The sequence below is a fragment of the Ambystoma mexicanum genome, chromosome 2q (assembly GCF_040938575.1).
Source record: "Ambystoma mexicanum isolate Mex_15411 chromosome 2q, UKY_AmexF1_1, whole genome shotgun sequence".
Lineage (NCBI taxonomy): Eukaryota > Metazoa > Chordata > Amphibia > Caudata > Ambystomatidae > Ambystoma > Ambystoma mexicanum.
Window position 1 is genome coordinate 293,411,748 of NC_090924.1, and position 144,179 is coordinate 293,555,926.

Here is a 144,179-nt window from a genome sequence, read left to right on the forward strand (position 1 = left end):
GGATCGTGCTGGTTGGGGACGCTTGCCTTCAGTGGTGACCCCGAAAGCGTGATCATTACTATTATTATTTTTTTTCCCGACCTAACATTACCGTCCCCTTTTGGCACGAGAATCTCCGGTCGAAAAGGGATACGTACGGTGAGCCGGCTCCGGGAGGCTGCCCGCCAACGGCGACCGGTACACTAAGAAGTGCGCACTCAAAAGTGAAAGGGTACGGGATCCCAGTTGAAAAATCCCCTTTGGGTACTGCTCGCCGGAGCCGGGGCTGACTGTTGAGCTGACGGCAACACTGCCTGGACGGACCCAGTTTCGGAGACTATCAGTTCAAGACGGGCACGTGAGTATTGAGTGCGAGCGATCATAAAGGGGGTGGAGGAGGAAATTTAGGACAGGGAACGAGGAGGGATAGAAAGGGGGGCACGTAGGTCTACTAAGGACCATCTTAGACTTTCTTTGCTTTTTCTGTGCATATGGCCATTAGGATTAAGAGGTGAATAAGAGATAAAAGTGACGGGAACCTAGCTCCGAAAGGGGGTGGAAGGTGGCGCCGCATAGTGCTATCTTGACTAGTACTGGGAATATATGAAGAAGTGGATAATAAGTTAAAAGTGTCTGGCAAAGGGGGACACGGAAAATATATTAGTGACTGCTATTTCTTTTTTCTATTCTTTTCTTTAAGGTTGGGGGAAAATAAAGGTGAGATCTTTACAAAACGTTAGGGGGAAAGTAAGAGACAGAAAATTCTACTAGAAGGGGGAAGAGTAGGTCCAAATATATATATATATATATACGCATCAATATATCTGAATAAGACGGACAGGGACAGCCGGCTAGGGAGGAAAGGGAGGGCAGCCTAAAGTGTGAATAGAGTGTTACAGAGAGGTGTGTGCACCTCTTGTGCGTCAGAAGAGAATTTGGAACTGTGAGTGTATAAAATGACTATAAATGCATAGTAATTGAATGGTCATGGTAAGTGTGGCCGGATAAGGCTTCTTGTAGACAAAAATGACAAGGTGAGGGGAGTGGGTACCTTTTTTGATTTCCGGGTTGATATTGTCAAAATCACTGATGGTTTGCTCTTGTATGTGCCCCCCCCCCAAAGAGGATAGAATAGAAACTCTGTACAGCCAGTTTTGTATTGTGCAGGCAGGGGGAAGAGCATAAAGGAGCCCATTATTGAATGTGAAGTAGAAAACGAAAAATAACAGTGGTAATACATCCACATTATAGTAGCGGACACACAGAGACACACAAGTACTAGGAGGGCACAAAGATGGGGGCCGAAACACCCTTATCGCATATTTGTAAGAACCTACCAGGGTACGCGGAGCGGATTAAGAAATATCATGACCAATGGATAACAGAGCTGAAGGGAGAGGGGTTACCCCAGATATGGCCCGAGGGAGGGTCATTTGATAAAAGCATTCTGGACATGGCGGCCACCTGCATTTGTTTGAAATACAAGGGGAAGCAGTTGCACAATAGGAGGGAGATATTGGATCTATGGAGATCATTTGAAGAGATACCACCGCCTAAAGCATCAGCAATAAACCCTGTACCCTACATTAAACAAGCCTGTGCCTGCAGAGGGGTACAGTGACCCCACTTATGTGCCTCCCCCGACAACTACTACACCCCACCGACCAACAGCACCCCCACCATATGAAAGTACAAGGGAGCGAGCCCAGGCAAGTACACAAAGGGTGGACATAGAAAAGCTAACAGATGATTTACAATCAAGGCTCTCAATAGTGAAAGATGAGCTCTCAAGGATAAAAGACATATGCGAACAAACAGCACTTAATGCTGCAAGATCAGGGCGCACGTCTAGAGCGCCGAGTGAGAATAGAACACTGGAAGACGGGAGGAAAAAAGGCGAGATACTGTTTAGAATTGAGGAAGAACCGACACGAATAATTGAAATTGGGGCACGACAGGGAGGTATTCATAATGAAGAAAGCCCTATAGGGGACAGAGAGGAACTACTATGTGATATAAAGGACGATGTAGAAGAAAGCGACAGGTTGAGCATGGCAATGGGAGGGGAAAGTGAAGGGGTGGATGGTACATGTTCCATGAGAACACTGGATGATGAGTGGACGGGGCGATTAAGGAACAGGGTGGGGAAGATGGCATCACTGGGAACATCAGCAGCTAAAACAGGTGTAGATGCAACGACAAAAGGAAGGCTACAGCTCCCATTGATACATAGGGGAGGAGGGAGGCCGAACTATATCCCATGGGCTCAAATGGATAAAGCCAATTTATTAAAACTATTGCCCCCGTTATCAAGAGGGGCAAGTAAGTGGATATACGCTTTTGAGAAACACACTGCCGGGGTGCCCCTAGCAATAGGAGATGTGAAGAGCTTGCTCGTATCAGCAGTGGGGGATCAGGCTGAGAGAGTATGGGTTAAGGCCGGTTTCCCAGGAGTAACATTAGACTGCGACCGCCATGACGGAGCCTCCTTTAACACAGTGCGTGCAAGGGTGTGGAACGCCTTGCGAGAAACGTTTCCAGATACGCCAGACTTACAGTCAGTAATGCAGTGTACAATGAATGACGGGGAGGAGGCTATGGATTACATTTTGCGGGTCCAAGAGATGTGGAGAGCAGAAACGGGCATGCCCTGGTATCAATCGACATCTTTATTTTACTTCATTATAAAAAGAGGGCTCCCAAAGGAGGTGCAAAAGGCGCTTGACAAGATAGCAGGTATTGAAGCAAAGGGATGGCCTCAGATTCAGAGCATAATAGTACACCATTGTAAGCGAATAAAGGAAAGGGAGAAGGAGGTGGCGCAGAAAAGATTGGCAGACGAAGCAAAATTAGTACAGACAAAGTTGGTGAAGGTTGCAGCAGCAGTAGCCGCGCTCCCACACAGCAGGGAGGGAGATGAAGAGGAGGAGGGGCTGATAGCAATACAAGGAAGGATGGCAACTAATTGGGCGGGAACAGGACAGCGGCAGTGGAACGAGCAGGAGCAAGGCGGAGGTCCGCAGTGGCAAGAGTGGACCCCTCGAGGGGGACGAGGTGGGTACAGTGGGCGAAGAGGAGGTGGACCAGGGTACGGGGGAATGGGAGGAAATGGATGGCAGGGTCCTAGAGGTGCACAAGGAAGTTGCTGGAACTGCGGGAGATGGGGGCATTACTCTAGGGAGTGCAGAAGCAGACCCAACAACGGGTTCCAAGAGGTAGAACATTATGGCCATCCTCACCCGGGGAGCCCATATGGCCTTCCGATGGGACAACAGCAACCGATAAACCCAGGACAAGGAAATAATGAGCAACAACAGAGACACCAGTATAGAGCACAGAGCCACCTACAAAACAATGACAATATGCAGTATACGCCAGGCAACCCTTTTGCGACAACAGCAAACGGGGCCCCCGCACCAGCACCCTATAGCGGCGTATCAGTGGTTTCAGGGAGTGTCTTTAATCAAGGGGGGCGATGAGACACCCCGCATAGGACAGCCCACAGAGAACACTTGCGTGTCCAGTTCTATCTACCACCTACGATGCAGCAGAGGAACCATTGGTAGGGGCGCAGATAGGAGACAAGCAGTTCATATTCATGGTTGATTCGGGAGCGGAGAAATCATGCATTAAAGAGGGCCGGTTCCCGTTATCTAACCGGAAGTTAGAGATGCAGGGGTTCTCTGGGGCTGTAATTGAAGTTCCTCACACAGAAGCATTGGATGTAACAGTGGGGGGTAAGACTGTAAAGACACCCTTACTGTATTATGAACACTCACCGATAAATTTATTAGGGAGGGATCTCCTGAGTAAACTTAACATGACCATATCATTTACCGAGAGAGGAATAGTGTGTTCAACACCCGGAATATGCCCCTTGCGTGCAATGTCGGTAGTGCAAGCCTACACAACCACACAAGAGGTACGAGGGTTGCCGGAAAATGAGGAAATATTCATCAAAGGGCTAAATACATTGGCCCTACTGATTCCAGAGCTGAGAAAAATGGACTGGAGGATTCCAGCAGAGTTCCTCTTCCGCCCCATAGTGTGCCCCGACACAGCACCAGGGTCAGTGGTATCACTAGACCTGCACGCTATACAGATATCAGCGAAAAGGATTGCTGTGATTGGATTAGATATGGAAGGATGTGAGTGGCGTACAGTACTGTGCACGGATGCCAACATCGCCCTAAGAGACTTAACAGACGAGGTTCTCTTTTCAGATGGAGAGGGGGATGGTGAGATTATAATGGAAATAGCAATGCCTTGTGACATGTTGATTTAAGCTAGGGAAATCCCCGCTCAACTGATGGCAGTGGTAGGAGCACCGCCGTCATTTTTTGATGATGACATGAGACTCGTACCAAATAATTTGTGGACAACAGGCCCCCTTGATGTGGGGCTGTTGCATGGAGTACAACCTGTGGTAATAAAACTAAAGCAATGAGCAATTTTACCTCGAGTGAAACAGTATCCATTGTCCCGTGAAGCTGAAGAAGGGATAAAAGAGACAATAAATGCACTACTAGCACAAGGGATAATAGTGCCTTCAAACTCCCCATGTAACACATGTATTTATCCAATCAAAAAAGCAAAGGGAGGGTCTTGGAGGATGATACAGGATTTACGCCCCCTAAATGATGTAATTCAGAAAGAGTTCCCTTTGGTCCCGAACCCTGCATCAATATTATGCAGTATCCCGAAAGCGGCATCACACTTCACAGTGGTAGACTTGAAAAACGCATTTTTCTCAATCCCTCTGGCTGAAGAAAGTAGATACCTGACAGCATTCACACTGGGGGGAAAGAGATATGAACACTGCAGATTACCGCAGGGATACTGTGAGAGCCCAAGCATATTTAACCGCATATTGCATGAAGACTTGGGAAACCTATCAGTTGAGAGTACAATCATTCAGTACGTAGATGATTTACTAGTGTGTGCACAAGACCAGGAAACTTGCAGAAAAGATTCAACAACACTCCTAACGCTATTGGCCAACAAGGGGTACAAAGTAGACAAAGGAAAGCTACAGTACTGCGTGACAGAGGTCTTATACTTGGGACAGCTGATATCAAAAGATGGAAAAAGAATAATCCCCGACAGGGTAGAAGCGATAAGATCTGTAGGAGAACCCACAACAGTGAAAGACATGCAGAAATTCTTGGGAATGTGCAACTATTGCCGAGCATGGATATTAGACTATGCAGCATATACGAGGCCCCTACTACAAGCACTCAAAGAGGCACAACAGGAAAATAAAAAAATAGAATGGTCAGAAGAAATGAGCGCCTCATTCCAATCATTAAAAAAGTTAATTTCAAGCGCTCCAGTGCTAGCAAACCCTGATTATGTACGCAAATTTTACCTATTCTCACACTGCAAGGGAACACTCATGACAGCTGTACTGACACAAAAGACGTCCCTAGGACACAAGCCTTTGGCTTACTATAGTGGTACTTTGGATGCCGTGATGCAAGGCCATTTCGCGTGCGAGCAATCACTCGCTGCAGCCGCGTTCGCGATTGAGAAAAGTGCCACAATAGTAATGGGTTGCCCTGTGACATTGTTTGTGGAACATTCATTATTTGCAATACTTGAGAGGTCAAAAAGCACACTGACAACACAGCGGGCAACAGCTTATGAGATCATATTGTCTAGCGCCAATATCCATGTGGTGAGATGCAAGACAGTGAACCCCGCCACATTCATTACAGAAGCGTGCACATTAGAGGACCTGCAGGACCACAATTGTGCTACTTACACAGGAGAACGAGGGGAGGACACAGTGGTGTGTGAGAACGTTCTGAGCGAGGGGGAAGTGTACTTCGTGGATGGGTCTGCATCGATTGACGTGGACACAGGAGAAAAACATGTTGGTATGGCAGTAGTGAGGTTAGAAGACGGTGAGTATGAAACACTAGTACAGTACCGCCTCCCATCACATTACTCCGCACAAGCAGCAGAACTGATTGCGCTCATAGAAGCACTACATGCAGCAAAGGGTTGCGCAGTAACAATATACACAGACTCAGCCTACATGACAACGACAGTACATGGAGGTCTAGCAAGATGGGGGCGGAGGGGATTCCGACGGGCAGATGGAACGCCAGTACAACATGCAGAATTACTGAAAGATTTAATTGAGGCCCTACAAAACCCTACTGCAGTAGCAATAGTGAAGTGCCAAGCACATACCTCCAACACAGACGTTGTGTCTTTGGGAAACGCGGCAGCGGACGCTGCCGCCAAAGAGGCTTCCTACTTTCAGAAATATGAAGCAGGTGAGTACATGTTGCAGCACAAGATAAATGAAGAGCTCCCAGAAGGCTACGACATGATGCCTATATCACAAATACTAGAATTACAGGAAGGAGCTAGTGCAGACGAAAAATTGATGTGGACAAAACGAGGGTGCAGCAAGTCGGCAACAGACTTACTGTGGCGACAAAGCAACTCAGGGAAAGTGGTAATGCCAATAAGGTTGTTGGAAATTGCGTTTCAACAGCTACACTTCCCCGCACACAATACCAAACAGCACATTGCAGCAGAAATACAGGAAGAATGGTTCGTGCCCTGTCTCCAGGAGCACGTATCTCGATTAGCAATGGAATGCACAACATGTCAGATATACAATTCGGGAATGACATTACGCACGCTCCGGGGAACAATTCCAAAACCCATTGGCCCATTCAGAGAGCTACATATTGATTACGCCGACATGGGGGAAAGGTGTAATGGCGCACGATACATGATTGTGGTTGTATGCCCATTCTCAAGGTGGGTGGAAGCAGGACCATGTGCACGACCTGATGCCAAAAGCGCTGCAAAGTTCCTAGTGAGGGAAGTGTTCCCGCGCTGGGGAATTTGTGACATGATTCGCTCAGATAATGGCACTCATTTTGTAAATGAACTTTTCAAGGAAGTCACTACATTATTGGGAATAAAACACAAGTTGTGTTCGATTTATCATCCTCAAAGTAATGGCGTAGTCGAAAAGATGAATGGACTGTTAAAAGGCAGGTTATCAAAACTATGCTTCTCACTTAAAAAGAATTGGATTTACTGTCTGCCCCTTGCGCTATTTGAGCTGAGGAATCAGCCGAGCAAGGACCACCATTTGTCCCCGCACGAGATCGTGACTGGGAGACGAATGTGCACAGCACACTCTCCACTGCGCGAACACGCAGATGCACACAGAAGCGGTGCGATATTGGGGGATGAGTTTACAGACTATTTGAAGAAACTGACAAGGGCAGCGCGCGCGATATCAAAGCAGCTCTCTCCACCCTTCACTAGAGAGGGGGGAAACACAGCAGGGCATGTCACGGAGCCTGAACAACAGCTACAGCTGATGCCGGGTGACTCAATTTATGTCAGAAGTTTTGTGCGTCGATGGAATGCACCACGGTTCCATGGCCCGTACGAGGTAGTGTTCTGCACGCCCACGGCAGTGAAAGTTAAGGGCTTGAGGTACTGGGTGCACTTGACAGATGTACGAAAAGCATATAGTAATGTGCAAGAGGAGGTAGATGAGGAGGCACAGACAACAGCAAACGATGCAACTGAGCAGAGTGTCTGAAAACGGACTTGTGTATGTGTGTTAGTACTGGGCCTGAATGGGAAAATGACTGATGAGTATACTTGCATTCTTTTTAAGATGTTACGGAAAAAAGATCCTGCGGACTTATATGTAATTAATGAAGTGATCAAATTATTACATGTTTATACCCCTGTCTGTGAATACCCTTCCCTGCAACCCTACCCGCTTCCATTCCCCGTCAATATGTATATTGGCACTGATGGTGCCAGCAAAATGTTTACATGCATGCACTTAATGCACTTTTATATCTCAAATAGGAGCTACCATGGTATCTAACGGGCAGCCTGCAACGGATAGAATTAGTAGAATGAGAGAATTATTACATGAGAGATGCAGATATTCGTATGAGTGTGGATTATCTGTGTGCATTACGTTGTTTTTTATACTAATGTTTGGCCTGGTTACATATTGGTTTGTAGCGTTCATCTCTATCGAGATGAACGAGGGGGGAGGGATTAACAGCACTACTGGGATTAACAGCACTACTGGGATTAACAGCACTACTGGGACCAATGCAACTGCAAGTGCCAATACGAGGGAAGGTGATTTTCTGGTATGGGACGGAACTAAACTTGTATGGGGTTATCATACCACACCATCCAGTGCTGTCATCTTACAAAAGAAAGAGCCACAGGGTGGAGTGCAAAACAACACAGTGTCTCCACCCGGACTATCTAATTATAATGCCCGCAGTTTAAATGACCGGAACCCGTCTGCCATATCATGGTTGTACAACACCCCCACCAGCCAGCCTGCCCCCATACTAAAAAACAACCTGCAAGATAACGTCAGGGACGAAAAGGAAAAGCTGCTAGCAATACACGAAATATTATATGATGCATGGGCCAAGGGGGGCGGGAATGAGAAAGGGGGGTCTATTTTATCCTTCGCCCAGGAAGTTGGGAAGTACATGAGGAACAAGAACAACAGACGAAAAAGGGACGCGGGGGGAAGGAGGTATGATGGTTACTATGGGTTAGGACTAGATAAAATGGAAGACCCACGACACCCCCACCAGACAAATAAATGGTATGCGGATATGAGTGCTACAGCTAAACAAACAACAAATGAGAGCTGTTATGTCTGCTCCATCATTCCTCATGCTTCAGGTACACCCAAAGTGTTGCTACCCAAAGAGTTGCCAATTATAGATGCCCAATGTCTCCTTCATCTCACGTTATGCAGGATTAAGAACACCTTCCAGGCACATGGAGTTACTTTCAGAGTGCTGCAGAACGAGAAAACTTGCTACCCGAAGACGGCAGGGGTGGTATGTTTGGAGGAACCATTTTTTTGTAATACAAGGGACACTTTTTTCGGACAACAAGTGGAAGGATGAAGAAGTAATGTGCAAAGCTGAAGCACTGAGAGGTGTGGCACCAGAGAAATTGAAGTGGATAGAAGAAACATGCACACCAGTATGGAAGGAACACATTTCAAAACTAACTTGGGTAACAGCCATTGAAAAACCCTTCAAACTACAGAATGAAATAGACTATGAACTATGTTTTAAAGGAGAGGGGAAGACCTCCATGGGAACAAACAAGAACTGTAACAAGACCCTCACCATTCCAGATCTGAGAAAAGGGACAGCGGCCCTGATGGACACGTACTGGGTATGCGGCAACCAGGCATACCTGCACCTCCCCCCGTCATGGAGTGGCAGCTGCTCAATGGCCACTCTGCACTCAGCCCTAATGGTAATACCAGAAAGCCACATCGACGGGAGCAAAAGACACAGGAACGCATACAACAGAGTGCAGCCCAGCCGACTGCGGAGTCACAAATGTATGTCCTGTCTTCCGGAAACAAGGAAGAGGTGCTGACCCGTAACAGACGTGCATCAAACTACATATCAAAGGAACCATCAGAACTATTGGCTCAGATCCCAGACAAATATCGATTATTCAGCTCAGCAGAAACATTTTTTGCCTCACTCGTCTCAATTGTTCAAGCAAGAGCAAACACAAAATGGCTCCAGATAACACGCTGGGAATTGATTCAGCTGGCAAACGACACTGAAGAAGGGTTCAACGTAATAAAAGTGGAACTAAGGGCTTTACGACTAATGACCATGCAAAACAGGTATGTCCTGGACCTGTTGACAGCGATGGATGGAGGTGTTTCCCGAAAAATAGGAAGTGCCTGCTGCACTTTCGTACCTTCTGAAGACGCAGAGAACGGCTCCCTGTCCCATGTGATCGAAGCAGTCCACAACCTAGGAGAAAAAATGAAAATGGAAGGTGGAGCAGAAGACAGTACGTGGTTCAATAACATCTTCTCCTGGGTCCCCTCATGGCTTGGAACAACTGTGAAATTTTTGATGCCAGCTGTGGTGTTCCTCCTTTTAATGTTTTGCCTGTGCCAGGTGGGTCTTCGAGTTTGTGCTAACGCAGTACCAAATGGTGCAATGATGATGGTGACAATGGGCAACACCCGTGGGACAATACAAAACATACAGGAAGTGCAGGTACAAACAGGAACAGATGACACACCAAGATATCAGCTAGTGCCTATCTATCAAGACAAAGATATCATAGATAAAGCATGGCACACCACCATTAGAGAGCCCCGTGTACTAGAATGGTACCAGGAGGTGTGGGTAGATTTGGCGGGAGATGGCGGATGTATATACCTGACTTGTACCCCAGATGAATATGCCAGAAGAGGGGAAAGCTTACGGGGGGTGTGCAGAGCATGGATGCCCATAAAAGGCACACCTGCATGGGACGAGGCAGTGATGGACGAAGAAGAATGTAGAAGGCTGGAGGACTTAAAGTATTCGTTACTTAAGTAACGAAAGGGGGGAAATGTAGGGGAGGAGTGGTCCAAAAGACCCCCCTTGCCTACACCTCCACCCCAGGTGAGGGCCATGGCTCATCGGGCGTCCCCTCCTTACCACCAGGGCCCAGGTGGTGGATGGCTCACCTGCTGAAGACATTGCCCGCACGTATTGAATTTAGCTAGGCCTCAGAAACCATTTTGTCTACTAAAGATGGTGTGAGCTCAGCGCACTGTAGCGCGGCCCCCACCTTCGGAAAGTTTCAGCTATCCCTGTCGCCGCAGCACCATGGCAGATCCCCTGCGAGCCCGTTCCCACGAACAAGACGGACATGAGCTAGCGTAATACACTAACATTGTAACAGTTCACCTTCCGCAGTGTATCATCGCTCCCAGCATGACCCGGCCAGCAGGCCTGGGCAATGGAAAGAACAGTAAAATGGTCATCAGATGGCAGAAAGTCTCTACATGTGAATGCCAAGACCACTTGCAAAGTATGCTTTTCTCCACAAAATCTCTTATATTACAAAAACCTGTAAAATGTATAAACATAAGAAAGCACGCCTCCATGATATAAGCAATGGCGAGCCCACATCATTGCAGTTTGGTACTAGTAATGAAGGAGCGTTCCAGGGATCTATTTGTTACGTGTATCACTGGGAAACCTACACTCCATGGTTTTGCACCATAACCGAACTAATGCTGCTAGAGTACACGAGAAGACGAATGTAACCATACAGAGGGCTCATGTGCAGAATGCGCGAGAATGCACTTGTCATGTGTGTATGTCTAAAGCCCCTTATGTACCACCACCGTCACGTACAGTGGCGGGTTACTTTCTATGTACTCCGCCAACCTCGCTACTACCTCACTTACTGCAAATGTATATGCATACAACTAAATACTGTAGTGTTAAAACATAGTGTACGAATAAGGTGCCCAGACTGGATATAATCGAGACACATCCAGCAAAGTTGAAATGCATGTTTTAAAGTGATTTGAATAAGTATTATAGAGTGTTCAAATGTTTGTGATGTTTTTACCTAAAGTCGGCAACACACGAGGGAGATACCTTTGTGAATATGTGCAAGGCCATTCCCCCTCCCTCCCTGCGAAGACTGCCAAACATGAGAGCAGAGGCCCGCGCCGCGCTGCTCCACCTCCCCCAACCAGACTGGAGCCGCTTCAAAGATTTGTAGCCCCCTCTGCAGCACCCAAGGCCGCGGCCCGCCACCTGCATTATTTACAGCACAGCAGTAAACCTCTGCCTGAACACACACTTCCAAAGGCGCCCTCTCGTAAACCCCACAACCCACCGGATCATCTTAAACTCATGGCCCTGTGCAATCAGGACACCCAACACTTTGACAACACACAGCGGCACATCCATAACAACTTCTAACAAGACAGAAAAGACCTGTACCGCCTGTCCCAGGCCCTGAATCTTAGCACCTCGACCTATGTCCCCGGTCAACAGGACACTGGTAACCATGTCCTGACGTATTACCATCAGACCCCTCACAAGGTGCATTCCTCCTGTGTTGCATTAACCTGTAGAATAACCTATTGGAAGATTTACTAAAGAAGATAATATTGCAATGACTGAATGACTGCGGTGTGCGTGGCCTAGGGCAAATAAGTCAGGAAAAGACATTCATCTCTGACACTGGCCGCGATGGCACAACAACACCACCCGGATGAACACAGCCAACCTGCCAGGCCCAGCCCAACCCACGAGGCTGACCAGTGACGTCTTCCAGCCAAAGCCAACCGCATCGCAGCAGCACCTATAGTTAGTCATCGTCACCCAATCCCATCGAACTTGTGCCCCCTATAGTATGTAGGTTCTTATGATGTTTTTTTTGTAAATATATACGCCTGTCTTTGCTATTGTCAGACAGAGCGCTCTCGGAGTTTGCAGAGTTCTTTGCATGCCCTATTCTGATTGATAAACTCCCATTTAAGCTCACCCGCACTCTGTCTTGGCTTTATTCCCAACTTGGGAGAGTCCGTCATTGTCTCTCATTGAGGGGAGGATCGTGCTGGTTGGGGACGCTTGCCTTCAACCCTCCTTTTCCCACCTCACCCCAAAAATCTGGAACTATCTTCCAAAGACCATACCTAACAAAAGCGATCATGTCCTATTCAGAAAACTACTCAAATCTTGGCTCTTTACCACATAACTAGAAAGAATGCCTTGGGGGTATTTACATAGCTAAAACAATGATGAGAGAGGATGCTGATTCCCCGCGTCTCCCTAAGCTACCGCCCATCTATTGAAGTAAGGGCAGACCAATTTACAGCATATCCTAGGAACGGATAGATATAAAGCGATTATCTTATCAATAACGAACAGGAACAGATCAGGATGGAAGGCGAAGGATGATATGTAAATAATATCTTGGATTGCAAAGTAAACACAGGCATCTGAAAGATAGAAAGCTAGAATCATACATAAGAACAAGCAGGGTGGGATCAGGACAGAAGGGGAAGGATGATATGTCAATAATGTTGATACCTGCAAAGTAAATACATGCAGCAATGGATCACCGTAAAGGAATAGATAGGAACGGAAACAGGGATTGTAATAACCCACTACCCGATAGCTTAATCTCCTACATACCTATCTCACCCAAAAACCAATAATATCTTGGACTGCAAAGTAAACACAGACTATTGAAAGATAAAAAGCTAGAATCATACCACAGAACGAGCAGGGAGAGATCAAGATTAAAGGGGATGGAGGACTAATCTATAATATCTTGGACTGCTAAGTAAACACAGGCATTAAGGGATCACCGTCGGAATAGACAGGAAAGGTACCGGAGGTTGTAAATGTCCCACTAACCGAATAGCTCAAACTTCTGCATGCATATCTCAACCAAAAATCAAAACAAACACTCTCTCGCACAGAAAACCAAATCGCATCAAACAATCAACACATAATTCACACTAACAGCACACAAGGGCCCTTATTAGGACCCTGGTGTTAACCAATGGCGCTATTAGTGCCATGGTTAACGCCGGTAACTTACCGACTCCGCCATGGTTACATGGAGAATTACCACCCCATTCCAAGGTTGGCGGGGCGGTAATTCCCCATTTACCATTGGCCCTTCCCCATTCCCATTTTTGCCCCATAGGGCTCAATGCGAATGGGGAAGGCGGTAATTACGGTACCACTAATTGCGGTACCATAATTACCTTCAAAGTCCCTTTGTGGGTCCCTACTTTAACGGCTGGTCCAGACCAGCCGTTAAGGTCGGGAGCCGCAAAGGGACCTCGTAGGAAGGCATTAAGGGGTTAACGGTGCCGCAACCTTTTACGGCACCATTAACCCCTTAACACCAGGGTCCTAATGAGGGCCAAGGTCTCACAATCGATCCGACCCAAGCTTGACACAGTGAAAACCGAACTGAAGCTGCCAACAGGACACCACTGTCTCACTTTCCTGCTCCCTCTCTACCCTACTAACCACACCCCTAACCCACATTTTTATTTGCAGATCCACCTGATGGCCTGGGGACCAACTGCGTTTGTGTCGGTGCACGGTACAAATACCTTTAACATTTAATTATTACAACTTTTGAAACAACACCACTGAGTAATTACGCTCATATTTTTCCCACGTAATGACCGAGGGCCCGATTTACAAAACGTTTTTCAATGGCAAAATCACATTGAAAAATGCTTTGTAAATGCGGCCCTCTGTGTTTTTTTTATGCAGTGCACTCGTTCGTGCAGCATTTTGAAAGCGCATGAAAAAATTTCAGCACACTGAAACACATCAAAACTGTGCGGCGGTATTGGAAATATAATTTTGGACACTCATCAAAATGAGCCCCAGAGTTTTAATGTTCAACACACGGCAACTTTCAAAATGCTATGATCCAGGCCGATGCGCTCAAATTGCACTCCTCTAGTCATCTGTTGAAATTGTAAAATGGCAAAAAGCAGGCCCGATAATGTGCTGGGCCATCTGCCATGCAGTGCACAATCTTCTATGCTGTCTGCATCAATGTACATCACCATGGCATCTACTACAAAGTACTGTACATATACTTTATAATATAATGTACTAGAGCACTTGCCCCAACCACAATGTTTCTTAAACACCATCTCCCATAATAGTGCACTATTATACTTATACTATAATGCACAACAACGGCTTGTACCATAATGTAATGTAGCCTACCTCTTATATATTATACCATCTTCACATTGTGAATGTATGGAAGCTCATCGTGTCGGACAGTCAGATGAAACAAGGCAAAAACAAAGAAATATACAACCTGGCTATGGGCAGCAGAGCCACTTGAAGCGTGGGGAATTCTGTAGATGTCCTTGCCCGGGGAAGTTGATTTTTATTATGGGCTGTAAAAGGAATACAATCTGTAAATGAGGTTGCGTGTAATTTATCGGGAGCGGTTAGTTGCTGCTGCACAGCACTGTGCATGGGTTTGTTTGGGAGAGGGCCGGGAATGTGATAGATAATTATTTATTTGTGACAGGAACAAACAGGCTGGACTAAGGCCGCGACAAATCAACACTTCCAGAATGGTCTCCCCGACACTCCACCACTGGCTCATATCAGCGTTTGTCATGTGTTGTCCCCTATTCATGTATAGTACACCATTATTCAGAAGGTGTTTCCCTATTTCTCTACTGGATTGAACGGGTTACACCACGACTACAATTTATATAATTGAACGTATATCAAACAATAGCAGACCAGAGGCACGCCACAATTCAAACCCAAGTGAGTGTTAGGCAAGAATTGATGTAGTAACCCTGTGGGAGACTGCACAACCCTTATCCTCTTGGTATTAGGTAATCCACCTATTGGTATAGGTCTGTACTACCCAAGTTGGTAGGGTGAATGAGCAGCCAGACCTATCTCAAGAGGGGTACATGTGAGCTGTAGATCTGTAGCAATGAAATCCACCAATACAAGTATCCAAATAACACTTTACCTCAAGGTTTCTAGTTAAAATAATTATTTATTTGTTTAACGGTCAATATAAGCCCTAAAAAGGGAAATGTGCAACAATCGAAAATACACATCAAAATACTTTCTCAAAATCAACCCAAAGCAAGTAGATGCTTTTTAGAGATGCTTCATGCACACTTTCTACACCCTGAGGTGACTTCACTAACTAGGACAGTAATGGCATTTTTATATCACTTGTACACGTTGTACATTCTGGGGTTGGCAGAAAAGAAAGGTTAAAGGAAGGAAAAAGGTTAAACAGGTTCTCAGAGCATGTGAACACTTTATATCTTCCAATGAAGTCTAGATAAAAACCTTTCCCAGCAATACTAGTTTAAAACCAATACATCACCTATGAGGGACAGTAAGAATCAAAGTCAATGGAATAGAGGAGTCTGCAGGGAGTCAGGACAGCCAAAGTCAATTGGAGCAAAGTCCATGGAGCTGAGGCACTTTTTTTTATAGCAAACATCTTGCACAACACAAAGTTAGAGAGATTTTTTAATGAAACATCACTGTAGGGTCACAAGCTGTTACACTTGTGAACGTTAGAGCTGAGATCAACTCTAGAAAAAGCAGCTACTGCAAGTCTCAACTGAGAAGAGAAAGCTGCAGACACTGACATAAGTACCCCAAGTGAGAATAGTACCTTTGGTTAGATGAAGAGTTTCCAGCTGGCTCCTGTCTGGTTGCAGCGATGCAGATCCTGTATTCCTGGGCCTCAGTCGTGGGGACAAGAGGGAGGAAGTCTGGGGACTCCTGCGGCAGCAATTCAGTGGTCAGTGGCAGCTATGGGCTCTTTTCGGATCAGCAGCGCTTCGCGGTTTCAGCGCTTGGTAAATAGCACCACTGCGGATCTTGGACACCGGCTGGGCTTCCTTCACTCCTTGAGTCCAGCACTCTGGTGAGGTGACTCGAGATGGTATCATCCTCTTCGGAAGGGTCCTCAGGAGACTCCTGGAGATTTTGGCCGGTTTAAAGATATTGCACGCGGTTCCTGCAGCAGCAAAGAAATACAGCCAGTAGGGGAAGGTCTTCCAGCAAAGTTTGTCTCAGGGTTAGTTGGTCCCACTAACCCAAGGGAAGATGTCATCCCTTCTAGAGTTTCTCTTGTCGATTGGAAAAAGGAGTTTCAGCACAGCAGCAGGGCTTCACCAGGCAGTTCAACAGTCCAGGAGGATGCAGCAAGCTTCATTCATGGTTTCTTCGTTGGGATGTCCTTCACAGTGGCCAACTGTGTCTTCAGTCCAAGAAGCCTCGCCTTTTAAGCAGGTTTCTGCCATTCATGTGCAGCCTATCTGTCACTCACACAGTCAGGTGGCTATCCTGCAAGGACAGCCAGCCAGCCAATCAAGAGAGGATGCATTCACGTAACTATGGAGACAAATGACACAGGAGTTTAGGGCACCTCCCTCACTTCCTGCCCTTGCAGACACATTGGAGCCAGACGCGGGCTTCAGTACTGAATCCCGCCAAAGACAAAAGGAACAAAGGGGTCAAACCTGGTTTGGCGCGCCCAGGAAAACCCATGAAAGACCTCACAAACAGAAAATGGCAAACAAAAAAGACAGGGCCATTTGGACAAAATGGTCACCCATGGGTACTATACTGCAGTTGAGGATTCAGCCTGCGGTAGAAAAGCACAATGTTAGGAAAATTAAACCACTGGCACCAACCATTTAAAGTAGTGAGGGTAAAAACATTTGTTTTACATGAGTAAGGAAAAGGGGCCACTAAGTAGCCCTTCAGCACTCCACATGAGATGGGGTGTGCTGGACCTACAAAGAGAAAAGGTAAGTAAATTAATGTTCACCTTACTATTCTTGGGAACTGTAGTTCACCCAAGAAAAGGTAGTTAAACCTTAAGAGCAATGTAAAGGATTTCTCTGTGACACTGCACTGAGGGTGCTGTGTGTCACCATACAAAAAGTAGATGCCTATGGAGTTTGTCAGTCTCCAAAAACAAAGGAAACATATAATCCAAATCAGGTCAAAACACATGAGAGAGTGAGAAAAAGGGCTCACTCACCCCAGGGTTAAAATTAAAAAGTCCTAAAGTCCAGCAAAAGAGATGGGGGTCTCCAAGGTTGAAGGGAATTAACACAGCCATGGGAATTCTCCCTAACATTGTTAAGAGAGTTTTCCTAAAGTCCTACTGGCAATAAGACTTTAGTAAGCCATCCCACTGGTTTGTAGATCCCCAATTCTTAGTTTAGTCTGTACTAGCTCATCAAGCTGGATAGACTGTTTAGGTGATTGTTGATGGTGATGAAGGCTGCCGCGAGGAGGTCAGTGATGTTCAGTCGGCTATTCCGGTTGGGAAGTATTGTGGTCTTGGTGTTGTGGCATGGTTGAAAGCCTGATATGAAATGGTTGATGAGGTAGTTTGCAGTGATGCGTTGTTAGATTTGGCTTGTGACAAAGCATTGCATGATTCTGGTGAGACATGCCTGGATAGTAATGGGACAGTACTTTTCAGGGATTGTGGGATCAAGTGACAGTTACTTGAGGAGGATGGAGCTTTTTACTGTTTTCAGTGTGGTGTGGATTGGACTGTATGACAGAGAGGAGCTGATTGTGTGAACCCAGTGTACAGTCAGGGTGGGGATGCAGTTTGATGTAGCTTGAGGTGGGCATGCGTCATCCAGGAAGTGTGCTGGTTTTATTTTGGCTGTGAGGCTAATGAATGTGTCTCGGTCAATGGTATGGCCAACATGCTAGAATGTTTGGGAACAGGGGGCTGACCTGTGACTGCAGAAGTGGAGGACTTGTCTGATGATCTGCATTTTAGAGTTGAAGTAGCCCATGAAAGATTTGCAAACTGAGATGGATGGGGGTGTGGTAGGGGGGGGATGTTGTATGGAGAGTGATTTTACTATTTGAAAGTTTTCTGTGTGCAATTGTGGGGGGTTTGGAGCTCATGGAGGTAGTGGATGGATTTTGTGTTACTTATGACCGTGTGGTACTTGATCAGCAATGGTTGTGGGGGGTCCTGTTTGAGGAGAATGGGTTCTTTTAACAGAATCTTTCAAGGTATCTGGCTCCCTGTTTGAAGGAAAGGAGCAAATTGTTGAACCATGATTTGTGGTGGTGGTTCTGAGGCATTTATTTGGGGGTGCTGAGGGGGATGATATGATTAGTACTAGGGCTGTAGCTATAATGTATTTGGTTTGACTGGTTAAGGAATGGGATATGTGGTAGGTGTCGGGATTTTGTGTGGCAGAGTGAGTGTGAAGGGGATCACAGAGTTGTGAGACCATGTCAGATTCGCTTTTCCCACACAGTTGCTAGGAATGAGGGACCGTTTTCTCTTTATCTATCCCTTTTAGATAGGCGTTGCACCATCCGCCATCTAGGGCCAGGCACCCCTGTTAAGGCTTTGGTGTTCTTCCTTAGGATCAGATAGCAATTGTCTTTTTTTAATGTGTTTCACTGAATGTCTTGAAAGCCAAGTTTTGACTCTAGAATTATTTTTCGCCCTAAGAACCATTAATGTTGTGAACTTAGTACTTCAACAGTAAACATAGAAATGGGAATTAACAATCCAGTCTTTTTTTCACTCTAACTGGAGCAGGAGGAGGACAGAAGTTAGTGGTTAGGTGCTGCAAACAGGAGGTGGATGATGGGTCCAATCATCAAAATGGAAGCTATGAAGGGGAGGTTCAAATCTTACCCAACCTTCAGAAGAAAGACAGAGAAAATGCAGGCAGTCAGGGTCCAGGCAGAGATTTAAAAGGACTGTTTGCACTTGCAGTTTTTGGCTGTAAAGCATTAAAATGGAGGGTATGAGGGACGTGGAGTTAAAAATCTAAACCCTACTTGCATTAGGAAGACAAGAAATACCGACCAGCGTTCTTTGTATTTTGTTTCCTTTTTTCTGTTCTTTTTTCCAAATTTCTCTTTATTGGTCTCAACATTATTTTAGGTTGTGAAATAGGCACTTAAGAGTAGCATTGGTCACTTGCTCGTTCTTTATGGTGCTTGCCTGTAATGGCCCCTTTTTGATCTTATTGTGCACATTCAAGTGTGTTCAAACTCAAGGCCATTTTAGAGCGACGTGGTATTTGGTTAAGCACCAACGGACAGTTTAAAACAAGCTCACAAGACTGATCAATTGTTCTTCAAAGTGATATTTTTTATAACTGTTCATATTATCATTGTTAATTTATAACTGTAGGACGCTGTAGGCTATTTTAGGTCATAATAATTGGCCTCAAATATGTATTGCTGGAGAGGTTCAGACCAAATTCACTGGGCTTCCCTTTTTTTCAAAGTTCAGTGTCCCATGTCCTAAAGTACCAAAGCCATGGTTACGGAGTGTGTAAAACTTCAGCACAGCACTTTCCGTCACTATGCTCCCAGCGCCACCTTAAGAATGGCTTTAAGTGCCTACCCTGCAGGACAGTAGATAGTGGGACATGGTGGGGATGTCAGAAACCTTGGGTTTGGGCATTGTGGTTCGCCACGCAATGGGGATTTTGGATAGCACAGTTAGTTTGATTTTAATAATATCAATAACAGGGCCTGTCGAGACACAAGATATCATATCGCAACAAAGATTCCATTGTGGATCAGCCACTTTTACATATGAAGTTCTACTGAATGGGTTAAGCGTAAAACCTGTAATTTAAAAAACTCTGAAATGGCAAAAACGTTTAGTGCCCAACACTGTGGCACAATAATAATACCTTGAACTGCGGAGAACTTTTATATATTGCACAGTACCCTTACTTTGTAGTTAGCATTGCCCTTTAAAAACAGTTGCCCTCATTATGAGGTTGCCGGCAACCATGTGTTACCGTTACCACCACCTGACATCCCAGTGCTACCGGGATATCACAAACGGTGATACAATGAGTTCCCATTCCCTTGGAGTCTCGTATTACTCCATGGGAATAGGGACACTGAAGCACCGGCACTGTTGTTAAAGGTGCTGGTGCTTCAGTGAAAAACCTGCCGGCAGGGGCATTAATTATTATTAGAATGTGCATATGTATATAGCGGTAAAGCCTGCAGGCATCAAAGCACCACAAAACACAACTTACAACATGAAACATAAAAATAACACCATCAGAGCAAAGACAATAATACAGTCTTTTTCACAGAACCATCTAAGACAGCAATCCTAGCATTTTAAAATAGGGACAGTACTTATCCAGACCGTTACCCTACAAGTTTCAGATTCGATAGGCCCATGTGGAGGTATTTACAGTTACTCAAATAGAAGGGGAGGTTACTGGTTCCAAATCCCACCAGAACACACTCCCCGTTATCCTGATTACACCATTCACCCAGCTGTAATCTTTGAACCAATATCAAATCTGAGCTCCCAACTACTCATGGCCCAGTTCCCTGATGGGGCCAGACCAGGACTTTCTTCCTTAATGCATCTCTAGGCTCAGACCCAGTAAGTTTCTCTATGTTAGTGATGACAAAATGTCTTTCATCCATGATATGATATGATATGGCATTTATAACGTGCCTATACACAAGTGTTTCAAGGAGACATCAGGTGTCAAGGGCTGGGACGGGGACTATAGGGATACAGAGACAGTCCCCAAGTGCAGGGGTTGCCAGGTGGGCAGTGCAGGTGTGAGACGCTGGCGGGAGGGACCTGGACCCGAGATCAGAGGGTGTCCAGGTAGCCAGTGCAATTTCAGTTACAGCTAGAAGGTCAGCAGAGGAGAGGAGGAGAGAAAGCAGAAGCAAAGAGAAAGGTTTTGAGGTGCTTCCGGAACCGGAGATGGTTCTCCTCAAGTTTGAGGGAGGCAGGGAGGCTGTTCCAGAGGGAGGCACCAGCTGAGAAAAGAGATCTACCACCAACTCGTTGCTTGGAGAAGCGACTGACCCTGAGGGAGTTGGAGGCGGATGAGCGAAGAGCTCGAGAAGGAAGATATTTAGGAAGGGAGAGTTGAAGGTATTGAGTCCCCAGGCCCCAGAAGGCCTTGTGGACGATGCAGGGGGTTTTGAACTTAATCCTCGCATCCACGGGGCGCCAGAGTTGAGATTTCAGTCCTGGAGAGATGCGATCCCTGGGCTTGTGGCCAAGGACAAGTCTTGCAGTCCTGTTCTGGATAAGTTGCAGAAGGTGGAGAGTAGAAGCAGGCAGATTTAGAAAGAGGCTGTTGCAGTAGTCCAGCCTAGAGAGAACCAGAGCTCTGGAGACAGTGAGCTTCTTGGGGAAGGAGAGGAAAGGAAGAATACCTCTGAGGAGTTGCAGCTGGTAGAGTGACTTCTTAGAGACGTCAGAGATGTGAGGAGAGAAGGAGAGTGTGGAGTCGAAGATGACCCTGAGCTTTTTAGCCTTGCAGGTGGGAGCAGGAAGAGGGCCAAGAGAGGCCGGCCAGAGAGCAGCAGGGAAGGAGGGAGCGGGTGTGCAGATGAGGAGAATCTCAGTCTTACTGGCATTAAGGCAGAGGTCATTGGCGGCACACCACTCCTGGATAGCAGACAGACAGTCTGAGATGAGGGAAGGAGAGGAGGAGCCTGAAAATTAGCTGGGTGTCATCCGCATAGCACTGAAAGTTTGAGCAGAGAGCGGCGATGCAGTGGGCAAGGAGTGCCAGGTATTGGTTGAACAGCCAGGGAGAGAGGTTAGACCCCTGGGGGACACCACAGGTAGAGAAAAAGATAGGAGGAAGGACCCAAATTGGACCTGGGAGGGGAAAAAAGTCGGCCAAGCCAGAGCCTGACCAGTGATACCTAGGTTATCACGTAGATGGTTGAGCAGGATGGCATGGTTGACAGTGTCAAAGGCAGAAGAGCGATCAAGCAAGAGGAGGACGCAAGGGGTGTTAGAGTCAAGGTTGGAGAGCAGGTCTTCACGGATGTTCAGGAGAGCACTTTCCGTGCTTCTGGCAGCTCTGAAGCCAGACTGGTGGTCATGAAGATAACCAACAGATACAGTGTGGAGATTAAGCTGGGAGATGGCTAGTTTCTCCAGGAGCTTGCCCAAGAAGGGAGTGATGGATATTGGGCGATAGTTAGCTGGGCAGGAGGGGTCAGCAGAGGGTTTCTTAAGAAGAGGGTGCACAAGGGAGTGCTTTAGGGGCGATGGGAAGACTCCAGTTGAGAAGGAGTGGTTGCAGAAGTCAGCCAGGGCAGGAGCCAGGAAGTCAATGTGGTCCTTGATGGTTTTGGAGGAACAGGGGTGAACCTTGACAAAGTCACATAGTAGTTTATCCTTGGGAACTGGTAATTGTGCTTTCCTAACTCTGAAGTGTTTTGGGATTGATGACAGTAAAAATCTAGCCCCAGGGTGCTTTAAACCGCAATATTACCTGGTTCAGGCTTGAAATCAGGCTCAGCGCGTCCTTCCGAGAGGGGATTACCAACCTCCTCATGAATTTGCTGGGAAGTTTCAAAGAGAACTATTTATCTTCTTCAATAGGTGAGCTGACTGGGCACAGAGCCTAGAGGTTGCTGCACCCTTGAAGAGGTAGGTTACCGGCATGAACTATTCAATAAGAATGCCGACTGACCGCATATATTTACAGAACCAGAAAGTTGCTTCAACCTTAAAGGAGTTAGAGACTCAGTTTAGGAAGAATTATCCATTTTGATAAGGTGGTAATTCCCAACACAGTTGTACAGGGAATCCATCCAGAAGCAGAAATCTGTGAGATGTTGAAACGTGGTCAGATCTTTAATAATTTTAGCTTTAACCAGATCCCTTTTATCTGGAGTAATCTGGAAGTTTTTATCCAAGTCGGGAAAAGCTGTTAATCCCAGGGAAGGTTTCAAGTCCAGAAGTGCTCTGGACTCGGATTTAACTGTCTTGTGTTGAGAGTCGTGAAGATATAGGAGACCTCCGTCCCCAAGTGCCGCACAGGGAGAACCACTTATTCACTCCCTGTGCAACCTTTGAGGCCACAGGTGGAGATAATCCGGAGCCGGAAGCGAAGTACTAGGAACCCCAAGGCAGCTGTGAAAAAAGGCAATGGTTATATACCAAGCAGACAGGATACTACATATATTAATCAGAAGACAATCGGAGTCTTACCGAGGATCTGATGAAAGGGATGGTGAACCTGAACGGGAGGATGGTTCCGGGACTCACGTAGGCAAAGGACCCACCCTGCGGGATAGGTCTGGATGTTCTTCGCCAGTCTCCTCCTGGAGAGTGTATGTATTGTAGAAGGGCCCCAGGTAATCAGATGGCAGCCACCAACTGGAAAGTGAGATTACCCGTGCAGAGGTGCAATCAGGGAGGCCCAAGAGAGGTCCGTTGCAGAAAAAGGTCTGAAGCCAGGAAGAGCCGTCCGAACCAAAGGGAAGAACAAAAACGTGATCCAGAGGAAGTCCGTAGTTCAGTCCGAGGTCAGGAGCCGTGATGAGCAGAAGAGCCGATGTAGCAATAGCCAAGCGTGATCCACAAGAAGTCCAGAAAACAAAAGCCAGGTCCAAGGAAGCCAGGTAAGCAACGTGGGTAAGTAAGCCAAACAGTGTTTTCCAGGTAAACCAGCTGTGAAGCGTAGTGTACCGGCACTGCACTGCTTAAATATCGTCTACTTCCTGGTCACATGACACTAAACGGAGTCACGTGACCACGAACCCAGGGCACGTGACCGTTTCCTCGGGTCACGTGATCGGGCCACAACGGTACGAGCGAGTGTGTTACTGCTGAGCGGTGGCCTAATCTCCATGGCAACTGCCAATGGAGAAACGGCCGCAACCGCGACTGTAGGGTGTATGGTGTTTGTCTTGCTAGTGCGCGAGCCAAACTGGGTTGCCTGCGTGAGCCCCGGGAGACAGGTGAATGGGAGGGACAGGTTACTAGACTGGGTGTCGGGACATGGCCGGAGGAACGACCCGAAGGCATGACAGAGCCCCCCCCAAAGGCCCACGACCCCGTGGGCAGGAAGGATGCTCCCGATGAAATCGAGAAACCAACCGAGGGGCATGGACATCCGAGGCGGAGACCCAGGTGCGCTCTTCCGGACCAAAACCCAACCAATCGACCAGGTACTGCAGGCCACCCCGAAGGAAACGGGACCCCAGAATGCCCGAGACCTCGAAAACATCAGGCGCATCCAGGGAAACGGGGGCAGGAGAAGGGCGAAGACGCATCGAGGACGGGCAGGGCTTGAGGAGGGAGGTATGGAACACTGGATGTACCCGCCAAGAGGAGGGGAGAACTAGGCGATAGGCCGCCGGGTTGATGACACGGGAAACAACATAAGGACCCACAAAAAGGGGCAATAGTTTGCGACAGCCCTTCAAGTGGAGATGACGGGAGGACAGCCAAACCCGGGAACCAACGGGATACAACGGGGCCATGGTACGCCTAGCGTCTGCGGAGGCCTTCATGGATGCCTGTGCCTCCTGCAGATGAACGAGGACCTGGGCATGGAGGGCTGACATATCCCGAACGCAGGCTGCAGCGGCAGGGTTCTCGGTGGGTGGAATGTCGGGGATAGGGAGGACCCTGGGATGTTGAACAGATGCCACCTGACCTGTCTACTGTTTACGCATTTTAGGGCTGCCAGGTCTTGCAGGTTCCTGTGATCTGTGTATACCGTAACCTTATGTTTGGCCCCCAACAGGTGATGACTCCAGGCTCGGAAGGCGTCCATCACCGCCAGTAGCTCTTTTTCGGTTACGGTATAGTGGGATTCTGCGGGGCTGAACTTACGCGAATGAAAGGCTACAGGATGCAACCGCCCTGTAGCGGGACAGACCTGTGACAGGATCGCCCCCAATGCAAAAGAAGAGGCGTCAGCCTCAACGACGTAAGGCTGGTCGGGGTGTTGGAGCACAGGGGCAGTGGTAAAGGCGTTCTTCAACGCCTCGAAGGCCTGCTGGTGTATCTCCTGCCACTTGAATGGAACAAGAGGACTGGTAAGGGATGTGAGAGGTGACACGAGAGAAGAGAACCCAGAGATAAAACGCCGATAGAAATTAGCGAAACCCAAGAAAGATTGCAAGGTCTTTAGGGTCTTTGGTGTTGGCCATTCGAGGATCGCCCGAACTTTGGCGTGATTGATGGCCAGACCACCAGGTGTGATGTTAAACCCTAGGAATTCCACGTCAGACACATGGAACAAACATTTTTCGGGTTTGACAAACAACGAGTGTTTTTGCAGCCGGGACAACACTTCTCATACGTGTTGTATGTGTTCTTTCAGAGTGTGAGAGAAGACAAGTATATCATCGAGATACACCACCACAAACGTGTCTAATATGTCTGAGAAGATGTCGTTCATGAAATGCTGAAAAGTGGCAGGGGCGTTGCACAGGCCGAAGGGCATGACCGTATACTCAAAAAGGCCATACCGTGTACAGAAGGCGGTCTTCCATTCGTCACCCTTTCGGATGCGGACGAGGTTATAGGCCCCCCGCAAATCCAACTTGGTATATATGGAGGAGTGGGTTAACCGGTCCAAGAGGGGAGAGATGAGTGGAATCGGGTAGCGGTTCTTCACCGTGACGGCATTAAGCCGACGATAATCCACACAAGGACGAAGGTCGCCCTCTTTTTTAGGCACGAAGAATATGGGACTAGCTGCAGCTGACTTAGATGGACGTATGTGACCCAGACGCAGTGCTTTATCGATGTACTCCTTAAGAGTCAGGTCCTCCGATAGGGACAAAGAATAGATGCGGCCTGAAGGTACCAAGGCCCCGGGTACTAGGTCAATCGGACAGTCATAGGAGCGGTGAGGAGGGAGTACTTCCGAGGAGCCCTGATCGAATAGCATTGTGCAATCCTGATAAACCACAGGGATGTGAGCGGTGACTAAACCCACTATATGTGAGGCAGGGGGAATGTCATCGCCCAGTATCGTGAGTTGGGCAACAGCACCAAGTGCTAATGCTGGGGTGTCTGCTTCTCTGTCCACGGGGAGGCAGAAGTTCTGACAGAGCTCAGACTCGAAATGGACGTGTCCGGTTCCCCAATCGATATGCGGGTTGTGTTCCCGTAACCAAGGTATTCCTACTATGATGCCGAACTGAGGCGTGGATATCAGATCAAAGTGGAGGGTTTCCCTATGGACTGATAGGATGGTTAGGACGAGGGGGGTGGTCTGTTGCTTAATGGGACCGGAAGCGAGTTCGATCCCATCGACTGCTTGAACCGGTTCGGGTCGAGGTTTATTGATCAGGGGTAGATTCAGTGTCTGAGCTAGAGCGATATCAATATAGTTCCCGGAGGCCCCGGAATCAATAATGATCCGCACGGGGTGGATGATACCAGGGGCAGGCTGTATGGTGGCTTCTACCTGAATGGGCCTGATTTGACCAAACGATGGAATGATTTTCGGGGAAGGGCATGGAGAACTCGATCCTACCCCCGTATCTAGGATCGAGCTGGATGAAAAACCTGTTTCTTGGGTCTGGGTCTCCGGGGACACTCCTTCACAAAATGCCCCCCTAAGCCGCAATAAAAGCAGGGGTTCTCAGCCCTTCTGCGCTCCCTCTCTCTCTCTCTCTCGAGGTGATGGGACTCCTAACACCCCCTATTTGCATAGGCTCACCAGTGGATTCAGAGGAAGACGACGAGATAGCAGAGCTGGCCGTCTGGGAAAACCCGGCCTCAGCCCTGCGTTCAGAGCGTCGTGCGTCCACTTGGAGAGCCAAGTCCACCAGGGCCGGGAACTGGACTGGTAGAGACGGTACCATAGCCAAGGCGTCTTTCATAGGGCTGCTTAGCCCTCTATAGAATACAACCGATCTCTTACTTTCGGGCCATGAGGTCTCTGCTGCCAGTTGGTTAAATCGTGTAATGTACTCAATAAGAGAGCCCTTACCCTGGGACAGGTCCAGCAGTTCTAGATCATGGGATTGTGCTTTATACCTGGTGTCGAACACTCGGGACATCTCTGATACTAACTGGTCGAAATCATAGAGGGCAGGATGATCGGTTTCTAACAGCGGGTTTGCCCAAGCAGCAGCCGTGCCAGCTAGGTGAGAGAGAGTGAATGCCGCCTTGGTGGTAGGATCTGGAAAAACAAGGGGTCGACACAAAAAGTGCAACTTACACTGGTTAAGGAAAGTCCTAAACTTTCTCGGGTCCCCATGGAACTTTTCTGGGGCAGCCAAAGGAAAGGGATAAGGCAGAACCACCGGAACGGGAGCCGAGGGAATCGGGATTGGGTGTGCAAGGGGTATCGGTGCTGGAGGGGCGTCACCGAGCTCCGGGTCCACGGGTAAGGGATGTTGGGCGCTCTGTAACAGGTCAAGACGCTGATGGACCGCGGTATTAGCAGCCACCATGTCGGCCCGTAGTACCGTGATCGCTTGGATGACAGCGGCCAGGGGGTCTTCAGCGGCACCCTCCATATCTTACACGACAGGCTTCACAGTCTGTCTTGTGTTGAGAGTCGTGATAGGAGACCTCCTTCCCCAAGTGCCGCACAGGGAGAACCACTTATTCACTCCCTGTGCAACCTTTGAGGCCACAGGTGGAGATAATCCGGAGCCGGAACCGAAGTACTAGGAACCCCAAGGCAGCTGTGAAAAAAGGCAATGGTTATATACCAAGCAGACAGGATACTACATATATTAATCAGAAGACAATCGGAGTCTTACCGGGGATCTGATAAAAGGGATGGTGAACCTGAACGGGAGGATGGTTCCGGGACTCACGTAGGCAAAGGACCCACCCTGCGGGATAGGTCTGGATGTTCTTCGCCAGTCTCCACCTGGAGAGTGTATGTATTGTAGAAGGGCCCCAGGTAATCAGATGGCAGCCACCAACTGGAAAGTGAGATTACCCGTGCAGAGGTGCAATCAGGGAGGCCCAAGAGAGGTCCGTTGCAGAAAAAGGTCTGAAGCCAGGAAGAGCCGTCCGAACCAAAGGGAAGAACAAAAACGTGATCCAGAGGAAGTCCGTAGTTCAGTCCGAGGTCAGGAGCCGTGATGAGCAGAAGAGCCGATGTAGCAATAGCCAAGCGTGATCCACAAGAAGTCCAGAAAACAAAAGCCAGGTCCAAGGAAGCCAGGTAAGCAACGTGGGTAAGTAAGCCAAACAGTGTTTTCCAGGTAAACCAGCTGTGAAGCGTAGTGTACCGGCACTGCACTGCTTAAATATCGTCTACTTCCTGGTCACATGATACTAAACGGAGTCACGTGACCGCGAACCCGGGGCACGTGACCGTTTCCTCGGGTCACGTGATCGGGCCACAACGGTACGAGCGAGTGTGTTACTGCTCGAGCGGTGGCCTAATCTCCATGGCAACTGCCAATGGAGAAACGGCCGCAACCGCGACTGTAGGGTGTATGGTGTTTGTCTTGCTAGCGCGCGAGCCAAACTGGGTTGCCTGCGTGAGCCCCGGGAGACAGGTGAATGGGAGGGACAGGTTAGTAGACTGGGTGTCGGGACATGGCCGGAGGAACGACCCGAAGGCATGACATTAACCCTGGAGTCATCCAGATCCAAGCAAGGTATTATAAATGGTGAGGACTAGCAGGAATCCCCTATAGTGGATAGAGGTTCCTCAATATTAATATCGACTTTGGTTGTCCATTTGCCACAGTCGATACATTACCTCCAATGATCGGCGAGGTAATATCACCTGCATCAGGGGACAGATGGTCCCTCTCCATATGCAGCTTTTGTCATACCCTTTGCCTCCAGCTTTGGCCAAGAGCCTGAACCTTGGCCATACGGCTCCCCAAAGGAGCCAGAGGAGTCGCTTTAGACAAAGCTGTCGGGGATCAGACAGCCGGGCTCCAATCGCAGCAGGGGAAGTGATCAACAGGGTATTAATTAATAGAGTGCTTCCCAAAACCTGTATTGGAGGGGTCAGTGAGCCTTCATCATGTGATATAGCTCCCCAAGATTTTCTGTGCAGATTTTTCCTTCCCCCTAAGCATCTGAAGGGAAAGGCGGAAGGTAAGGCTCAGGGAGGAAATCAAAAGAATACACTCTTTCACTCAATACTCACAAGGAGCACTATTCAGCGGTAACACAAAGATGGACAAACATGGTGGGAGACCATCCAGCCAGGCTCACAAAAGTATCCCTGTTGCTTCACAGTAGAGGGGACAGCGGGAAACTCACACCACCTAACAGTGCAGCCGCAACCACGGCTTCAGTCCCCGCCAGAGCAGCTCCAACAGTCAACGTACCTCGTGAGAGGTTAGAGGAACGGACCTAGAACAGGAAAACAGGAAGAACGTCAGGCTGCACTGGTGCCTGGAGAAACAGATGACTCTGACGTGCCCTAGCCAGTTCCACGGCCTTTCCCAGTTTTCTATTCAGAAAGGTTATCACACCTTCTTTTTGCATCCCATCTCTTAGTTCTGCATTGCAACTGCCACTGATGGCACCACTCACACAGATAGTAAACACCTCGCTCATTGACCTGCAACTACCAGCAGGTCAGGCCTGGCGGTTGTTCAGTGCCCCTACCGGCAGACTCGCACTTATAATGAGGCCTAGTGTTAGAAACATGTTGTGATTGCTCTGTAACAGTAAGTGCTTGCAAAGAAGAAAATGTTGTACGTCCCAAAATCTGGGAAATGCTCTTCAGCTTGTAAATTATAGCCATACCCCAAACTAATGCATAAAACCTAAGGTCTTAACACACTGTGTGATAGTAATTAAATAGTTAAAACAATGTCTAATACAGAAACACAGTCCATGGCGGCTGGTGAAATTTTTTATTGGAGGGGCATAAACATTACGTGCACAAGCGACTGAGGATCGCGAGGGAGCACCAATGAATCACGTTGTGTTCAGGGGTGATGTGTTAGTGTTCTTCACCAGGGAAAATGTTTAAAATAATAGATTAAAATAAAAAGGGGCAGTTTATGGCACAGTTTTAGTGAAAAATTGGGTAAAAAGCTGCAAAGTTTACAATCCATTTTTTAAATGCAGGCTGTGCCAATATTTGGTAATAGACCCAATGGTAAGAACATACTCATGTTTGAGTTGCCCCTTAAGACCACTAAGCATACTATAAGAAAACATGCCCACGCTCTGTGTGTTAATATATACTAATACACCCATGTAACAGCATGCCCATATTTGCTTTGCCCATAATGCCATTAAAAATACTTTAAGTTCACATGTCCAGGTTAGCTGCACTGGTATATGCCAATATCCCCACGTACAAACTGTTGGATTTTTACATAGTGCCAGTAAACAATGTCATGCGTGGTAAGAAAATATGTCCATGCTGACTGCGGAAAACTTGGCCTGTATGCCCACCTGAAAAGACTCCCCTTGTTGGCTTTGCTCATAATAGAGAAAATGCAAGCCCCTGTAAGAACTCATCTCCATACTGGCTGTAGCAATCTACCCCTGGCCCTCCCACGCAAGAACACTAATCGTGTTGGCAATCATATGATTAAATATGCTCCATGAACACTGCAAAGAATGCCCCCTTAGCATGGGATGTGCCTCTTCGCACCATGTATTGCTACCACGTGACCGCAGCAACACACCCTTGCCAGGCTTGCTCGGGTCGGATTTATTTATTTGTTTTTACCCACAGGACAGAACGTGCTGAGTCGAACCGATCACTTACACTGATTTAGGGCTGTGTGCTCCACTCTGCAGCCTGTTCTGTGGCCCAAGAGGGTCGGCTCCCCTAAACAACCAACTGCCAAGGGACACCTTAGTCCAGGTCTACACATCTCGGGAGAGAAAGGGGTCAATGTTTTAACCCACATGGAATTCAAACAGATTTCTTTCAGGACAGTTGTGAGCATGCGCTATGATGCGGAGTATCTACTTTGAGTTAAGCATGACATACACATTTTCCCCAGGGAACTCTTAAGATAAGAACCAGATTCTAATTATTATGCATATTCATCAACCCATGTGTACTAGGAGAGCAAGAAATAGGGCTACAAAATACGCTCATGTTTTGCCATGACTCTAATCACGTATGAAACGCTAATGATTATCATTGTTAATTGTTATTTGTCTGCCGAGCCTAAGAAAGAACCTTTTGTCAACATCTGAATCAGGAGTAAGTGAAGGCTTTTCATCTATGTATCGGAAGCTCACCACTGACCCGGCTGTGTAGATATGTTAACTCCAAAAAATGCTCTGTTTTAGATGGTGATACATTTGATAGAAGCCGCTTTGTGTGCTATGATAGAAGCATCCCTACTTTTACTTCTGTATGACGTTGATGGAGAACAAGTAATGAATTATATCCACGAATTCGGGCTTTGCCTGATCAATGGGAGTGTACCCGCCACGCTCCAGCTGCATCTACCTTCTTAGGGAGCTCAGGGACACTCTACCATAGGAGACTTTTTATCTCTTTCTCCCACAGGAAATCTGTTTCTTATCTTGTCCTGAAACAGCACTCTGACAGTGATCATCGTACATTGGGCCTCATTACAAGTTCGGCGGTAGCTGTCACCGAACTTGTGAATTTTACCGTCGCCTGGCAATGGGCAATTACCATGGCCCCGCCGGACCCGATAATTGCTCATTCCCGGGCGCTGGTAAAAAAAGCTCCCCATTCCCATTGAGCCGCACAGGGCTCAATGGGAATGGGGAGGTCGGATGCACCGGCACCATTCTTGAATGGTGCCGGTGCATCCGACATTGTCTGCTTGCGGGTGCCAGTACGCCCGCCAGATCAGACCTGGTGGGTGCAAAGGCACCCAAGAGCAGACCTTGTAGTTTGCCGGTCCGGTAAGTCGACCATAAATCGCATCTTCAAAAAGGGAGACAAGGGAACTCCAACCAGCTATTGACTGATTTCACTACTGCGTCCCTCCTCCATAAAGATATTCAATGATGCCCTCTTTGTGGAGCTCAGGAAATGGGTAACAGTTTATCATATCTAACCTGGGCTCTAGTGGGCTTTTGCGCGGAAATAGATACATGCCACCAAGCTCTGAAAGATGTATATTAAATGCTGCAAAATCCATATTTATAAAACAGAGACATTTTACATAGCCCTCATGGATCTGACTATGGCCTTCTATTCCATGGATCACAATGTGTTAAGGTCTTGTCTTTATCAGCTAGGCATACTCATCAAATATGCTCTCTGCTTTGATTGTTTGAAACAATATCATTGTGCCCATTTTGCTATCCTTCACAGTGCAGGTTGACAAAGTGCCGTCCAATTACTCATTTGTCAGGGTTGTGTTATTGTCAAGATTTTGTATATCAACTCTCTTTATGTTACTCTTAGTCAAACTCAATCACACACTCCATGCTTTGGTAATTCACACCTGTCTTAGTTTATGCTGACAATGATGTCCTGCTGGTTCGTAGTCTCTGAAAATCCTATTAGAACATACTCATAAGAGGACGGAAAGAGGACTGACTATGAAGACCAGATAATCTGCAGTAATGATTATTTCACACAAAATCGTGTCTTTTTACCCAAGCTGAGCGTATGAGTCTACAATTTTCCAAGATTGTGATTGCCTAGGAAAGAGATTTACGGGGAATCTTACGAATGTTAAGAAAATATTTTAAAAAATGTTGCCAAATGAAACAAGCAATCAGGGTATTTTTAATTTTGCTCATAGTTTTAGAATACGGCCATTTGGTATGATGCCCAAGGTCTACTAGGCTATAGGTGGCACTTTATAGAGCTGAAGTATGAGGTTTTAAGAACTATGACGGTACCTTGAAAACTGTTCATGCGAAAGAGGCGCTGTAGAGAAAAGCATCTGTTTTACTCCTGTCCGGCCACTACAGCAGGACCCTCAGAGCGGGCAGGAGCCCCTTCCCCAGATGACCTCCACCGAGCATTGGGAATCTAGCATCCAGCATCCGGAGCAGAAACATGACGAGCCGAAGAGGTGAGCACGATCCTCGTGCTACTACCCTTCTTTGTTTCTGCATCCGTGCCCTATTAAGCACCATTGGCCCACGGCCCCCTGCATCTTATACTGCAGGCTCACCTATGCTCTGTTACCAAACAGGCCTACGAAATCGGCTGCATGCTGCCTAAAATGGCCGCTCTATATTGTTGGTGCCATGCTGCCTTGCAACAGCAGCATTCTTAAATCAGGCACATCCGCCGGCAGGCGGAAGCCGGTACCCTGCGAGAAAAGCGCCGTAGAGAAAAGCATCTGTTTTGCTCCTGTTTGTGCACTGTGGCACTTGTGGGGCCAGATCGCCTTCCATCCCAGTTACGGAAGATAAGATCATGGCGTCTACCCATATGTTTGATCAGACCACCGGCTCACATGCTCCTTCAATTTTCATGTATTTCGACACTGTCCTTTCAGTTCAATCGTAACTTACATAAGGTCTCGTATTGTATCAGAGTCAATGAATGCCCTGCCTACTCAACAGCATGGTGCCACTGCCTCTCTATCAGCCCAGCATCAATAACACTGAAGTGGGAGAATGGAAGACCAGGCTCCCGTCCTTCACCTCTCGCGCTTGGCCTAGAGGGTCATGACCCAGACACCCGCCACGAGAAGAGTTTGTCCATTTACCAGACGACCAAATACCCTGGTACAGGAACATACGGATGTGTCCATCTGCCTGCCCAACAGCCCGCACTGGCCATGCCGACACCTGCGGCACGGACCAACTAGACTAAAATCTACACGTCGTTAGAGATGCCATGACGACCTAGACAACGGGAAGCACATCTGTACAAATATACACACTGGACATTCCCACACCGATCTACACGAAGAATATACTCAGTGCTATGACGTAGGCGACAGGCATATTCACGGACGTGCATCTTTATTATTTTTACATAGGCTTTCAGACTGCAGAAACGCAAGACGCGTCATGAACTCATCTACAAAGCTTGCTCACGCTTATCTTGAAACCAGTTACCACCATAAGAAGTATAATGAAGACACGATACTGGTCATGGAACTATATGCTACTATAACCTAAAGCACCTATGCACCAAACGGACCACTTATGCACCAGGCCCAAGTAGGCCTCAAACAAGAAGCTCCCGTGGACATTAACAAAGCAAGAGTCAGGATGCTGATCCTGCAGAATGGGCCCGGTGAAACAACCAGCCAAGGTCGCAATGTTGCAAACCCACATTCCAAGAACAAAGCATCAGAGGCACGATGTTGCAACCTCGCACTCTGCGCACCAACGTTAAGGTCACACCTGCAAATTAAACCAGACACACAGTGGAAAAGCAATATTAATTGTGCAGAATTCTGCCTCAAACATGGTCCCTTCCCACATGACCAAGCCGATCCTGACGAGATGCCAAACCCAGGCGAGAAGAGGCGTCTGGATCTCTCGCTACGAGACACAGGTAGATACACTTGAAAGGCTCAATGGACATCTGCGACAGTGGGAGCGGTCAGCCTTCCAGCTATGAATAAATCCTCACATTGTCTGCACGTACCCATAGTGAAACATTGTTGCAAATCGAAGGTAAACCGAGAGCTGGGAACAGCAGTGGTCCCAGGCTGGGAAGCTCACGGGTGCACCAATCAGAACATGGGGCTCTTATCACTGACGCCTGTAATATTAACCAATCCTCAGGAGTCTTCATGTAACAATTCTCATGTATCTAATTGTAGGGACAACCCAGATATATCACCTGACTACCCTTTGTCCACTAACATTGTCCTCTATATGTGTGCTATACTAATCCTACCACTCGAGCAACCAATTAAGAGTGGCGATAGGTTTTTTGTTAACTTTCTGAAGTGACGCAAGTAGCGCGTCATAATACAGTAAAAAGGGCCTGCGAGCCCCACGATTGTGTGTGTGTCAGGACGGACGCGTACGCTCCTTGACCCATCCCTGCCGTTTTGTCTAATAAACAGCAGAGTCACCTTGCTCCTTGTGTGTGTCTCATACTCTATCTCATCTGGGATACACGGGAGGAGTTGGGGCCTCCCTGCCTGGAGGTCTGCGGACGGCCCGGCCGACCCCGGCAGAATTTCCCCCCGACAAGTTGGAGGCACTGCTGAGATCTGTTTAAGATCGACTTTTATTTTTTTTTACTTTTTCCAGGCACTCCCGTTGCGAGGAGGCCCGGCGGCGCGGCCCCCTCTGCCGTTGCCCCCTTCTGAGGACTGCAGGACCATCGCGGAGCTGCGAGAAGACCGGACAGCGCAATCCGGATATTGGCCCTCGGGAGCCGGTTGAGAAGTATCCCGCCCGCGGTTGGCGAGTGTCCAGACGTGGTCCAGACGAGGGGAGGTGGCGAGCCGCTTGGAGGGGTGCACGCAGTCGAGCGGCCCTGCATCGAGAGAACTTGGTGAGCATGACACGCACAACAAGCAATGCGAAATTGTGAGGGAGGAGGGAGGAAGTAAATAAGGGAGGAGGGAGGTGTTGTACAGATGCACGGCGAAGGTCTAACAACTTAGTGTTGCCAATGGAATGAATGGTAGCGAAACGAGTGCGAGAGCAGTCGGCTACGTCACGCGAAAGAGGGGGGCGGAGCACGAAAACATCACGTGCGGCCGCTCGTAAGGCACTGATTGGCCTAAGTCGCGACTACGTGTAAGGGTGGGGGTGTGTGGTTTCCTACGATTTGGCATTTATTGATCAATGAGTAAACGAGGATCCCTATTGTTCGAGCAAGAAACTCGATAGGTAGATGACGATTCCCTGTAGGCGGTGGCTAGTTGCCTAGTTGCCCAATACGGAAGATAATTGGCTGGTTAAGCCCTCCTGTTGAGGGGCGTATCACACGCGAGGCGACGCAGCGTGCGCAGTCCGATTATATTATTGATTTGATTACCTTGTCCCAGGAGTGACAGGAAGACAGCTGTAGGGTTAGCGGGGGTAGATCGCAAGTGTATTTTGAACTTAAAGAACATAATAAGAATGTACCAGTAGCTCGAAGAGATCGGTGACGTCACCAGTAGGGATTTAATAGGATATCGCGAACACAAGGAACTTTGGTTTTGGGAGTGGTGGGGAAGAGAAATATGATAAGGGAGCGGACGCGGAGATAAACGATAAACGAGTGAATCGGGAAAAGGAGAAGGGGAGAGGGGCGTGGCTGCGCACGGAGAACGCCGGCCACGGCAAGTGTAAAAGGGGGAGGAGAACGGGGAAACAGGACGACTGTATAAGAGCGTCGTAAAGGGTACGCAGCCGCAGGGGGCTGCATGCGCTTCGGCCGCAGGGGGCCGTAAGGTGTAGTAACATAAGGGAGTAGACAAATGTAAAAAGCATACATAAAGGATTGTCGTAAGTCCCCACACTTGCGGGGCCAGGTAAACAATATAAGGTTGTATATTGCAAACTGCTAGTGAAGGGAAGGGTAACAAGTGGAGCGCCACTATGTCATACGGGACAGGGTCGGGAGGGTGGGGGAACACCCTCACTACACCACTACAACACATATGCACCACACTGCCACCCCATAGGGAGAAATTAATTAAGTACAGCATAGAGTGGACCCAGGGGACGGATAACAAAATGTTAACACCATGGCCGCCTAATGGTAGTTTCGATCCATATGCCCAACATTCACTGCTAAACCATCTGCACAATACATACAAGGGGAAGAAGTTGGCAAACCATGTGGAGGTGTTTAACTTATGGAGGATGTTCCAGGGGTCCCGACCAGGACCAAATGGAATGTTCACTATGGGGGAAACACCGGAAGAAAAGGAGATTAAGAAAGAAGGAGAGGATGGGAAAAAGGGGTGTGAAAGCACAAAGAATACGGGGAACGGAGGAGAGGGAGGAGAAAAGATTGATAAATCAGACGACATAAAAAAGGAACCGAACAACGAGATACCCATAACACTGGGAGTGAAAACTGAGGGAGGAGGGTTGTACCCTTTAAGAGAATTAGGAGAAATAGAAGGACAGTTAAGGGCGGCTGAAGGATACTCGAACCCGGCATACAGCCCTCCACCATATGTGGCTCATAGGAAGATGCCAGTGGGGGAGGGGAGGATTGGAGAAGAGCAGAGTGTAGAGATAGGAAATGATGAGTGGGTAGCTGCACAGATATTATTAAAATTACGAGGTTCACTAACTGGAGAAGAGAGGGAGGTAGTAAAGAGAACAGACGAGGATAGTGCAAGAGAGAGTGAAATGAGGGGGGAGGAGCTATTACGGCAAAAGGAAGAGATTTTGGAGGAAAGATTAGCAAAGCTAAGGGATGAGCAGAATGAATTGATAAAGCAGCTCGAGAGGGAGGAAAAGGAGAGAGTGAGGAAAAGGAAAGAAGGTAAGAACGAATTGGAAAAATTAAGGGAACAAAATAAGGAGCAAAGGAGAGAAGCTGAAAGAGTAAAGGCAGCAGCAGACAGGGTATCAAGAGTAGCGCTGAGAGAGAAGAAGAAGGAAGAAGAAGAAAAAGAAAAGGAAATGGCAATATGGAAGAGGAGGGTACTATCAGAGACAGCTAAGAAATATGAAGAGGGGAAAGTAATAGAAAGTATAGTAGAGAGAGAAAGAGTGAAATGGGAAAGGAAGAAAGAGGACAAAAGAATATTGGAACAGATGAGCAACGAAATGATGGAGGAATTGAAAAGGAAAAGGGAGGAAAATAGTAGGGAGATGGAGGAGAGAAGTGAAGGGGAAAGAGAAGGGAGGAGTAGGGAGAGTGAAAGATGGGGGGATGTATATAGAAGAAGAGAAGTAGCAACAACATCAGCACTAGGAGGAGCAGTTGGTAACAAAGGAAAAGGAGAAATAGACCTAATAGACTTAGAAACAGTAACAATAAAGGGAAAAAAGCAGAGTGGGGGGTGCCATTTATGAATGATTTTTGCAGTGAGGAGGAAGAAGGAGTGGAGAGAGAAGGAAGAAAGAGTGAAAGGGAAAGCTTAGATAAGCTATACCTCACTCGAACAAACATAGACTCGCCATGGATCAGTAGGAGAAGGGAGGACCTGGAGAGAAGTGAGGAGGGAGTGCAAGGACTAGTGGAAAGACAAACCCATGAAACCACACCATCCCCATCTCCATCACGCCCTCCCCCATCGCACCCTACATGCTCAACCACCGCACGCTCGCTGCGCAGAATACAGCTCGCGCCCTTCATGGACGAACTGACACCCTATGCACGTCAGCTTAGAGACCTCCCTAGTCGCAGGCAAGACAGACAAATAAACACGCCCACATTAAATACAGGAAATGACGAAAGGGGAAAGGATGGAGAAGGAGTTAGGAGCAGGGGTAATAAGGACGGAATTGAAGAGGTAAAGAAACCGGAAGAAGAGGAGGGGTGTGAGGACTCGATATTATGGAACGTAAAGGGTGACACAAGACACAACTTAATGCCACTGTTGGAGAGAGGAGGGGTTAGACCACAGTACGTCCCTTGGAAGCATACGGATAAAGAAAATATAAAATGTAGGCTCCCATCACTAAGTGGAGGTGCGGGTAAGTGGATATATGAAATGGAAAAACACACCGCAGGACAGAAACTAGCAGTAGGAGATGTAAAGGGCCTGTTAATATCAATATTAGGGGATAGAGCGGATGACATTTGGAAGAGAGCGGGATTCCATGGGGTAACAATAACAAACACATCGCATGATGGGGCACCATTTGCAAACTGCAGACATGCGCTATGGCAGGCACTGAGAGTACAGTACCCAGACACATCAGACATAGGAGCAATTACTTCCCGTAAGATGCGTGAGAATGAGGATCCTGTTGATTATATCCAGGATATCCAAGAGAAGTGGCGCATGGAAACTAGAGAACAATGGGACAAAACACCAGCCATATTTTATCATATACTAGTACAAGGGCTCCCAGAAGGAGTTCAGAAACAACTAAAGAAAGTAGTGGGAATGGAAGCAAAACCATGGCCAGAAATACAACTGACTATAGTACATCACTGCAGGACATGGCAAGGAAAAATGAAACAAAAGGAAGAGGACAGGAAAACAGAAGAGGCTAAACTAGTACAGAAAAAACTTACTAAATACACAATGGAAGGGGCACTAATAACTACGCCCACACCAATGGCCAAAGCCCCACACAAGTAGTGGCTGCACAAGATCCTGCTCAAATAGCACCTCCACAGACTATAACACAACAAGCCCCGCCACTGCAATTACACGCACCAAACATGGGAGGAAGGTACCCAATGCAAGGAGCTGGGTATTATAGTTATAATAGGGGGAGAGGAGGATTTATGAGAGGGAGAGGATACAGATATAATGCCCAACAGCAGGTGGGAGGACTTAGAAATTCCTACCCCACAGGGCAACCAGTATACCAGGACAACACAGGGAGCTTCCCATGGCAAAGCAGGGAACCACCCGTGTGTTGGAGTTGTGGATTATTAGGACACATGTCACGTACGTGTAGGGTCAGGCCAGGAACACCAGCATGGAATGAACAGGCACAACTTAGGACCTCACAAGAACAGCAGGGCATACAACAACAGCAGACGTTACAACAAGGAAGTGACCCACAACAACAAATAACACAACAACAGCCACAAACATATTCACTGCCACAACAACAAATAACACAACAACAGCCACTGCCACAACAACAAGTAGCGCTAACACAGCAACCCCAAACTCAACAAACGCAATTGGGTAGGGTGACGGGCTTGGGACACAACCCTTACACAGGGAATGGCTAATCATTGTACCCACAATAGGACAGCCCACAGACGGCCTTGGTGTGTCCCATCCTGTCAGTAACACCTAATAGTGCGGAGGAGCCACGCATAGAGGTAACGATAGGTGACAAAAAATTATCATTCCTTGTTGACACCGGTGCAACCCGGTCTTGCATAAGGGAAGGTAAATTTAAGATGTCAGGCGAAGCCATGAACACCCAAGGATTTTCTGGGGCTAAAGGGTTGGTTCCCTTTACTGATAACGTTCCCTTATCTATTGGAGATTATGATCTGTCGGTTCCACTTTTATATTATAGTGCCTCACCAGTGAATATACTGGGGAGGGATATAATGAACAGGTTGAATATGACGATCTCCTTTACAGAGGATGGCATAATTTGCTCTACTCCAGGGATTAACATGCTCGCAGCACGACAGATTATGCAAGCATACTGTGGACAGACAGCGATTAGGGTGGAGCCAGTAGATGGAGAGCTATTCCAGTATGGAACAGACATGGCGTTTGCATGGATGCCAGGGATAGAAGGGAAGATATGGAGGAGGCCAGCAGCCTATCTGTTCCGACCAGAAACACCTGTTAATGAACCAGAAGGAAAGGTGTTTGTAATGGACATTGAGAGCATTATTGCAACAGCTGATTATATTGCTGTACATGCCCAAGATAAAGAAGGGAGAGCATGGAGGGCAGTGATAGCACTAGCAGAAGGATGTAGGCTGACCCAGGTGTCAGATGAAGAGCTGTTCTCAGAAGAAAAGGAGGAAGGTGAAATGGTGTTCATGATGACTGTAAAAATATGGCTAAGAGTGGCTCACAAACAAGTAGCACAGAAAATTGCAATGGCACTTGAGGCACCCGCATGCACCCCAGTCCCCTTCTTTAAGGAGGATATGTCAAAGGTGCCCAAATCATTATGGACTATTAGCCCTTATGACGTGGGATGCATAAAAAGCATAGGGGGTGTAAGGATAAAATTGAAAAAAGGTGCCATACTACCAAGAGTGAAACAGTACCCACTGTCAAAAGAGGCAGATGAGGGCATATATGAAACCATAACGGCCCTTATAAACAATGGCATATTGGGTCCCTCAGAGTCACCATGTAACACGACTGTGTACCCAGTGCGCAAGGCTAAAGGGGGGTCTTGGCGCTTCATACAGGACCTCAGGCCCTTAAACAACATAGTAGAAGCAGAGTATCCAGTAACAGCAAACCCGGCCACAATATTGTGTGGCATTCCAGTAGAAGCATCACGATTTACAGTGATTGACCTTAAAAATGCTTTTTTCTCAATACCATTACACCCAGACTTACAAGATTTGACAAGCTTCACTTACCGAAATACAAAGTGGAAACATACCAGATTGCCACAGGGGTATTGTGAATCACCCTCAATTTTCAATAGAGTAATACAGATGGATTTGGGTAACGTTGAAGTGGAAAGCACAGTGTTACAGTATGTGGATGACATAATAATTTGCAGTACAAACAAAAGTAAATGCAGAGAGGACTCCTTAAAAATGTTGACGATATTGGCTGAAAAAGGGTACAAGGTAGACATGGATAAGATACAATACTGTCAGGAACAGGTACTTTACATTGGCCAACTGATATCCCAACATGGAAGAAAGATTGCACCACAAAGAGCACAGGCCATTTCAAGCACTCCAATGCCACAGACTGTGAGAGAACTGCAGCAATTTCTGGGGCTGTGCAACTACTGTAGAGCATGGGTATTTGATTACAGTTCATACATAGGACCCCTGCTTGAGGGTTTGAGGGAAGCCAATAAAGGGGAGAAAAAGTTGAGGTGGACTATGGAAATGAGGGAGGCCTTTGATGAATTGAAAGACGCGATATCAACCGCTCCAGTACTGGCATCCCCAGACTATGAGAGACGATTTTTTATATTTTCACATTGCGACTCAGCAGTGATGAAAGCAGTATTGGCCCAAAAAATGAGCATGGACTATAAACCAGTAGCATTTTACAGCGGTCACTTAGACCCTGTGATGTTAGGTCACTTTTCTTGCGAACAAGGTCTCGCTGCAGCTGCTTTTGCAGTGGAAAAAGCATCAGCAATAACCATGGGGTGTCCAACTACACTGTTTGTGGAACATGCACTATTTGCAATATTGAATAAACCTAAGTCCACACTAACAACGCAGAGGGCATCAGGTTATGAGATCATTTTGTCTAGAGCTGAACTAGCAATTGTTAGATGTAGCACGGTTAACCCTGCAAGGTTCCTAGCAGAAGTAATTGAGGAGGAAGATTACGCCCATGACTGCACCCAAATAACTGAAATGTACTCATGTACTAGAAAAGTTGAAGAAAACGCACTGGAGGGAGGTGAGCTTTTGTTTATTGATGGGTCATCAACTATTGATCAAGGAGATGGGATACGGAGGACTGGGGCAGCAGTGGTAAAAATGATGGAGGCGCCGGTGTGTGTGGCTATGAAATGTGTACAATTACCACAGCATTACTCTGCTCAAGCCGCGGAACTGGTTGCACTAATATTGGCATTGAAGGAAAGTTTTGACAAACGAGTAACCATATATTCCGACAGTGCATTTGTTACATCCACTGTCCACTCAGGGCTATCAAAATGGAGAAGAAGAGGGTTTAGGAGAGCTGATGGCACTCCAGTGCAACATGCCCTCTTATTGGCTGAACTAATTGAAGTAATAAACGACCCCCAAGAACTAGCCCTAGTAAAATGCACCGCACACACCAATGGTGAAGATCACGTCTCAAAAGGGAATGCAGCAGCAGACGCACATGCGAAATATGCTGCATATTTTGGTGAGATATGGAACCCCACAGACTCACAGAGAGGGAGAGGGAGGGGAATGGCTAGGGAGATGTTGATAAGAGAAGGGTACACCCATCTCCCAGCCACGCAGATTATGGAGCTACAAGCAGCTGCACCAATGGCCGAAAAAGAAATATGGGTAAAAAGAGGATGTACAATGTCACCAACCGACGCACTATGGCGCCAGGGTGGCACTGGGAAAGTTGTAATACCGTTGGCACTTTTGAACACCGCCCTGAGCCAATTACATCACCCAGCCCATACAGGCAAGGAAATAATTGCAGCACGAATTAGAGAAGATTGGTTCTGTCCCGAGTTAAATTCTCATGTGTCGAATTTTATCAGCAATTGTCTCACATGTCAGCAGTTTACGGCCGGTCATACCCTAAAAGTGATAAGAGGTACCATACCCCGGCCAGAGGGACCTTTTCGGCACCTTCACATTGACTATGTTGATATGATCAACATATGTCAAGGTAATAGGTATATGATTGTAGTAGTATGTCCATTCTCTAGGTGGATTGAAGCAGGGCCCTGTTCACACCCAGATGCATTTAGAGCAGCCAAATTCCTAGTAAGGGAGGTCTTCCCCAGGTGGGGAGTGTGCGAGGTGTTAAGGTCAGACAATGGCCCACATTTCGCAAACAAAATGTTCCAGCATATCACATCCTTGCTGAGCATAAAACATAAATTTGCATGTGCATATCACCCACAGGCTAACGGTGTATGTGAACGCCTGAATGGCCTATTGAAGGAGGCAATTGCAAAAATACAACAAACAACAAAGAAAAGCTGGTTGTATTGCCTTCCATTAGCCCTATTTGAATTGAGGAATAGGCCAGGGTCCGACCACCACCTCACCCCTCACGAGGTGGTTACTGGACGTCAAATGCGCCTTCCCCTAACACCAACGTCAAGGGCATTCACTGACCACGAAAGTTCAGCGAGTGTGTTAGGTGATGAAATGTATCAATATGTGTCTTCTTTGATTACTAGTGTTGTGTTTGTGTCTCAACAGCTCGAGCGCACACGGGGCGGGTCTACCAGCAATCAAGAAGAAGGCGCCAGTACAGAATTGGAAAAGGAGAACTTGTGCAAACTTGCCAAAGGTGACCACGTGCTACTTCGCAATTTCAACAGGAAGTGGAACGATAAGAGGTTCACTGGCCCCCATCTAGTAGAGGATGTATCAACAAGAGCAGTAAAACTAAAGGATAAGCGTGCCTGGAACCACCTACATGATGTAAAGATCTACAAACTGCAGACCCGCCCCAGCGCCAACGACAGGTCCATTGGAAGAACGGCAACAACATCCCCGACAGAAGAAGGAAGTTCTACCACAGACAACGACCCAATTGTTCCCTTACCGTGTCACTACCCAGCTTCCCCGGAGACAATAACTGACGAAGAAAGGGGTGATCCCCATACTGCCCACCCCATGGTCACACGCTCAAAGAGTAAAAATACTTCCGCCATCTGAGCCCAAACCCCCCGCCCATTGACCCCCAAGTATAGTTATAACTGAACTGAAAGATATTGCCTCCCAAATACACATGTAAACACGTGAATGTTCTCTTTTTCTCTCGCACATACAGGAACTGCGTATTATTGTATTGTTAAGAAAATAGCTTACTAACAAGTTCACTGCCCAGGTGTAGATGGTACTCCCAGACGATAACTACCCAGAAGAATTGTCACACCAATTTGTATACGAAATAAAAAGGCCAACGTACCTAAAAAGGAGAAGGGTGCGTGTCTACTACACAGCATTCCTCTTGGCCATAGAATATTCCATGCCCCACCTCCGCCCATACTTGCCGATCCTAAGAGACAGATCACTTAGAGTAGCGTGGGAACAGCTCTTCGCCTGGGCACTGAATGACTATTTGATAGGGAGAGCTTAAAGGAAACAAACAACTAACATTTAATAACAAGCATTTTGAGAATTTTCAGGCGGGCAACTTTAACGTCGCAAGAATACGCTGCCAGGACTGCAGCAAGGTAAGAGCAAAATGCCGGTGAGATTAGCATATGTAATAAAAATAATAGGGATTTTGATGATCACCGGGTTCTTGGCTGCCTCTGTATGGCAGTACAGCTATGCTATTAATTTTATTGCTGCACCTAAACCTAATATACCCCCGTCCCCTGCTGCAACAGGTGTTACGTCAGGTGATAGTAGTAACCTTGCACCCAAGCAAAATAGAGTTAAACGCAGCACATACTCAGACAATAAAGGTATTGATAATTATATACAAGATTCAGCACACGTCACAAACAACATATGGTACCAACACATGACCCGCATTGGTAAGCAGACAACTGAGGACAGTTGCTACGTTTGCTCATTAATACCATACGCCATGAGTGCTTCACGAACATTTGTTGCCACAGAAATAGATGAAAAGACAGCACAGTGCATAATATACTTGGCACTGTTCCAAACGAAAGGTAGATTTCAAGGGACGGTAGTGCACATGACATGGAAAACACGAGACTCATATCCATATGAAAACAACTTCCTCAAGACCTATTTGAGTTACCACAAGAGCAGTTTACATGCTGAAGCATTCAGATACATAACAAGTGGCCCTGCAAAAGGAGAAACAAAGAAAGTAACACTGCAGTATCTACCATGTGATTGGTACGCCACTGAAGTTCCGGGTAAACAAGGATGTTGGGAAAGGCCGCTGGTGACGATAACAGGAAAGGTGTATCTGGACAACAGCTGGGAGATAGGAGTGATTGGCAGCAACATGATAACAAAAGAAACTATCTCAACTATCGAGGCACACAATCACCGATGTTGGACGACGTGGATCAAGTATGTACCAATGCTCACGTGGGTAGAAACAGATGAAGACCCAATAACAATACTACCGCTGACTGCGCCCAAGGTATGCTACCAGTATAAAGGAGAGGTGGACGTAGGATATAACACCAATTGTGCAAGTGTGATGGAGTTACCTGAGGGGGGTGCAGGAACAGCAGTAATAATGGACCATTATTGGGCCTGTGGAGAAAAGGCATACCATACACTGCCCCCCCTGTGGAATGGTGTGTGCACAATGGTGCACGTCAATGTACCATCACTAGTGGTACCTAAGAAGCATGTCAATGTGGCGAACTTTCCCAAAATGGATGAAGGGGACAAGAGAAAAAAGAGATCTGCACCACTTCAGGAGGAGCAAGGGAACAGGACCAACAACAATGATACTGTCCTAAATAGGAGAAAAAGACAAGGAGAGCCACTGACTGGAAATTACCTGTGGGGAAGGTCGGAAACGGCACTAACCTCCATACCGCCAGAACACAGACTATTCAGCAGAGCAGCAATGTTCTTCTCCTCAATAATACACCCGGGACTGCAGGCTTACGCAAACGCGAAATGGCTCCAAATAACTAGATGGGAACTAATGATGACCATCAATTCTACAGTAAATGGGTTTAACGCAATAAAAGAGGAGCTGCGAGCTATAAGGATGGTAGCACTCCAGAACAGATATGTATTGGACCTTCTCACAGCAATGGAAGGAGGAGTTTGTGCAAAGATAGGACAATCATGCTTCACGTTCATACCTGCCAACGATGCTGATAATGGTACACTGACGGAAGCAGTTTCACAATTGGCCCAGATGCACTCCAAAATGATGGATGAAAGTAACGGTGTAAACAAGGATAAGAGCTGGTTTTCACTATTATGGTCATGGATGCCATCCTGGCTGTCAGATGGACTGAAAATAATAGTGGGTTGTACTATTTTGGCTGGAGCTACGCTGATCATAATTAGATTTTGGAAGGCCCGGAAGGTACGTACCACTGACGAGTTGCTCGAAATGGTGGGAATGCACCCCTTGATGCCAGCAGATGACGGCCAACATACAGGTGTGATAATACAGGAGAGGGAGAAGTTGCGCACCCAAATCATCACCAACCATCTAGACCCACCATCAGTGAAGATCGAGAACCCAAGAAACCCCAGGAGTTACATAGGGAAATGGGTATACTGTACTCCTGGAGGAACCTGTGAATATATGTATTGGTCATTTGAAGATCATGTAAACCATTATGGACATCTAGGAGGAATAACTAAGATATGGCGAGTAAGAGGAGATAACGAGAAGGATATGTTTGTGGTCGACAAGTCGACCAGAGGGGGGACTGAAGTGGGCGAATGGAAGACCAGGCTCCCGTCCTTCACCTCTCACGCTTGGCCTAGAGGGTCACGACCAAGACACCCGCCACGAGAAGAGTTTGTCCATTTACCAGACGACCAAATACCCTGGTACAGGAACATACGGATGTGTCCATCTGCCTGCCCAACAGCCCGCACTGGCCATGCCGACACCTGCGGCACGGACCAACTAGACTAAAATCTACACGTCGTTAGAGATGCCATGACGACCTAGACAACGGGAAGCACATCTGTACAAATATACACACTGGACATTCCCACACCGATCTACACGAAGAATATACTCAGTGCTATGACGTAGGCGACAGGCATATTCACGGACGTGCATCTTTATTATTTTTACATAGGCTTTCAGACTGCAGAAACGCAAGACGCGTCATGAACTCATCTACAAAGCTTGCTCACGCTTATCTTGAAACCAGTTACCACCATAAGAAGTATAATGAAGACACGATACTGGTCATGGAACTATATGCTACTATAACCTAAAGCACCTATGCACCAAACGGACCACTTATGCACCAGGCCCAAGTAGGCCTCAAACAAGAAGCTCCCGTGGACATTAACAAAGCAAGAGTCAGGATGCTGATCCTGCAGAATGGGCCCGGTGAAACAACCAGCCAAGGTTGCAATGTTGCAAACCCACATTCCAAGAACAAAGCATCAGAGGCACGATGTTGCAACCTCGCACTCCGCGCACCAACGTTAAGATCACACCTGCAAATTAAACCAGACACACAGTGGAAAAGCAATATTAATTGTGCAGAATTCTGCCTCAAACATGGTCCCTTCCCACGTGACCAAGCCGAACCTGACGAGATGCCAAACCCAGGCGAGAAGAGGCGACTGGATCCCTCGCTACGAGACACAGGTAGATACACTTGAAAGGCTCAATGGACATCTGCGACAGTGGGAGCGGTCAGCCTTCCAGCTATGAATAAATCCTCACATTGTCTGCACGTACCCATAGTGAAACATTGTTGCAAATCGAAGGTACACCGAGAGCTGGGAACAGCAGTGGTCCCAGGCTGGGAAGCTCACGGGTGCACCAATCAGAACATGGGGCTCTTATCACTGACGCCTGTAATATTAACCAATCCTCAGGAGTCTTCATGTAACAATTCTCTTGTATCTAATTGTAGGGACAACCCAGATATATCACCTGACTACCCTTTGTCCACTAACATTGTCCTCTATATGTGTGCTATACTAACCCTACCACTCGAGCAACCAATTAAGAGTGGCGATAGGTTTTTTGTTAACTTTCTGAAGTGACGCAAGTAGCGCGTCATAATACAGTAAAAAGGGCCTGCGAGCCCCAAGATTGTGTGTGTGTCAGGACGGACGCGTACGCTCCTTGACCCATCCCTGCCGTTTTGTCTAATAAACAGCAGAGTCACCTTGCTCCTTGTGTGTGTCTCATACTCTATCTCATCTGGGATACACGGGAGGAGTTGGGGCCTCCCTGCCTGGAGGTCTGCGGACGGCCCGGCCGACCCCGGCAGAATTTCCCCCCGACAACACTGTTCATACGCTGAGCAGCCGTGTAGCTTTCTGGAATTCGCTGATCCGTGCCTCTGAAAGAGCCATAGAAATCGAAACTGCCCTCTACGATCTCTACTACACGTCGAGAGGATTGGCATATCTATCACCCCTGACCCTTTGAATATAACAGCAACCCTGAACTGTGCAAGGAATTTCCTGCAAATATTTTTGGGCACTTACAATTGTGATTTATATTGCCTAGCTCACCAATATTACCTTGTGAACCTACCCAACGGCGAACACTGCTGCATGTTACGAATGCTACTTACATTTTATAAGTAATGGTGGGTCGACTAAACCGCAAATAGCCTTCTAGGCCTTACACCGGCCTCATAATGGTAAGCCGTGTCTGGCCTACATCGTCATTCATATTGCAACTTCGCCTGCGCTGCCTGCCTCTGCGCACTGAGTGTACCTCACCCTTTACATTGTAACGCCCAATGTTGGTATCGTGCATTTGGTATCTGTAACCTGATCCGCACTGTAACTTTGTCTGCATTGCGTACAGAGCGCATAGTGTAGCCACTTGACAACTGCTTCTTAGCCTCGCATTTTACCTTAGACTAACAATCTGCGGCAAGCCTATCGTGTTGCACCCTTGTTCTTAATCAAGTACTGTGACACAACTGTATTCTGTTTTTTAGCATTGATTACGTCTTAGAGGCAAACTGATGTTCATTCCATTTCTATGGAATGATGCTGATAATCTGTATTGAACACCTCAATGTCGTCTCCTAAACATCAGCAATCCGCTCCTGTTAGCTGAACCTGTATCTACCTGTGTTACCTTGGCAACAAATAACTTGCATCTCACCTCATCAGACTAACTAGCTAGTGACCCCATTATGATTCTCTTCAAGCCAGTCATTGATGCATTACTAAGTCTCCTTCTACTGTGCCAACATCTGCTAGCAGTGCTGCCCACCCCCCTACTCACCAACAAAATGTCCTTCCTCTGTAAGGCCAAACCGACACCCTTCCTCCCTCCGCTACAAGTAACCTTGCTCTCGGACTCTATCAAACCTACCCAATTACTACCCAAATTGACTCCAAACTGTCAGGCTGAGAGGTCCTGTATCCGCGGAAGCTGCTGAACCCCCGACAATCCCCCTGAGATGTATTTCCCAGAACTAGTTTTCAATACAGCTCTGTAAACTACACCCCAAAGGGAAAGGGGGAATGGGACAACAAAACAACACCAGGCAGACTGCGTCAAGGCTAATCAGTGCTGAACCTGCAGAGGATAAAGAATAACATATACACTTCCTTAATTCACTTACTTAACCTTATGAATGGGATGTCATTAATCCTTAACTAATAATTGAGAATCCTACCTGGTTCTTCTCTTGAAATTTCTTAGAGAAGCGGATAAGAAGCTGAAAATCTCTCTTACTTGCGATACTTGAAATTCCCAGCAACTTCTTACATTAGGCAAAACTGGAAGTCTTAGTTCTTTGTTTGTCTTTTTTCCAACATGCACTGGTGGTTCAATTAGATTGTCTTTTAAATGTTCTTTCTTGTCTTTTCAAAACTTTTCAAACTATTTATAATTATCTTGAGTCTTTGAATCCTTGAAGAAAGAGGAAACACGTGCTAACTGCACACGCAGGTTATTTCCATTAAAATTATCGATGAACTTCACATAGAAATCTTCCTGGTTGAAGAACACGCGCAAACGGATGAAGACGCGCGATCAAAATAATCCACACGCGCAAAAAATCCACACGCGCAATAATTCACACGCGCAATAGTCCACACGCGCAATAATGTTCTCCTGCGAGACACGCGAAATAAGAAAACCCGCGCTATTGAGTTCAAACGCAACGAAGTGATTCTCACGCGCAAAATCACTCGCGATGGAAAAAACACACGCGCACTCACATGGCACGCGACGAACAGATTCTCGCGCTTTGTACCCCCGCGCTAAAAATCACACGCGCTTTGTATTTCACACGCGCTTTGTACACCCGCGCTAAAAATCACACGCGCTTTGTTTTTCACACGCGCTTTGTTTTTTCACACGCGCTTTGTACACTCGCGCTAAAAATCACACGCGCTTTGTATTTCACACGCGCTTTGTATTTCACACGCGCTTTGTAGTTCTCACGCAGCGTATAGCTTTTCGTGCAAAGGATCACCCGCGCAATAAAACACACGCGCGTTTAAAATGGCACGAGACCAACCTCTACTCGCGCTCGGAATACACACGCTAGAAAGCACGCGCTCACTTGAATACGCACGCGACAGTCAAAATCTCGCGCTAAGGAACACCGCACTGGAAACACAAGCGCACTCCGATAGTTCAATAGTTTTAGTAGAAACACTACTTTTAACGAATTTTCAAGGAGACTGTTATTAAGATGAACAGATTTACAGTAGAAATAAAGTCACTTATCTCCTGAGCGAATTCACAAAGATTTCCTGCTTTTCCTATCTTCAAAACGAATTCCTGCCAGCTGAAGACTTCTCCTGAACCCCCAAGAAAGTAGCCGCTCAACTGCTGAGATCTGAAGGATAAAATCCACCAGGCCTAATACTAAAGCAGGAGCAGCCACTGAACACGTCCTCTCAGATGGGGTTTTGATGATGAAAGGCACAGAGTGACAGTTTAGAATGTTCATTGTTGTTCAGCATTGTCTTCTAGCCAATCAGAGCTGTCACTGTGAGGCTCCATCTTGCCTTGGGTCAGAACCAGGATTCTGAATCAACAAGTTAAGGCCTAACCAACTATAATGGAAAACTTCCCACCCACACAAAGCTAATCTGAAAAGGATAATAATAAAAAGGAAACTTGAGTAAGAGAAGGAAACCTGACAGTACCCCCCTCCTAATGCCCAGTCTCTGGGTCTATCTTGTGTGGGTTTTTAGCATGAAACTTAGCCACTAAACGGGGGGCATGTACATCAACTGAATCTTCCCAAGATCGTTCCTCCGGTCCATATCCCTCCCAATCAATCAAATACTGCAACCTTCCCCTCACTTTCCTAGAATCCAAAATTTGTTTAACCACAAATTCCTCAGATGAATCCTCCAAAATCACAGGGGAAGGTGGTGTTCTGAATCTAGTTCCTGAACAAACTGATTTTAAAAGACTAACATGAAAAGTAGGATGTACCTTCAACTGCTTGGGTAATTTCAATCGTACTGCCACAGGGTTGATGATTTTCTCTACCTCAAAAGGGCCCACAAATCTTGGACTGAACTTATTCTTCCCCTTAATTTTCAGGTATCGGGTAGAAAGCCAAACTAAGTCTCCCACCTTAAATTCAGGTCCAGTTTTTCTTCTCAAATCGGCATATCTCTTATATTTCAACTTATTTTCTCCCAGAACCTTTTTTGCTCTATCCAAGTTATTTTTCATTATCAACAAACGATCTTCCACTCTAGGATTCCCTGAATCTTCCTCCAACACCTCAAAACTCAGAAAACGAGGATGAAACCCACGACCCAACAAGAAAGGGGACATAGAAGTAGCATCTTTTCCACAATTGTTGTAAGAGAATTCTGCCAACCACACCAAATCCACCCATTCCTCTCTAGCTTGTAAATAACACCTTAAAAACTTCTCCAATTCTTGATTTACTCTCTCCACTTGTCCATTACTTTCCGGATGATACCCAGAAGTCAAACTAACTTCCACGCCAAGTTTCTTACAGAAGGCCCTCCAGAATTTTGAAATAAATTGAGATCCCCTGTCAGAGATAACTTGACTTGGGAGTCCATGTAGTCTAACTACACCTTGCAAAAAACTATGAGCCAGTTTTTCCGCGGTAACCTCTCCCTCTATTGGTAAAAAATGTGCTTCTTTAGTAAGAAGATCGACCACAACAAGAATGGTAGTACAACCCTTATCTTGAGGGAGATCAACTATGAAATCCATAGAAATTGTGTGCCAAGGACGAGGAGGAACAGGTAATGGCTCCAATAAACCATGCGGCTTCCCAACTTGACTTTTCTCTTGTGCACAGACTACACAAGTTTTAACAAAATTCAAGGTGTCTTGGCGAATTTTTTTCCGCCAAAAATTCCTTCGAACCAGTTCCAGAGTTTTTCTGAACCCAGGATGTCCTGCTAAAATGGATTCATGACAATTTCTCAAAACCTTTTCTCTCAACTCATCAGTAGGTACATAAAGCTTGTTATCAAAAAAAGGAAGATTGTCTTTCAACTTTCTAGCTGGATCCAGTCTCACCCACTCCTCCATCTTCTGCAAGGACATATTTTGACGAACTTCATTCAAAAAATCAATTTCTTTAATGGCTCCAGCTAACAAAAAACGTTCTGGAGCAATTATAGGTTCTGGTTCTATAATCTCTTTGTCTTCACTTCCAGGAAATTGGCGAGATAACGCATCAGCTTTTTTGTTTTGACTTCCTGGTTTAAAAGTCACAATGAAATCATAATCTGCAAAGAACAAAGACCAACGAAGTTGGCGTGGAGACAAAGTTCTGGCAGATTTTAAAAACAATAAATTTCGATGATCAGTAAGGACCGTTACTGTATGTCTTGCTCCTTTAAGAAAATGTCTCCATTCTTCAAAAGCGGACTTTATTGCTAACAGTTCCCGATCAGCAATTGTGTAGTTCACTTCAGCAGCAGAAAACTTTCTAGAAAAGAATGCAACTGGATGTATTTGACCAGTAGTTTCATTCCTTTGAGAAAGCACCGCCCCCAACGCTAAATTTGAAGCGTCCGCCTCCAAAAAAAAAGGTTTAGAAAGACCTGGATGAATTAGAATTGGACTAGAAGTAAATCTTTGTTTTAACTCTTGAAAAGCCTTTTCTGCTTCAAGGTCCCAGTCAAATTTCACTCCTTTTTTCAAAAGCCTCATTATAGGAGCCACCAGCCGAGAAAAACCTTCTATAAATCTCCTATAAAAATTGGCAAATCCTAAGAAACTTTGTATTTCATTAACCTTAGTAGGAGGGGGCCATTCAAGAACGGCTTGCACTTTTTTAGGATTCATTTCTAAACCCTTAGGTGAAATTATAAAACCTAAAAACTCCACAGAATCGGTATGGAATTGACTTTTTTCCAATTTGGCAAACAAATGATTTTCTCGCAACTTTTGTAACACCAAGCGCACATGTTCTGATGTTGATCTAGGTCAGAAGAGAAAATCAAAATATCATCGATATAACGACAACAAAAATATCCAAGTATTCTCTAAAAACCTCATCAATGAAAAATTGGAAAGCCGCTGGAGCATTACATAGACCGAATGGCATAACTTGATATTAAAACAGCCCAAATCTGGTCTTAAACGCTGTCTTCCATTCGTCCCCTTCCCGCACACGTACAAGATGGTAAGCTCCTCTCAGATCTAATTTTGAGAAAATATTTGCTCCTTGTATTTGATTAAGCATTTCTGAGATGAGAGGAAGAGGATACCGGTTCTTAATAGTGACTTTGTTAACTGCTCAATAATCTATGCAAGTTCTAAGCGAGCCATCCGGTTTTGGTACAAAAAATAAAGGAGAGGCCGCAGGTGACTTAGAATGACGAATAAATCCTTTGGCCAAATTTTCTGACAAATATTCTTTTAAATAATCATTCTCTTTCTCAGTAAGAGCATATACCCTACTACTAGGCAAAATTGTTCCTGGCTCCAGTTCAATTTTACAATCAAAGGATCTATGGGGTGGTAATTCTCCTGCCACTTTCTCATCAAATACGTCCCAGAAATCTTTGTAACACTGGGGAAGTTGACCCACTACAGCTCCCACATCATGACCTCCAATTCCAGTCTCAGCCAGAAAACTAGACACGGAATTACTTTGTTTTACCTCTTCCTCTAAGAGACTTCCTGAAAAGCAATTCTCTTTACAAAAATCGGATTGCATGTCAATTGTCCTAGCACTCCAATCAATTAGGGGATTATGGAGAGTAAGCCAAGGCATGCCCAAGATAATCTTCAACAAAGGGGCATCAATTAACTCAAACGAAATTATCTCTTTGTGACCTCCTGATAACTCCAAAGTTAAAGAACCAGTTCTATGAGTAATAGGACCAGAAGATAAACATGTACCATCAACAGCCCTAGCCTGCTCTACAACCTCCTTCAGAATAATTGGAATTCCCAACGATTTGGCCAGACCCCAATCCATGAAATTCCCAGTCGCACCCGAGTCAATCATTACAGGACCATTTCCCTTACACTCCAAATCAAAAAATAAGGATACATTTATGGTTATATGAGGAACCGCTGTCTGCACCGTATTAGCGATCTGTTGTACCTTGACTGCTGAGGAAGAAGTCTTCTTGGGAGTGTAAGGACAGTTTCCTAAAAAGTGCCCACCTCTTCCACAGTATAAACACAGATTATTATCTCTCCTCCTAGTCTTTTCCTCCACTGTTAACGGGCCTCTGATTCTTGAAGATGAATTATTCCCTTTGGGTTTACTCTCTATTTTAGGTCTATCTACTCTAAGTATAGACTTTACATCACTCTGACCATGACGTCTCTCTGCCTTCCTTTCACTCAAACGGAAGTCCAATTGAATAACCAAATCAATCAGACCTTCACAAGTAGGAGGGCGTTCTACTACTCCAGACAAAGCATCCTTTAACTCATCTCTAAGGCCCCGATAAAACAACGAGGCCTGTTTAACCTCGGGCCACTTGCTTTCTAACACAAGGGACTTAAATTGTGTTATATAAGCAATCAAGTCTCTATTACCTTGTTTTAATTCTAAAAGTTCACCATCTACTTCCAGAGATAACTGTCTTCTATCAAATATTTTTCGGAATATCTCTAAAAAACTGGTATAATTTTCTAAAACCGCACTCTTTTGACTCACCAACACCCCAAGCAGATGCCTCCCCAGAAAGACATGACAACATAAATGTTATCTTAGAAGCATCCAATGGAAATAATTCTGGTCTACTCATAAAATGTAATTCACATTGTGTTAAGAACACCCTAAATTTCTTGGAATCCCCATGATAACGTTCTGGGGGCGCCAAAGGAACTGGCATAATTATACTCCTTACCCCTTCTGCCACTGAAGGCGCCCGTTGTATGTGTGGTAACTGATCTTCTCTTTCTAACTCAGGTGGAGAACCTGCGCCCCCTGAAACCTCATCCTCTCTCCTTTCTCCCCTCTGTTGAATTTGTGTAACTTTAACACTTAAGTCATCTACCTTTTGACTAAGTAAGGCATTTTCTTCCCGAGAAATTTTCAACTCCTCCCGTAACTCCCTAATCAAAGATCCTAACATCTCCATGGATTCGTCGGGGTTCATGACAGCTCGGGCGGACTAAATTATTGGCCTTTCATTCTGTCAGGCTGAGAGGTCCTGTATCCGCGGAAGCTGCTGAACCCCCGACAATCCCCCTGAGATGTATTTCCCAGAACTAGTTTTCAATACAGCTCTGTAAACTACACCCCAAAGGGAAAGGGGGAATGGGACAACAAAACAACACCAGGCAGACTGCGTCAAGGCTAATCAGTGCTGAACCTGCAGAGGATAAAGAATAACATATACACTTCCTTAATTCACTTACTTAACCTTATGAATGGGAAGTCATTAATCCTTAACTAATAATTGAGAATCCTACCTGGTTCTTCTCTTGAAATTTCTTAGAGAAGCGGATAAGAAGCTGAAAATCTCTCTTACTTGCGATACTTGAAATTCCCAGCAACTTCTTACATTAGGCAAAACTGGAAGTCTTAGTTCTTTGTTTGTCTTTTTTCCAACATGCACTGGTGGTTCAATTAGATTGTCTTTAAAATGTTCTTTCTTGTCTTTTCAAAACTTTTCAAACTATTTATAATTATCTTGAGTCTTTGAATCCTTGAAGAAAGAGGAAACACGTGCTAACTGCACACGCAGGTTATTTCCATTAAAATTATCGATGAACTTCACATAGAAATCTTCCTGGTTGAAGAACACGCGCAAACGGATGAAGACGCGCGATCAAAATAATCCACACGCGCAAAAAATCCACACGCGCAATAATTCACACGCGCAATAGTCCACACGCGCAATAATGTTCTCCTGCGAGACACGCGAAATAAGAACACCCGCGCTATTGAGTTCAAACGCAACGAAGTGATTCTCACGAGCAAAATCACTCGCGATGGAAAAAACACACGCGCACTCACATGGCACGCGACGAACAGATTCTCGCGCTTTGTACCCCCGCGCTAGAAATCACACGCGCTTTGTATTTCACACGCGCTTTGTACACCCGCGCTAAAAATCACACGCGCTTTGTTTTTCACACGCGCTTTGTTTTTTCACACGCGCTTTGTACACTCGCGCTAAAAATCACACGCGCTTTGTATTTCACACGCGCTTTGTATTTCACACGCGCTTTGTAGTTCTCACGCAGCGTATAGCTTTTCGCGCAAAGGATCACCCGCGCAATAAAACACACGCGCGTTTAAAATGGCACGAGACCAACCTCTACTCGCGCTCGGAATACACACGCTAGAAAGCACGCGCTCACTTCAATACGCACGCGACAGTCAAAATCTCGCGCTAAGGAACACCGCACTGGAAACACAAGCGCACTCCGATAGTTCAATAGTTTTAGTAGAAACACTACTTTTAACGAATTTTCAAGGAGACTGTTATTAAGATGAACAGATTTACAGTAGAAATAAAGTCACTTATCTCCTGAGCGAATTCACAAAGATTTCCTGCTTTTCCTATCTTCAAAACGAATTCCTGCCAGCTGAAGACTTCTCCTGAACCCCCAAGAAAGTAGCCGCTCAACTGCTGAGATCTGAAGGATAAAATCCACCAGGCCTAATACTAAAGCAGGAGCAGCCACTGAACACGTCCTCTCAGATGGGGTTTTGATGATGAAAGGCACAGAGTGACAGTTTAGAATGTTCATTGTTGTTCAGCATTGTCTTCTAGCCAATCAGAGCTGTCACTGTGAGGCTCCATCTTGCCTTGGGTCAGAACCAGGATTCTGAATCAACAAGTTAAGGCCTAACCAACTATAATGGAAAACTTCCCACCCACACAAAGCTAATCTGAAAAGGATAATAATAAAAAGGAAACTTGAATAAGAGAAGGAAACCTGACACAAACCTGGAAAGCTGCCAAACGAAACTAAACAGCTATAACAGCCTTTCCACATTCATCCCTATGCAATGGATTGAGCGATTTACCACTAAGCCATTTCCGAATCAACCGTGCTGTGGTATGCACAGAAATGAAAGACTTGCCTCTAGGTTCACTATTGTGGCACCTCTAGACTTCAATTATCAGGAGGAAATACCTACCCTTAACACGCCTCTCAACTCTACGCAGAGTTGACCATGCCCTACCGCCACCTGATTTCTACCTAAAAAAACGAAAATAAAGCGAAACAAACCACTAAATCCTATGCTGAATCCAATTTATCTCACCCACCAGTTCAGACAAAGCCTAACCTCATCAAGGGTGCACTGATGAAAGCAAGATCGGTAGTTGCACATGCAACTGACATAGTTGACCTTATTAACGACAATGATCTTGACTTCCTAGTAGTATCAGAGACCTGGCTTCAGGACGCCGCAGGGCCGTCTCTCATGCTAGCCATTCCAGACTCTTACACCATCACCCGAGCTGACAGAGAAAATGCCAAAGGCGAGGGGTTGCATTCATAGCCCAAACTAACTTGGCACTCAGACCCTCAACTACCCTTTCACTTAAATCATGTGAACTGCTCACAGTCAAAATAACAACTTCCCATTCCAACACCTTTACTGTCCACCTCATGTATAGGCCTCCTGGCCCCTTAGGAGACTTTGAGGAGTACATTATCTCATTGCTGTCAGATAATACCAAACCAACGTCACACATTTTAATACTTGGTGACTTTAATTTAGGCCTGTCTGACCCCAACAACCATGCTGCTAAATCCCTGGAAGAATCCCTAAGTGAACTGCACTTCACACAGAGAATCAACCAACCTACCCACATGAAAGGACGAACACTGGATTGGTTGACAGACCATAACTGTGCCACGTTAATTACGCCATTCAACCACAAACTTGGACCGAACATTCCTTCATCGCTTCACTGTTAATGCTAACCGTCCAGCCCCAAAAACCAAGTCCATTGCGCCTCTGCTACTCACTAGAAACAAGCATAACATTACATCTGAAAAATGTGCCTCTTTACTGATCCCAATACTAAACGCCAACAACTCTGAAGATCCCAAAGAAATAATAGATCTCTTCAATGATACCATGAATATGGCCTTAGACTCCATTGCCCCTTTGAAACTCCATAAGAGTAAACCTAAAGACCACCTCAATACCTGGTATACACCACACCTGAAAGCCCTGAGGTCTGCAAAAATGAAATGTGAGGCCACATTGAAAAACGTACCTCCCAAGGAGAACAAAGATAGAGTCACAGAAATCTCTTCTCGCTACAAAGCAGAGATCATTAAAATGATACAGGAAACATACAACGACAAGATCCAAAATGCGAGTTCCAGCATCGAGGAACTATTTGGAATCCTAAGGGAATTAGAATCACCCATAGCTCCGCATGACCCTCACCCAAAAAACAGAGCTTGGTGCACCGACATTCAAAACGCCCTGGCCAATAAAATTACCACCCTCCAAAAGAAAATTGCCTCCAAGAGACTTAATATCCAGGACATTGACATAGCTCAGAACAAGGACACCACCTTCCCTACCAATACTCTACCAGAATTCAAATTTGCCCAAGGTACTACAACAGAGGTCTCAAAAATCATTAACTCTCTGAAACCTTCACGCTGTCAAGGTTACATCTGCCCAGCCCAAATTATATAATGATGCAGTGAGAGATCTCACTCCTTTCATCACCAGGTTAATAAATGCCTCTTTTAAATCATGCCAGGTTCCCACCAACCTGAAAGAAGCATGGGTTCTACCCCTGCTTAAAAAAGCTTCTCTCAACCCTACCATCCCAACTAATTACAGGCCAATAACTACAGTCCCTTTCCTTCTCAAAATCATTGACAAGGCAGCCTACCTCCAAATCCAGACCTAACTAGAGATCAACAATCTCCTAGGGCTCAGACAATCCGGTTTTAGACCCCTTCATGGGACCGAAACAGCACTACTAGATCTGAAAACAAAAACAGACCTAATAAAAGACAACACACAATGTGCACTACTTTTGCTATTAGACCTCTCCGCTGCCTTTGATCTGGTTGACCACAATATACTTTGTGAGCATCTGTCATCAGCAGCGAACTTCTATCCGGAGGCTGCAATGTGGATTAAATCCTTCTTAAACAACAGAATGATGAGAGTATTTTCTCCATCAGATATAGCCGCCCCCATTCCTATTACTTGCGGTGTGCCACAAGGCTCCTGCATTTCGCCCACATTATGCAATGTGTTTACCAAATCCTTATTCGACATCCTGGACTGTTTGGGTGTCATCGACACTAACTATGCAGATGACACCCAGATACTGATCCCACTATCTGGCAACTACGACTCTGACAATGACCTACTAAATAAAATCTACCTCATCATTAAGGCATGGATGGCCACCCACAGCTTGTGCCTGAATGACGATAAGACTGAAATTCTCATACTTGGCGCCCCTATTTATCTCAAGAAACTTAGCCCTAAATACCCCTCATTCAATATAGACTGCAACTTGATCATTACTGCCAAGGAAACTAAAGCCTTAGGCTTCCATCTCGATTCCGCCTTCAACCTTAGGAAACAAGCTAATGATTTTGGCCGAGCACTAATCTTGTCTAAACTTGATTATTCTAATGCTCTCTATGCAGGAGCAAATAAACAAGTGCTAAAAAAACCTCCAAACCCTGCAAAATAATGCACTAAGAACCGCCTTGGGCATCCCAAGAAAGGACCATATCTATGAAACAAGAAGAAGACACAAATGGCTTTCCATCAAGGATAGAATCTACTTTAAACTTATCTCCATCTCCTACAAATGCCTTCACAAGGCTGCCCCTGAATACTTGATAGACAAAGAACCTTAGTCTTCATAGATATCTCAACTGAATGAGTCCTTTGTGTGCACACATGGAAAGTTGTATAATACACAAAATTAGTTTTGAGTTTTCTTTAAATAAACTTATTTTGTACATCTGCGCTCTCCATTCCTTTCAAATCTCTTTATGGATGACTTTTCGATAACCAGAAAGATGAGTTTTAAAGTTGAGTGCAGTGTAAAGTTAAGAACTTCAATAATGAGAAGAATATATACACATATATATAAATATATGAGCAGGAATGTTTTTTTCACACAAAATAATGTGTATACTGCCGCAGATTAAACGTAATAACTCTTTTACACTTGGCTTGTCTTTTGATTCACTTGAAATTTTTTCCACATTTAAAAAGACTTGCTTGACTTTAATATATTTAGGTTTCCATTTGCTTCCAAATAGTATATTTGATTGCGCTGCTCCTTTAAAAGTGGTTGCACGTGCTGTCACTGATGTTAATGTCCTTTGAGTATCATGTCTCTTATGATAGGTTCCGTCATTTTAGGAAAACTGAAATAACAACTCGACATCTTTAAAAACAATTAAATGCAGTCTTACCTTGTTCCGCTGCAAAGTAAAAAATCACCTTTCTTTACCTTGCGGACGTTTGTTTGTTTTGTTTGTTTGTTTGTTTTATTTGGTATAGCGCTCCAGACCCAGGGGTAAATGGGCGCTTAAGGATAGGTTACATAATTACAGTAAATAATCAGTTATACAATTGTGGCGTTAAGATGCCAAATATAGAATGTACAGGCAGGTAGTAAGAACATTTCAAAGTATGTACAATATATACAGTTGGTACTGATCTTAGTCAATCTATTCAAAGTATGTACAGTAAATGCAGTTGGGACTAAGCTTAGTTTATCTGAGGATTTCCTTCTTCAGAAGCCAACTAATGACTGATCTCCTGAACAGTTGGAAGGATTTGGTCAATTTAATACTCAGTGGCAAGGTGTTCCAGAGTTGAGGGGCAAGGACACTAAAGCTTGAGCCCCCCGCTCTTTTGGCGGAGAATCTGGGCACGGTGAGGCAGAGAGTATTGGATGATCTGGTGAGTCTTGAGTTAGGCTTGAAGGAGAGTTTATTGGTGAGGTACGGGGGGGCAAGGTGATTTAAGGCTTTATAGGTGAGGCAGAGGGTTTTCAGGTCGATTTTTTGTTGGATAGATAACCATTTACAAGATATTCTTATGTGGGAGATGTGTTCTCTCCTGGGGATATTTAGTGCTGCTCTCAGCGCATTATTCTGGAGGATCTGAAGTTTCTTGATTATAGCTTGGTTGGCACCAAGGTAGAGGCTGTTGCAATAATCAAGCTTAGATTGTATGAGGGCCCTCGCCAGAATGAGGCAGCTGTTTGTGGATAGAAAGGGTCTACAAGCCCTAATTAATTTTCCTGTGTAGGCGGTAGCTGAGGCGGTCATATTAACTTGTTTGGAGAGGTTGGTATTGGCGTCTAGGTAGAAGCCTAAGGTTTTCACATGATTTACAACTGGAATGATGTTGCCATCTATGATGAATTTGGAGTAGTCAGGGCTGAGTTTCTGGAGGTTATTGCGGGAACCGACCAGGAGGAGCTCGGTCTTCTCATCATTCAGGCAGAGGCCGTGTATGGCCATCCATGCCTGAATGATGGCGAAGATTTCGTTGATCCTGGTGGCGTCAGTGTTGTAGTTGCCAGTGATGGTGAGGAGTATCTGGGTGTCATCTGCGTAGTTAGTGTAGGTGACACCCAGATGGTCCAGTTTGTCAAAGAGGGGTTTAGTAAAGATATTGTAGAGGGTAGGGGAGACGCAGGACCCTTGTGGGACACCGCATGTGATGGGGATGGGGTCTGCTGCAGCCACAGATGAGAAAACCCTCATGGTTCTGTTGGCTAGGAAGGATTGTATCCAAGTGACAGCAGAGTGTGAGAAGTGGGCAGCAGAAGAGAGGTGGTTGCAGAGAATTTTGTGGTCGACCAGGTCAAAGGCTGCTGAGAGGTCTAGGAGGAGTAGGATGGCTGCTTTGTTGCTGTCCTTGATGTCATCAATCTGGCTTTTGAGGTCAACAAGGGCTGTTTCTGTTCCATGTTGAGGGCGAAAGCCAGATTGACGCAGGCCTAATAGATGATTGGTCTCCAGGTAATCTTGGATTTGTAGGTAGGCGACTCTGTCGAGGATTTTTAGCAGGAAAGGGACCGTAGTGATGGGTCTGTAATTAGTGGGTATGGCCGGGTCGAGAGATTGTTTTTTTAGGAGGGGGAGAACCCAGGAATGTTTCAGGTTGTTAGGTACAGAATTGGTCGAGAAAGATAAGTTTATTAGTTTGGAGATGAAGGGGGCTAGATCTCGTGCAGCATCTTTGATGATCTGGGCGGGGCAGCTGTCCCCTTTACAATTAGAAGGTTTGAGGGATGCTATGATTTTTTGGATTTCAGGTGTAGTGACCGGTTTGAAAGTAAAGCCGGAGGTGTTACGGGTCAGGGTGGGTACGTTAGGAATGAGGGCATTGCTGTTGGAGAGTTGTTGTCTTTTGGCTTCAATTTTGTTTTGGAGACCAGTAATTTTATTGGCGAGGGCATTTTGGATACTGGTGCACCAAGGCTTGTCCTTCACGCAGGTATCGGTAGGAGGGTTAGGGTTTTCTAGTTCCTTCAGGATGGTGAAGAGTTCTTTAGCCGACGATTGGGCATTATTTATTCTAGTGTTGTAGGTTTCTTTTTTGGTGCGGATTATCTCTTTCTTATAGAAGGAGGAGATGGTTTTGAGATTAGATTTATTTTCTGCAGTGGGGTTGGATTTCCATAAGGCTTCCATCTTGGCTTTCTTTTTTCTTATAGATTTGAGTTCTGGTGTGAACCAAGGGTTCAAGTGGGCTATGGGTTTACCTTTGCGTTCCTTTAGTGGTGCAATAGCATCAATGGCGCTGGTGAGGGCATCATTGTAGGTGTTGACTAGAAGGTTCAGGTCGGCGGTGGTAGGCAGTGTGTTTAGAGAGGGGAGGATCAGAGGTGTGAGGGTCTCCGCTGAGATGTTGCGCTTGTTTCTAGACAGGCAGGCTGGTGCACAGGGGCTCTGCTTGGGGTTGGGATTATTTAGGTTGATTTCAAATGATATGAGGGAGTGGTCAGTCCATACGAGTGGATGTGGGGCTTTGCAGGTGATATTGCAGTTGTGGGCTGCGATCCAATCTATGGTTCTACCTTTCTGGTGGGTGGGTAGTGTAACGACTTGAATGAAGTCGTGCTCGGATAAGGCATTGGCCAGGGAGGCAGCTGGAGAGTCGTTAGGGTCATTAAATCCTAAATTGAAGTCTCCTAGAATGATATTTTGGGAGTGGGGTTTGGTATTCTCTGCTAAGAGAGTGGTAATGTCTTCCTCAAAGGATCCTGTGGGGCCTGGGGGTCTATATATTAGTTGCATGGTAATGGTACTCTTAGGGGTGGTTTGTACTTTGTAGGTGAGGTGCTCGCAGGACTTTAGCGGGGGGGAGGTGATATGTCTGAAGTCGAGTGAGGATTTGAAAATGATAGCTACCCCTCCTCCGCGAGCATTAGGTCTGTCTGCTCTGAGGATAGAGTAGTTGTCGGGGACGGCCAGTGTGAGGTAGGGTCCAGCTGCTTCATGTAACCAAGTTTCTGTAGTGGCAAGGAAGTCGAGGTCTCCTGATAGGATAATGTCAGCAATTTCGGTGGGGTGGGCTACTAGAGATCTAACATTGAGTAGTGCACCTTTTAGAGCAGTTGTGTTAGTGGTCTTAGCGCTTTCCTTAGTGGTTGAGGTCTTAGTCATAGGTTTGGTAGGCAGTTTGCTAGATGTGGTGGGGAGTCTATCGCCAAGTCTATTATTGCGGTCTTGGAGGGTGGGGTAGGTTGTGGGGCAGTGATCTAATGGGTTGGGAAGGAGAAAGTTGGAGGCAGTATGGTTGGCATTTGTTGAGTTGGTGCTGTTAGGTGGGATGTTGGCTGGTGTGGCCTTGCTTTTAGCGATGAGTTGTTGGTGAGGGGTGTGTGTGAAGGGTGGAAGGGAGGGGAGGAAGGGTGTGGGGCAGGGGATGGGGTGGTGCCTAGGGCAGCCTAGTTTGGCTAGTCCATTGTTGTATGGTATGTAGCTGTTGTTGCTACATGGCGTGTTATTGTTTAAGATGCAGAAAGGGAGCATGGTGAGTATGAGCCAATGGATCATAATTGGAATAGAGGAAAGCGTGGGCAGTTTGGTTGTTGACACAGTAAGATAGGCAGGGGCAGGGTTCGAGCTGGCTGGTGTGGTGCGGAGGTGGGCAGTTTCAGTTAGAGCATAGGCGAGGTTACAGATTGAAGTTGCTGTTATAGTGCAGAAAGGGCGGTTTCAGTAATACAGCCACAGATGGCACAGGCTAAAATCGAGATTATAGCTAGGGTGCAAAAGGGCAGTTCAAATGAAGCAACACAGGTAGGCATAGGCTAAAATTGCGAATATAGCTGGGGTGCAAAAGGGCAGTTCAAATGAAGCAACACAGGTAGGCATAGGCTAAAATTGCGAATATAGCTGGGGTGCAAAAGGGCAGTTCAAATGAAGCAACATAGGTAGGCACAGATACGGCTCATCCGTGAAAATAGCTTGGACTGCTGTGGAGATGCCCATGAGCTTACCTTTACACCCAGCAGGGAGAAGGTGAGGGTGGTGCTGCTTCTGCAGCTCGGGGGGGGAGCAAATAGCATATGAGCACTCATCAAAGGGGCTAGTGTTCAGATCATGTAGCTGTTCTTAATGCGCACAGTTAGGCGAACAGGGGGCAAACAGGGGCCTTTGTATGGCCTTCGTGTGGCTGCCGGCGCTTCCGCCTGCCGGCGGATGTGGGCGGTAGAAGTATGCGCTAGTTACCTAGCAACGAGGCAACAGCCTCGCTTTGGCGCCGCGCTGCGCCCGGCATCATTAGGTCAGGCAGTGCGGGTCAGGCAATGCGATAGCGCGTCGCTTGCTTAGTTAGGCCAATAGATACAAATTCTTCAGGCAACGTGTGGGCGAGTAGGTAGGGCCTTACCGGCTGGATGGCCCAAAGATGAACAACTGGGCCGCATGAAGGTGTTGGTCGCCGCACGATGGAGCTGGCTGCTGCTGGGTAGAAGATGTTGTGGGTGAGGAGGGGCTCCTGCCCTCTCCTCGAGGTGGCTGCTACGTGGATTGCTGAGGCTCCAGGGGCAAACAGGGGCCTTTGTATGGCCTTCGTGTGGCTGCCGGCGCTTCCGCCTGCCGGCGGATGTGGGCGGTAGAAGTATGCGCTAGTTACCTAGCAACGAGGCAACAGCCTCGCTTTGGCGCCGCGCTGCGCCCGGCATCATTAGGTCAGGCAGTGCGGGTCAGGCAATGCGATAGCGCGTCGCTTGCTTAGTTAGGCCAATAGATACAAATTCTTCAGGCAACGTGTGGGCGAGTAGGTAGGGCCTTACCGGCTGGATGGCCCAAAGATGAACAACTGGGCCGCATGAAGGTGTTGGTCGCCGCACGATGGAGCTGGCTGCTGCTGGGTAGAAGATGTTGTGGGTGAGGAGGGGCTCCTGCCCTCTCCTCGAGGTGGCTGCTACGTGGATTGCTGAGGCTCCAGGGGCAAACAGGGGCCTTTGTATGGCCTTCGTGTGGCTGCCGGCGCTTCCGCCTGCCGGCGGATGTGGGCGGTAGAAGTATGCGCTAGTTACCTAGCAACGAGGCAACAGCCTCGCTTTGGCGCCGCGCTGCGCCCGGCATCATTAGGTCAGGCAGTGCGGGTCAGGCAATGCGATAGCGCGTCGCTTGCTTAGTTAGGCCAATAGATACAAATTCTTCAGGCAACGTGTGGGCGAGTAGGTAGGGCCTTACCGGCTGGATGGCCCAAAGATGAACAACTGGGCCGCATGAAGGTGTTGGTCGCCGCACGATGGAGCTGGCTGCTGCTGGGTAGAAGATGTTGTGGGTGAGGAGGGGCTCCTGCCCTCTCCTCGAGGTGGCTGCTACGTGGATTGCTGAGGCTCCAGGGGCAAACAGGGGCCTTTGTATGGCCTTCGTGTGGCTGCCGGCGCTTCCGCCTGCCGGCGGATGTGGGCGGTAGAAGTATGCGCTAGTTACCTAGCAACGAGGCAACAGCCTCGCTTTGGCGCCGCGCTGCGCCCGGCATCATTAGGTCAGGCAGTGCGGGTCAGGCAATGCGATAGCGCGTCGCTTGCTTAGTTAGGCCAATAGATACAAATTCTTCAGGCAACGTGTGGGCGAGTAGGTAGGGCCTTACCGGCTGGATGGCCCGAAGATGAACAACTGGGCCGCATGAAGGTGTTGGTCGCCGCACGATGGAGCTGGCTGCTGCTGGGTAGAAGATGTTGTGGGTGAGGAGGGGCTCCTGCCCTCTCCTCGAGGTGGCTGCTACGTGGATTGCTGACGGTAAAGTCTCTGCTTTTCTCTTTCAGCCGACGCGAGGGAAAATACGTTCGCTGCGGGAACCTCTCTTTCAACGAAGAAAACAAAGCGTGATGCTGCTGCAGCCGACCTTTGACTGGACCCCGAACACGATGAGTCTAACAAGGGAAGTAAAACATTAAACAGGCATGCGCGCACCCAATCAATGTTAATACTGGAACTTTTATCTTTTCACGAATGTCTTCCCAAAAATAAGCAAAACCTTAACCCTTGCACTTCAAAGAAAAAAACTAAACAAAGTTGCTGCAAAAAATAGGTTGAAACCTTAAGTTCAGAAAAGATGGTTACACTTATAAAGTACTTAGCTTGAGTTTTGCCGTAAAAGACTTGACAGCCTTCTTTCTTCCTCACAGAATGATAATTTCATCAGAAGAGAAGCAAACTTGACAGAGTTGTTTTCTTTTTCTTGTTAATATTTTCTGAAGAGTTTTCCAAGGCCCAAAACACAGGAGAGAAACAGAAACATAACCAGCTCTGGAGACATTACTGATGAAAGGCATTTTAGAATGTTGCGGATCACACCATTGTAATCCTGTTACCCAATCAAAACTCCTGCCTCTGTCCTCCATCTTGGCTTGGGGTCTCATCTGTACTCTGAAAATAACAGTTAAGCCCAAACCAATTCTAAAAGTAAAAGAACATTTGGTAACATTAAAATATAATAAACTATGAACATTAAATTAGAATTGCTTTAATTACCAACCTATTTACTCTGAAACATGACAGTACCCCCTCTCCAAGCCCTCCCTCCCGGACCAGGCTTGAAAGGATACTTCCCATGAAATTTGGCGACTAAAATTGGAGCATGGACATCACTAGCAAGTTCCCAAGAATGTTCCTCAGGACCAAACCCTTTCCAATCTATAAAATATTGGAGTCTTCCACGACTTCTTCTAGAGTCCAAAATGGCCCTGACCTCAAACTCTACAGATTGATCCTCAACTAAAACTGGACTGGGAGGAACTCCTAATCTGGTACCCACAAGAAATGGTTTTAACTGACGAATGTGAAATGTTGGATGCACTTTTAAATTTTCAGGTAGTTTCAATTTAACTGCAACTAGATTAATTACAGTCTCCACCTCAAAAGGTCCTACAAATCTTGGACTACATTTAGTTCGACCCTTGATCCTCAGATTCCTGGTAGACAACCAGACCTTATCCCCAACACAACATTTTGGCCCAGACTTGCGTTTAGCATCAGCAAATCGCTCATAACTAGTCTTACTGAATTGAAGTGCCTTAACTGCTTGTATCAAATTCTCCTTCATAGACTGTAATCTAGTCTCTACTGTTGGACTACCAATGTCTTCCTCAATTTGATCCCTAAGGAAACGAGGATGAAAACCACGACTACAGAAAAAAGGTGACATAGAAGGAGAATCCTTCATAGAATTATTGTATGCAAATTCTGCTATCCAAATCAGATCCGCCCAACTGTCTCCTGCTTGTAAATAACATCTTAAGTACTTTTCCAACTCTTGATTTACACATTCTACTTGACCATTAGTCTCGGGATGATATCCAGATGTTAATTTTACTTCCACTCCAAGACTCCTACAAAAAGCCCTCCAAAACTTTGAAATAAACTAAGCACCTCTTTCTGATATCACCTGACTAGGTAATCCATGCAGTCTAACAATGCCTTGAGAAAAATGTTGTGCTAATCTTTCTGCAGTAACCTCCCCTTTGATTGGGATGAAATGACTTTCTTTAGTAAGTAAATCAACTACAACCAAAATTGTAGAACAACCCTGATCCTTAGGGAGATCAACTATAAAATCCATGGAAATAGTATGCCACGGATGCGGTGGAATTGGAAGAGGTTCTAAAAAACCCAATAGTTTTCCCACTTGAGACTTGGCTCTAATACAAGTCTCACAAGTTTTAACAAAATTTAAAATGTCACTTCTCATTGTATCCCACCAAAACTCCCTCCTGACCAACTCTAAAGTCTTTCTAAATCCTGGATGATTCACAAAGCTTCTCAGAAGGAAGATATAATCTAGTGTCAAAATATTGTAATCCATTCCATATCTTCCTTACTGGATCCTGTTTTACCGATTCATCCATTTGCTCAGGAGACATACAGTCTTGAATCTCTTTAGATACACTTCCTTTTTCAAAAACTCCAGCCACAATGAAACGTTCAGAAGAGATCACAGGTTGTTGTTGATCAATCTCCTTTAATTGTTCACTACCTGGGAACTGACGAGACAAAGCGTCCGCCTTTACATTTTGTCTTCCAGGTTTAAAAGTAATTACAAAATCATAATCGGAAAAGAACAATGACCATCTTAATTGTCTGGGTGTTAAGGTCTTGGTTGATTTTAAAAATAAAAGATTTTGATGATCTGTTAAAACAGTCACAGTGTGTATAGCTCCCTTCAAATAATGGCGCCATTCTTCAAAGGCTGACTTAATCGCTAAAAGCTCACGATCCATGATAGTATAATTGACTTCAGTTGAAGAAAACTTCTTGGAAAAATAAGCAACCGGATGCAGATGCCCAGTAGTTTCATGCCTTTGAGATAAAACAGCTCCCATAGCCAGATTGGAGGCGTCTGCCTCGACAAAAAAAGGTGTATGGGAGGACTGGTCCAGGAGACCCCCCTCCCCTGCCTCTTCTCCCCCGTTGAGGTTCATGGTTCGTCAATTGTCCTCCCTGCCACCAGGGCCCAGGTGGCGGGTGGGGCACTGGCTGAAGACATTGACCAAACCTGCTCAATTTAGCTAGGCCCTGGAAACCATTTTGTCTAATAAAAATGGCTTGAGCCCTGTGCACCGCCGCGCGGCCCCCACCCTTGGAGAGTATCACTTATCCCTGTGGCCACAGCTCCCTGGCAGATCCGCTAAGAGCCCGTTCCCACGAACAGGCGGACATGAGCTAGTGTTAGATACCAACACTGTAACATTTCACCTTCCGCAGTGTATCGCTGTTTCCAGCATGACCCGGCCAGCAGGGCCTGGGTGGAAAAGAACTGTACAATGGTCCCCTGACAAAAGCAAAGTCCCCAAATACTAATGAGCAAACCACCTGTGATGAAAGTGTTCTCTCCACAACCTCTCTGACGAAAAAACCTGTAAAATATATGAAAATGGCAGAATGGGTGCTCATATGACATTAGAGATGAAGCACCCACATCCCTGTAGTTATGCGCAAATGGTAAATGCGTCCCGGTGGTTTTTTATGTTATGTGTGTTATCGAGAAGACTGCACCCCACGGTCCCGTGCCAAAACTGAACTAATGCTGCTAAAGTGCAAAGGAAGACAAATGAAAACCATATTGAGGGCTCATGTAAGGGGTGCAGGAAAATGCACCATATGTGTGTCCAAGCCCACTATGTACCACTGCCGCCAGTCTTAATGGCGGGTTGTTCCTGAGTGCTCCACCAACCTTACTACTACCTCACTTACCGTGTATGTACAAGCATATAACAAAATGTTGTAGTTGTTAAAAACGTAGTGTACAAGTAATGTGCTCAAATTGGCCATATGAATCGCACTAGCAATGTCAAAAACGTGAGCTTTGGAAAGACTCAATGAGTATTGTATATTATATGAATGTTTATGTCTCTTCCACCTAAAGTTTGCAACACACGAGGAAAATACCTTTGTGAGCACACGCAAGGCCATTCCCCCTCCCTCCCAGTGAAGCCGGCCAGACGAAAAAGCAGAAGCCTGTGCTGCCCTGCTCCACCTCCCCCAACTCGGCTGGAGCCACTTCAAGCATTCACATTTCCCCGCAGCACCCACGGCCACGGCCTGCCACCTGAATTATTTACAACCCAGCAGTAAACCCCGGCCTTAAAACACAGATCCAAAGGCGCCATTTCTTAGGCTCCACGACCCACCGGCTCACCTTAGGTTAATGGCCCCTGTAAAATTAGGACACCCAATATTATGGCAACATTACAGGAACACATCCATAACGACTTCTAACAAGACATGATAACAAGGACCGCCTGTCCCATGCCCCGAGACCCAACCCCACAACCTCAGATACCCGGTCAACAGGACGATGGTAACCATGTATTGATGAATCGCCAACAGACCCCACTCTAGGTGCATTCCTCCTGTGTTGCGTTAACCTGTAGAATAACCTAATGGAAGATTTACCAGGGAAGATAATAATGCAATGTTGAATGACTGCGTTGTGCGTGGCCCTAGGGCAGAAAGTCAGGATAGACATTCATCTCTGACACAGATCACGGTTGGCACAACAACACCGCCCGGATGAGCCCAGCTGACCTGCCAGGCCCAGCCCAACCCACGAGGGTAACCAGTGACATCCTCCAGCCGTGGCACACCACATCGCAGCAGCACCTATAGCTAGTGGTCGCCACCCAATCCCCACAAACTTGTGCCCCTATAGTATGTAGGTTCTTATGACGTTTTTTGTAAATATATACGCCTGTCTTTGCTATTGTCAGACAGAGCGCTCTCGGAGTTTGCAGAGTTCTTTGCATGCCCTATTTTGATTGATAAACTCCCATTTAAGCTGACCCGCACTTTGTCCTGGCCTTATTCCCATCCTAGGAGAGTCCATTATTGTCTCTCATTGTGGGGAGGATCGTGCTATCTGGGGACGCCTGCCTTCAAAGACTTAGAGAGATCATGATGTAAAAGCACAGGTCCAGTAATGAAACGATCTTTCAAAATCTGAAAGGCCTCCTCAGCTTCCTCATTCCAAATTAACTTAACTCCTTTCTTCAGAAGTTTGGTAATATGAATAATAATTTGAGAGAATCCGTCAATAAATCTTCTATAAAAATTCACAAAGCCCAAGCAACTCTGCACCTCCTTAACTTTACTCGGAGATGGCCAGTCTCTGACAGCTTGAATCTTCTTAGTATCCATCTCCAAACCACAAGGAGTAATCACGAAACCAAGAAATTCAACTGAAGTAGTATGAAATTTGCTCTTTTCCAATTTTTGTAGAACCAATTTTACATGATTCTGATGTTGTTCCAAATCTTGTGAATAAATCAAAATATCATCAATGTAGACTACAACAAAAATGTCCAGAAATTCACGTAGTACTTCATTAATAAAAAACTGAAATGAAGCTGGGGCATTACACAATCCGAATGGCATCACTAAATATTCAAATAATCCATACTTAGTCTTGAAAGCTGTTTTCCATTCATCTCCTTCTTTAATACGAACCAGATGGTAAGCACCTCTCAAATCCAATTTAGAAAAAATGTTGGCTCCTTGAATCTGATCCAACATAACAGAAATCAAAGGAAGTGGATATCTGTTCTTAATGGTTACTTTATTTAACGCTCTATAATCAATACAAGTCCTTAATGTTCCTTCTTTCCTAGGTACAAAAAATAAAGGAGATGCCATCGGAGACTGTGAATGTCTAATGAAACCCTTTGCTAAATTTTCAGTGAGATACTCCTTGTCAGGTTTCGTGGGATTTGGTTGAATGTGGTGGAATGAGGATATGATTAACATAAAGTATGGTTTGGGCCTTAACTTTCTGTGCAGAGTGTGGAGAACTTCCCAAGCCAAAATGGAGACTTCCAAAAGGATCAGTGATTGGTCAGAAGTAAAAGAAAGGCATTGTTGAAACATTCTAAACCGCCTTTCATTGTCAGAAGCCCAGCTGGAAGGTCTTATGTTTGAAGCTCTTAAGATTTAGAAAACTTTAGTTAGGCCCTTGTGCCTAAAATTGTTTATTTGGATCAGGAAAGTGTTGGAGAATTAAGAAGAAACTTAGAAAACGTTCCAGTGAAAGAAAGAAGCAAGCTAAGTGAATTCTTTATATTTTACGGAACTTTGTGATATTCAAGCAGGAGTTAAATATCAATACCATTAATTAACTTGTTCCTGTTTTCTTAGTTTTTGTTTAATTAGTAGTTAATTTCATTCTTTCAAGAATTTATTTTAGAACTTCTAGAACTGTATTTAAATTTATTGAACTGCGTCACATTTTTTGCACCTGGCAAGTTGGAGTGTGGAGGTCTGTTTATCATTTTAGCGTCGTGTGTTTTTTCGGCCGTATAAAAGATTATTGAGTATTGTTCCATTTTACGGTAACAGTGCTTTTCTTAACGTCGGACTAGCATTAGAAATCTTACACTGTCTGCGCAAGTGACAGTGTGGTAGCCACGCGACTCCGAGGCGTTATGTTTTATTTAATAACATTCTAACCTGGCGCGTGATCATCACTGGGCTGCCTCTTCAAGGATTAGTGTCCGGAACTGAGGAATTTCTTCTTTACAGTTTGAACAATTCACATTAAGAAGAGTGAATACTATTCCATTACGCATGCGCCCATGCCTGTTTCATTTTTGAACTCTATTCCTTGTTCATGAGCGCATTCATTTTAGAAGGAGAAAACAATATCTTCACGCATGCGCATACTCTGGTTAAAAGAAAGCTTCTTTTATGAGCGATCTTCTTTGCAAGCAGAAGATCCAATTAATGAACACTTTATATATTCAGGAAACAAACAATTTTAAATTGAATAGCCAGAGTGTCATTTTTGGAATTTGTGTTGAAGCTAGAAATTAATACGAACAACAGGTATAATATTTCCAGCGGGTTGTTTGGGTAAACGACATCTGAACTGCTAGAAGATTAACTCATTAAACAGAGAGATTAGCAGTTTTTCAATTCCGAATTGAAGAAATTAGTAAGAGCATCTGAGACTCTATTTTTCTGTTTTCTTCAGTAGAATTCACACACGTCCTCTACGTTATTCACAGAGGATAATCAGGTATGGTGGCGTGTTTATTTACTTAAATTGATAAAGAGAAGTCAGAGCCAAGGAATTCAAAGGTTAGTGACTAAAGTGAATTTGTTGTTATTTTTACCAACAGGTTGACAGATAAAGAAGCTGAGCAAAACCTGAAGTTTATTATTTTGTCCCATTTTCCCCCTTTCCCTTGGGGGTGCTCTCAACTGAACATTTTTGATACCAGTTAAGAGGTTAGCATCCAAAGGGGACTGCGGGGGTTCAGCAGCTTCCGGGGACAACATCAGATTTGATAAAGCCTGACAGTATGAAAGGCCAGAAAAAATAGTCCTCCTAAGCTGTCATGAACCCCGAGTTCTCAATGGAAGCGTTAAGTGTTTTAGTGAGGGAATTACAGGAGGAATTAAAGGTGGCATATCAAGAGAATAAAAAATTAGGACAACGAGTAGATGAGTTATGTGAAAAGATGGCACAGACGCAGGGAATTGGGAGAGAAGAATTCCCCCCGGAATTGGTAAGGGCTGGTGAGGAGAGAGGTGTGGGTAGAGGTGACGGTGCAGAAGGAGGTTTTAGGGCATTAGTTATGCCAGTACCTTTGGCAGCTCCAGAGCGTTACTATGGAGATTCAAGTAAATTTCAGACATTTGTAACCCAATGTGAGTTGCACTTTCTTAGTAGGCCCGAACTATTTCCTTCTGATGCTTCCAGAGTTACTTTTATGATGTCTTATTTATCAGGAGAGGCTTCTACTTGGGCAAGTTTATTGGTCAGGCAGAAGAGTTTATCTTTAAAAAATGTTTCTCTTTTTATGGAAGAATTTAAGAAAATGTTTGATAAAAGACAAATGTCCTTAGAAGTTGATGGGGAATTATTAGAATTGCGTCAAGGAAACAGAGACTTGGTCACATATATCACACAGTTCAGGTCTTTAGTTTTAGAATCCCAGTGGCCAGCAGAGAAGAGGTCTTCTCTTTTTTATCGAGGCCTCAAGGAGGAGTTGAAGGATGCCTTGTCCAGTGTAGTTCAACGCCCTTCTTCTTGTGAGGAATTGATTGATTTAGTAGTTCAGTTAGACTATCGTATAAGTGAAAGGAAAGCAGAAAGGCGTTGTTGTACTCAGGGGGAGGTGAGGTCAGTCCTTAGAGGAGATCGTTCAAGGCTTGAGGTGGGTAGTAAAGAAGTGAAACCAAGGGTAAATGATCAACAAATTAGAATAAAAGGTCCTTTATCAAAAGAGGAAAAGACTAGGAGGCGTGAGAATAATTTGTGTTTATATTGTGGTAGGAGCGGTCACTTTTTAGGAAATTGTCCCTTTACACCCAAAAAATGTTCATCAGCCGGAGGAAAAGGACAGCAAATTGCAAATACAGTTCAGTCAGCGGTTCCACACATAACTGTAAATGTATCCTTGTATTTGAAGGAGGAAATGAAAGGATATGGACCGGTAGTGATTGATTCAGGAGCCACCGGGAACTTTATGGATTGGGGAGTAGCTAAGGCTTTGGGAATACCACTTGTGAGGAAGGAAGCAGTGGAACAGGTTCGGGCTGTAGATGGAACTTCTCTTTCCTCAGGTCCTATAACTCATGAAACTGGTGTCTTGGTTATGGAATTACTTGGAGGTCATAGAGAAGAAATCTCATTTGATTTAATTGATACACCAATTCTGAAAATAATTTTAGGCATGCCCTGGCAAACCTTGTATAATCCTCAAATTGATTGGAGTAGGCGAGTGGTAGAATTACAGACTAGTTTCTGTTTAGAAAACTGCCTTTTGAAAGGTAATCCTGGGAGGGAAGAAACACAAGGTTTGGTTTCCTTTTTTCTGACTGACGCAGGTATTACAGGACATAATATAGGAGCGGTGTTAGGACATCTTCCGGAGTGTTATCATGGGTACAAGGAGGTTTTTGATGAAAAGGAGGCAGGAGAATTACCTCCACATAGGAGTTTTGACTGTAAAATTGATTTGGATCCCGGGGCGGTTTTAACAAGTAGTCGAGTGTATGCATTAACGGAAAAGGAGAATGATTATCTTAAAGAGTACCTCGCAGAAAATTTGGCTAAGGGTTTTATTCGTCATTCTCAATCTCCAGCCGCATCTCCATTATTTTTTGTACCAAAGCCAGATGGGTCTCTCAGAACATGCATTGATTATAGAGCTGTGAATAGGATTACAATCAAAAACAAGTATCCTCTCCCTCTAATTTCGGAAATCTTGAATCAGGTCCAGGGAGCCACATTTTTTTCCAAATTAGATTTACGTGGTGCCTATCATCTGGTGAGAGTCCAGGAGGGTGATGAGTGGAAAACGGCATTCAAAACCCGATTTGGGCTTTATGAGTACTTGGTGATGCCTTTCGGGTTATGCAATGCACCAGCTGCCTTTCAATTCTTTATGGATGAAATTTTAAGAGATTTTTTAGATATATTCGTAGTAGTATATATTGATGATATTTTGATTTATTCTCAGGATTTAGAGTCTCATAAAATTCATGTGGGAACGGTTCTACAAAGACTCAGAGAGAATCATTTGTTTGCTAAATTAGAAAAATCCCAGTTTCATACTAATTCTGTGGAATTTTTAGGATACATTGGGCCTCATTACGACCCTGGCGCTAAGCGAAAAACGATGGCGGTAAATGCTTACCGCCATCGTTTTCCGCCAGGTCCGATCATGACCCGTGACCGTTAACTACGATGCCAATAGCGGCATCGTAGTTAACGCTGCCGCAAACTGCGCTAAGGGTGCGCGCACGCGACCGCCCACACCGTACTTAGCGCCATGGCGGAAAGGCACGCAAATGCCGACCCAAGCGGACATGCACCTAACGCCATCATTGAGGCCGCTAAGTACCTTACCGCCATGGTGCAAATAACGCCATCGCGAACCAACCGTAAAGGGCCAATTCAAGTGAATGCAGCTGCCACAGGTGCACAGAAACAGCACAGGTGAAGGCAATACAGACTCAGGGGAGTATAAAAAGAGCACACCCCACCCCTACCCACACCCAGTCACACTCCACAATGATGCCAATACGACTAGCAATGTTGGGGCTGGAGGACCTGATAGCAATGCATGTGCTACTACAACAGCAACAGCAACAACAACAACAACAGGCAGCACAGAGGAGACGCAGGAGGAGAAGGAGGGCAAGGCAGGCCCAGCAAGCCCCACCAGCACAGCCAGTGCCACCACGCAGGCAGCCCCCAATCCCACGCATCAGAGCCAATCCAAACAACCTCACTGCTGAGCAGATCCACACCCTGTACCGTTTGGACAGGGACACCATCACCGCCATCGTAGACATGACACACAACGACATCGTCAGCATGATAGAAAGTCCAACCGCCATCCCCCCCCTACTGAAGGTAGTGGCTGTACTCCACTTCCTGGCCACAGGCACCTACCAGCACACAGTGGGGCACCTGCATGGCATTTCACAACCATTATTCTCACGAACACTCATCCAAGTGCTTGATGCCCTCCTCAAGCACACAGACGACCACATCTCATTACCACGGACTGCCCAGGAGATTGCAAACACCAAAGTGGGTTTCCATGCACTAGCCAGCATACCCGGTTGCATTGGTGCCATCGACTGCACCCATGTGGAATTGGTGGTTCCACGTGCCATGGAGGTACCGTACCGCAACCGGAAACAGTTCCACTCTATCAACGTGCAAATGGTCTGTGACTCCAACAAGATCATCACACATTGTTGTGCCCGATTCCCCGGATCAACCCATGATTCCATGATCCTGAGGAACTCCACAATACCACGCTACATGGAGCGACATGCAGGCCCAAGATCCTGGCTACTCGGTGAGTGCTATGTCATGGAAGTGGGCATGGGAATGACGTACCAGTGCATACTCCACCTGGCAGAAAGGGGGGGGGGGATGATGCATACTCCACCTGGCTGAAAGGGGGGGGGGGGATGATGCATACTCCACCTGGCTGAAAGGGGGGGGGGGATGATGCATACTCCACCTGGCTGAAAGGGGGGGGGGGGATGATGCATACTCCACCTGGCTGAAAGGGGGGGGGGGATGATGCATACTCCACCTGGCTGTGAGTAACACAGAGAACGGATACAGAGGAAGGCCACTCACAATGCACTAAACCCCTCTGCATACATAGGGTGATGGCATGCTAAACAGGCCATGGCAGCAATGGGCATATACTGGTTGCATAGTGTGAATCAATTAGTGCATGTAGAAGTGAGCCAAGGTAACAGTTCCATGCCAGCCATGGTGGGACATCATGTTCCTGGACAGACAACATGACTGACACATACATTCTCGCCTACATACAGGTGATGCAGCCTACCCCCTGAAGAGGTGGCTCCTCACGCCAGTCCGGAACCCGCAGAACCAGCACGAGGAGGACTACAACCGTGCACATACACGTACTCGTGTGGTCATAGAGCAGACATTCGGCCTCCTGAAGGCACGGTTCCGAAGCCTCAGCAGGTCTGGTGGGGCACTCCTGTATGGCCATGAGAAGGTGGCAAAGATCGTCATGGCATGTGTCATGCTGCACAATATGTGCGTCAGACGGAATGTGCCCCTGCCCCCTGACGCAGAACTGCAACCACCTGACGATGAGGATGAGGATGAGGAGGGTGCAGAAGGGGCGCCACCACATGGAGGAGGCGATGCACAGGAGGGGCGTGCCATGCGCCAAAGTATCATCAACCACTGCTTCTAGCACACACGGCTGGTGTTCATCGCATGGAGACAGCACTTGGGGCACTGTGTGACTCTGGGGCATGCACACTGAGGACTGGACACCAATAAAGCACACATACGCAATGAAAATGTCCACACGTTTCCTTTTGTGAAACGAATAAACTGTATTTGAACTATGTACTGTCGTGTCACACCCCCTCCCACCTCCCACCTCCCCCCTGCACACACCCCCCCCCAAACTCCCCCCTTAACTCCCCAACACACCACCCCGCCACCCCCCTGCACACCCCAACACACCCCCTCCCACCTCCCACCTCCCCCCTGCACACACCCCCCCCAAACTCCCCCCTTAACTCCCCAACACACCACCCCGCCACCCCCCTGCACACCCCAACACACCCACTCCCCCCTCCACCCTCCCCCCCCCCTGGAATCCCAACAAAGGTGTGAGTTGGTCTGTGCAGCAGTGTCAGTAGTAGGATTCCTACACTGTCCGGCCACTATTGGCAGCCCCCTCCACTGGCCCCCGGGGCACCCCTGCCTGTGCTGCGGAGGTTCCTCCCCGATCGGCGGATGGGGCTGCTCGGTGTCGAGCTGGCAACCGAGGAGGATCCTGCCTGCTCATTTGGACGCATGGCCCGTATTGTCTGCACAAGGTCAGTGATGGCGTGCCGCACAGCAGCTAGTTCCGCGCAGATGTCCTTTGTGGACGACTCTATAGCTGCCTTCACAGTCTCAGCACATTTATCCATTGCTGCACTTGACCCCCCACATTCAGCAACATGTTCTTCGAGCAGCGAGGAAAGTTGCTGCTGCCGGGTGGCAATCGCCTCCAGAGAATGGTTGGGATTCTGGGCCATGGCTAATGGCAGTGGCATTCCCATTGGGCTGATCTGCCCCTGCAGCGGGGATGGAGTGGCTGGCCAATCGTCATCCTCTGGCTGACCCTGTGTGGCATCCACATGCGGGCTGCTTAGGGACAGGTAGGGGGAATGAGGGTGGCCTGTGGGGCTCCTGACATCACTCTCCTCAAAGGTCCCTGCTTCACTATCGGAGGAGGCAGCAATGGCAGCAGTCTCCCCAAGTGTGCTGCTTGCAGCAGAGGCTGTGGCTTCTGTGGGCATGATTGGTGTGATGTCTGCTGCTGCTGCTGCTGCTGCTGTACTGCCTGCTGGGGTGGCTGTCTGTGCCCTGTCCTGTTTCCCTTGCATGGATTTTGCCTGCTGTGGTGTTTTCCTCGGGACGACAGAGGTGGAGGGTTGTGGCGTTGGCACAGTTGGCCTGGCCCTCTTGGTGGGTGTGGAGGCTGTGGTGTCCTCTTCCTCAAGGTCGGAATTTGAGCCTGTGGTGGGACAGAGGAGGGAGAGTGTTATTGATGGGTCTGCGGACATTGGCCGGGCATTGTTGCGACTGGCATCTCATCAGTTAGTACATGTGGCACATTTCATGCAGGGGAAAAAAGTTGACTCCCTTTTGTGTGGAAGTAGCATGGAGGTATGTGGGTGCCTGCAGTTAGGGTGTGCATGCTGCATGTGTACAGGGTGCAGATCGGATGTATCTGTGGGCAGTCTCCTGCTGATGTGTTGCATTCACACTATGGGCCAACATTGTACTTCACATGAATGGACTTTGCATGCCTTGATTTGAGCCACCTACCTGCATCGCCCGATGTCGGGGCTCCTCTCTCCATTCCTCCTACTCCTTCAATGCTCTGCATTCCGATTGTGGAGGCACAGATTTCCTCCCATGGCTGCAATTTTATAGGGGACTCCGATCCTCCCCCAGTTGCCATTGCCAGGTTCATGTTGGCTGATAGTATGCTCCTGACTCTGAGCCGGAGATCGTCCCACCGCTTGCGGCACTGTTTGACATTGCGGGGTGTCGTTCCCACGGCACTGACCCGCTGAGCTACCAGTGCCCATATGGCCTTCTTCTTGGTTATGGCCGGTCTTGTCAGTTGGTTGGAGAATACCACTGCAGCGTTCTCCTGTAGGGTCTCCGCTAGAATGGTGAGCTCCTCTCTGGAGAAGCGGTCTTGCCGCTGGCGGTCACAGGCTTTTTTCAAAACTTTCGGCATCTTCCTGCAGGTAGAAGGTTGAAGCCGGTATTGGCGGGGTCTCAGGCTCGGATGTCCAGTGGTTTCGGAGGATGGCAATGGATTGTGTTTTTAAAGATGGCCGCCGTGCTCTTTCCCGTTCCGCCGCGGTGACGCTACTTCCGGTTCCGCTTATCTACGGTCAACGCTAATTGCGGTGACCGCTAACTACGGTCACCGCTATGTACGGCGGTGGCGGTGGTGCACCTTGCGCCGCATACGATGCCGGTAGGTGCCGTTTTGGGGGCATTACCGCCATGGCGCTGTTTACATTACCGCCATGGCGTAATGCTCGTGCGCGATGGGTCGTAATGTGGCGCACTTTACACCATCGTCCCACGGCGTTAACGTTCATTACGCCATGGCGGTAATGACGGCGGATTACCGCCAGGGTCGTAATGAGGCCCATTGTTTCTCCCAAGGGGTTGGAGATGAATCCCATAAAGTTCAAGCCATCACGGATTGGCCAACACCAACGAAAGTAAAAGAAATTCAAAGCTTTTTAGGTTTTGCAAATTTTTACAGAAGGTTTATTGAAGGATTTTCTCGATTGATTACTCCCATAACAAAACTCTTAAAGAAAGGTGCCAAATTTGTGTGGTCGACAGAGGTAGAGGAGGCATTTCAAGAATTAAAGAAAAGGTTCAGTTCGGCCCCTATTTTAATTCATCCAGACCCATCTCAGCCTTTTTATGTAGAAGCGGATGCATCGAATCTTGCCATGGGGGCTGTTCTTTCTCAGAGACATCGAGAGACAGGACAACTTCATCCAGTGGCTTACTATTCTAAAAAATGTTCTATGGCAGAACAAAATTATACGATCTCAGATCGAGAATTATTGGCAATCAAGTTTGCTTTTGAAGAGTGGAGGCATTTTTTAAAAGGAGCAAGACATACAGTGACTGTGTTAACAGACCATAGAAATTTGCTTTTTTTTTTAAATCAGCCAAGACTCTCACACCAGGGCAGTTAAGATGGTCATTGTTCTTTGCTGATTACGATTTTGTAGTGACATTTAAGCCAGGTAGGCTTAATGGAAAGGCTGATGCTTTATCGTGTCAATTTCCTGGAAGTGAGATGGAATCAGAGAAGGAGATGATATCCATTATCGATCCATGCTGTTTTATTTCTGCCGGAATACAGAAAATTGAGGATGTTGAGGAAGAAGTTCGAAAGTCAATGTCAATTGCACAAATGGAGGAATGGGTTCGAAAGGATCCGGTTCGAAAAATTGAGAAAGGATTGCCGTTTTTTGAAAATAAACTTTACTTACCTATTTTGGAATTGAGAGAGAGAGTAATAAGAGACTGTCATGAATCTATGCTGTCCGGACATCCAGGTTTTAGAAAGACGCTAGAATTGGTCAGGAGGAGCTTCTGGTGGGAAAAAATGCGTCAGGACATCTTAAATTTTGGAAAAACCTGTGCTATTTGCGCTCAAATGAAGAATCAAACCGGAAAACCAGTCGGGTTGTTGGAGCCGTTGCCTATTCCACCTCGTCCTTGGCATACAATCTCCCTGGACTTCATTACAGATCTTCCTTGTGACAAGGGTTGTACATCTATTCTAGTTGTTGTGGACCTCTTGTCAAAAGAGGCTCATTTTGTTCCAATGGAGGGAGAGGTTACTGCAGACAGTTTGGCCAAAGTCTTTTTGCGAGAAATAGTTAGACTGCATGGTCTTCCTAATCAAATTATCTCAGATAGAGGTCCTCAATTTATTTCTAGATTTTGGAGGGTTTCTTGTAAGGATTTGGGTGTGGAAGTCAGTTTATCATCAGGTTTCCATCCCGAGACCAATGGACAAGTACAAAGGGTAAATCAAGAACTGGAGAAGTATTTGAGGTGTTATCTACAGGCAGGGGAAGAATGGGTGGATTTGATTTGGCTTGCCGAATTTGCTTATAATAATTGTGCTAAAGATTCAACTAACATGTCTCCGTTTTATCTTGGAAGAGGTTTTCACCCACGGTTTTTAAGTTTTGAAATTACTGAAGAGTCAGAGAATCCTGGAGTTGAGGTTCGATTAAAAACTATGAGAAAGAATTTGGAAAGAGCTAAAAGAGTACTTTTCGATAGTAAACAGAAGTACAAAAGATTTGCAGATCAAAAAAGGAGGTTGGGTCCTAAATATAAGGTTGGTGACTTGGTTTGGCTTTCGACGAGACATTTAAGAATTAAGGGCAAAAACAAATTTACTCCACGTTTTGTAGGTCCATTTAAAGTAGAAAAGGTGATCAATCCAGTGTCAGTACGGTTAAAACTACCTACTTCCTTGAAAATACATCCAACCTTTCACATTAGTCTATTAAAACCTGTGATTCAGGGGACTAGAGTTGTAGATCCACCTTCACCAGTTCAGTTAGAGAATTCATCTGAAGAGTTTGTGGTGAAAAGAATTGTAGACTCCAGGAGGTTAAGAGAGAAACTACAATATTTAATAGACTGGGAAGGTTTCGGACCTGAGGAACGTACATGGGAGGATGATGTGAATGTGCATGCACCACAATTAGTGGCACAATTTCATAGAAAGTATCCTTCTAAAGTTGGCCCTGGGACAGGGCATTAAAGGGGGGTACTGTCAGGTTTCGTGGGATTTGGTTGAATGTGGTGGAATGAGGATATGATTAACATAAAGTATGGTTTGGGCCTTAACTTTCTGTGCAGAGTGTGGAGAGCTTCCCAAGCCAAAATGGAGACTTCCAAAAGGATCAGTGATTGGTCAGAAGTAAAAGAAAGGCATTGTTGGAACATTCTAAACCGCCTTTCATTGTCAGAAGCCCAGCTGGAAGGTCTTATGTTTGAAGCTCTTAAGATTTAGAAAACTTTAGTTAGGCCCTTGTGCCTAAAATTGTTTATTTGGATCAGGAAAGTGTTGGAGAATTAAGAAGAAACTTAGAAAACGTTCCAGTGAAAGAAAGAAGCAAGCTAAGTGAATTCTTTATATTTTACGGAACTTTGTGATATTCAAGCAGGAGTTAAATATCAATACCATTAATTAACTTGTTCCTGTTTTCTTAGTTTTTGTTTAATTAGTAGTTCATTTCATTCTTTCAAGAATTTATTTTAGAACTTCTAGAACTGTATTTAAATTTATTGAACTGCGTCACATTTTTTGCACCTGGCAAGTTGGAGTGTGGAGGTCTGTTTATCATTTTTGCGTCGTGTGTTTTTTCGGCCGTATAAAAGATTATTGAGTATTGTTCCATTTTACGGTAACAGTGCTTTTCTTAACGTCGGACTAGCGTTAGAAATCTTACACTGTCTGCGCAGGTGACAGTGTGGTAGCCACACGACTCCGAGGCGTTATGTTTTATTTACTAACATTCTAACCTGGCGCGTGATCATCCCTGGGCTGCCTCTTCAAGGATTAGTGTCCGGAACTGAGGAATTTCTTCTTTACAGTTTGAACAATTCACATTAAGAAGAGTGAATACTATTCCATTACGCATGCGCCCATGCCAGTTTCATTTTTGAACTCTATTCCTTGTTCATGAGCGCATTCATTTTAGAAGGAGAAAACAATATCTTCACGCATGCGCATACTCTGGTTAAAAGAAAGCTTCTTTTATGAGCGATCTTCTTTGCAAGCAGAAGATCCAATTAATGAACACTTTATATATTCAGGAAACAAACAATTTTAAATTGAATAGCCAGAGTGTCATTTTTGGAATTTGTGTTGAAGCTAGAAATTAATACGAACAACAGGTATAATATTTCCAGCGGGTTGTTTGGGTAAACGACATCTGAACTGCTAGAAGATTAACTCATTAAACAGAGAGATTAGCAGTTTTTCAATTCCGAATTGAAGAAATTAGTAAGAGCATCTGAGACTCTATTTTTCTGTTTTCTTCAGTAGAATTCACACACGTCCTCTACGTTATTCACAGAGGATAATCAGGTATGGTGGCGTGTTTATTTACTTAAATTGATAAAGAGAATCAGAGCCAAGGAATTCAAAGGTTAGTGACTAAAGTGAATTTGTTGTTATTTTTACCAACAGGTTGACAGATAAAGAAGCTGAGCAAAACCTGAAGTTTATTATTTTGTCCCATTTTCCCCCTTTCCCTTGGGGGTGCTCTCAACTGAACTGTTTGATACCAGTTAAGAGGTTAGCATCCAAAGGGGACTGCGGGGGTTCAGCAGCTTCCGGGGACAACATCAGATTTGATAAAGCCTGACAGTCCTTAAGATAATCATTCTCCTTTTCAGTAAGTGCGTAAACCCTGCTACAAGGTAAAGTGGCTCCTGGTTCCAGTTCAATTTTACAATCAAATGGCCTATGAGGAGGAATACCACCTGCCTCTACCTCATCAAAGACATCACTGAATTTTTTTAAGCAATCAGGTAACTCTCCCATTAGAGCTCCAATAGTATGAGAATGCAAAGTAGCTCCAACCTCCCCAAAAAACCTGGCACCCTTCTCATCAAAAACCTGCATATCATCAAGTGATTTAACATCAAAACAATGTTCCTTACAAAAATTGGAATGTAACTCAATCACCCGTCTTCCCCAATTAATCAAGGAGATGTTTCATGTGTGATATGTCCAGAAGTTAATTCAGATCCATCCACAGAACTAACCTGCTCAAACAAAACCTTCTTCACTAAGGGAATACCTAAACTCTTCGCACCTCCCCAATCCATAAAATTCCCAGTAGCCCCAGAATCAATAACCACCGGACCACTACCCACCAATTTCTTTTAAAAAATCAAGGATACATTTATTGTTATATGAGGAACTGTTGGAAGTGAAATGATATTATGCCTCCTATCGCAGTATTTGAATGTGTATTGGCCTACGCCAAGTTGTCTAAAATATCATGTAAATAGACTTTGCGGCAAGGTCTTGACATTAACGAAAAGTTATGTAAGTCGCCATCTTGGATTTAGCCGCCATTTTAGGTTCTCTTGTAAGGTGGAAGTCACCCTGAACATCAAAATGGAGGCTGAATAACATTCTGAGTGAGATTCTGGCCGTTGTGACCTCCGCACACACGAATAATTAATATGCCTGCAGGCCACTTGTCGGGGTCGCGAACTGAGACCTTGTCCTATCACTGACCTATGTGTAAATGAACAACTGTATCAGCGGAACTGATCAAAATGCATACATTATAGGATTGACGTGGCAAGGAACCCTAAGCCTGGTCCCAAGAATGGTTAACCCGCGAGGGGGTTGGCCAAGGGCTGGATAAAGGATATAAAAGCCCAAGTATTCCAATGTACGCTCTCTCTACTAATGCATCGAACCCTCGTTGAAGTTCGTTACGTTACTCTGAGAGCCGAATAGCTATCCGTTTGTCAATTGACTTTTGGTAACTGTTGTAGCTTTTAAATAAAGCACTTGTATGTCCTTTGTAACCTGTGTTGGTGTGTTTCCTTTGGGCTTCACAGCCTCATATCAATTTTTATGTTTTCACAGTTGGCGCCCGAATAGGGACCCTCAAGATTGATGCCGGATCATTGAAGGTTGACCCAGACTATCAAACCGGGATCGGATGGTGTGATTCTGCAGGCCCGACCGAACGAGACGCGATACCTCGGCAGCGCTGCACGATCCGATCCTTGGACGATAGTCGTGTGGTCTGACACGGCATCTTGACGAGGGTCCATTTTTTGAGGTGGGCAGATTTGTCGAAACTACCAAACATAAGGTAAAATTCGTTAGGTAAGTTCTTTGATAAACCGTACGGTCCTCCTTAGGTTTGATCAGGTGTAGTCATGACCCGGCTCTTAATTTAACCCTGACAATTTGAATTTGGCGTATTGTATCTGCAGACACAATTATTGACCAGGTAACACCAATTTTTTGTGAAATGCCTGGGAAATTGTCTAGCTGCTTTAGGGCTCTGTTCCGCAGCATCGACAATCTTTGGAATTTAGCCGCCCGGCACCACAGGAGAGGTCGTCGGCATGTACTATGTACTGTAAGTATGGCATTGGTAGTATAGTATTTAATGATATTTGGCACAGACAGACCAGACATGCCTCTGAATTTCAGTGGCCAATCAATGGCAGTTTTGAGATCTCCCGTATTGAATACCTAGAATCGGTCTTGCTAAAAAAGAAGGCTAGACCTGCAGCCTTTGATGTTTTACAGAATTGGAAAAAAGAAGCGTTACAGCAGCTTAAAAGTAGGGATAAACATGCACGCCGTCATAAAACAAATGCCGAAAAAGCGTTGTTATATGAAAAAGAAAAACATTCAGAATCAGTTAAAAATATGGATAGGGCTTTTTCACTTGGAATCCAGAAAATTTACCCCTCTAAAGATTTTCATGTTTCCGAAGAATTTATTTAAAAATTGTTAAACGAATGCAGGCTTGGTGCCTCTGCGCCGCCTCCGTGTGATCTTTTCTTGGGCGCTCTGCCCATTCCTGCTGTTGTTCCTGCTGTTATTCCTGTTCCCCCTGTACAACCTATTGTTCCCATTCCTATAGTTGTTGTTCCTCCACCTATCGCACCGCCCCTTCCTTCTGCGCCGATAGTTGCACCTTTATTAAATTTACCTGCACCTTCACTCCCGAGTGGTCCCGTATTGACTAAATTTGATCAAGGTGCAGGATCAAAGATCGTCACTCGTAATACTGTTTCTGCAGATAAGAAACAGGAATTGTTTTCATGTGCTAAGCACTGTATGGAGAAAGGTGATCAAGTTATTGTTTTTTCCACATTATCTAATTTGAACAGTTTTCCCGAGAAAAATGTTTTTATCGAAGGTTTGGGGACTCATTTATGTGTGATGTGGGGTAGATTACAAAATTCGGATCTTCCACAAGGGGTGAGAGATCTAAATGCTTTGGCACTTTCGAGGGACACAGAGCAGAAAGTACATGTTCATGTTGAAAGATTATTTGAGTATAGGAGGGACTTTGAGAAAGCATGAGATGAAGATGATGAAGACAACAGTATGTATGAACAGAAATGGTTCCTTCCGTGTCGTAGATCGGCACCTGAGGAAGTACGAATTTGTACCAAAGATGCGATTCGATGGATCTCGGATTCATCGATTCCGCCAGATGAAGTATATGACACTTATAGTCAGTATACAGTAGAAATGCAAAGAAAGGTAATTCAGTTAATGGTACAGTACCTGCAAGAAGAATGTGTAAGAAAGAAGGTTAGTTGCCCCATAGAATTGTTGGGGATTTGTAAAAGGGCTTTTTCGCCCGACACTTCTTCGGCTGCCTTAGCGCTCGACCTGGCTCTGTTGCTTAGTAAGCGGCCGGAGGTACCTATATCTCAGTTGCCTATGAGAGAGGTTCCTCCGACCTTTGTCCCAAAGATTGAGATTCCCGCCAACGCTGGGACTGGTGCCCCCGCTGTGGATATCCCTGCACATTATGTATCACAATTCGTTCACGTCCCATTTTCACGACAGGAAGTGAACACTATTAGACAATCAGTTCCCGATATCAGGAAAAACCCGACGGGGTTTTACAAAGAGATAGAGTCCGTCTTGCAGTCCTCTGTGTTCACCGTAAGTGATATTGACTTGTTATTCCCTGTACTACTACTCGTAGATGTATGGAAGCAGGTTCGGACAATAGACGATGTGCCAGGGTTGGGAGATACGTGGGCTAATATGATTAGGATTGATGGGGAAAGACCAGCAGGTGAGAAACCACCACAGGTAATACTTACTTTGCCTGATAGAATTGTCGCAAAATTAAAAACTATAATTCCAGAGAAAATAATTATTTGGGACAAGCTTACGGCCTGTGTTCAAGGGAAAACTGAAGGCGCCACCGAATTCTTTAACAGATTCGAGCAGGTATTTTCTGACTTCAGTGGGCAGGATTTGGGTACAGAGTCTGGGAAAAGGTTGTTTGTGGACAAATTTGTACGTGGATTGTTGCCCGACATCCAGTCACAAATTATGTCCTCTTAGAGCGCTTGGCAGGCAAAATCTCAATCTGAGGTTTTGCACATGGCTCAGTATTATGAGAACCGTGTTAATAATGAGAAGGAGAAAATAGAAAAGAGGAAAGGAGATTTGAAAACCAAAGTATTACTACAACAAATTGTTAGAAACCCCAGAGGAGGCACGATACAGACCAGAGGTCAGTATGTCCCAAAAGGAAATGCTCCTTTGGGTCCTGTGAATATTAATCAATGTGCTTATTGCCGCCAGGAAGGACACTGGCGAGCGCAGTGCCCCGTCCTTCAACAAAGGTCAAACAGTGTGTTTGGGAGTATGGGTAGACGACCTAGGGGCCGCCCTTGAGCAGGGGGCCCTGATAGAGGTCAGTTTTTGCAAGATCCTCAGCAACCTTTTTCACAGGAAAATCAGACCTCGAGTGTGGACTCGAGGAACATATTTGATCACCCTTCTGCTGCCTACCTCTCTGAAGAGCTCCCTTCCGACGATACTCTATTTCATTAGGACTGCCCGAAGCAGGGTTTGGAACCTTCACCTATTCCCGTTAATCAGAAAGGCCCCTATGTTGAATTATTAGTAGGGAATAGGAAACACCAGTTTTTGATAGACACTGGAGCACAGAAGTGCTCCATTGATCATTCTCGGGTTCCAAACATTCCACTGTCAGGGCAAACAAATGTTTCCGTAGGGTTTTCTGGCATACCAATTGTCTGTCCGGTTTCTTCACCGGTGTCTGTGTCTTTACGGACCATTGCCCTTTTCTTCTGACTTCAAACTGTGGAGAGAATTTGCTGGGGTTGAATTTGTTAAAGAAATTGAATGCAGTAATTCATTGTTCCCCTGATGGAGTACGGCTGACGGTTTCACCACAGCAACTTCCTAATTCTCAGTTTCTGATTTCGACCTTTACCTCCCCAGTTTAGCATTGTCCCGGAATGTTTATGGGCGGTTGACGACAATGATGTCGGGGTACTGCAGATTGAGCCTGTTAAGATAGTTTTGAAACATGGAGTTAAACTACCACGCATTCTGCAGTATAAAATATCAGTTGAGGGCGAGCGTGCTTTGAAATGCATTGTCTCTGATTTTGTGCATCGTGGGGTGATCGAGGAGATTACAGGTAGTTTGTGTAACAGTCCGATCTTGCCTGTATATAAGAAAGGCGACAATGCAATCCCATACCGGTTCATAATTGATCTTCGTGCTATTAACAGAGTTGTCGCCCCACAATTTCCAATCGTGCCTGATGTGACGACGATATTGACAATGATCCCTGCTACGGCTACGCACTTCAGCGTTGTGGATTTAAAAAACGCTTTCTTTAGTATGACTATACATAAGGAAAGTAGATATTTGTTTGCGTTCACCTTGGGGGGGCGCTCATTTACATTTACTAGGGCACCTCAAGGGTATACTGAAAGTCCAAGCATTTATAGTAGAGCTTTGAAAGAGCAGCTCGACACCCTTGAATTGCCACCTACTTGTACGCTGCTTCAATATGTCGATGATTTGCTTTTGGCTGCAGATTCTGAAAGTGCTTGTAAAGAAGGCACTATACTGTTGCTTGTTCATCTAGCCAAAAATGGTCATAAAGCTTCGCTCAAAAAATTTCAATATTGTTGTCCGGAGGTCGCCTATTTAGGGTACCTCCTGTCAAAGGAGGGGAGAAGATTGACACCTGAAAGAATAAAACACATTTCTGGCATGTCTGTTGCAAATACACAGAAGGAAGTCAGAGCCTTAATAGGTATGGCTTCTTACTGTAGGTTGTGGATCCCGAACTTTTCGCTAGTGATAAAACCGATGTTGGCTTTGACGAAGAAGGGCATTTCTCTGCCACTGCCATGGAAATCGGAACATCAACGATCATTTGAGCTTCTCAAAACCGCGTTATGCTCTGCACCGGTTCTGGGTACTCCAAATGATGACAAGGCCTTTGTGTTGTTTGTGCATGAATGTGATGGATGTGCTTTGGCTGTGTTAACACAGGAACACAGAGGGAAGAATAGGCTGTGCGGCTACTACTCCTCTGCCCTTGATCCTGTCGCATGCGCTTTGCCAAGATGTTTGCGAGCTGTCGCTGCTGCTGCCGCGTCTGTAAAACAGAGTGAGGGAATGGTCCTAGGTCATGATTTGATTTTGATGGTACCTCACTCTGTAGATATCCTATTGAACAAAACCCAAACGCAACACCTCACCTCTGCACGGTTAACAAGGTATGAATTAATTCTGTTTGCCCCGCACATTCAAATTAAGATGTGTTGTGTTCTTAATCCGGCTGAACTCTTACCTTTCCCGCAAAACACTGTTTGCAGTGGCGAAGAATTACACGACTGCCTGTATACCACTGAGCAAGAAACGAAGGGCAGGATAGATCTTATAGATACTCCTTTGGACAATGCAGAAGGGGAGCTGTTTTGTGATGGCTCCTGCTTCAAACTCTCAGATGGTACATCTACAGCTGCTTACGTAGTTACTACATTGAGTAAAGTTGTTGAAACTAACAGAATTTCCCATAACTCCGCACAGGCCGCAGAGATTATAGCATTGACCCGAGCTTGTGAACTCTCCGAAGGGCGTATAGTAAATATATACACTGAGAGCCAGTACACCTTTGGGGTGGCTCACAACTTTGGAAGGCTCTGGTCGGAAAGAGGGTTCCTGACCTCACATGGGACCAAGATTCAGCATGGCCCCTTGATAGTGCAATTGCTCTCGGCACTCTTACTCCCTAGGCAGTTAGCGATCATGAAATGTGCAGCACATCGTAAGGTCATAGATGATGTGGGAAAAGGGAACACTTTTGCGGACCTGATAGCCAGGCAAACGGCCACAGACCTTAGCACGGACATGTATGCTTTGAGGGAAATAAAAGATGCTTATATAATGGATGAAGGTATTGGGTCTGTGCGAGATATTCAAACTGATGCCACAGTAGAAGAATCTAAAAGGTGGGCCGAAGGAATGGGGAAACTAGATGATGATGGGTGTTGGGTAGATACATCTGAAGGAAAATGGTTGCTCCCTGATTCATATGTACTGGCAATGGTTACGATGGCACACAGTCCTACACATGTGTGTGCTCAGCAGATCACGAAAATGTTAGAACAAGTTTGGGTGAATAACAAGATTCCGGAGACTGCCAAACATCATGTTCGAAATTGCATGATCTGCTTACAGCACAATGTGGGTAAGGGGACAGCACTCCAAGGGGAAGCTTTGGGCCCCCTTCTGTTCCCTTCCAGGTCATTCACTTTGATTTTATTGAGATGGAACGGTGTAACAATCTGAAATATGTTCTTGTAATTATTTGTGCCTTCAGTAAATGGGTCGAGGCTTTCCCCGTTAAAGATGCTACCGCCATGACCACTGCAAAGATTATGGTAAAAGAATTCTTTCCTCGATTCGGGCTCCCAAGGGTAATTTGGTCGGACAAAGGTCCTCATTTTGTTGCAGCAGTAATTTTGCAGATATGCACAGCTTTACATATTGAGAAACGATTTCACTCAGCTAGACATCTTCAGAGTGCTGGGTTGGTGGAAAGACACAATTGTATCTTAAAGAATAAGCTTGCAAAAACATGTGCCGATACCAAACTGAAATGGCCAGATGCCTTACCTATTGTATTATTGGCTATGCGTACCACACCTCAAACTAAGACTGGGCTTTCTCCATTTGAGGTAGTGATGGGGAGCCCTGCTAACATTTGGGGTCTCCCAAAACCTAAAGCCCTGAGAGAGGTGGAAAATGTATTGCTTGTAGACTACTGTAACCAGTTAACTAAAAACCTGTATTTCATTTATCACCAGGTGCATTCAGCTTTACCTGTACGGTTCACGGGCCCAGGACACAATATACAGCCTAGAAGTTGGGTCCTAGTGAAGGCCTACGAAAGGTCTTCCTGTCTCGCTCCTCATTGGAAGGGGCCCTACCAGGTGCTGTTGGTCACCCGGACAGCAGTGCGGGTGGCGGGGAAGAAACACTGGATCCGCGCGACGCATGTCAAGAAACTTCCTCACCCGACGCCACACGTTACAGAAGAAGCAGAACCCCTCGCTGATGCTACAGTCTCTGATCTTGGAGTAGCAAACAGCGCTGTGAGTGCGTCGGAGAATCTCTCTGAGCCCGTGGGGAACAGTCCATTTCATCTCTGCACTCTCTTGAAAAATCACTTCCGGAAAACACTGTTTCAAGCTCTGCGACTTCCGTCGCCTCCGACACGTCGCTTCCCTCAGGAAGTGACGACACCTTATTTTCGGATCAAACAATCTTGGGTACCACCAGGTACAACCTTCGACGAAGAAAATAGAACTACGGCACGGGTTTTCTGTGCATTTGGGAAAGGGAAGTGTTTGGAAGTTTTCTTTTGTATAAGAAAGTTTCTGTTGAACAAAAGGGATTCTGCTGGCTAGGGTTGGGAAGGACTAAGAAATCGCGCGACCGTAGCGTCGCCAGCAACGAATATTGGGGTCGTCGATTGAGGAACTACAATGCCTGCCACCTCCACTGCTACTCCCTGCACTGGACTTGTGAATAAGGGGGTGACCAACTTGGACAATGAACAATGTGCCTGGGCCCCGAAAACGTACTGCTGTGTTTTGATAATGATAATGGTATTTTTGCGATTACTGATGTAGGACTTTGGTACTTTGAAGAAATCTATCCTCTAAAACCTCTACTACCGACCGAGATTGTACCAACTGCTTTGACTCCCTCCGTACACCTTCACACTCTGTCCCCTAGAGACTCCCAACATAGACAAAAGTATCATAACAACACTCTAATGATAGTAATGAATGCAACACATGCCATTTTTAATAAGAGTAATTGTTGGATTTGCACTCATTTACCGCAACATGGGAACAAGGGACTAGGATGGTATATTCACCCTTTACCTTTAACGACTTCTTGCTATGCCTCTCTTAGAGCACTATTCTTTGGCCGTTGGAATGATAGCATCTCAGGGAACTTTGATGGAACTAATTTGAATGATTTTGAGAAACGTGAATTAACTCCCCTGGGATGCTCGCTTTTCGCAAATAGAAGTAAACCTAATGTCGCTTTTATTAGGCCGTCTGATAAACTGTCTCTTCCTTTTCAAACTTTAATTTCCTTTAAAATGGCTCTGATAGGCAATAAGGACGCCGTGCCTCCTTCCTACTCTATAAATCATAGCCCTGACTCGGTCCCCTTTTGTGTACAAAGAAACGGCACTCGGCCAATGGGAGATTTTGAAGGTTGTATGAACATTGTAAATCTGACTGTAGAAAACAGGCCCCTGTATGTAGGGTGGCCTGTTTATTTTGTTTGTGGTAGTTTAGCATTTCCCTGGTTGCCCAAGGATTGGCGGGGAACCTGTTATTTAGGAATCCTGTTACCCGGGGTATTTGTAGCTAGTACCTTGGAGGTTTCTAAGGCTCGCCCACGGCGGGACAAGAACGGAGATACCCCTGGGCAAGTATTGGGAGATATAGCAAAATCAGTTGTGCCCTTTTGAGGACAAATAACAAACTCTGAGAACATTAGGGGATTAGCAATGGTACTTGAGAGAACGATCAACCGGACCACGGACATACTCTACAATATGACACTAGAACAAAAAACAATAAGATTGGTAGCACTCCAAAATCGGATGGCATTAGATGTCATTTTGGCGGAACGAGGTGGAGTATGCAAATTGGTGGGGTCCGCTTGCTGTGTTTTCGTACCAGATTCCTCGCCGACAATCTTAAAAGCAATACAGAACTTGCATATTCTTAGTTCTGAAGTACATATCCCTGTAGGAGATTGGAATCTTAGCACCTGGTTCTGGCATTCTTTACGATCTTGGGGTTGGAAGGTGCTTTCTGTTATTCTAGTTATTTTGGGGATCCTGCTATTCCTTTGTTGCTGTTTTCAATGTCTTCCGAGTATATGTGGAAAGCTAGGGGGATGTTGTGCCCAAGCAGTGAGCACAATAGGGCATAGAATGTATGCCCCAGATACAGCATCCAAAGAGTTTGTGTTACAAGAGGTTCTGATGAACGACCTAATGGCTATAGATATTACAGACAATGATTCGGGATGTATGGATGACAGCACATGGAGGTATTTGCAAAAGTATTAGAAATGATATTAGCACTTGGCATAGGCCAAAAGGAGGGTCTTTTGGAATTGAAATGATATTATGCCTCCTATCGCAGTATTTGAATGTGTATTGGCCTACGCCAAGTTGTCTAAAATATCATGTAAATAGACTTCGCGGCAAGGTCTTGACCTTAACGAAAAGTTATGTAAGTCGCCATCTTGGATTTAGCCGCCATTTTAGGTTCTCTTGTAAAGTGGAAGTCACCCTGAACATCAAAATGGAGGTCGAATAACATTCTGAGTGAGATTCTGGCCGTTGTGACCTCCGCACACACGAATAATTAATATGCCTGCAGGCCACTTGTCGGGGTCGCGAACTGAGACCTTGTCCTATCACTGACCTATGTGTAAATGAACAACTGTATCAGCGGAACTGATCAAAATGCATACATTATAGGATTGACCTGGCAAGGAACCCTAGGCCTGGTCCCAAGAATGGTTAACCCGTGAGGGGGTTGGCCAAGGGCTGGATAAAGGATATAAAAGCCCAAGTATTCCAATGTACGCTCTCTCTACTAATGCATCGAACCCTCGTTGAAGTTCGTTACGTTACTCTGAGAGCCGAATAGCTATCCGTTTGTCAATTGACTTTTGGTAACTGTTGTAGCTTTTAAATAAAGCACTTGTATGTCCTTTGTAACCTGTGTTGGTGTGTTTCCTTTGGGCTTCCCAGCCTCATATCAATTTTTATGTTTTCACAGAACAGCCGCCTGAAGAGTATTGGCCACCTGATGGTTCTTCCCACTGAGAGTCTGTACTTTCCTTGGAGTGTAAGGGCAATTCCCAAGAAAATGTACACTCCTTCCACAATAAAGACATAGGTTATTAATTCTTTGCCTATCTCTTTCCTCTTTAGAAAGAAGTCCTCTAACCTTTGTCGAACCCTCTAAACAGTTTGACGTAAAGTCCCTATTTACAAACTCCAACCTAGGTCTATAAAATCTAGGGTTAGATTAACTCTCTTGTTTATTGTCTCCCCTCCTATGCTCCAATCTTCTTTCATTAAGACAAAAATCTAACTGTACAACTAAATCCATCAATGCGTCACAAGAAGTGGTTCTGTTTACCACTCCAGACAAAGTGTCCTTTAATTCATCCCTTAAACCTCTGTAAAATAATGATGCTCTCTTCTCTTCAGGCCAATTAATTTCTACAACTAAAGTCTTAAATTGAGCAATATAACTGACTAACTCTCGATTCCCTTGTTTTAACTCAAGCAGTTCTCCATCAACCTGTAAAGATTCCTGACGTCTATCAAATATTTTACTAAACTCCTCCTTAAACAACTTAAAATCAAATAATGCTGAATCTCTTTGTTTTACCAACAATTCAGCCCAACTAGCTGCATCCCCAGACAGATAAGATATCATAAATGTAATCTTTGACATATCAGAAGAAAACACATCCGATATACTTAAAAAATGTAGTTCACATTGGGCCTCATTCCGAGGCTGGAGCTATCCATGGAGTAAATAGCACCATGGTAAGCAACCATGGAGCTATTTACTCCATGGAAATCCGGCATGGTGAATGGAGTAATTACCGGTCCATTCCAAGGTTGGAGGGACCGGTAAGTCCCCATTCACCATACCGGTTCCCCATCCCCATTCCTGCCCCCATAGGGCTCAATGGGAATGGGGAAGGAGTAAATTACGGCACAGTAAATTACGGTGCCGTAATTTACTCCAAGGTCCCTTTGCGGGTTGGATTTTTAACGCCTGCTAAAAGCAGGCGTTAAATGCCAACCCGCAAAAGGGAACTCGGAATATGGTGGTAAGTGTTAACGGTCACCGTTGCCATTAACGGTGACCGTTAACCCTTACCTCCAGCCTCGGAATGAGGCCCATTGAGTGATAAATGTTTGAAATCTTTTAGCTTCACCAGAAAAACTTTCTGGTGGAGCCAAAGGCACTGGTAAAATCAAAGATTTCAAACCCCCAATTGCTCCTAACCCAGAATCTCTACTCTGCCTAACACCTTCTCTCTCTAAAACTGGAGGTTCCAAAGTAAGTTCTCCCCTCCTACCTACCCACCTTTCTTCAGTCATTTCCTGTATCTGTGTCACATTTATATTTAACTCCTCAATCTTCTTATTTAAAAGAACATTCTCATTTATAGAAACTCTCAATTCTTCCCTCAACTCCTTAATCATATCCCCCAAGGCTTCCATATTTATTCTGGGATGTGGTCTAAGCAGCTCAGGTGAAGTAAATTACTTGGGCCTTTCATTCTGTCATCTCCAGGCATATCCTTTATCCAACGCGGGAGCTGCTTAGTCCACCAATCCCACTAAGATGTCTAGCTCACAACTAAACTGAACAGCTGAGTTCTAGACACCCCTGGGGGAAGGGGGGAAGTGGATAAAATAACAAATCAGACACTGGATCTTCTATCTTCATCCGGTGTCTGCATGCATGAACATTTTGTTAAGCATTTAATATTAATCACACTAATTTACAATCACTTATTTTATGAACTTCAAATATCCTACCTGAATATCCTCTGCTAAAGATTAGAGGATGATTTCTGATGTGTATTATTATAAGTTTCTGATTTTGAGTTCTATTCTCTGAAAACCCCATTTGCAAACTATTGTGCTCATATTTTTAACTGTGCTGCTGGAAACCAAATGTTTTGCTTGTTGTTGTTAAAGCTTACTGAATGAGATTCTGTGTTTGTACAAATTGAACTTTATAGAAAATAAATGAATTCTTAAACAATGCCGTTGAAAAACAATGAACCTTAGTCTTCATAGATGTCTCAACCAAATGAGTCCTTTGTGTGCACACATGGAAAGTTGTATAATACACAAAATTAGTTTTGAGTTTTCTTTAAATAAACTTATTTTGTACATCTGCACTCTGCATTCCTTTCAAATCTCTTTATGGATGACTGTTCGATAACCAGAAAGATGAGTTTTAAAGTTGAGTGCAGTGTAAAGTTAAGAACTTCAATAATGAGAAGTATATATACACATATATATAAATATTTGAGCAGGAATGTTTTTTCACACAAAATAATGTGTGTACTGCCTCAGATTAAACGTAATAACTCGTTTACACTTGGCTTGTCTTTTGATTCATTTGAAGTTTTCTCCACATTTAAAAAGACTTGCTTGACTTTAATATATTTAGGTTTTCATTTCCTCCCAAATAATATATTTGATTGTGCTGCTCCTTTAAAACTGGTTGCTTGTGCTGCCACTGATGTTAATGTCCTTTGAGTATCATGACCCTTAGTCTCTTATGATAAGTTCCGCCAGTTTAGGAAAACTGAAATAACAACTCGATGTCTTTAAAAACAATTAAATGCAGTCTTACCTTGTTCCGTTGCAAAGTAAAGAATCACCTTTTTTTACCTTACGGACGCAACGGTAAAGTCTCTGCTTTTCACTTTCAGCCAACGCGAGGTAAAATACGTTCGCCGCGGGATCCTCTCAACGAAAAAAAACAAAGCACGATGCTGCTGCAGCCGACCTTCGACAGGAACCCAAACACGATGAGTCTAACAAGGTAAGTAAAACATTAAACAGGCATACGCTTATGCACACGTGCAATCAACGTTAATACTGGAACTTTTATCTTTTCACGAATGTCTTCCCAAAAATAAGCAAAACCTTAACCCTTGCACTTCAAAGAAAAAACTAAACAAAGTTGCTGCAAAAAATAGGTTTAAACCTTAAGTTCGGAAAAATGGTTACACTTACGAAGTACTTAGCTTGAGTTTTGCCGTAAAAGACTTGAGAGCCTTCTTTCTTCCTCACAGAATGATAATTTCATCAGAACAGAAGTAAACTTGAGAGAGTTGTTTTCTTTTTCTTGTTAATATTTTTTGAAGAGTTTTCCAAGGCCCAAAACACAGGAGAGAAACAGAAACATGACCAGCTCTGGAGACATTACTGATGAAAGGCAGTTTAGAATGTTGCGAATCACACCATTGTAATCCTGTTACCCAATCAAAACTCCTGCCTCTGCCCTCCATCTTGGCTTAGGGTCTCATCTGTACTCTGAAATTAACAGTTAAGGCCCAAACCAATTCTAAAAGTAAAAGAACATTTGGTAGCATTAAAATAAAATAAACTATGAACATTAAATTAGAATTGCTTTAATTACCAAACTATTTACTCTGAAACCTGACACCCGGTACAAGTAGCCTTGGCATGGAATGCCCTCCCACTTAACCTACTCACTGACAAATGTCCAATACCAAAAAATGGCTCCTCACCAAAGACACCACCGCATATATTGCTTGAGTCTAGAAACTAGATTCCCCTGGCCCCTTACCGCACGATTACGCCTGTAACTTTTTTATGTATCACCTTCTCACTGACAAATGTATCTATGCAGACTTAGTTTAGTTTTGCAGCCAATGTATTCAACTGTTATTCTTCTCTGCTCTTACTGCTCTGTATCAATGTCCATTCATATGTACTTATGTATACTAAGATGTCTTGTAAAGCGCCCAGATACCTTAGGGTGTGGCGCGCTGTATAAATAATAAACAAACAAACAAACAAACTCCAGTCATATTCAAAAGCAAGAGCAGTATCTGAACTGACCAAATCAAGGAAAACATTATATTATGCTATTACCATTTACTCGGGCGCTCAGCCTTATTTGCTTTGGACACTGTATAGTAATTTTAAAGGTTTTCATACCGTGCACAGGTGCCACTTGCATGGTCTCTCTGCGCTTGTGCAGTTCTGTGAGAAAAATAAAAAGGGGAGAGGGTACAGTTAGGGGAGTAGCGGGAAAAGAACAAGGGAACTGTGATGTGTTGTTGGCAGCTTGAGTTCGGATAAACCGTTCACTAAGCCCCGGTGCGAGATTCGGAGGCAGCCATCCTGTGATATTGTGCAAGGTTATATGTGCTATGTCTTGTTGTTTAATTCTCTGGGCTTAAATGTGATTACCGCCTTCTGGAAAGAAGAGACAATTAAATCTAGTAGTTGTCTTTTTTGCCCCAAACGCAGTTGAATCATTGTTCTTTTTTTTATTTTAATGATTTTTATTGTTAAAATATTGATTTTGATACAGAAGTCAACAGGTTACATAGTTAGAATAAAACAAGAACCACAAAGAAATGACATAGCAACTGATTTTGGTCTTTTGTAATAGTATTTCTATAAGGCTGAGTCCCTTGTTAAATTCACTTACGAATATAATATGAACTATATTAGATATAAACCGCATTAATATAACAAGTAGTTTAAAATTAATAATAGCACAGGTCTGCAAAGAGTGACTTATATGTAGTGAAAATAGAGATTTGGGGGGAGACGTACAGGGAGACAGACTAGAGACATATAAGGATAAGGGGGGAAGAGGATGGGGGGGGATGGGTATATTGTATTATTTCATCAAAATAATTTAATCATTTCAAACATTATCAAGTTCTAGCATTTCTAAATGAGTATGGAAATATGAATAGTGATGCAAATATAAGGGTATAGATTTATGTACCATGAGCAGTTGCATTAAAACAGTTAAGGTACCTGGTAAAATAATACCATTTAGCATTATATTTAGGAATTGTGTTGTGATTATTGGCCATGCACATCTCCAGTTTATGAGTGTTACAAATGGTATTCCACCAGATTTTGGTAGAAAGCAGACTAGAGACTTTCCAGTTAGCCGTAATACATTTTAAAGCAATACAGATGAATAAATCATAAAGTCTTGCAGAGTCAGAATGGATATGTATTCGTCTTTCCTGCCTGCGTCTAGGGAGGTCTCTAAGCCGACATGCATAGGGTGTCAGTTCGTCTGGGAAGGGCGCGAGTTTTATTGTGCGTAACGAGCGTGAGGTGGTTGAGCATGTAGGGTGCGATGGGGGAGGGCGTGATGGGGATGGGGATGGTGCGGCCTCATGTGTCTGTCTTTCCGCTATTCCTTGCTCTCCCTCCTCACTTCTCTCCAGCTCATCCTTTCTCCTACTGATCCATGGTGAGTCTGTGTTGGTCCGGGTGATGTATAATTTATCTAAGCTTTCCCTTTCACTGTTTCTTCCTTCCTTCTCCACTCCTTCTTCTTCCTCACTACAAAAGTCAGTCATAAACGGCACCCCCCACTCGGTCTTTTTCCCCTTGATTGTTACTGTTTGTAAGTCTATTAGGTCCAGTTCTCCTTTTTCTCCTTTATCAACCGCTCCCCTTTGTGCTGATGTTTTTGCTACTTCTGTGTTTCTATATACATCCCCCCATTCTTCACTCTCCCTTCTCCTATCTTCTCTTTCTCCTTCATTTCTCTCTTCCATCTCCCTACTATTTTCCTCCCTTTTCCTTTTTAATTCCTCCATCACTTCACTACTCATCTGTTCCAATATTCTTTCATCCTCTTTCTTCCTTTCCCATTTCACCCTTTCTCTTTCTACTATACTCTCTATCACCCTCCCTTCTTCGTATTTCTTCGTTGTTTCTGATAGTAATCTCCTCTTCCACATTGCCATTTCTTTTTCTTTTTCTTCTTCTTCCCTTTTCTTTTCTCGCACCACTACTCTTGATACCCTTTCTGCTGCTGCTTTCACCCTTTCAGCTTCTCTCCTTTGTTCCTCATTTCGTTCCCTTATTTTTTCCAATTCGCTCTTACCTTCTTTCCTTTTCCTCGCTCTCTCTTTCTCCTCCCTCTCGAGCTGCTTTATCAATTCATTCTGCTCATCCCTTAACTTTGCTAGTCGTTCCTCCAAAATCTCTTCCTTTTGTCGTAACAGCTCTTCCCCCCTCATTTCACTCTCCCTGGCATTATCCTCGTCTGTTTTCTTTACTACCTCCTTCTCTTCTCCTGTTAATGAACCTCGTAATTTTAATAATATCTGTGCAGCTACCCACTCATCATTTCCTATTTCCACAGTCTGGTCTTCTCCAGTCCTCCCCTCCCCTGCTGGCACCTTCCTATGAGCTACATATGGTGGAGGGCTGTATGTCGGGTTCGAGTATCCCTCAGCCGCCCTTAACTGTCCTCTTTCTATTTCTCCTAATTCTCTTAAAGGGTACAACCCCCTTCCCTCTGTTTTCACTCCCTTTGCTAGGGGTATGTCGTTGCTCGGTTCCTTTTTTATTTCATCTGTTTTATTATTCTTTTCTCCTCCATCTCCTCTGTTCCCCGTGTTCTTTGGGTCCTCACTCCCCTGTTTCCCATCCTCTCCTTCCTCCTTAATCTCTTTTTCTTCCGGTATTTCCCCCATAGTGAACATTCCATTTGGTCCTGGTCGGGACCCTTGGAACATCCTCCATAAGTTAAACACCTCCACGTGGTTTGCCAACTTCTTCCCTTTATATGTATTGTGCAGATGGTTTAATAGTGAATGTTGGGCATATGGATCGAAGCTACCATTAGGCGGCCACGGTGTTAGCATTTTGTTATCCGTCCCCTGGGTCCATTCTATGCTATACTTAATCACTTTCTCCCTGTGGGGTGGCAGTGTTGTGCATATGTGTTGTAGTGGGGTAGTGAGGGTGTTCCCCCACCCTCCCGATCCTGTCCCGTATGACATAGTAGCGCTCCACTTGCTACCCTTCCCCTGTCTGGTAACAGTTTATCTCACTAGTAGTTTACAATATACAGCCTTATATCGTTACCTGGCCCCGTAAGTTTGGGGACTTACGATAGTCCGCTAAGGAAAATTATAAAAAATATAGTATGTTACATTTGTATATTTTCTTCTGTCTTTCTTTCTTTATACAACACCCTTACGGCCCCCTGCGGCCGAGGCGCACGTAGCCCCCTGCGGCTGCGTACCCCTTATGATGTTCTTATACAGTCATCCTATTTTCACGTGCTCCTCCCCCTTCTACATTTGCCGTGGCCGGCGTTCTCCGTGCGCAGCCACGTTCCCTGTTTCGCCTTCCCCGATCAACTCATTTACCGCTTATCTCCGTTTCCACTCCCTTACCACACTTCTCTTCCCCACCACTCTCAAAACGAAGATGCCTTGTGCTCGCGATATCCTATGAAAGCCCTACTGGTGACGTCAGCGATCTCTTCGAGCTACTGGTAAGTTCTTCATATATTCTTTAAGTTCAAAATACACTTGCAATCTACCCCCGTTACCCTTACAGCTGTCTTCCTGTCACTCCTGGAACAAGGTAATCAAATCAATAATATAATCGGACTGCGCACACTGCGTCGCCTCGCGTGTGATACGCCCCTCGACAGGAGGGCTTAACCAGCCAATTATCTTCCGTATTGGGCAACTAACTAGCTACCGCCTACAGGGAAACGTCATCTACCTATCGAGTGTCTTGCTCGAACAATAGGGATCCTCATCTACTCATTGATCAATAAATGCCAAATCATAGGAAACCACACACACCCACCCTTGCACGTAGTCGTGACCTAGGCCAATCAGTTTCTACGAGCGGCCGCACGTGATGTTTTCGTGCTCCGCCCCCCCCCTTCGCGTAACGTAGCCGACTGCTCTCGCACTTGTTCGGCTACCATTCATTCCATTTCCAACACTAAATTGTCAAACCTTCGCCGCGCACCTGTGCAACACCTCCCACCTCCCGTATTTAATTCCTCCCCCCTCCCTCACAATTTCACATTGCTTGTTGTGCGTGGCATGCTCACCAAGTTCTCTTGATGCGGGGCCGCTCGACTGCGTGCACCCCTCCAAGCGGCTCGTCACCTCCCCTCGTCTGGACCACGTCTGGACACTCGCCAACCGCGGGCGGGATACTTCTCAACCGGCTCCCGAGGGCCAATATCCGGATTGCGCTGTCCGGTGTTCTCGCAGCTCCGCGATGGTCCTGTAGTCCTCAGAAGGGGGCGACGGCAGAGGGGGCCGCGCCGCCGGGCCTCCTCGCAACCGGAGTGCCTGGAAAAAGTAAAAATAAAAAGGCGGATCTTAAACAGATCTCAGCAGTGCCTCCAACTTGTCGGGGGGAAATTCTGCCGGGGTCGGCCGGGCCGTCCGCAGACCTCCGGGCAGGGAGGCCCCAACTCCTCCCGTATATCCCAGAAGAGATAGAGTATGAGACACACGCAAGAAGCAAGGTGACTCTGCTGTTTATTAGACAAAAACGGCAGGGATGGGTCAAGGATCGTACGCGTCCGTCCTGACACACACACAATCGTGGGGCTCGCAGGCCCTTTTTACCTTAGTATGATGCGCTACTTGCGTCACCTTAGAAAGTTAGCAAAAAACCTATCGCCACTCTTAATTGGTTGCTCGAGTGGTAGGGTTAGTATAGCATACGTATAGAGAACAATATTAGTGGACAAGGGTTAGTCAGGTGATATATCTGGGTTGTCCCTACAATTAGATACATGAGAATTGTTACATGAAGACTCCTGATGATTGGTTAATGTTAATGGCGTCTCTGATAAGAGCCCCATGTTCTGATAGGTGCGCCCGCGAGCTTCCCAGCCTGGGACGATCGCTGTTCTCAGCTCTCGGTGTACCTGTCATTTGCAACAATGTTTCACTATGAGTACGTGCAGACAATGTGAGGACTTATTCATGAGCTGGAAGGCCGACTACTCCCACTGTCGCAGATGTCCATTGAGCCTTTTAAGTGTATCTGCCTGTGTCTTGTAACGAGGGATCCAGACGCCTTCTTTCTCCTGGGCTTGGCATCCTGTCAGGTTCGGCTTGGTCACGTGAGGTGGGACCGTGTTTGAGGCAGAATTCTGCACAATTAATATTGTTTTTCCACTGTGTGCCTGGTTTAATTTGCAGGTGTGATTTTAACGTTGGTGCGCGGCGTGCGAGGTTGCAACATCGTGCCCTTGATGGTCTGCTTTTGGAATGTGGGTTTGCAACATTACGACCTTGGCTGTCTGCTTTCGCCAGGCTCATTCTGCAGGATCAGCAACCTGACTCTTGTTCTTTTAACGTCCAAGGGAGCTCTTACTTGCGGCCTACTTAGGCCTGGTGTATAGGTGGAACCGTTTGGTGCACAGGCGCTTTAGGTTATAGTATCATATTGGGCCTCATTACGACCCAGGCGGACTTCGCGGTGCTAAATGCACCGCGAAGCATGGCGGAAAGCCGCCGATAGCGCCATGGGGGTTGGCGGATTTACCGCCCCATTCCGACCTCGGCGGAGCGGTAAATCCCCAATCCCCATTCTGCCCTTCCCCATTCCCATTTTTGCCCCATAGGGTATAATGGGAGTGGGGAAGGAGTTAATTACGCCACCGTAAAATACGGTGGCGTAATTAACAACGAGGTCCCGTAGCGCCATGGTTTTCTCCGCCTGGTAAAACCAGGCGGAAAAGGCCGCCATGGCGCTACGGGAACTCGTAGTATGGCGGAGAGGTACGCCATGCACTACGCTGGCGTAACACCCTCTCCGCCAGGGTCCTAATGAGGCCCATTGTCTTATGACCAGTATCGTGTCTTCGTTATATTTCTCATTATGGCACCTGGGTTTAGGAGAAGCGTAAGCAAGCTCTTTAGATGAGTTCATGATGCGTCTTGCGTTTCTGCATTTTGAGAGCCTATGTGGAAAATAATAAAGATGCACGTCCGTGAGTATGTCTGTCGCCTACGTCATAGAACTGAGTATATTCTTCGTGTAGATTGGTGCGGGAGTGTCCAGTGTGTATATTTGCACAGGTGTGCTGACCGTTGGCTAGGTCGTCATGGCATCTCTAACGACGTGTAGGTTTTAGTCTAGTTGATCCGTGCCGCAGGTGTCGGCATGGGCAGGGCGGGCTGCTGGGCAGGCAGATGGACACATCCGTATGTTCTTGTACCAGGGTATTTGGTCGTCTGGTAGATGGGCAAACTCTTCTCGTGGCGGGTGCCTGGGCCGTGATCCTTTAGGCCAGGCGCGAGAGGGGAAGGACGGGAGCCTGTTTTTCCATTCTCCCACTTCACATTCGGTTCCACAAATTGACAAACAGGATTTTGCATGTTGTTTGGCACGCAAAGTGGCAATTTTCTGTGCAGATAATTCCATAAATCGGGCACTGTGTGTATTTTCTGTATGGTATTTTTATGGTGGCAACACTGAAATAAAGCCTGGATGATGATGACAAAATAAGTAATTTCGTTATGTACAATGTAGCAGTCTGAATTTTCTCATAATGGCAAAATTGTACCTAGTGCATGTAGGTAAATTGGGGGAATTATTTGGTGCAGGAAGTTGTTGGCTCATGGAGCCACAGTGCAGGATCACACTGAGGCACGGCAAGGACAGAAAATAGGGTGCAGGTGTTGGGAGCACTCTGCATGCTTTCGAAAAATGGGCTGAGATCAAAGGTTTCAGTCTGTGCTTGGAGCGAGCATATTGACTCCCATATTCATTCAGACTGATAATTGCACATTAGCATCTGGAATGATATTCCAGAATATCTGCAGCCAATCACAACCCAGGGCTTTTCAGCAACAATGACCAGTATAACCATGCATCCTGCTGGCACCAAGGATTCTGTCAGCCATACAAGATGCATGCCAATGTCCCATGCTCTCCCCTCATTCTCAACACTCTCTCCAGGCATTTTGCAGCTTACCTTTATCTGCCTGGTTTCCACCATGCCTCACTTATTGTCCCGCACCCATACTCCTGTCACTCTTCATGTCTGCACCTCGTATAGCCTGTGGCATGGAAATAAAGAGCTGACATCAACCCGAAGTCTGCTGCGGATCCGTTGGTGGCCATCTTACACTGTGATTTTTCACAATATCTGTTTGCTGTTGAAATGTAGTTGACCTCTACTTAATGGTCTCTTCGTGTTACTAACTGATTCAAAGTCAGTTACGCTCATGGATTTGTTTTTTAGTGTTTCGAGCTATGCTCTTCTTCAGGACTATTACATCATATACTCGAATCAGCATATGAAATTGGACTTTTGGCTAAGTGTTTATAAGAAATCATAAAGTTATCGGGGAAGGTCAACAAATCCATAATTATTCAGCATGCATATGAGTGTGAAAACAATTGACAAAAAAAGTCATATGAATGTCAAACAAATAGAGGTATCGCAACCATTGAGTCCAACATTATGAGAGAAAGGTTACATTTTCACTAAAAACTATTGTATTTCATGCATAGGTTGAAGAATGAGGTAAAGAAAAAAGAATAGTACCACACAACCATATGATCGAAAGGCACAAGGTGATAGGAGACAAAAAATAACAGACAACAGAAAGTAAAAACAAACGATATAAATGAGTGAATGGTAAAAAACATGTTACCACTCAATGTGGTCACTTGCTATGTTTGTTGTATCAAATCAAATGTTAGTACTGCCCAGAGATACGATGCTGCACCCATGTTCAATACATTCAGATAACACATGGGGTTGTCATACATGGGCATCATTACCCATTCTGACTAGGGTTGCCATAGCTCAATGATTAATTACTAAGCTATTGCTATGAGCTCATGGTGTGATGTGACATGGCAGGGTGAGGTAACTCAGGTGCAATAAGTTCATTCATTGGGCTATATAAGGGCTACCTGCGGTACAAAGTAATATCCTTTTTACAAATTCTAAGCTTCCAAAGTTTATTTTCTATCTCGGATGAGATAACATTTTGTGGTAAAGCACTGTGGAATTAACAGAATGTGTGTACATGGTGAACTTAAAAGAACTATAGTAAGCTGCAGTAAGTCGTGGATCACGGACCTTTGTTTAAAAAAGGGCACTGTAACAGTCCAATCAGCTGAAGGTTGAGTGTTGAACATGAGGTGGTTTTTGAGCCTAGTGCTCTGTGTGCCTTGGCACGGGGCAGTTCACGTTTCCCAGATGGCGTGGAAAACAGAATTCTACTTGCTATCTGAGGACAATCATTTCAATTCCTAACTCTTTTTCCTCTGTGTTCACATGCCACTTAACTATTTACCTGAATGTGTTTGCGAATCCATCCTCCAGCTGGACCGCTATTTGGTGTGATGCAGAAACAATGAGTGCCAACCTATATTCTATGTGACTCTTTGTGTGTTGCAAAAGTAAAGATAGATAACTGACTATTTCAGTGTGTAAGTGCTGTCGTAAAAGTTGAACATGAATGCCATATTGTAATGTAAGTCATTAACATGCACGGCCTGTTGCTTCAGTTGGTTCATTGGTGCAGATCCTTTATGTATAAATCAAAAGGAGGCACTATTGTTTTGGTGTTCGACTCTCTGATGCACTTTGATTGGTCTAATGCAGTGTTTATAAAGATACCATAATTGAAGTATTGAGCATAAGCATATTAGTGTTAGCCATCCCAGAAGAGAGTTCTATGTGTATCACTAATGTGAAGATAGTCAACTGACTGTTACAGTGTGGATGGTGCTATCGTATAGCATTAAATATGAGTGCCATTTTGTAGTGTTAGTCATAAATGTGCACAGCGTATTGTAGGTGCCTTTCCCCGTCTTACTACGTGTGAGAGAAAAAAGAAAATAGCAGACAAAACCCCTTGTCGGGGAAAGAGGCACTGAGACCCGGCTGCAAGAGTTCAAAGGATGGTTTATTTCTCCAGCTAGGAAATAACCCAAAAAAACTCTACCTCATTTACATCAGTGCCAACATTTATATTAGTTAAAGTAACTCTAACAAAAAATACTAATGGACCCGATTGGCCAGACGGTGTGGTGCTGTAGATGTGGGTAGCATCTCTTCCTCCTGGTTGGCTGAGTAGCTGACGGACGTCAAACATCTTACGCTCCATGCAGGTCAGGGTCCGGTCACTGTGGTCACTACCTAAGCTAGTATTGTTACATACTAAATGACAAATTATTTAAAAGATTTTATGCTGCTTGTCACATTTCTACATAAGTTACACACAATGATTATTGTCAGTACAATTGGGTCATTCGTGGCTTTAATTGAAGGCCTTGACCTTTATTGTGCATGTAAAAGAATCAGGCTATGTTTTGCATCTATTTCTAGGTTTCAAACTCATTAGTGCAAGTAATAATGAAAATGCTTAAGGTTAGTAGTGGGTGTGTTGGGTGGGTTTCGCAGCACAGGCGAGGGTCTGGCACTTGAAAGAAATATCTTACAGGGGGTGCAGGGTCAGGATTTCAATAAATTGTTCTAATGGGGGTGGGTGGCTTGCACGTTTATGAGGACGAATCGAGCAGAAAGTGCTTAGCTCATCCTGGTTCACATGCCGGTATTCAGGCAAACAGTGAACTCAGAGGAAGAAAACTGTAGCATATTGATTGTTGCAACTTTCTCCAGCTTCAGCGTGAGAATGGAAGCACAGAGCTTTCCTTCGCAGGGGAGTGCAAGGGTGGGGGCCAGCCAGCTGCCAGCACGCCTTGTGTGTGTGTCTCTGTCCTTGGCTGCTGCGGTGGAAAGGGGAGCTGAGTATTGCTGTACTATCGCAGTGAGGCCTGTTTACCCAAGATGGAGTCGAAAGGGGCACAAAAGATGGATGCCCCGTGTCCTGCTCAGTAGTCCCATCTATGTAGCAGTCAACCGTGGTTAACTTTACATAAGGGCAAGGGGCAATACCGCTACCCGAGGCACGCGGTCCAAGCCTTGTACTGAGGAGCGTACGATGCGAGGGGGCCTGAGGACCCCTCGCTCCCATACATTCCCCCCTTTCGTTACATCTAAAGTAACAAACTACTTTATCTCGTTCTTTCCGTTCTCCCTTCAGTAGCGCTCAGCTTCAGCCACAGCCTCATCCCAAGCAGGTGTACCCTTTATTGGCATCCATGCTTTACACACACTTCTTAAGCTGTTACCCCTTCTTGCATATTCTTCTGGTGTGACCATTAAGTATATCCCACCATCCTCATCTAAATCTATCCATACCTCGCTATACCACAGCAAGTTTTTTGGTTCTCTAATGGTATTGCAATGTAAATTATCGACCACGTCCCCATACTGTCTATAGATGGCAGTCATCCTATACTGTGGTGTGGTGTATTCTCTGGTTTGTACTTGGGCATCTATCATGGTGGCCACCGTTGTCTGTCGGCCCACTGTTACCATCATCATTGCTGAATTAGGCATATTATTTTCACAGCATCTTAGTCCCAGTTGGCACGCACAGAATATTAAGAGAAGAAAGACTATGATGGGAATGAGTATCTTTGCTGCGATGTTCACCCACGATGGTATCCAGCTGTACAGATCGTCGAACCACGTGTTGTTGTCTACTCCGCCTTCTGCTCTCATTCTTTCTCCTAAATTATGCACTGCTGTTATCACATGTGACAGTGTCCCGTTATCAGCATCGGAAGTTGGTACGAACGTGCAACACGCCCCCCCAATATTTTTGCAAACACCACCGTCCATCGCTGTGATAAGATCTAAGTCATATATGTTTTGCATCGTCATCAGACACAGTGCACGGAGCTCTATTTTTATGATGTTGAATCCTTCTTCAGTGTTGTTGGCCAGCTGGATGAGCTCCCAGCGTGTTATCTGCAGCCATTTCGCGTTTGCCCTTGCTTGAACGCCTGGTGCTAGGAACGATGCAAAGAATGTTTCTGCAGATGAGAAAAGCTTATACTGTTGTGGAATTTTAGCAAGGAGTTCTGACGATTTGGACGAAATTTAATTGGATCTTTTGCTGCGTGACAACTTGGTTTTTAAAGTTCTTCTGACAATAGTTTGTATGCTGGGGGCTCTGTGATTGTCTCATCGGGCGCTGTCGATGGTTCAGCCGATTGCCCTGCTGCTGATGTGTCAGTCGATTGGCCTGCTGTCGATGTGTCAGCCGAAGGCCTTTCTGTAAACTGGACGTGGCTCTCTGGTATCACCATTAGTGCTGAGTGAAGTGTGGCTAGGGCACAAGTGCCCCTCCAGATGCTGGGAGATGCAGGTAAGCTCGTTTGCCACAGATCCAGTATATGTCCATTAATGCAGCAGTGCCTTTTTTCATGACTGGCATTATTAAAGTCTTATTGCACTGCCGCACGGTTCCCATGTTCACCTTCCCTTCTCCATGGAAGCAAAGTTTGTGCGGTATTTCCTTTTGAATCTATATGGGTCTCTTCAGGGGTGTGACCCATGTCAGCTTGGTGATATGCTGTGTCCAGATGGGGATGCACGTTTCTTTTGCCCATTCCTATGTTTCATCTGGCAGCCCTCGAAGCCCCTCAGCTTTGCATTCAATCGTTTCATCATGCCACTTGTCATCTGCATATCTTGTGCCTTTTATAACGAAAAATGGCTCCTGGAGGCAGATTACTCCTTGTCGTCTGCCGGTGCAAGTTTGTTCGTTTTCCAATTTTTCCATAGTGACTGTGTGTGCTTGAAATGTCTTTTTTATTCTACACAGCATCAGATGAATCAAACATTGGGCCTCAGACAAGGGTACTTCCTGTGGGATTAACATTTTTGGGGTTCCAGTTGCGTGAGGAATAAGTGAGCACACGTACCAACTTTCGTTACTTGCTTGCTTTGCTGCAGTGGTCATGTCTGAATACCATTTGTTTGATTGGTCAGGTTGTCGGGGGTCCTCTATTTCATCTAACCCCAAGTTAAGATAAATATCGTATCTGTTTTTTTCCCACCCCCCTTTTTCTCCTCCTTCTGTTTTTTAATTGGGGACCAACTAGTGGATATTGCAGCGGGAATATTCTAGACCATGCTTCATCTATGTTGTTCATTGTGACATGTGTGTATTCAGTAGTGGTTTCTGGTGCAGTGTGTGTACGCATGTTTGTATTTCTGGAATCAGTTAACCAATAGTAATCATCATTTACATTCCATCCAAGCTCTATTTCTTGGCTCCAGTATTATTCAACAATGGAATAGCAGTTTTGTTTACGTGCAATTGTACAAGGGGCAATGTTATATTTTTATCATTCAATTCAATGTTATAAGTGTCCTTCAAAATAGCCGTTGCTTCAGTCCATATTACTTTAGACCCTGGTTTTGTCATATCAGTTCCGCTCCCCCCTTTGTTCATTTCATTTGCCACATATAAAACAACATTATACCAAATAAGATAAAACATCATTATTGCAAATAGTATGGCAGCATAATTTAAAACACATTACAAATTATTTGATCTTCTGGTCCTAGTGGCATCCCTATTTCTATCTAACATTTCTGCTTGCTCAGCCATTTCGTCGCATTGGCTCATGTTGAACCTATGTGGGCGAGACAAATTCGTTAAGTCATATGGAAGAAAAATAAATGCAATTATTCATTCTTTTTCATTTCTTTACTCAGTTAGGCATGTAACAATTCCTTTTCATTTCATTTTAATTTCTAATAAATTAGGAAAAAATAGAAAAAACAACACGATTTATATGAAAAGAAAAGAAAGAGGGAGAGAGAGAGAGAGAGAGAGAGAGAGAGAGAGAGAGACAAAAATATATAAAACCTTTGCTTTTCCCCTATACTTTCCCTGTCTAAGTTGCAATTGTCATCATGTCAACCTGTGCCAGTGATGGCATCCACACAGTCAGTTTCATTTTGGGGAGGTATAACACCTTGTGCCCTTCTTACGTCTGTGAGGTGCACCCAGTACTTTAACCCTGTAACCTTAACTGCAGTTGGGGTGCTGTACACCACTGTGTATGGACCATGAAATCTTGGTGAATTCCACCTTCTTATTAGTGGCTCCAGAGTCAACCATAGCCTTGGAAACCAAGTCTTGATCATCGAAACGTAAAGTCATCTCAACAGCTATCGGTGCATGCGCTGGAAATGTAATGGAGTCCGATGTAACACTCAACACAGGGACTCCTGCTACTGTCGAGTTTTGGCGTTTCCCAAAGGCTTATTTGGTCTTTTAGGACATGCCGCTAATAAATGCTCAGATGAACCGCAATACATACATAAGTTATTTTTCCTTCGGTTCTCTCTTTCGGCTCTAGACAACCGGCCTCTCACCGCACCAATTTGCATTGGTTCAGGATCATTCGAAGAAGGTGCCGGTGTATCAGAACGAACCGGTGCATGAAGGAAAGGTTTTCTCTCTCCTTTGCGGGCATTTCTTCGGGCATCAATTTGTAAAATTAAATCAAGAAATTCTGAAAAACCTGTAGGAACCACTGGGACCATGGACAAGGCATCTTTGAGTTCTTCTGAAAGACCCTTGTAGAAAACAGCCGTCTTCTTGTCTTCCGACCATTGGGTTTCGGCTGTTAATTGGTTAAATCGTGCAATGTAAGCCAACAGAGGTTGAGTGCCTTGTTGTAAATTCAGCAACTCCAGATCTGTGGCTTGAGTAGCGTAGCACATATCACAGACTTTGTTCATAGCAGCCAGAAGATCATCGCAATCGTACAACAAGGGGCTATTTGATTCCAATAAAGGATTTGCCCAAGCAGCAGCTGTACCCCCCAAATGGGAAAGCACGAATGCTGCTTTAGTAGTTAGATCAGGAAATGAATTAGGCCGGCAAAGAAAATGAAGTCGGCACTGATTAACAAAAGTTCTATAGGTTTTAGGATCACCTGTGAACCTTTCCGGGGGAGCCAAGGGAAACTGTGTGGGCATAACCACTTTAAGAGTTTCCTGTGATAATGATGGTGTCGTAGTCCCAGATCCAGATGCAGTGGCTACTGGAACCCGTGCTCCCTGAGGAGTGACATGCATGGCATCTTGCATAACATCCATTTGATGCCTTAGCATGTCCTGTGCCGTAATCATTTCATTTCTCAAGTCAGTGATTAACTGAGTCAAAACAGTTAGAGGATAGGTACCCTCCATGGCTTCTGATTCTGTCATAAATCACCAATGTATCAACTGAAAAGGATACGGTAACCAAAAAAGGATACAATTTGGTGGGGCTCTTCCGGATCCTATTTTCACACGACTTGATTGTAGGCAGGTCAAATTAGACCTTCCAAATGATACAACTCTCTGACCGGATGAAACAGGCAGAGAGATGGATCACTGGAAAGGGCGTGGGAATTGTGTAGGAAGTATGCCTAGGATAGATAAAGTATCATAAGAAACTGTCCCAATCGAATTACTAAGATAGCACAGTATTAGCATTAATTCAGACACTGACCTTATGGCAAAAACTGAAGTAATCCACAAAGTTCCTTGAAGAAAACCAGGAGTTGAACAAACGACAAAGAAAGGGAAGATTAGTAAGGGAGACTTATCCCGAACGGCACAAGGCTCTCGCTAGATACCGGGTTGGTGCACCACAGGATAGCGTCCAAAGTACTGTGCACAATAACTTTCCAATAGTTCATGAAATACTTCCTTTCCCACGACGAACAAAAATTAAAATTTCACCTGTTAACTGTCACAGGTACCAAAGGTTCAAAAATAGTTCAGAAAACCATGTGCAGAATTGCACGCGATAGAATACACGCAGCCAGGCCAGCCGCGCTTGAAAACAGCGTCTGCGTGTAGATATTTAGCATGCGAACAGGATACACGCAGCTCAGGACAGCCGCGCTTGCAGACAGCGTCCGCGTGGAGATTTAACACGCGAACAGGATTCACGCAGCTCAGGACAGCCGCGCTTGCAGACAGCGTCCACATGGAGATTTGACACGCGAACAGGATTCACGCAGCTCAGGACAGCCGCGCTTGCAGACATCTTCCGCGTGGAGATTTGGCACGCGAACAGGATTCACGCAGCTCAGGACAGCCGCGCTTGCAGACAGCGTCCGCATGGAGATTTGGCATGCGAACAGGATTCACGCAGCTCAGGACAGCCGCACTTGCAGACAGCATCCGAGTGGAGACTTGGTACGCGAACAGGATACACGCAGCTCCGGAATTAATGTGTGTAGGAAATACGCTCAAAATAGGCCAAAGAAGTTGCTGAACGGAATGTGAGAACACAGGTCTGGAGTTCAGCTACCAAAACGCCAAAATTGACTTAATCAGAAGCAGCGATCGGAGTTTCCACGCTGCTTATGTACGCACTGCCGTGATACACGTGACGGACCTAAGTCATGTGAAATTTAACGACGTGAAAAATGCAGACGTCGTTTTCCGGGCAATGCATCGAACAACCTCCATTTTGAGTAGAATGGTCTAGTGGTTCTATGGGCGTAACTCATTTTGTATGGAGAGGTCGTTCCTGGTCCAGAGATATGTCCAGCAGGCATGACAGTTAGGCACTAAAGGGAACTATTTTTGGATGACCTCATTGAGTGGGCGGAGGTCCTGGACCATTCTCCACCCCCCTCCTTTTGCTTTCTTAATCGGAAAAATCGCTGTGTTGCATGGGGAAGTTGATGGCACTAAGATACCTTGGCTTAGGAGTGCATTCACTGTTTCCCTAATACCTTCCTCTGCTTCTTTGGATATTGGGTATTGTTTCACTCTGGGTGGGAGGGCACCTGGTTTCAGTTTTATTTTTATGGGAGTTACCTCATGCAAAAATCCTACATCGTGTGGTCCCGTAGTCCAAATTTCAGGTGCTACCCTGGCCATGTCTTTTTCAAATATTGTCAGTGGGGCTTTTATGTTAGCCATGAGTGGGTTGTGTATTTCTCTGTATTGAATCATAATGTCACATGGTATGCTTATTTCCATTATTATTTCTCCATCCCCTTAGTAGCCAGTAAACAATTCTTCATCAGTAATATCTTTTAGCATTATGTTTGGCTCTATGCATAGCACACTTCTCCACTCGCGTCCTTGCGTGTCCAGGCCTATGACCACAATGCGTTTGTTGAAACTTGAACTGCCTCAATGTCTATAGACATAATTGTGCCTGGCACTACATCTGTTGGTGTGATTGGGCGGAATATGAAGTCGGATGGTATTCTCCACTCTTTTTGTGTTATTTCAGGCACTACTCGGGCTAATACCTGTATTCCATAGACGAACATGTCCATGTCAATGGGAATCCCCATTGACATGGACATGACATCGAGCACACTATTCCTCTTTCAGTAAAGGCTATGGTCATGTTTAACTTACTGGGTAGGTCTCGTCCCATCAAATTGATTGGCACGTCTTCGTAATACAATAAGGGTGCACGCACTGTTTTTTCCCCCCACTGTTACATCAAGATCTTTTGTATAAGGAACCTTTAAAATAGCCCCAGAGAACCCTTGCGTCTCCAAATTTCTTCCCTAAAGCTGAAACCGCCCTTCTGTGAGGCATGATTTTTCTGCTCCAGAGTCTACCATAAAGATAAACTGCTTGTTTCCTATTTCTGCCGCCACTAGTGGTTCCTCATTTGCACTTTGTGTGGTGGATAGGACTGGACACGCAAGTGCTCCCTGTGGGCTGTCATAGTCTTGGTATCTTTGCTGACCTGGCATTGAAAAAACGTTGTCACCCACGACCGTTACGCTGCGGTATGGTGCAGTGGCACCGTTTGCGGCCGCTGCAAAAGGGTTATTGTTTATGTCCCCTACTGGGTTTTGTCTCGCCATGGGTTGTAGTGCGTTTTGCTGTTGTGGCTGCTGCTGCTGTTGCTGCTGTTGTGGGGCTGGCTGTCTCTGTTGCATTTGGGGGTCATAGAAGTATTGATCCTGTTGTCCCCCCTCCCCATTGGAGCTCCGCAAGGGCTACCTGGGTGTGGGCAGCCCCACCCCTGTTCATTGTTCATGGGCTGTTGTTGCTGCTGTTGAAAATACCCTGATGGTCGCATTCTACAATCTCGTGAATAATGTCCCCATCTTCCACAATTCCAACATGACCCCTGTTGTACTCCCCTTGGTCCTTGCCCACCATACCCTCTGTTTCCCATTCCTCTGTATCCTCCCCTTTGCCCGCGGTACCCACCTCTTCCTTGGGCTGGCCTGTTCTGCCACTGCGATCCTTGGCATGGTTGTTCCTCTCCGTTCCACTGTCCTTGGTCCACTCCAACCCACCGCGCTGCCAACCCGATGGGCCTTCCTCCCTCGTTTTCCTCTCCTTCGTTTCCTCTGTCTGCTGTTGCACTGGCAGTAATGGCGGCGACCTTCACTAATTTTGTCTGTACTAATTTTGCTTCGTCAGCCAGCCTCTTTTGCGTGACCGCCTTTCTGAATTTCAGGCCACCCTTTGGCTTCGATCCCAGCTATTTTGTCCAAGGCCTTCTGCACCTCTTTCGGCAACCCCTTTTTAATGATAAAATAGAATAAAGCTGTTGATTGATTCCATGCCGTACCAGTTTCACTTCTCCATAAATCCTGCAATCGCAAAATGAATTGCGCAGGATCCTCGTTCTCCTCCATCGTACACTGCATCACTGCATGTAAATCTGGAACGTCTGGAAATGCATGCCGCAATGCATCCCACACTTGTGCTCGAACATTGTTAAATGGTGATCATTGTGTCGGTCACAGCTCATCGTTACTCTGGGAACCCTGCCCTTTCACAGATTGCGTCTGCTTGGTCCCCGATTGCTGAAACTAATAGACTTTTTACATCACCTATAGCTAACGGCACGCCTGCCGTGTTTTTCTCAAATACATGTATCCACTTACCTGCCCCTCCCGTCAGCGGGGGGAGGAGTTTTAACCGGTTGGTTTTGTCCATTTGGGCCCACAGAATGTAATTTGGCCTACCTGCTCCTTTATGTATCAGTGGCATTTGTAGTTTTTGTTTCTTTCCCGTTCTGCTTGTCTTCCCTTTTTTCGCCTTACTTACCAATATGTTTCCTATCCTCCCTGTTTGTTGTCTTAATCTACCTTGCCATAATGGTTGCGATAGTGTGTCTGGGTAATGGTGGTTTGGCAGTCGGGAACCCTCCGCGGCAGCTGCCTCTTCGTATTCATCTAAATCGTCAAATATTTCTTCTATTTCTGACTCTAACTCGTTATTATCCTCCCAGTTTTCCTTGGGTTCACTTCCTTGTCTCTCACCCTGGTCTCCACTTTGTTGACTCTCCGGTGTATCTGGGCGTATAATTCTCACTGGCTTGTTATTCAATTGGAACAGGAACTGTCCTGACTGCCACTCTTGTTCTTGCCTCTGCTGCGATTACGTCCCTTGTGATACTATAGACTGCCCTGATACCGAGGCTGCTGGGGTTGCATTGCTTGCTGCCCCTGTCGGGGGTGTGAGATCTGCCAGTGACAGCGGGGGTACCTCCCCTCCCCCTGGCACCATTTGCCCTTTGTCACATAAAGCTCTTAACGTGTTATTTCCATTTGTGAGTGTGCTAGCTGATGGTTCAAATCACCTGTTAAGTGTGCTATATCCACAGGAGGCGCACTCGTGGGGCCATACAGGCCTCCTTTGTCATATGGTGGAGGTTTGGGGGCTGTTGCCCCGCTCTGGGCAGTGGCGGTGGGTGGTATATACAGGGGTTCACTAAACCCTACCGCTGGCCTAGTCATTAAGGATAGATTTTTGTTACTTTGTTTTCGGTTGTAGTTGTTGAGCATTCCCCTTTTGGTGTCCCACCTACTTCTTCAGTGTTTTTTTGCTTTTCTGTCATTCGGCTTGTACCTACCTCTGCCATGGGGGAAACTTCCTCAAACATTCACCATAAATCTAACACTTCTCTCCGGTTCTGTAACTGTTTCCCTTTGTATCGAGCTAGCAAATGTGTTGATACTAGGTCCAACACTCTTTTGTCAAATGATCCTCCTTCTGGCCAAATTGGTGTAACCCCGTCTCTCTTTATCTCAGTGATCCACTGATCGTGATACTTCTGTATCCTATCGCTATAAAGTGGAAGGTGCTGGCAAATATGTGCCAGTGGTGTTAGTACCCCCATGGCAATGTTTCTTTTCCTTTCTTGTGTATTCTAGTACCTTTGAATCTCTTCCCACCACTTAACTTGGTATATCAGTTACAATATGTAGAAATAATAAGTTCTTTATCAATGCTCACAATTACCATATGTCATATTAGCTTTCTGAGAGGTGTTACCTGATCACCCCTCACAGTTTATTTCTTCTGCTTTACCTTATATCAATCACAAATTACTTGTGTTAAAATATTTTAGCGTGTTCAACAAGACATATACATAAAAGCAGACCAACAAACATATAATCATGCAACATAAACATGCACTGCCTGCGCGCGTTTGTTCTTTCCCTATTCCGTTACTGTCCCTGTTTTTTCTTCTTCCCTATGCTACCCTCTATTTCTCATTCACTCCCCACCTCTTTCACTTTTATTATGTCTCAAGATTTCTTACTTCCATGGAAAAAGAATATTCTAAAAACTACTCCGAGCCTACACGAGACCCCTACTATTTTTCTCTTTATCTCTATTCTGCACTTGGTCGGGACAAATGCTACGCGGCGCCGATTCTACCCCCTACGGGCTAGGATACCACTTCTCTTCTTCTTCTCACTTCTTACAACACCTAATGGCCATATAAAGGATAGATCAGAAAAGCCTCACCGTCACTCACGCAGACCCTATTCTTGGCTACCTTCCCTTTGTTGCTAATTCCCTTCTTCCCGTATTTTCCCCTTACCTTCCTTTGGGGTCTTTGCAACCGGGACTCCACGTGTTCAGTCAGGTACTCCGAGGGTCGCCGCTCATGACCGGACCTCGCTCAGGACCGTCCCCCAACCAAGCCGTGGCCTGCCTTGGCAAGCAGCTTTTTTCGATCGGGTATTCATCAACCGGGAACCCTTGACCCTTCCTTTTTGGTGTGCACAATCTGGTCAACCGCGGAGGCGAAGGTTCTGCTGGGGGCGCCCTGGATCTCACTTCCGGGCGGCGCAGGCCTCAAGGCACCTCTCTAAATCACGTTGCGGGGGTCACCACAAATGTATGTGCCTTTCCACGTCTTACTACGTGTGAGAGAAAAAAGAAAATATCAGACAAAACCCCTTGTCAGGGAAAGAGGCACTAAGACCCGGCTGCAAGAGTTCAAAGGATGGTTTATTTCTCCAGCTAGGAAATAACCCAAAAAATTCTACCTCATTTACATCAGTGCCAACATTTATATTAGTTAAAGTAACTCTAACAAAAAATACTAAATGGACCCGATTGGCCAGACGGTGTGGTGCTGTAGGTGTGGGTAGCATCTCTTCCTCCTGGTTGGCTGAGTAGCTGACAGACATCAAACATCTTGCGCTCCATGCAGGTCAGGGTCCGGTCACTGTGGTCACTACCTAAGCTAGTATTGTTACATACTAAATGACAAATTATTTAAAACATTTTATTCTACTTGTCATATTTCTACATAAGTTACACACAATGATTATTGTCAGTACAATTGGGTCCTTCATGGCTTTAATTGAAGGCCTTGACCTTTATTGTGCATGTAAAAGAATCAGGCTATGTTCCGCATCTCTTTCTAGGTTTCAAACTCATTAGTGCAAGTAAAAACATATATAATAATAAAAATGCTTAAGGTTAGTAGTGGGTGTGTTGGGTGGGTTTCGCAGCACAGGCGAGGGTCTGGTACTTGAAAGAAATACCTTACAGCGGGTGCAGGGTCAGGATGGAAATAAATTGTTCTAATGGGGGTGGGTGGCTTGCACGTTTATGAGGACGAATCGAGCAGAAAGTGCTTAGCTCATCCTGGTTCACATGCCGGTTTTCAGGCAAACAGTGATCTCAGAGGAAGAAAACTGTAGCATATTGATTGTTGCAACTTTCTCCAGCTTCAGCGTGAGAATGGAAGCGCAGAGCTTTCCTTCGCAGGGGGAGTGCAAGGGTGGGGGCCAGCCAGCTGCCTGCGCGCCTTGTGTGTGTGTGTCTCTGTCCTTGGCTGCTGCGGTGGAAAGGGGAACTGAGCATTGCTGTACTATCGCAGTGAGGCCTGTTTACCCAAGATGGAGTCGAAAGGGGGCACAAAAGATGGATGCCCCGTGTCCTGCTCAGTAGTCCCATCTATGTAGCAGTCAACCGTGATTAACTTTACATAAGGGCAAGGGGCAATACCACTACCGGAGGCACGCGGTCCAAGCCTTGTACTGAGGAGCGTACGATGCGAGGGGACCTGAGGACCCCTCGCTCCCATACAGTATTTCTACAGTTGGTTCATTGGTGCATATGCTTTTGTATGTGTAAATTGGATAAAGTATTATAGTTCATGTTCGACTCTCCAAAACACTGGGATTGGTCTAATGTTGAGCATGAATTGATACGATAATCACAGTGTTCAACATGAGTGTATTATCTGTCAGGCTTCCCAGATGTGGGTTTATTTGGGGTGTCATGCATTGTACTGCGAGTTAATTGTAAAGTGAAGAGAGCAACTATGGTTGTGAGCTTATAAAAATGTGACTAAATGTTGCATTTCTTATCAAACTCATGTTGAAGATCCTCCCTTTCCTTCCCTCTGACTGTCGCACTAAGGTGGTTACCTCAGCAATTATGGAATCACTGGACTATTGTAATGGGGTCTACCTAGAACAACCACTATATCAGATACAGCAGCTGCAGGGGGGCATGGCCTAGGCTCATCCGTGGAGTGAGGGAGCTGAACTGCAGAGCTCCCGCCCGAGATCCGTATAATGATCCTGTCATCACGAAATCAGTCCAAGTAATCACCCGAAACACAACCCTGGCAGAATGTGAGGCGATTCCCCGAACCCCCCCGGAAATCCGAGGGAGAATCAGACTCGAAACCACTTAATTCGGAGTGCTTCAAGAAGGGCCCATGTGGTGCGAAAAATGACGACCGCGACTCGGACAGGACGCCAATGGGGAAAGAGAGGCGCGCACTCCAGCACGATGGACAGAAGAAGGATCCTGAAGCCTGGGTACGGATAGACTGTGATCCCAACGGATACCTGGAGCGGCGCCTGAACACAGAGATGCCAGTGAGGGACTGAAATGGAGGGGCCTTGAGCCGTGGAGAGGCAGTACTGAAGCCTGATCCCTGCAAAGGAAAACAGCAGCACTAACCGCGCCCGCAGTGAGAACGGACCCCGCATACAGCAGCTGAAGACACCCAGCAACAAAGTGAGGCATCCCGCAAAGCCGCACACCTGCGGGTGTACACGGAAGGTGTTCTGCGGAGAGGGACAAAGCCCTGGAACAAAAAACGCCCAATAGGGAGACGCAACACACAAGAGGACAAGGACTGCCAACCGGGCATGGCCCTCAGATAAATGGCGAGCAAATGAACAAAGGAGAGGTGGTCGCCCTCGGCCCCTAACCTGAGACACATAAGATCCCCCTGAAGGCCACTGAAAGAGGGAGCATGAAACCGATGGCTGCGGAGACGCCGGTGGAGGGCCCACACTAATATAAAGGGCAGCCTGGGCTACACCGGCCTGCAACGCTGATGACAAACCACCGCAGAGGCTACCTCCACGACAAGGAGCTAGACCCAGCTGGGCACGAAGTAAGAGATGGGAGAAGGCGCGATACAGTGGGGGACATTTCCACACAATACAACCGAAAGGGAGCGGAGACTTCTGCAGGCCAAAAATTTAAGACAATCTGGGATATCAACACAACATGAGCAGCACTCCGAGGGGCACCCACGGGACACTCTTACTCGGCACCGAGAACTAAGGTGTTGTCTGCCGCGCCGCCTCAAAAGCTTGCATACGCTGAATGGCTGCTTGGCTGGGCCCGCAAGGCACACCTGGACACCACATGGCAAGGCCGGAAATAAGGCTAGAATCGGCCCTGGGAAGGACTGCGACAACACAGCAGACCCCACCTACACACCACAGACCCTGAAAGACCTGGACCAGGTAACAGCGCTAATCCCTGCTGGGAAGCTGAGAAAAGGTATCCACCCTGTACACATGCTGCCTTCTCGCGCATAACCGCCACCCAAGATACCCCTACTAAGGACAGAGGATCAAAAGCCACAGCACAAATACGCCTGAGGAAGCTGAAAGACAATCGAGGGCAGAGGGGCCTACACTCTGAACTCAGATATACCTACAAAACAGAGCAGGCTGCCCATGTCCATCTGCTGCTAGATGGGCAAAAAACAACGGCAAACACTGCCTGAGGCTGATAAACTGCAAGGGGGCCCATGCTGGACCCGGGCTACGAGGGCCCTTTGCCGCAACCCACAGCTCTGCACTTCAGGTACCACCTGAAAATTTGAGTTTCTTATCGGACATCAAAGACCTCCCACTGAGAACCTAGTGCCTAGGAAGAAGACCTGATTGTGTGCATGGTGACAGGCAGGTGCAGGAACCCGTAATAGAAGCAACAAGTTAACATCACTGAAACAAGCTGGCAATGAGGGATCTGACTGCCTTAACTGGATATTAGAAGGATCGGACATCCCCAAACCAACCAGTGATAACCTGAATTCCCTCGCGTCACCAGTGCTTGTCGTAGTGACATTGCAGCCCGACTCAGAAGGAAGACGTAGGATAGACAAACATTCTTGGTCGCGAACCATAAACATGTCCCCTGCCAAAGATAAGACCAAATCAACAATTATGGATTACTTCACGGCAGCCAAACATAAGACCCCACCATCAACCACAATAGCAGCGAGCAATGATCCGCAAGCCCCGGAGAACGGCACTGGAGATGGGCAATTACTACAAGCCATAGCTGCACTCAGGTAATTCATTGACACGAAAATTGAGGAGGTCAAATCCGACATGCTACTGATGAGGCAAGATGCGTGCAACTTGGCAGAAAGAGTGACCACAGCAGAGGTGGGACTCCAAGAAACAGCCGAAACCATGTGGACCTGAAGGTGAGGGTGCTGGACTTGGAGAAGAAAGTTGCAACACTAGAAGCGAGATCAGAGGAAGCTGAAGGGCGGGCCCGCTAAAACAATATTTGGTTACTGGGCATACCAGAAGGGATGGAAGCCTCAAACCAGACTGGGTTCGTAGAAACCCTGCTTTAGCAAGAGGTGGGTGCTGGTCGACTAACACAAGGATTTGTGGTGAAGAGAACCGATAGATCCCTGCAAAGGAAGCTACCACTGCCGGGATCACACCCACGCCCAATGATTGAGAGGAATCGAGTTAAATCCTACCTGAATAGGAAAAAGATCTCCATTGCCCTGCTGCAGGAAACTCAGCTGACAGCTGAGTCAATGTCCAAACTGAATGAATACTGGGGCGGGCAGGGGTACGGAGCAGCGTATTCAAAATACGTGAGAGGAGTGTACATGTGGGTTGACCCCCGGGTACCTTTTAGACTGGCCAAGGTAGAGGTGGATGCGGAAGGCAAATACCTGATCCTATGGGCTCGATAGAACAAACCGAAATATGCATAATCAACTCCTACTTCCTGAATAACAACATCCCGGTGTACCTGGAGATGATGTGTGCCAAACTAACATAGCACAGGGATGGCCTCTTCGTTTGGGCCAGAGACTTTAACTGTGTGAGAGACCCCAAACTGGACATATCCCCCCCCTGAACCAAAATCCAGCAGCCTCAGTAGCCTTGAGCGCAGCTTTAGACCATTCAGACGTAGCGGACCGATGCCGTGAGCTGCACCTGGAGGAAAGAGGATACTCTTATTCCACATTGCCTCACGGTCTGTACACCAGGATTGATTACATATTTGTAGACAGGACCCAACTCGCACAGATAGAAATGGCATGATGCCTAGAAAGATCAATCTCGGATCACTCACCCCTCAAGGGGCCCCAGATCCCCTATTCCAATGTGGCGCATGCAAGTGGAAGCGCTAACTGACCAGGCCTTCAGGGAGGACCTTCGGAACAAGCTGGTGGGATATATAGAGGAGAATGTGGGTAGTGTGGGACATTGGGGCACGGTATGGGAAGCACTGAAAATAGTGGTTCGAGGTGAGGCCATAGCGGGTCAGGGGGAGTCAGAAAAACCTTTCGGGTCGAACTGGAAAGATTAGAAGAGGAACTCCGACAGATGGAGGCAGGCACAACCGGGAAAAGTGAGGAGGAAGGAAAATTGGGCGAAATGAGGAACGAGTGCAAGGAAGCATGGGAGAGGCTAGCCAAGTCTTACTATATAACAAGAACCACAAAGGCTCAAGGGGAGTGGGACAAACCGGGTCGATTATTGTCATGGCTGTGCAAAAAGGAACATCCCAAACACCTAACAATTACACTGAAAGATGAGGAAGGCACTGTGCACCGGACACAACAGGCAATCAATGACACCTTCAAATCATTTTAGACGAACTTATACGCACACGACACTCAAGTACCCCAGGCTGACATATAAGACACACTGGAATAAATAGGGCTGCCCAAACTAGACCAAGCCCAACTAGAAACCCTGGAGGTAGAGATATCTATGGAGGATATAAGCAAAGCAATGAAATCTTTTGCCACAGGCAAAAGCCCGGGCAGCGATGGGCTGCCTCATGAATTTTATAAAACATATGAATCAGTCCTCACACCAATGCTCCACGAAGTGTTTAAAGAAGCATACAAGCTTGGAGTGCTACCTGGCAGTATGAGGGAAACATAAGTGGTCCCAATACACAAGCCCAGGAAGTCGATGGACGAATGTGATTCGTATCGCCCGTTGGCAATGTTTAACTATAATGTTAAAATATTGACCACAATACTGGCAAAACGACTGTCCAGAGTGGTGGGCAAACTGGTGCATCACGATCAGATTGGCTTTGTGCCAGGCCGCAACACAATGGCGAACCTCCGTACACTACAGCACATAATGCACCAAACTGCCACGGAAGCAGAGTCCTATGCAATACTGTCAATGGATGCAATTAAGGCATTCAATTCTATTTACTGGGAGTGGCTGCTGGCGGTCCTGAAGGAGTTTGGGTTCAGGGAAAAATTCACCAGATGGATAAAGGTCCTGTACACCACGCCTACAGCGAGAGTTAAATCTGGCAGGGTGGGGTCTCTAACATGGGACATATGCAGAGGCACTAGACAGGGGTGCCCACTGTCACCCATGCTATACATTCTGGGGCTCGAACTGATAGCAATATACTTCAGGAAGCAATTTTTGGATGCAGGGATCCAGGTCGGGGGAGCTTACCTTAATCTCGCTATATGCAGTCGTCGTCCTCCTGTATGTGAGGGACCCAGGCCTAAACGTCCCAACTATGCTAGAGGTACTGGAGAATTATGCAGCAGTATCAGGAATATGCTTTAGCAAGAAAAGATCTTGTTTGTTCCCGCTGGCGAGTATGAAGGGCAAATGCAGAGAGGAGTTATCAGATGTGGGAATTCATTGGCAACTGGAATTGTTCAGGTACTTGGGGGTTAACATACGACACACACTGCAACAGATGCCTGATTACAACACCGGTGCGGTGGCCAAGGGCCTGCGTAAATCTGTTAAATTTTGGTCGAAATTACCATTATCAATGATAGGCAGGGCGTCTATTGTAAAAATGATTATCCTTCCAAGATTCCTATATCACTTTCAAAACATATGCTATTACATTAAAGTCTCCTTCTTCCACCTACTTAATATACTGATCCACAAATTCCTGTGGAGCGGCACGAGACACAAGCTGTCCCTAACCACACTAACCCTACCCTACAAAGAAGGGGGCATAAAACTACCTCACTTAGAGAAATACTATTTGTTGCCACAACTGAGCTTTGTCGTCCATTGGCACTCTGATGACATAACCGCTGAAACCAGATTGCTAAGACAGTTGGTGGCCCCAGTCTACCTGAAAGAACTGATCTGGGTCCCCTTGAGAAGAATGGCACCCCCCACTCCCATGCTAGTTAGCCTGGGGAGACGAATATGGAACAGAACCCAAACTACACTACGATCAAAGCACCCCTATTCACCAGAAGTCCTAATGGCTGCTGATGTATGCAAAATAGGTACTGACCTGGCGACCGCAAGACACTTGGAAAGATGGGGCATGTACACATGGGGAAACCTAAAGGCATGTTTAGGGACTTTGACTCGCTGGTAGAAAAGAAGAACTACCAGCGGGACAATTCCTGTGGTACCAAAGGGCTAGACAGATGGCCTGGGGAAAATGGGAGGCGTGGCCTGAGGAACCGGCAGCGTGCCCATTGGTAACACTGTTGTACAACCTAGGGGACGGCTGGAAACCAGTATCCAGAATTTACAGCCAACTAATTGACACGCCCAACCCCAAGGGTCCCGACTTATTGGCGAGATGGGTGGAAGGTCTGGGGATGGACATCTCTGAGAAGGAATGGGAAAGAGCCCTGGTGTTTCCTCGGGAAGTCTCCAGGAACGCCAGGTTCCGGCAGATACAACTAAATGTCCTATATCGTACCTATGTGACCCCAAACAGGATGGCCAACTTTAGAGCAGGCAGACTCCCAATGTCCCTGGTGTGGGTTGGAAAGAGCAGGGATTGACCACATGTTCTGGGAATGCACAAAACACAATCTTGTGCTAAAGTGGAATCGGCCTGCAGAAAGACAGGCATCACTCGATATGAGTGGTCCCCCAAAGTATTCCTTTTAGGCACATAGCCCAGGCTGGCCAAAATAAAACATGTGGTGAAAGTGATGGACATGGTATGTATACTTGCCAAGAGAACTATAGCGATGGCATGATAACAACCACAAGGCCCATGATTTGAGGTACTGCACAGAGAACTGAAGCGGTGGACCGAAGCTGAGACCAAGGCATGGGGGGCAGGAGTGTCCAGATCAGACGAGTAGACCAGCGTAACATTTGAGGCATGAAAGTCACTGTTGTGTGACATGCTCCAACCCTCTGACGACAAACCCCCTTGAACAATTGAACCTCACCAGAATCTACTTGAGAATGTTGGGCAAGAAAACAATGTCAGCCTAGGCACCCTGATGCAAGGAACCGCTAGTTGTTACAATTACCCCAACCCAAATATCTGTGAAGACACTAACTGATAAATCAAAATGTGACAGGAGAACACTGTAGTTGGTTGTTGTTTGGTTTGTTATTTACACTTTGTTTTTGTTCTGTTTCGAAACTGAATTGTAAGACTGGACAAGGTGATAAAATGCACTAAAGATTTTATGTCATGTTAAGAAATGACAATAAAAACTCTTTAACATAAATCAGATAAGCAGCTGCAAGTGCTTCAGAATTCCATGGCTCGGCTAGCTTTAAATGTGCCAAGGATCCACCCCTCTGCAAATATGTTGCAGCAGCTCTATTGGCTGCCTTTAAGGGCCACAGTGGAGTTTAAGATCTTACATATCACTCACCAGGCATTCCACAACACTGGAGCAACCTATTTGAAAAACAAATTGGAGCATTATCAACCCATCAGGTGCCTCCGCTCATCCTCCCAAGTGCTATTAAAAGTGCCACGTTAGTAGAGAGCTCGGCTGGGTGTTCGTTTTCTCTCAGTTCTTGCACCCACACTATGGAACAAGCTTCTGGCCTCACTGCGTGATATCTGCAAAGTGCTGAAAACCTCTCTTTTTTAATATTCTTTCTGATGCAGTAGCACTCCAGGACTGTCTATCCCTTCAGCGCCTAGATGCCCCCGTTCCTTAGTCTGCGCTTTATAAATCTAGTGCATTACATTACAATTAAGGTTAGATCAGCATTAATAATGACACAAATATCCCTAAATTCAAGATATAAGAAGGCAGGGTTGGGGGGATTATTGTACACTGATTGAAGGTGCAAGATGGTAACTCTGCCAGAGAGATCAGTCATTGGTACCAACTGTTGTAATCTCAATGTATCCCTATGGAAAAATTCATGAGTTCATTGTCCACCAATCTGTGTAAGGAGCAATAATCAAGTTCTATGTTGGATCACGCACTTACAGCATGCATATTTTAAAGTAAATTGGACTGCGGTCAATGTTTAACTCTGAAACATTGATTGTCTACTTTCTATTAAATACAGAAATTTAGTTCACTATCTTTGTTACGGCCACCCTTGAAAGCTCTGAGTTCAAAGAAGAATTCTGCCTACTTTTTTTTTCATTATTAATGCTCTGTCATCCCGTCTTGGTCCTGGAAGAAACTGTTTGAGGGCGAAGAACCTGATCTTTTAGGTCTCTTCATTTTGATGCTCTGAACACCAGTGTGATGCTAAACGATACTGTAAGTTCCCCGTTCTGATTGCATAGAGGTGTTCCCGGATCCTCAGGAGAAGTTCTTTTTTCATGCTCCCTGTGTTCAATTTGTCACAAACACATACAATCATATATATATTACAAAGGTTGATTTGCAATTAAGAAATCCCTGAATGTAAACCATCCTATTGGTATAAGTTGTGTACTGGGTGATCTTATTGAGTGCATACTTGCACACATTGTATGTGGCACATTTGTAAAAATCTGTGGGTCAGCTGAGCCAAATTATGTTGCCATTTTGAACTTTAACTGGCAGATAACTGGGGCAAATCTTTTGTCCTATCATTGCTGTTTTGGTCAATACTATGTCTGGTTTACCCCTGATGTAGTCTTTCAGATCATCATCAAGGATTAGGATCTGCCAATGTTTGTTCAGGATTTTGTAGATCTCATTTGTATTTGCTGTAAGTTTAATTGTAAATCTGACATGGTCTGTGTCTTTTATATTCGACTTGGGTTTAGTTGTTAAAAGTTGATGTCTATCTTTTCTTCTTGCTTTCTGTGTTGCTGTTAAGACAATTTTCTACTGGTAACCTTTTTTTTAAATGTTTATGTAATCAGGGTGACCTACATCTCAAACTTTTCTGGTTAGCTGCAGTTGTGTTTGGCTCGCAACATTTCCCCTTTAAGGATGTTCATTGGGACACTTGATTTGTGTCCACTAGTGGCATGAAGAATTGAGTTAACTTCTGTAGATTTGCGGTATGTTTTGGTGACAATTTTATTATTTGAAATACCAAATCTAGAAAGGTAATACTAATCTGTATGCATGTACATGTTAGTTCAATTTGATTTTGGTGGTGGATTCTGCAAAGTCGTTAGTGTTCCCGGTCCACATTACAAAAATGTTATCAATGTTTCTTTTCTACACAAGAACATGTTTTTCGATTTCTGCCTTACTGGGTGCAAGGGCATGTGTTTTTTCATACTGACACAAAAACAAATTGGCCAACGTGGGTGCATATTTAGCTCCCATAGCAACTCCGATACATTGAATGTAATATTGACCTTCAACGATGAAAATATTGTTGTATAGGGTTATTTTCAACAATTCGATTAGCATTACGCAATATCGATAGTGATAGGCTGATTTGTCTCTGAGCCAATCCTTGATTGTTTGAATTGCTAAGTTACGTCTAAATGAAGTGTATCAGACCTTAACATTATATACTACTAAGGCATGGCTATTTTTCCATTCAACTGTTTCTAACATAAGGAAAATGTCCATTGAATCTTGTGTGTATGAGTCTAGTTTGTAAACATAATCTCTCAGTTTTAAGTACTTGGAGATAGGTTCGGTAACCCAACTTATGCCAAACATTGTAGGTCTCATGTCGGGCCCTTTATCAACGTCTTTGTGGACCTTAGGTAGGAAGTAGATGGTTGGCATTTTCCCTTCTGACATGGTCATACATTCTCTTTCATCTTCGTTAAGTAACCTTCATCTGTGCCATTCATCTATGAGTTTGTTGGCTTATTTCACTGTACTTTTGGTATGGTTTGGTTTAAGCTCGGAAAAACACCATGGACTATTGAGGTAATTGGTAGCAGGATTAATGTAGTATTTTCTATTCAGAATCACGATGTTGCCACCTTTGTCAGCTTTTTAAACTATGATAGAGTCATTACCCATCAATGTTTTAGGGTCAATCTCTCCCTGGGTATCAGGTTGTCTCTAAAAAGTTTTTTTTTTTCACTCTCTTTGAGGTTTTCAAGATCCCTCCTCACTTGAGAGAAAAAGGTATCAATCAAGTTATTTTCTGGACTTGGTGAAGTGAATCTAGATTTGTTTTTGAGATTACTGGAGCAAGGGATGTCCCAATCAATATCCAGATGTTTCAGCAATGCAATGTCTTTGATTTTATGTTCTTCCTCAAGAGATGTAAGTAGTTTGGTATGTCCTAGTTTTATTTCATTGTGATGATAGAGGGTATTCTGATGTCTTCCTCTTCCTGATCCTCAAACTCCTTATTGTGAAAAAAACATACCCTTACTGAGTAATGATCGTTCGTGCTGGTTGAGTTCATTATCTGGCAGATTCATGAAAAAAATCTTCATTAAGTTCATGTATTTCACTCAGCTGTTCCGATTCTTGGAACTGATGGTAATGTAGTATTCTCTTACTATGGTGTTTCCTCTTTCCCTTGCCTCTGGTGTGCTTATCTGAGTAAAATCTTCTTTTGGTAATACGTCTGAGACGGTAACTTTCTTCTTTGGGTAGTTTCTGTTCTCTAAGTGATTTGCCCGTTTGTGATGCTTGTTCAACAATGTGATTATGGTATTTTTACACACACTGCATTAGACCAATCCAAGTGTATTGGACAGTTGACCATGCATTGCATTACAATAGTGCATCCTATTGACTTATACATAGACATCTGGACCAATTAACGAATTGAAGTAACACGAAGTGCGTGTTGATGACTGACAATTACAATATGAGACTCACGTTCAAGCTTTACGATAGCACGTTCGCTAGACTAGTGAGTTATCTATCTTTTCGTTAGTGACATGCAGAGAGTCACATAGAAGATAAGATGGCTCTCATCATTCCTGCATCACACAAAATAGCAGCCCGGACGTAGGACAGCTATACAAACACTTTCAGGTGAATAGATAAGTGGCATGTGTACACAGAGGAAACAGAGTTGGGAATTGAAATGATTGTCCTCAGTTAGCAGATAGATGATACAGATCAATAGCACTGCCAGTTCTGTCTTCCATCCCAGCTAAGAAACGTGAACTGCTCTGTGCCAAAACACTTGGAGCACTAGGCTCAGAGACCACATCAAGTTCAACACTCAATCTGAAAGTGATTGAACTGTTACAGTGCCCTTTTTTAAACCAGGGTCGGTGACCCACGATTTACTGCACCTTACTATAGCTCTTTTGAGTTCACCATGTACACACATTCTGTTAATTCCACAGTGCTTTACCACAACATTTTATCTCATCCCAGATAGAAAATAAACTTTGGAAGATTAGAATTTGTGAAAAGGATATTACTTTGTACCGCAGGTAGCCCTTATACAGCCCAATGAATGAACTTATTGAACATGATTTATCTCACCATGCCATGTCACATCACACCATGAGCTCATAGTAATAGCTTAGTAATTAATCATTGGGATATGGCAACCCTAGTCAGAGTCGGTAATGATGCCCTTGTATGACAACACCTAGTGTTTTCTGAACGTATTGCACACAGGTGCAGGATGGAATCTCTGGGCGGTACTAACATTCTATTTGGTGCAACAAACAATAACAAGTGACCACATTGAGTGGTAATATGTTTCTTACCATTCACTGATTTATTATCATGTGTTCTTATTTTCTGATGTCAGTGTTTTCTTTTTCTCCTAATACCCTGTGCTACTTTTCGATCATATGATTTTGTGGTTATATTTTCTCTTTACCCCCTTCTGCAGCTCATGCATGAATGACAATGTGTCTCTTATTATTTTTTGTTTTAATGTTATTGTAACGTTTATCTCATAATGTTGAGCTCAATTGTTGTGATGTGACTTTTCTTCTTCATATGTTCCACACTAATATGCATGTTGAATAATGATCGATTTGTTGACATTCCCTGTTAACTTTATTATTTCTTAAGAACACGTAGCCTAAAGTTCAATTTAATTTGCTTATTCAAGAATATAATGTTGTATGAGCCTTAAAGAAGTGCATAGCAAGAAACACAGGCAGGTTCAAGGCCTCATTGTTTTTGGAACCCACAGCCCATTTGTCATTTGGGACTCATGAACTCAAGGGATAATAAATCATTCAAATGCAATGCATGAGACTGACTGACTTTGAATCAAGTAGTAATACATAGTGACCATTAAATAGAGGTTCACATTACATTGTGGGTAGGCGGTGTTGGACAACCAAGCAACCAGTGTTCATCTATATTTGAGAGACGTTATTGAAACGTCCCTTTTTTGCTTGGACTCATTGCGACATCAGACCAAAACACACTATTACTAGCACAGATTTTGGGGCTTTAACATTATATAACTTTTTTTGTGTTGCTCTTGACTTTACTAATTCTGTTTCCATTCCCCTGGAACAAATTACCTGCCACCATCCCCTGTCCCAGGAAATGTGTACTAACAGCAGTATTTCCCATAGTTGAAGGGCAATATGGGATAGATACGCCTAGAAGCCCCACCTATAGGTCCAGGAAAAGAAATTCCGTATTACCCACACCCGCAAAAATAATGCTTAAATACCTGGCCATGGCTCTCTTCTATAACGACAAAAGTAAAGTGATGGGTGGAAGGTTTTGAATGAATCTGAACCACTGGCATTGCTCTGGCCAACCTTCCACACCACTGTTTTTTAGCCAGTCTGCACCATTGCAAAAGGGGTCCAGTCATATGCAAATCAGTCACGTACTGCCACCTATGGTAGCAGCCCAGCCACAAACTGCTAGGCCAGGTCCCCTCTGCATGGAAACACTAGCAACCCCAGACATGTTTCGGCCTTGTTGGGCCTGCTCATTGGGGTGCAGCTTGGTTCCATATGGCGCAGTGAACAAGGGACCCACGTCTGGGCATACCCTCTCTCACATAGTCAGACAAACTATAACCACAAAAGTGATGGGTGGGAGTTTTTAAATTAATCTTAACCACTGGCATTGCTCCGGGCAACCTTCCACACCAGAGTTTTTAGCCCGTCTGCGCCATTGCAAAAGCGGTCCAGACATATGCAAATCAGTCAGTAACTACCACCAATGGTAGCAGCCCAGCCCGAATTTCTAGGCCAGGTACCCTCTGCATGGAAACACAAGCAAACCCTGACATGTTTCGGCCTTGTTGGGCCTCCTCAGTGAGGTGCAGCTTGGTTCCCTATGGTGCAGTAAGCAAGGGACCCAAGTCTGGGCATACCCTTTCTCATCTAAACCTTACAGCCATCACCTCTTTTGTTTTGCTTAGTTACCACTGGTGGGACTGTTATGCCCAGACGTGGGTCCCATGACGGCTGGGTCTAGAGACCCAAGCTACGCCTCACGGATGAGGCCCAACAAGGCCGAAACATGTTTGGGGATGCTTGTGGTGTCGTGCAGAAGGGAAGTGATAAAGCAGTTCGGGTTGGACTGCCCCTTTTGGGGTAGGACCAAGCCTGATTTGGATATGGTCTTTCCCCTTGTGTAATGGCTTGGCAGGCGAAGAACGATGGTCTGGAGGGTTGCCCAGAGAAATGCCAGTGGTTAAGATTAATTCTAAACTTTCCACTCATCACCTCTGTGTGTCTTTCCATGCATGAGCAATATTCGCCTGTGTGGATCCACAACTTCGAGTACAGAAGCTTGCAAGTACCACTGTTGACATAGATAACATTACGGTCTTACACTTATTTGCAGGCGTTATACTTCAATTGTTAATGTAATTTGCTATATTCCACAGTTGCCCACTTGACATATTAAATGAATAGTGGGAGAACCACATGAATATACCTTTATGGCTTTTTGCTTAGCATCTGAGTTTTTAAACCATAGTTTTGGTGAATGTTTGAGCCCTTCTACAGTTCAAATGGTGATTTTTGGTGGTTTCATTCATGGAATTCGGATTGCTAATTCTGATCTTTTTCTTTTTTTTTTGTCCATGGCTGATATTGTCATCACCAGTTATTGATAACAGGCATGCTTCACTGTCCTTGGTCATTTTGGTAATCAAATAGGTATTTCAGAGGTGAATAGTTTACCGTTAACTTGGCATGTGCAATGTAACTGGCATCCGGATGATGGCCCATCTGAGGAATGTTTCCATTAGAACTGAGAATCATCCAAAATGTTGTGGTTCGGAGCATTCAGCCTCATTACGAGTTAGGCGGTAAGTTGTCAAATTGGCAGTAACTGAGCTACCGCCAATTTTATCACTATGCCAATTTATGAGGTTGGCTTTTGAGTGGAGGATTTACCTCTAGGCAGACCATGGAGGTAAATCCTCCCACTCAACGCTGAAAAATCAGCAGATTTGGCGGAATTACTGCAGCAGTAATTATGCCGTGGTAATTCTGCAAAAAAAGCCCCATTGGATCCAATGGACCCAAAACAAATGAGGAATTACACCACCACTTGTAATCAGGTGAAAATTCCGCCTGACTAAAGTTTCGGTAACAGTAATTTTTTAGGGCAATTTTTGGGTGGATTTACAGCCGAATTTCCACCTTATTTGTAATGAGGCCCCCTCTAATGTGGAACAGAGGACCATAGAATTAGCCTGATGCGAAAGGTAGAAACTGGAAGAATGTAAAACGTATTTTCTGTCTGTTGACTTGCTAAGGCGCCCAGTGTAGAGGCAGCCTTCCTCTACACCAGCCATAAACTCTGGGGAGGTGGTGCGTGTGATTCTGTGGCTCCTACTCAACATCACATTGGAGGACTGTACCACAAGCCAATTCTTAAACGGTAGCAAGCATGTCATGGTCCTTATTATGTGATCAAAATGGTGAGCACCTAATGCCTTCAAAGTCTGTTATGACTGTAGAATGGACTGTGCATAGCGCCCATGAATGTGGTCACTTATGGACCATGGAAGGATTTGAAACACCCGCCCTGAGAAAGTATTTGTTTACGACCCCTATTGCTGATTGGTCACACTCTCTGTAATTGCCTATTCCACATCTATTTGTTGTTATGTTTTTTCTTTCGTCTATTTCTTCTCACAAAACAATCAGCTCAATTGGCACACAATTAGCACCTCCGTTGTCAGAGTCTTCATGAGTGTTTTCGCGAGGTGGGTTTTTGTGAGGCTCGCTGTGGCCGGCCAGGCTGGTCATTCGTGTCGTCATCAGGCGGTCCTCCTCGACGGCTGCACTGCTGGACATCCTCTTCTCCAGGCGAATCTGCATCACACGTGGTCTTTCTACTTCTTCCTTGCCGGCTGCACTGCTGGATATCTTCTTCTCTGGGCGAATCTGCCTTCCGCTGGATTTCCTCCAGCTGTCTGGAGCATCCTGGCACAGTCCTCCACACCGGCAGCACTGCTGGGCCTTTCTTTTCCTCCGGGCTGGTCCGTCACCAGTTGTTGTGTTCTCTATGCTGGCCCACTCATACAAGAACGCTCCGACACAGGATACGTCTTCACCTCTTTATTGCCACGTCATTACTCACTTGCTTTTCCCTCCCTTTGCCCTTCCTCCTCTCTTCCCGCCTCTCCCTTCCCAGTCTTTACTTTCACTTTCCCTTAAAGGGGCCGGTGCCGCATGGTCCGTAACAAGGAGGTCCTATGGTGTAACACTATATGACCCTTATGAGGAACTTCCGTGCACGACAGTAGCCAGAGCAAGCAGAGGGCTTCAGTCACTTCCGATTCTATCCTTTTCATGACACCCACATCCTACATTCTGCCAAGTGCCTGCAGTCGATCAGTTTGTTGCTGGGTTTATACAAAAAACACACACCTCAATCTCTTGAACATGTTTAGACTACAGATAAGCAGTTTGGGTCATTGTTGGGTCATTTGTTCGCATACTATCATATCTTAATAAGATTACCCCTTTCCCTTGCCTCAGCCACCACTGCAGGGCGAAGGCAGGTTCTCTCCTGCTGAATGAGGTATTGATGCGCCCCGCCTCGTGCGCTTCCACAAGACAGCCTGAGATAGCAAATTGTGGAGCACTCTGTTCCAGTGCACCCTTCTGTAATGAAATGTGGGGAGCTGAGAAGTTATTTCTTCGATAAATCACCAAACTCATAAAACAAATGAGATGGGGCACGGCCAACTCCGTAATCTTTTCCTCTGGCACAGCTTTCGATTTGACTGATGGCTTTTAATTTTGTTTCGGATGTAAAGTCAAGGTACTAACGAGCATTGTCAATAAGAATGGATTTCATTTGTATCTCTTAATTGGAAATAGAAATATATAGGTGGTATTGTTCTTTTGTGATGAGAAGGCCATCTCAAGCTTTTGTTTTGAAATCCCTTTGTCTGCATTGGTCTAAAAATACAAAGGATCGACTTGCATACTGGGAATCAAACAATATCAGACATTGATTATACACAGACAAAAGGAGAAATACAAAGGCCAGATTGACTTAATATGTACTCACCATTCAGGTGTAGTAACTGCCGTAGTCGCAAGGGTTGCAGCTGCATGGATGAGCAGGTCCTCAGAGGGCCCAACGCACACGCAGGTGAAGTGGCCCTCTGCCACTCAATGCATGTCACAAATCCGAGCGTGACACATGTACTTATCTGGCTGCTTATGAGGTGCAGAATTGAAGGAGTTGCGTCAGAGAAGCAATCCTTATCTTCCCTCCTTTCACTGTTCGCGTGCTACCCAGGTGGGGTTCTGTAATCATTATGTTGAGGCCATGGAGTGCCCTTGGTTGCCAACGTCGCACTGTGCTGCAAACGCGAAGCTGCATCACTCAGTAATGGTGCTGGTATTACCCAAATTGTTCATTTACAATTGTTTGAATGACACACTTGTTTGAATAATAGGGGTCCCAATTGACCTTCTGCACAATTGACCGTATGGTCCTTTTTATATATATAATGGGTTGGGTTGGGGTAATAATATAAGGGGATTGGGTGGGGGTTGGGGTGGAAGTTGGATTGGATGGGGGGTGCGGGGGGTTTCCCCCGCATATATATCCTAATTGACAGTTTAAATTCGGTCAATTGTGCAGAAGGTTAATTGGTATTCGAACAATTGTCAGTCGTACAATTCGTATACAACCATGGTGCTCATTCGAGTTAGAAACACATTAACTAGGTGCTGCCCTTGTCCTGTGCACTGCATGCCCACCCCCAGAGGGACTGGGGACAATACCCCTCCATGGAGAGCATGAGACAGAGCTTGAGCTAGCAGTGCTTTCTTTTCTGCACCTGTGGGCTGGACAGAGTGACAGGTGTTTTATAGAGTGCCATTTGGCGAGGGTGTGGAAGCCTGAAAGTCCTGGCTTTTTTTATTTGTATTAAATAATACAACGATATAGTCATTCAGTTTCTCAAAGGGGAGTATGCTAATCAGACATCTTTCCATAAAAACCCATGCCAAAACATAGCGTAAACATGTGCACTGTCTGCACCAGTCTCCTGACAACTGCAGAACCTGCTCTCCAGTGGAAAAAGGCGGGGTCAAAGGACACCTGTCCATCCTTGACAGGTGCTGTCACCCAAAGTCACTGTAGTCAGAGGCTACAATTTAACGTCTACACATTTGATCCATAACATAATAATTGTTGTCTCATTTATCTGATGTCAGGGAAAACTCTAAAAATAATCTATAGCTTTTTATGGTATAGTGACTGATAAGAGCACGCAATTGATAAAGTGACATCAATCTGATATCATGCAAGTGTCAACCCTGTAAGGCCAGACCAACTATATGAGGGGAATGTGTACTGATTGCATCCTAGCTGTCTGACTGCTATCAGCCAGACAATAGCCAGGATGCTGCCCTTCTTTGACCCCACTCTTTCCTCGGAGGAAGGGTAACATCTCACCTTAGGCCACAGGAGCACTCAGCAAGAGATCTCCTGGGAACCCTGCTTTTAATTGGGAACACACATAAAAAAGGACAGCTACACAACATGATGCTTCACAAGAAAGGGCCCTTGAAGTGCAGGCATGGGAAGGGGGCAGAGCTAGGGTAGTCCGAGACAATGCAATGGACCTATAAAGCATTCCACCATTTTGCTCTTCTGGGGGGATCTCGTACCTTACTGTCCCCTCCATTGATGCAAGAAGCAAGAGTCACTTGTTACAGCAACAGGGATTCAACTCCTTACATCAGGCTTGCAACTGTACAATCTGCGGTTGCTTTTTACCTTTATATGGAAGCAGGTTCCCACTCCTGCTCTAGTTCTTTCCTGGACACAAAGATGAAGACATCTCTGGAACCCTGTTGGGAGTGCAGTCCATTTCAAAGTGCTCTACCATAGATATGAAGACAGGTGCATCCACTGCAGAGGAGAGTTCTGTACCCTCACCATCTACAGGGAACATTGAGGTAGACTGTTGTTTGGACATCCTGCAAGTCTGCCTGCGGCACTGCAATCATTCTCCTCACTGGAGGTGAAGGAATCCCTGCGGGTGGCAGCCAAGCTCCAACGACTGGGAGTGAAGTAAAAAAGACCTTTGTCCAAGAGCATCTGTAATTAGATTAATGGTTTCCTGAACAGCTTAACACAGCCTGGAGTCCTGTTTCACCAATTTGAACCATCATTGCACTGTGATAAAAGCACACAATTATTAAAGCCAAACCAATTTTGTATCATGCAAGTGCCATTCCTGTGAACCCAGACCATCAATGTGAAGTCAATGCATGTTCTAAGCTGGCTTGTGGTCCATACTCCTCCCAGTGAGACAATAATCCAGATACTGCTCTCCTTTAACTCTCCTGCCCCTTCGCTGGAAGATTTAAGCCCCTCATTAGGTCACAGAAGCTCTCACCAGGAGATCTCTATTGGGAACCTTGCTTTCAAAGGTGCACTTGGATATGAACACCAGCTCACCGCTGCACAAGCATTTGAACCACTGTAATTTGAGCAATGAATCAAACCACCTGTACCTTTGGATCAAACTGGCATGGACCACAACTTTAACCAATGCATGCATCATGTCCCATGCCAACTCGACCCAGCACTACCCATCGTCCTGAACCAGCTCAACTGCCGAATCAACCCTGTTGGACTCATTGAACTGCATGCCTCAAAGGCTTCATTAAACCACACAGAGCTATTCCTGAAAAATCTGACTTGATGCTGACTTGTCACATGGACCAGCAAAACACACAACATTCTAATCTGATTCCACCTGCAAGGATAGCAGCTAGCAGTCTGGTTTGATGTTGTCGATCCACCCAAGAACCAGAATAAGGTATGGATGAAGGGCCCAAACCCCTGTGGAACTTTTGGGACCATGGTCACAGATAAACCACACTTCTGTGCCTCTTTTTAAATGAGACACACCTTTGCCTATTCACTCTCCTCCACTGCACGGAGTGCTGGGACACATATGTGTTGCATTGTCGGTGTGCTGTTTCCACAGAGATGCAGTTTTATTAGTGTTTTAATTTAGTTATTTGCATTCTTGAGTTTTTCATTAAAGCATATGAATGTTTTATAGATTCTTGATTGTACATTCATTTTTTTTGGAGTCTTGATGCTATCACTTCTTGGGTTGCTACTGTTATCATATTCACACACTTCTTGAGAGTATAGACTGCCATCGGGCCACTTTACCACAAAAGGCAAAGGAGGCATATCTTCTGAATGTGCAACTGTATTATTTATGATTGGGATCACTGTTGGTTTGTAGTAGTGCTGGTACTTACTAGGCAGTCTTGCTATTATTCATGCCTGTGCTCTTTCAGAGAGGTAGCCATACAAAAGTAAGGCTGCTGTTTGTTTTCAGCACCGTCCACATGAAAGTACTCAGCCACAGTGTTCCAGCATCAGATGGACTCACCAGACCTTGTCTGCCCAAGCCAGGCCCTGTCAATATCACTTGTACCCAAACTCTTCTACCTGAGCATTTTCAGTAGCCACCAGCTGAGAGTTTAAGTGTGCCGAGCTGTGAGATGAAAGAGAGATGTCTGTAGCCTGGTTGGTCATGAGCTACATTAACGAGTTCTGACCCACAGATGTATTTGCCAAAGGCCTGGTTACTGAGTGTTATGTTTTAGAGGGAGTCTGTGATGGGCCGCCAGCCTCATAAAGGTGGCTGTCAACACTGTCCATCAGATGGGTCCAGGCCTCATCTCAGCAGGCCACTGCCTCATAAAGGCAGAGCTCACCACAGCAGGCCACCACCTCACAAAGGGACACATCCGTCATCACCTTACATCAGAAAGGGGGAGGTATCACCACAGCACAACCAAAACATGAGAGTCAGAGCTCAGGCAGCAGCACTCAAGAGCAGACAGCCAGAGCAGCTAGCGCCTGGGTTCCCCAGCCTCCAAGCAGGGCTGAGAAACAAGGCCCTCAGGCTCTGGGAAGGGAGAAAGATAAACCAAGTGTCCCCTGTCACATGCTCCGAACGGGGGTTTGGGTGCTAATAGCCACAAATCAGCTGAGGTACCCATGGGGCAAGAGAAGGGTTCCATAGATGGAAATATCAAAGCCTGTGTTCCTTGTCCCCCCAGCCAACCTCAGGAGAATGCATATTGGTGGAGCAGGAGCATGTCTTGGCCAGCATGCCTTCCAGGAGACCTTCCAAATACAACAAACAAAGATGGTGGGCATGTCCATGCTATGGCAAACTCCTCAGGTCCCCACAACTGTCCTCCATAAATTCACTACAGGAGAAGAACCTGCATTGTACATTTTGAACTGTTGGCATGCAACGCTGGTTGGCCACAGGGAATACGTGGGACAATATATCACCCCAAACATGCCCACTAACATCACAAACAGGGCAGCAGGGAGTGCAGCAACAGCAGGCATATATACAGACACAGAAAATTCAGGAGATGCAAGTAATACCATAACAGCAACTGCAATTGCTGCCCACACAGACACAGGGTATATCAGTCCAGGGATAAGTACAAGTACAAGGTGGGGAAATGGCTAGGAACACAAGGTACAGTGAGCATACTTCTGGCACCAGCACAGACACAAGTACAAGAAAAAGCAACAATATTGTGACAGAATACTGTGCCCCAATACACAGGAGTGACAGTTGTGGGCGGCAATCCGTTCACGTCTTCTGTGAACACATTTTCCCAATAGGGTTGTCCACGAGAAGTGTGAATGTGTCTTGTCCTACCAGCAACTGAAGACCGCGAGGCGGAGCCTGAGGTAGCAGTTCAAATAGGACAGAGGGGATTTTCCTTTCTCATACATACTGGGGCAACCAGATCATGTATAAAAGAAGAGGAATTTTCTTTATCCAATAAAAAGTGGACACACAGGGCTTTTCAGGGACGATTTTGAAGTTGCCTCTGACTAAAGATGTACATGTAACAATATGGAAGCAGCATATTGTAGCACCATTATTGTATTCAAAAGGCACACCTATCAACATTCTAGGAAGAGACTTGCTCAGCAAACTGAACACCACAATTACATTTTCACAGAAAGGGGTGGGATGCAACACCTGGAATGAACCCAGCCTGGGTGGCAGTGTTGATGCAGGCATACTATGCCCTCAGCACGATGAGAGGAATACCCACCCACACAAACAAAGGTGTCTCTGTATAGGGTGCAGCTCCTGCTGGGATGGATACCAGGAATTGAAGGAAGGGTTTTTGATTGTCCAATACATTTCTGTTCAGACCACAGTGCCCCTCCACTGTTACTTCAGGCACACACACACTGCTGTAGGAAGTAGTGATAAGAAAAGGCATAATCATATTGGTTGCTACTGATGATGACAATATGGAGTGGCGATCAATCTTATGCATCAATCCCACCCTGACACTGACAGGAGTAACAGACACAGAGTTGTCTGCTACCAAAGACAATGAGGAGGGAGAGGTAGTTTTTTAACTAAGCATACCAAGTCCAGTGCATATAAAAGAAAGATCAGTTTCTCAGATGACACAATTAATGCAGAATGAAAGAAAATACTTGCAAGAAGAACTGGAGAAGGTTCCAAAGGCCCTATGGACAAAAGAACCCCATGATGTATGGATACTAAAAGAGGCTTGGCCAGTACACATCAAATTAAAATAAGGAGCTCTGTTACTGTGAGTGAAGCAATAGCCCCTCGCCCAAGAAGCAGATGAGGGTATATATGAGACATTGCGTGCCCTATGGCAGCAAGGTATAATATAGGAATCCACATCACCTTGCAACACGGCTATTTAGCCGACCAAAAAATCAAAGGGAGGGGCATGGTGTTTCATACAGGATTTGCACCCCTTAACAACCTTATGGAGGCAGAATAGCCAATAGTTCCAGAACATGCAACAATGTTTTGTTGTGTTCCAGCAGAGGTACACTACTTCACAGTTGTAGATTTGAAAAATGCTCTTTTCTCCATTGCCCTACACCCAGGCTCCAGGTATCGCAGCGCCTTTACGTATCGTGGGACCAGATTCGAACATACAAGAAAGCCTCAATGGTACTGTGATGGACCCAGCATATTCAACAGGGTAATACAAATAGATTTAAGCAATTTACAAGTTGCTAATACAGTGGTACAATATGTGGATGACCTTTTAGTGTGTAGCACAACAGAAGAAGAATGCAGGAAAAACTCAGTCACACTATTGACATTGCTAGCTGACAAAGGGTACAAAGTGGAAAAAGACGCATTGCAATATTGTCAAAAAGAAGTAGTTTTCTTGAGCCGGATTGTGTCAGCAGATAGGAGAAACATAACAGCTCAGAGGTTTGAGGCAATAGATAAAACCCCAGACCAAATACATTGAAAGAAATGCAACAGTTTCTAGGGCTGTGCAATTATTGCAGGGCATGATCGTTTGATTACTCCACTTACACCTGGCCATTACTGCAATCTCTTAAAGAGGCACAGAAAAACAAAACCAACATAAAATGGTTAGTGGAAATGGGTGAAAATGTTGATGAACTGAAACACAAGTTAGCACATTCAGACGGTAAGGTAATGACTGCTGTACTGACACAAAATAAGGGACAGGGACAAAAACCACTGGCGTATTACAGTGGATCTCTAGATTCAGTAATGCAGGGACATTTCCCATGTGAGCAAGCACTTGCTGCTGCAGCATTTGCGATTGAGAAAGCTTCCACAAATACTATGGTGTGCCCAGTAATTATGTACGTGAAACATGCACTGTTCGCAATACTAGAAAGGAAAAAAAAATAACTTTGACAACTTAGTGATCCTCAGGGTACAAAATAATACTGACAAACTCTGCAATAGAGGTGGTGATGTTTAGAACAATAAACCCGGGCAGAGTACATTGCATAAAAAATTGAGGAGGGAGATTATGCACATGATTGCTTAGCATGCTTATACAGGAATAAAGGAAACCCCTTGGTAAAAGAAGAAGCGATTGAAAGGGGGACATGATTTTCATTGATGGAATCTTAAGTATTGACCAAAGTACAGTACAAAGGCATGTTGGTTCTGCAGTATTGGGACAAAAAAACGGAATACACATGGAAGAGGAGTTGATAGTGTATTCACAGACAAGTTTACCAGCACACTACTCTGCACAAACAGCAGAATTAGTGGCACTAATTTAGGCACTGACTTGCCAGAGGGTCTGGAAGTTAACATCTTTTCTGACTCTGCATACGTAACATCCACTGTGCATTCAGGGCTAGCAAGGTGGGAAAGGATAGGGTTCAAAAGAAGTGACGGCACACCAGTGCAGCATGCAGCATTATATATATAATGTATCATTTTCATTATTGAGTAAGCTATTACAAGTGTTACCACTTCCAGTGGAATTGGCATTGATAAAGTGCAAGGCCCACACAGGAGAGCAATATTATATTTCATTAGGTAACACAAATCAGACAAAGCAGCAAAAGAATCAACATAGCTAACAGGAGGGACACATGTGCTGTTCCCTGGTGAAGAAGAACAAATACCCCTTATGGTATTGATAAAAACCAGCAAGGAAAAAGATGCATTACCAGAACATGTCAATGCAACACCAGTAGTAAAAATAATAAAATTGCAGGAAAAGCTCCAGATGATTTAAAAAGTGATGTGGAGGAGAAGAGGGTGTTCTTTGTCCACAACAGATTTAATTTGGTGGCATGATAGCACAGGAAAGGCAGTAATTCTTAATAAGTTATTGAAAGTGGCACTAGAACAGCTCCACTAGCCTACCCACGTATCTAAAGAGCATGTGGCTGCGGGTGTATGTGAAGACTGGTTTGTGCCAAACATATACTAGAATGTTTCTGAATTTGCAAATAATTGTATGATATGTCAGAAGTTCCTGCCAGGTCATACTTTAAAAGTAGTATGGGGAATGCTGCAGTGCCGGAGGGTCCCTACCAGCACTTGAACATCAACTATGTTGATATGCAAGAGAGATGTACTCTTACAGATACATGCTTGTAGTTGAAGTCCCATTTTAACATTGGCTTAAGGCTGGTCCCTGTGCCCATAATGATGCCCGTTTAGTGGCAAAATTCCTGGTGAGGGAGATGTTCCCAAGTTGGGGGATCCCAGATGAAATTCGTTCAGACAATGGTCAGCATTTTGCAAATTAATTGATTAAAGACATCACAGCGCTTCTGGGGATAAGGCACAAATTATGCAGAGTTCACCACCCACAAGCCAACGGTTTGGTAGAAAAGATGAATTGCCTGTTATAAATGTGCCTAGCTAAGTTTACACGAATGCTTGGGAAATCCTGCTTGC